The following is a 137,361-nucleotide window of genomic DNA, read 5'->3' as shown; positions in this document are numbered from 1 at the left end:
TTGGATATGTTTGATGCTATTTAATGTTCAATTCTCTAAGTCCAGATTTCAATCTGTTGTTAAGAGTGTAAAGTGATATTTTGTCTTTTAACTTGGTTTTGCCTTTGAAATTTGTCTCCTCTTTTAATTTTATTTTGAAAAAATATAATGCAAGGCAGCAAAATTCAACATTCCACATTGCAACCATCGAAGAACAGTAAGTCAAAATCTACTCAGAAACATGTTGCATCCTCCTGCACACTGCTGACCCAGGGCTTAGAGGTGCAGATCAGTCAAAAAAACCCAACCAAACAAAAAAAACTACTTTGTTGTTTGCAGGTTTGGGGCTCTTTTTGAAAGATATCTTTCATGGAAAAGTAATTACACCTTTTGAGATGATATAGGATGATTTGAGTTCCACAGAATGAATGAAGATCCATACTCTACAGGTTACCTAGACATTTAAATATGAATTGTTCTATTGGAAATCAGGCACATGCAGGTCATTATGGAAGTGGACTTACAGAATATGCTTCTTCTAGAGTATAAGCTATTGTGAGCACTAGACCCTTACTAATAGCAGTCTCCAAGGACACAGAAGCAGAATAAAAGCAAATCTGGCACTTATTTTAGTCCAAACCCTGACATTTGAATACCAGAAATCTTTATGTCTATTCAGATTTCATATTTTCTTGGCACTGCAAGATGCAGGAAATTGGAAAAATCCTATCTCAGAACACTGGCCTCTGTGAAAAACACAGGAAAAATAACTCAACTAAAACCCCACAACATTTTCTAAGTGACTTTGGCAAACAATTTATCAAGATATGAGCACTTTGGGGTAACTCTGAGCTAACTGAGAAGAGTCTCTTGGAACTCTCTACAAAGGAATACACTTGCTGATAAGATGCCTCAAGTTCTGCATCCCTTCAGAAAGTCTTAATTCACCATTTGTGCAGATATGTTTCAGACAAGAACCCAGAAGGCCTCACGCTACCTGCCACTTCACCTTACCCCTCACAGGGACTGAGGGGCATGTACTGTTAATACTTGATAGAAACAGAACAACCACAAAGGAAAGAAACTGCAGAAAGCACTACATACACACACACACACACACACACACACACACACACATATATATATATACATATGCTGTGGGCACAATTGCCTTTTGTCAGGAGACATTCCACAGACAAAAATAAACTAGTGTAGAAGCTATCTGTCTCTACCTTCCAACAAGAGCCTGGTGTTTACAGGAGCTGAGACTTTAGTTTATTCATCAACCTTGAGAAACATGATTAATTTGTGGAGTAAATGCGATTTTTAGTGAAAGGTAAAATATGTTTCATTTCCTTTAGCAAACTGTAATTTATTTTACACAGTGTTTAATTTAGATAAGCCTTATAGCCGAATGGTTCATTAGATAATCTTCTGTCACGTTTGAGGGCATCTTATTCTGAATATGCATAAAATATGGGGGTAGAGGGTCAGGCACACAAACACATGCACAGATTTACAAATAGACACCGCTAATTCCTCAGGCTGAGTTGGTTATGGTGGTATATAATTAGAAGCTTAATTTTTAGTTTACACTCAAGCAAGGGAAATGAAAATGGGCTAAAATTCAGCAACTTTAATAAGCTCAATAAAAATGAACAGAGTCTGAGGCATCACATAGAAAGAACTGGATGAACTTCAGAACCCAAATAGCAGAAATGTGAAGAAAGGTATCACACTGTGTGCTAATAATCAGTTGCATCAATTATGAGAAATTCTGTTATGAATTGGGAGCTAATCAGCTGGAAATATCTGAAGAGAAGAAAGCCTTAAGCATGTTCATCAGCTGTTCACTGACACTATGACAGCCAGTGGGGTCAGGTGGACTAATATGATCCCAACATGTATCTGGTGAAGCATTTTTCAGAAGAGCTAAGGCTGTGCTAGTGTCACTGTTCCTCTCTGTTGAGACCACTCTGTGTAAAACAAGAGAAAGAGGAAACATGGAAAAGAACAATCTGAGATTTCGGTTTGTTGGAGTTGGTAATATGGAAAGCTGAAAAGGGGTATTTCTGCTGCCTGTTAAGTCAATAATATCAGTGGGAAAAGGATGAAAAGGAAAAAATAGTTAAAATACATGATAAATCCACAAAAACCCCTGCCCCTGGAATAATCTCACCATGAATAAATTCGAATAAATTCAGCTGACACGATGATCAGCCTGCCCAAATCTTATTGCGTGGGTTGGGAACAAACTTTTTGGTTATAGGAGAACCCTTCCAGTTTGTGCTATGGCAAGGCAAGGCACGACTTTCTGTGCAAGCTTTTCAGGAGGACCAGGAGCTGATTCCTCTCATTTTGGATCCTGGTAATGGCCATGCCTTTGCAACGGTGCAACAAGGAGATCTAATATGAAGAGTATCAGAGGGGAATTTTATTTGGAGAGATAATATCTTCCTAAGTCATGAAGAGAGAGCTGGAAAAGCCAATGAACTGTCAGGCATGAACATGCTCTCCCCATTGCTGCCCTGCCAACTCACATTCAGGTTTCAAGGAAGTACAAGGTAGCAGCTGGCCTTTCTGATTGTGTACAGACTTTCAGGTTGAGATCAATACTGATGATGGCAGAGTTATACAAGCATTACTCTTTGAAGTACAGTACTCTCTCCTCTTTGCCCAAGACACTCACGTGACAACCTTGTGTCAGAGCACCAGCCTCCAGCTACACTGGTGGTTTGCAGACAACCTGGGTCCACTCACTGGTATCTGAGTTCCCACCCTACTGCCTTCACAAGTGCGCGTGGTTTTACAAAGAGGTGACTAAAAGCCTGTAATTTGGGATACATTTATGCATGGAGTGATTGCAAAACTGCACCTTCTGGGCAGAAAAGACTAATGCCTAAAGGGAGAAGTTCTTGTAGCTGTAAATTGATAAAGTGTCCTAGACTTAAAGGATTTGGGTCCCTTAAATGCATTACGCAGGAAATTAAAGAGAAGTCAGACTCCCTTGATCATGCTAAAAGGTACTTTATGTAGCTACCAGGGAGTGAAAAGAGACTTTGAAGTGATCAAGTAGCAAAATATCACCAAGTCCCATTTGGACCCTATGGCTTAATCTTCTCATTTGGGAGGGAAGGATTACTCAAGAGAGTTTTTTAAAGTATAGACATGGGAATTACTGATTTGTATATATGTAATGTGGGTGGAAGAAGCATGCTCTGTTTTAATATGGCACCAAAATAACAATTTAAAGGTAACTCGGCATTGTGTTTATAAAATGGATGTAGGATAACTCATAGAGGAAAGTCAAATGTCATTAAACACATGGCAGTTCCCTGAACATCCCCCAAAGAATGAACTGTTAATGTGGGACAGGGTATAGGGTCATCTGGAAATTGTTATTGTCAATCAAACTCCTGCAGTAAATCATTATAATTTTTGAGAAAACTTTGATTTTGAAGTTTTTTGCATGCAGAGAAAATCTCCTGGATCAAACAGAAGAGAGAGGCACCTCAGCATCGCCATGGCCATGGCTGTGGCCACAGGGTTAAGGAATGTGCTTAAGCAAGTCTTGATTTAGCTTCCCACACCAAAACCCCCCAGATCTAGAAGTAAGGACACACTCCCTGGCTACTACTCCCACATGGTGTCCACTATCCACCCAGTGGTGTTGAACCCCTCAGGCCCATGTCATGACTCCCCATTCAAAACAATGTAACATCATAATAATAATAATACATGGGGGTGGGGGAAGAGAAAGAAAACCAAGAAAAACAAGTGATGCACAATACAGTTGCTCATCACCTGCTGACCAGTGTCAAACCCCATCCCCGAACCACACAGCCAGTAATCCCTTCCAGGTAAGTCCCCCAGTTTGTATACTGGACATGGTGTTCTGTGGTACGGAATATCCCTTTGGCAAGTTCAGGTGAGCTGCCCTGGCCATGTTCCCTCCCGGTTTCTCATGCACCTCCTCACTGGCAGAGCATGAGACACTGAAAAGTCCTTGACTTAGGGTTAGCACTGCTCAGCAACAACTAAACCATCAGTGTGTTATCAACATTATTCTCATTCTGAATGCAAAATAGAGCACTCTATCAGCTACTAAGAAGTAATGAACTTTATCCCAGCCAAAACCAGGACAAGCTGCCTTTGCTTTCGCACCCCTCTGCAGCTCCTCCCCTCCTTCTCAGTCTATCTTCCTTCCCACACCAAGATTTTCATGCAGTTTGGGCGTTCTTATTGAGTCTGGAAAAATGTCTGCATTTTTAGGAAAAGAATAAAAAAGAAAGGAATTTTGTGTAAATGAGTCTAGCCTAATTCAAGAGGGGGAACAAGGCTCTGCCTCAGTTTTCTTAAAGAGCTTTACTTGGCAAGGAAGAATCATTGCAACATACCAAGCTACTTGACTACAATAAACACTCATTTCAAATCCTAAAGACGTGGGTGAGATACCTAATTAACAACATATGGAGGCACACTGTTGGTATGGCTCATACAGGGACTCAGTAAGATATCAGAAAAGGCCTGTTGGGAACCCAGGATTACATTTTTGAACCTGTTTCATATTTGGAGCCAGATTCTCTGTTTGTGTATCTCAGCAGGTCTTTATCATCTTTCATTGAAGATATGGTGGGTTTTATTAGATCAGGCCTACATCTGTGTATCAAGGAATTTAAGTGTGAGCCATTCTAAACCGTGATCAATCATCAGAAAACAGGCATAATTGTAATTTTATAATTATGAGAATAATTGCAAAAGATTAGTAGTCTACCCAGTGGGAGACTTTGCAAAAGCCTGAAGGTAATTAAGCTGCTATATTTTGAAAGTATCTATATCAATTTAATTTCTTTTCTTAGATAAAGCAGCATGATCGTCAGTTTGCATTGTTGGAGGAGGCCTGTTGGGTGATGAATAAATATTTCTGGTAGATTAACACAGCCCTACCACAAGTCAGGAAGATTCTTTTTGTTGGTTTCAGTAGGAGTTGATCAGGCTCTGTTCAGGGAGAACACAAGACCTGTTTAATGTGTTTACATTTACTATTTTGGGCACGACTGAACTGATTTAACTGCAACCTCAAAACAAACTGACATTTAAAAAACAGGTTGCAGAGACTTTTTTCCAGGTCGGCCAAGCAAAATGCTAAGAGAAAAATAGTGCACACTGACACAGAATTATCTAACAAAACACCCAAGAAATGGGGTGAGACAAATCACTGAAATGGTAGCGGAGTTTGTTTCCTGTTTCTTAAAAGACTGTCCTGATATCCTGCTGAAATTCAGTGGATTCAAATTACACTACAGACAGGAGAGACAGGAATATCATGGAATACCAACAATCTTGAAACAGCATGTATTTGATGACACTATGAAACAGAAATCTCTCCAAGATCACTGCATGAACCTCAGATATGTTCTTGACATTTGTATGGGTTTGGCACTGGTATAACATAATTCCTGGGTCCACAAGTATGCTCAGAGTCCCATCTGTAGGAACTAAAGGAATAATGGAAACCTCTTCCTACTCAAGATCTGAACACCAGTTTCACTCCTTCCCACTGCAAACTGGGATTAAGCAGCATAAAACTCATGGAACCTGTTCAAAGGTCCCAGTAGACAAAAAGTCTTAAACTCAAGAAAATTTGCTACCCTGCCCTCAGAGTGTGATGAAAAGTCATAGATAGACTTTCAAAAACAGGCCTGGAGTATTTCACAGGTTTGATTCTCTTCATGGAAAATTTGAGGATTCATTGTCATCTTCTCTTTGCACCTTGGGGAAATCCTGGTTTATGTGAGGTAAATTATAACGTGCTCTGGTGTCTGCAGGCTGAACCTCAGTCTGCAGAAAGGATCAAACTGGAAAAAGCCCAGGGAATATTTACTCATGGTCCAATAAGCCATGTCCAAGCCCATTATTTGAGTAGCCCTCTGTATGGCACTCCTGTGCACGTGTGAGGTTACAGGAAAAGAGTCAGAGGCCACAGTACCCTGTCTGACTATTCTACTTCATATTCAGAGCCAGTCTGGATACCTCTGCATGCTGCTGTACCCAGCTGCATCCTTAGACACTGCCTCTGCACATATACCACCCTTATGTCTAGGAGACAATCACACCGAGTCTGACATCTGCCTTTTCAGTAAATTAAAGGCTTTTGGATAAAAGACTCAGCATGACTGATTGCTTTGCTGTTTGTTCAAGAGACACAAGGAAAAGGTGAACTTTGGAATAAAAGTGTTTCCCTGCCAAGACATTCTCTTTTAAGATTAGTAATATAGCAATTTGATTTTAATATGTCTATGGTGTCATAAAAGCCACCCACCACTTCATTTCTGCTTCACAAACCTAATATGGCTCAGATAATTAACTCAAAGACAAATGATTATCAAGATACAGGACATTCACCAGTGGAGTCATTAAACCCTTTAAACACAGAACCATTACTCTATTGACTGACAATCTTTATATGATTAGCTGAATTCATTTCATGATCTTTTCAGCCACCAGCACAAAACACAACTGCAGTTTCCCAGTTTTTGTCTTCTGAATTGCTACATTAGCTGCCTCTGAAGTTTGAATCACAAGGATTTGTGAAGCTTCTGCTGTTATCTATTAAAGTGATTTACAGTTCATACTATTTCAGGTGGCATATCTGCAAGCAGAGACAGAAGTGGCACTTCTGCTCTAAAGCTGCTTTTCAGTTCTTTAAAGCATTGCTGAAAAGGAGAGGAGTGGGGGGTGGAAGACTTTTCTAGTAGAGAGTGACTCTCAGGAAAGTTTGTTTACTTCAACCCCCAGCTACCATCAGAACAGCAGCGTGGTGTTTTGGTATACTGAACCCCCACATTTAGGGCTTTCTCCTGCCACCCCATTGCAGGACCGTAAATCCCTGACGGAGCATCAGAAATTCTACCACCACCATGTTGCGGTGTGTTGGATTCCAATATGTTATAATAGCCTACTGATGTCAGGGATCCTCTTTCTGTCTAATCCTCCAGATCCACTTGCTATGCAGACAAGGAATGGGAGGAAATGTGGAGATTAGTGAGAGACAGGCAGGGCTGACAGCAGGTGCCTCTGCCAGGGCAGTGCAGGCAGAGAGGGCATTGAGAAATCACCTTCCACTTAAGGTCCTGTCCCCAGGACTCTTGCAATTGCTTTGCTACCAAGTGTTATGCAATCTGAACCCTGTAGGTAGACCAAAAAAATGTGGAGAAATATTGTGTTGATCTGATTCAGTACGCTTATCACTGATTTGGAAATATAAAGGAAATCACTTCTGCTAAGGTATGCAGATGTCAAACCGATAAACATGGATGAGGGCTGAGAGTTCATGTGCTGGTTTAAAAGTTAACCAGCAGGGGGAATGAACCCAACTCAAAGGAGAGATTATAAGTCAGAATAACAATTTATTAAAATAATACAGTAAGTACAATAATACAAACAAACAATTGGTCTCAACCCACAAAAACCCAAATGTGTAACCCAGTACCCTGGGGCCTGAACAAAGTGGTGTTCCTTGGGCCCTGTTTGAGTCCAAAGTAAAGGGAGAGGGGAAGAACCTGCTGGTGGGAGAGCTGCTGCAGTCTGGCCAGAACTGGTGATCGCAGTCCAGTGGTGGTCTAAGTCTGGTTGAGAGCGATGAGATGCAGCCGTCCTCTGGATCCCACGAGTGGGTTGAAAAAATGTTCCAAAACTCCAAGATTATATATCCTCCAGTTCAGGCAGGAATGCTTGGTACTCCCCTCAGGGCGGGGAGTTCACAAAGGGTGTGAGGACAGAAACATCCTTCTATCTCACAGGCCTCTTAACACCTAGTTTATAGCCTGAGGAGTCAGGCTCTATGGGTAGAGGGTGCGAATAGTCTATTGACAACAATAGTCTAGTTTCTGGGAAATGACATGGAATGCTATAGAATACAGTTTTGGGTTACACCCACCATGCTCTATGGGCAGAGGGTGCGAATAGTCTATTGACAACAATAGTCTAGTTTCTGGGAAATGACATGGAAGGCTATAGAATACAGTTTTGGGTTACACCCACCATGATGAACTGATCTCAGCTGTCCTAACTAGGACATTATCCACCCCTTATTCTATGCCATCCATGTCATGCCCAAATTAACCCTCTTTAAAAACTATATCCCTTTAAAACTATATACATCTATCTATCTATCTATCTATCTATATATATACAATGAAACATTACAGACCATTCTCACTCAAAATTAGGTCCCCTTGTGGTACACAACGTGTCTCCCCATCTTTTTGCATTACCCACCACGTGGAACCAGGTCCCTGAGCAAAAACAATCCCTCGGATGGGTTTGCCTTTGCTTGAGGTGGGACTAATCCAAACAGTCTTCCCTAACATTCCTCTCATATGTACCACGGGGACTTTATCTCCATCTACAGTATGCAAAAGTTCTGATTGGGCAGGGCCAGCTCGATTGATGGAACCTCGGGTGTTGACCAACCAGGTGGCCTTTGCTAAATGCAGCTCCCAGTGTTTGAGAGTCTCCCCACACAGTGCCTTCAGAGTGGTTTTCAGCAGTCCGTTGCACCGCTCAACTTTTCCAGCAGCTGGTGCATGGTAGGGGATATGATACACCCACTCAATGCCGTGCTCTTTGGCCCAGGTGTCTACAAGGCCATTCTTGAAATGGGTCCCATTATCAGACTCAATTCTCTCCGGGGTGCCGTGTCGCCACAGGACTTGTTTTTCAAGGCCCAGGATGGTATTCCGGGCAGTGGCATGAGGCACGGGGTATGTCTCCAACCATCCAGTGCTTCCTTCTACCATGGTCAGTACGTAGTGCTTGCCTTGGCGGGTTTTGGGGAGTGTGATGTAGTCAACTTGCCAGGCTTCCCCATACCTGTACTTTGACCACCGTCCACCATACCATAGAGGCTTCACCCGCTTGGCCTGCTTGATGGCAGCACATGTCTCACAGTCATGGATGACCTGTGAGACAATGTCCTTGGTTAAGTCCACCCCTCGGTCACGAGCCCATCTGTATGTTGCATCTCTCCCCTGGTGACCGGAGGCGTCATGGGCCCATCGAGCCAGAAATAATTCTCCTTTGTGCTGCCAATCCAGATCTACCTGAGAGACTTTAATCCTGGCAGCTCGGTCCGCCTGCTCGTTGTTATGATGCTCCTCATTAGCCCGTTTCTTGCCTACATGAGCGTCTACGTGACGGACCTTCACACTCAGCTTCTCTACCCGGCCAGCGATGTCCTGCCACATCTCCGCCGCCCAGATGGGTTTCCCTTGGCGCTGCCAGTTGGCCTTTTTCCATCGCTCCAGCCATCCCCACAGAGCATTGGCCACCATCCATGAGTCAGTGTAGAGATAGAGTCTTGGCCACTTCTCTCGTTCAGCTATATCCAAAGCCAACTGAACGGCTTTAAGCTCTGCAAACTGACTTGACCCACCTTGTCCTTCGGTCGCTTCTGCAACTCGCCGTGTGGGACTCCATACAGCTGCCTTCCATTTTCGGTTTGTCCCTACAATGCGGCAGGAGCCATCCGTGAAGAGCACATATCGCCTTTCATCTGCTGGTAGCTTGTCATATGGTGGGGCCTCCTCAGCCCGTGTCACCTTCTCCTCCTCTTCTTCAGAGGATAGTCCGAAACTCTCACCTTCGGGCCAATTGGTGATAATTTCCAGAATCCCAGGGCGATTAGGATTCCCTATCCGGGTTCGCTGCGTGATCAGAGCGATCCACTTACTCCACGTGGCATCGGTGGCATGATGTGTGGAAGGAACTCTTCCCTTGAACATCCAGCCCAGCACTGGTAGTCGGGGTGCCAGGAGGAGCTGCGCTTCGGTGCCGATTACTTCTGAGGCAGCTCGAACTCCTTCATAGGCAGCCAGGATCTCTTTCTCAGTTGGTGTATAGCTGGCTTCAGATCCTTTGTATCCCCGACTCCAGAATCCCAGCGGTCGTCCTCGGGTCTCCCCAGGCACTTTCTGCCAGAGGCTCCAAGAAGGGCCATTCTCCCCGGCTGCGGTGTAGAGCACGTTCTTCACGTCCTGTCCTGTCCTTACTGGCCCAAGGGCTACCGCATGGGCAATCTCCTGTTTAATTTGTTCAAAGGCTTGTTGTTGTTCGGGGCCCCACTGGAAATCATTTTTCTTCCGTGTCACAAGGTAGAGAGGGCTTACAATCTGACTATACTCGGGGATATGCATCCTCCAAAAGCCCACAGCGCCTAGGAAAGCCTGTGTTTCCTTCTTGCTGGTTGGTGGGGACATGGCTGCTATTTTGTTAATCACCTCCATTGGAATTAGGCGGCGTCCATCTTGCCACTTCACTCCTAGGAACTGAATTTCCTGAGCAGGTCCCTTGACCTTACTCCGTTTAATGGCAAAACCGGCTCTTAGGAGAATCTGGATTATCTTCTCTCCTTTCTCGAAGACTTCGCCCGCTGTGTTCCCCCATACAATGATGTCATCAATGTACTGTAGGTGCTCTGGAGCCTCACCCTTTTCCAGTGCAGTCTGGATCAGTCCATGGCAAATGCTGGGACTGTGTTTCCACCCCTGAGGCAGTCGATTCCAGGTGTACTGCACACCTCTCCAAGTGAAAGCAAATTGTGGTCTGCACTCCGCTGCCAAAGGAATGGAGAAAAAGGCATTGGCTATGTCAATGGTGGCATACCACTTGGCTTCCTTGGACTCCAGCTCATACTGGAGCTCCAGCATGTCCGGCACAGCAGCACTCAGGGGTGGTGTGACTTCATTGAGTCCACGGTAATCCACCGTCAGCCTCCACTCTCCGCTGGACTTACGCACTGGCCATATAGGGCTATTAAAGGGTGAGCGAGTCTTGCTGACCACCCCCTGGGTCTCCAGTTCACGGATCATCTTTTGTATAGGGGTCACAGAGTCCCGGTCGGTGCGGTATTGCCGACGGTGCACTGTTGCTGTGGCTATCAGTACCAATTGTTCTTCAACCTTCAGCAGTCCCACAGCAGAGGGGTCCTCTGAGAGACCAGGCAAGGTGTTCAATTGTCTAATTTCCTCCGTCTCCACAGCAGCTATGCCAAAAGCCCAACGAAGTCCTTTTGGGTCTTTGAAATACCCACTCCTCAGGTAATCTATGCCAAGGATACACGGGGCCTCTGGACCAGTCACGATGGGGTGTCTGTGCCATTCCTTCCCAGTCAGGCTCACTTCAGCTTCCAGTACAGTCAGCTGTTGGGATCCCCCTGTCACCCCAGAAATGGAGATGGATTCTGCCCCTACGTATCTTGATGGCATTAATGTACATTGTGCGCCAGTGTCCACTAAAGCCTTATATCTTTGTGGCTCTGATGTGCCAGGCCACCGAATCCACACAGTCCAATAGACTCGATTGTCCCTCTCCTCTACCTGGCTAGAGGCAGGGCACCCCTAGTCCTGGTCATGGTACTCATTGTGCTCTTCTTGTGGGTATGACCTGGAGGTCCCTTCAAGAGGATCAGACGTATCATCATTCCTGTACCGTCTGGAGTCTTGCCCACGAGAGACTGGAGCAACGTTTACCCTTGAAGAGTTCTTTATGGTATTTGTTCCTCTTTTCAGTTCACGTACCCGGGCTGCTAAGGAAGAGGTGGGTTTCCCATCCCACTTCCTCATATCTTCTCCATGCTCACGGAGGTAAAACCATAGATCGCCACGTGGAGTGTACCTTCTCTCCTTAGCTGGGGGACGCTGGCTCCTGATAGCAGAGACTCTTGTTCGTCCTGGCGAGATATGGAAAATCCCTTCCTTAATCTCTTCTCTTAGCTTCTGGTGTCCCTCTTCAATTTTCTCTTCCAGGTTTCGGACGTGTTCAGCCAGTTTGGTTTCCACAGATGAGACGTGGGCTCGTAATGGGGCGGTGACAGTGTCTTCATAAATCCTGAGTTTGCTAACCAATGCTCCCACCTTGTCCTCTCCCTCCCTCCATTGCAGCGTTGCTAAGTAGCGGGAATACATTTCTGGCCCGAGTCGTGCAAACTTTAACCACATTTGGGAGGTGCACTGTACGCCATCTGGACTCTTAGGGAATCTTTCATCCTCTGAAAAGATTATCTCCAGTACAGCTAACTCCCTTAAGCACCGGATACCTTGTTCCATCGTGTTCCACTGTCCTTGCTGTACGTGGAGGTCCTCCTTGCAAAGGTATCTCTCCCTCACACTGGACAACAGTCGCCGCCAGAGGCTGAGAGTTTCCTGCCTCCTTCCAATCCCCTGATCAATGACTACATCTCGAGACAGGGATCCCAGCTGTCTGGCTTCACTCCCATCTAGGATCGTATCGTTAGCTGCGGCATCCCAGATTCGGAGCAGCCAGGTCAGAATGGACTCGTTCGCCTGTCGTGTGAACTCTCTCCGGAGCTCACGTAGCTCACCCAGGGATAGGGACCGAGTGATTATTTCTGGCTCTGTCTCCTCCGGTGGATGTGAAGGTCCCGCCTCTTCGTCATCATTTGCTATGCGAACTGATTTAGTCTTTGATTTCCTTTTCTGGACAGGGGCGACTGCTATTGGTTTTGCTTGTTCTTCTGGCTCCTCGATGGTTTGTGTGGACACGGTGCTGGTTGGTTCATTTCTTTCTCCCTCTGACTCAGCTGTGGTTTGGGTGGACGTGGTGTCTGCGGATTTGGTCCTTCTCTCCTCGCCCTGACAGTGCTGTATCATGTCAAGCAGTGCCCGGTAGGCAGTGGCCAGGGCCCAGCAGGTTGCTGTGAGCTGGCCATCTCTGGAGCTGCCAGAGCATTTTTCCTTCACCAGTCTTATCATGCTAACAGGATCCTGCAGTTGTTCAGGGGTGAATTTCCAGGTCATTGGAGGAGAAAACTTTTCCAAATACTGGCTGATGGCCTCCCACTTCCCGTGCCATTCAGCATTATCTGCTCCCAGGGCAGGTGTCCAACCAACCTCCCTAAAAGGCACTTTTCTGACCCTAAACATGGTGTACACAGTACAGAGCAGACAGAGCAACACTAACAATAACATTATGCTGTCCTTAACATCAAAAGGGAACTCAATATTTTCAAAAACTGTTTTAGCAGGTCTGAAGGGGAAGAAGGAGGTGGGAGGCTGGAAACCATCCACCCCTGTTCCCCCAAAAAGCTGGGTACGATTTTTAATGAGGCCCCAGAGGTAGCAACCCAAACCAGGACAGGCAAACAGGACTGAATACACATTTACAATGAAACTCATTGCTTCTGATGTTAGAATGACATAAACATAATATATTAATAAAACAATTTGGATCCCTCTCCCTGGTCTTAAAGAGAGCATCAAAACAGGCAAATAATACGCCATCTGTGGAAATATGAACAGGCTCAAATACAACATCCATGTGAGTGCATCAAACAACATGGTGATCAGGGAGTTTCTATATTCAAATAGACAAATGCTTCAAATGAAATTGTGATTCTGACTTCTCTCTCTCTGCCCGACGTTTGGGCGCCAAAATGTGCTGGTTTAAAAGTTAACCAGCAGGGGGAATGAACCCAACTCAAAGGAGAGATTATAAGTCAGAATAACAATTTATTAAAATAATACAGTAAGTACAATAATACAAACAAACAATTGGTCTCAACCCACAAAAACCCAAATGTATAACCCAGTACCCTGGGGCCTGAACAAAGTGGTGTTCCTTGGGCCCTGTTTGAGTCCAAAGTAAAGGGAGAGGGGAAGAACCTGCTGGTGGGAGAGCTGCTGCAGTCTGGCCAGAACTGGTGATCGCAGTCCAGTGGTGGTCTAAGTCTGGTTGAGAGCGATGAGATGCAGCCGTCCTCTGGATCCCACGAGTGGGTTGAAAAAATGTTCCAAAACTCCAAGATTATATATCCTCCAGTTCAGGCAGGAATGCTTGGTACTCCCCTCAGGGCGGGGAGTTCACAAAGGGTGTGAGGACAGAAACATCCTTCTATCTCACAGGCCTCTTAACACCTAGTTTATAGCCTGAGGAGTCAGGCTCTATGGGTAGAGGGTGCGAATAGTCTATTGACAACAATAGTCTAGTTTCTGGGAAATGACATGGAATGCTATAGAATACAGTTTTGGGTTACACCCACCATGCTCTATGGGCAGAGGGTGCGAATAGTCTATTGACAACAATAGTCTAGTTTCTGGGAAATGACATGGAAGGCTATAGAATACAGTTTTGGGTTACACCCACCATGATGAACTGATCTCAGCTGTCCTAACTAGGACAGTTCACAAAAGCAGGATAAGGTTTTTCAGTAAATTAGTCCTATACAAAATGTGTAGGAGTACAGTCAAGCACCAAACAATGCATCAAGGGGAAAAAAAAGTCCCCTCTATCTAGAGAAAATGGTGCTGAGGCTGGAAAGCCCAAGACTAGGAAGGAACTAGAGATGATAATAATAACGATTGTTATCATTACAAAGCATGAGCTCCCAGTGTTATCAGGGCATCAAAGGAGATCAGGGAAAAGAAATAAGGCATCATTCAATACCCTTCCATACACAATGGGAAGGACAGATGTAGAAATCACATAATTTTCAAAAAGCTTTTACAAAACGCAGGTGTTTTTAAGTAGTGGAGGAAATTGCCACAAGAAAGAAGTATGGGATTCTTTACCTTTGATGTCTTCTTACCCAAGTTGAGGAGTTTCTCTTTTTTATAAGCACAGTTCAGCAGTCCTTCCTCAGTTTAAAATATTTGAAAAGCAAAGTTATATTCTGCATGGCTTTGCATCATTTTAGCAGTAGTTAGCCATAATGGGTAATGTAAGAACCAAAGGTAAAATGGTTGTCCTGTCTCCAACCTGGTTTTTGCATCCTTAGTTTTGGATAGAAACAAACTCTAAACATTGATTGTTTATAACGAACCAGAAGGAGTCAAGTGCCCAGGTATCTTCTAGGACCTGTTGAAGTGGGACAGTGAAACCTAATCTCAGCAGAGCATGTTAACAGAAGGGGTGAATAAGACTACATCTGGGTAGCAGGAAGAAACTTGCAGGACTGTGAAGGAGATCTCCTGGTCCTATTGTCATCAATAGAAATTCTGCCTTTGAATTCAAAAGAAACACACAAATATTGTTTAGCTCACCTGGGAGAAAGTCATAAAAGCAGAATCTGGACAACATTGTGATACTACTTATGAACAGTTGGGACATTTGCCTTATAAGAACAGAAAAAAAGATATAAAAACCAGAGATAAAGAAAAGACTGGATGCTCCTATCTATTTTGTCCCATGACCAAGGGAGAGCACTGGATTCAATTAGAAAGGCAATTACACTTGTAAATAATCACTGCAAATACCTTATTATAATTAGCATATCAGTATTTGGAATTCATCATTCCTTGCTAATACTTAATCAGTTTAATTCTTTGTAATTCTTCAATGCTTGACTGAAATGAGCAGCACCTGCAGTTACTGTAGCTCTGGGTGGGTTTCAGATTAAAAATATCATGATTGTTACCTTTGGAGGTAAAAAAATATCACAGGTGGTATCAGAAAGAAATTCCATTCCATGAAACATATGTCTATGAATGAATGCCCTGTCATATATTGCTTTTGGGTCTGTCTCCTTTTACATTTGCAGATAAACCCAGCCAAGATCACAGTACTGGTAAAACAGGGCCTTGGGGGAGATGGTTTCTAACCCCTTTGAGGATGTTGGTTTACTCTTTTTCTCTTCTAGCAACTGTTCTGGTTTGATGTAAATCTTTGCATGTAGTACTTTGCATATAGCATGTAGGAAAAGAGTGATTTTTCATTTTGGTGATGAAACAGTGATATTACCAATTGCAAATTTAATCTGCAGTGTGGACTGCTTATAGCTCTACAGCTGAGTCGCTGTGACTGTTTGGATCTGCTTGTGTAATTTTGAGAAGGATTTATTTAAAAAAAAAGAAATGCAAGGAGGGAAGGAAGGACTAAACTAGCTCCTCGTTGGTGCTTGGCAAACACCTGAGCTTTTTTCTCCTGAATGGAGGATTAGTGGGCATTAATCCTTCCTGAAGCAGTTTCCCATAGGGAGCATGGTACACAGTGACTATTGAGAAGTTCTGACTCAGAAAAATTTGACAACTGCCCTTGTCTAAGTGCCAAGATGCCCATAGCCAAGCAGGAATGTGTCAGGCTTCCCCCTGAGAGAACCCTGGCCCCTAGAGCAGCAAGAAAAAAATCTATTCCTTCCATGGTTCCACCAACAACACTGGGCTTCAGCATGCTTGAGCCATTCTCAAAAGAAGTTCTCTTTGAAAGGACATATATATATATCAGCATCTCATGTGTGGGAGCACAAGCACAGGACCCACAAGCACAAGGCAGGCTGGTAAGGGTCTCCACAAGAGTTAACCTATACTAATATTCCATTCAATTTTTATTTCAGCTTTTTAAGGTCTGAAATTGTAATTACACAAACTAATGGTGAAGTTGTACTATCAAAAAAACACAGAATCAAGCCTGTTTTCATTTTTTCTACTTGGAACAGGGAGGCAATATTGTGAACATTCAGAGGGTTTTTTTAATAACCTGTCTGTGTTCAACTGCCAGCAGGTTTACTTTAAATATATTGCTCCCTCTTCACCTTCAAGCTCAGATGATGGTACGTTTTGTTCAATAAGACAGATGTGAAAATAATTCATTACCTGATGAAATACTGGTAGCTGAGGAAATGCATTCATGAATGCTTGAGGGAATTTGTTTACATGCACTCATTCATTGTCACTGTTAACCAGACTGAGCGTCTTTGACTTTCCTCCTCTTTTTTTTTTTTTTTTCCTAAACAAGACATTTGGAGACATTTTGAAGGTTCATTTAGCATTTCTCAAATGTCACCCAAACTCTGAATGATAAAGTTGATCTAATTTCTTTTTCATCCTCCATCACAACAAAGCCTTGGCAACTTACTCACTTAACAATTCTTTGGGTCATAGTCTGCAAACTGAAAATATGAGCTGAACTCTTAGTTGTGCTAGAATAAATCCCATTTCCTTGTGTTTCTTTGGTTTCTTCAGCTTCATTATTTCCACAGAAGATACCAACAGGGCAGCCAATTCCGCCTACACCTCCATGCACTTAGAGACAAGGGTGCTGAGAAAGAAGGGGTCGGCATCCTGTAACAGCTTTTAGGCTGACAGCTTGTTAGGCCTTTGGGTAACAACTCTCCATGGAGTTTGAAACCAATGGATTTTATCACAGCTATTGAAGTCAGTCTGAATCTGAGGTACCACATCCACCAGGCTGTCAGAAAGAAAACTATTTATTCTTGTTAGGGTTGTTTCTAGACAGATCATTTCTGGGAACCACTAGCATGCAGGGAGGTGCTTGGGACATGCTGTGGAGGACTGGGAGGTCAAACTGCAGCAGCCCTGACAGATCAAATCTGCACCAGGATCACTTCAAAGCTGCACACATCCATGTGCAAAATTGCCTACACACTGTCAAGCCTGATGAGATGCCTCTAACTGACACAAAACTGGAACCACAGGTAGCAAACTCTTCACACTATACCCTCCTGCCTCCCTCCTACACTGGGTGTGTCCTGCCAAGGTCTTAACCCTGTAGACACACAAAATGAACCGAGTCATGAGTACTCCAGGTAAGACCTGTCTCTGGCTAACCTGCATGTTGACAATTTTATATTCTTTGAAAGTAGGCATAAGTAGCTAGAACTGATAGGCTGCGAGTTGAACTTTATCTGAACTCTGTGGCTATGTTGTGTAAGTCAAAGATGGATTATAGTGAAATCTAGAGCTAACAGTCTGAACATTAATAATGGGCAGAATAGACAAAGCCAGCAGCTTACATATTACTTAAAAATTAATAGCTAGAGTTGATAGACCCCAGATCATGGTATATATACTGTAACAGCCAAATTACAACATTGACTGCAGAATCAACTGAAACCCTCACCAAATCCTACCTAAGGAAGTATGAAGACAACAACATCACAATCATTTGGTAAGAAAACAGTGAACCAACAAAGAGTGAGAAGACCCCAGACCCTAATTCAGTTGTTTCTCCATACTGGCATGTGAGAGATAGGGACTTTAGATTGTAAGAGTTTAATTGCCCAGGAATTTCTTTGTTCATGGTCCCTCTTTTGAGGCACCTGGCTCAAGCTACCAGATACTATGATTGATCTGTGTCAATAAATCTATCTAACAGAGATGAGAGCCTAGTGACAAAATTTCTTTAACACTGTAAGACAGAGATAGAGTCAGGCCCCAGTGCCATTTCACACTTCCCCAAAGGGAGCCATCTCACTTTGCACGGTGTGCATCTGTGATCAGACCAGTGCACAGGACATCAGCTGATGGATGTATGGCATTGACCTAACCAGAACTTCCCACCACAAATCCTGAAGAATGAAATCACTGCTGACAAACCCCCACTGAGGACAGAGAGGTTTGGTCCAAAGATTTGTGAAACCTCTGTGCCCCCTAATTCAGCTCTTTTGATGCTTGCCATTATACAACTTTCAGTAGTCCCACAAGAGCAGGACATTGCCATTACAAGAAAAGAGTCAGTCTTACCAGGTTGTACAGTGACCTTGAGCTGACTTCTTCCTCAGTCAGTATGGAGTAGGGAAAAAAATGAAATGGAGTTGCCTTTCCAACATATCAGCATCTATTCAAAGGTGCACCCAAGTCAGCTTACCTGAAACAGATGAAGACAGCTGGTGAAACTCCAAGTTTCAGTTATTTACACATTTGCCAGAAAAACTCAATTCCCACAACTTTACCCATAGCAAATTTCCAAACAATGTTTCTTTTGCTGCTGAACGTGACTTTGTTTTTTTGGAAATACCAGCCACAATGAGCAAGCTCTGAAATACCAGAGTGAAACAATAGCAGGGGGCAGGAGAAAGGAAGGGAAGGCATTCAAAGTTACCAGAAGGAAAACTGCAATTTTCCAATCAGCTCACGAATGAGGGTTCATTGACACTGTGACAACTAGCACTTCAATCAGCCTGCAAAGACTATTTAATCTAATTTGCAGATGAGATCAGGCCAAGCATTCCTGTTCGTTCAGTTCCTTGATCTAGTGCTAACCACACATCTCACCGTAGCTTGTGCCATCCACTCCTGCACCCAAGGGACTATCCACCCAAAAACAAATGTGTGATGCTTGCTACACTTAAGCGATAGCACAGAAAAATCCTTTTTCTTTTAAGTCAGTGCTAGTCTAAGAAGACCAAATGTACTACCAAAAATGCAATAGTGATAAAACAGCCTTACCAGGGTACAGCTTTAGAGGAAAGGAGGTTGATATTGTCTCTGTAACTATAATTACTTAAAGGGCATTTAAAGCAACAAAATTCAGCCCTCACTGTAACTGTGCCTTGGAATTGCACAAAATTGATAGAAAGAAACCACCAAGTAAAGGGTCATTGTAACACATGCAGTTTCCATGTGACATACAGTCCATTACCATGTAAAAGACTAATAGGTCAGAGAATAAGACAAAAAAGACAGAGAAGTTGCTATGGGGAGGTTGAACCCCAGAAGATGTGGGTCTGTGCCTCAACACTCAGTCATTTCCCCCGGGTGGGAAACTCCGAGTTTTAGTTTGGCAACTCAAAACTCACATGAGCCTTGTTTAACCCAGTACAAATGATGGCAATGTGGTTTATCCCCTGCTCACCTTCTCTCTTCACCTGCCAGGCAACGAGGGAGAGGAGGAAGGGTCATAAGCACATTTTCAAGAGTATAACATTGCTTCTTGCTGGATGCATTTTTCAAGGCAAGCCAGACACTGCCCCTTCACACATTGGATCAATCTGCAGCACAGTAGAGTTCTAATTCAGAGGAGTACCTAAAAATACAACTTTATCCTACCGATTACCCTTTCTACAAAAGTTCATGCTACCATCCCTCAAGCCCCATCCTCTTGCTTTTCCTGGGACATTTGCTTCAGGAAGATAAGGTCTAAGAGTAGGGATGCAAGGAAACTACATTGACATGGTGGCATGCTATTAACTGATGTGTCAATAACATAATTGACACCAAAACCACATTAAAGCGTGCAAGTATTTGAATGGAGACAGGCTGAGCACTGAGATGTGAGTTCAGTGCATCAGTTCCAAGTACAGGACACTGAGTTGTCTGCTTTGGGGGAGTCCCTGCTTCTTCTGTGCTCTGCCAGTCCCTGAGCCACAGCATACTCTATCCCCTGGCAAAACATCTCCCAGAAAGTGAGGAAAGCCCTAATCTGAGGCCAGAAGCATAAAAGCAAGAACAGGGACACTTCAGGCACGTCACTAAGGTGCTCCATGCAGGGCTGAAGGAAAAGTGTGCCAACCACACATCTACAGAAAATCCTATCAGCCACCACTGCCAGCTGCAGCAAGTATTTTTGCTTTGCCACATAGACTGTGATTTATACAAGATGCTTGGAAGTTCCCCCTCATCTTTCCTTGGGAACAGGGATGGACTTTCCTAGATGTTTGTCAGGCTCATCAAGTAGCTCACACAGTCACTTGTGTTAATGAAAATCGTACAGAAAGGACCACCATCCGGATTGATGCTCCTTAACCCACAGAGCAAGAGAGTCAGTTCCACTACAGCTCAGCTTCCTCAGCTGGAAGTGAGTCGCACGCAATATGAGCAGAAGCATGGCTGTAAGAAACAGATTCCCTAACTGAACTTTAAAAATTAGATACCTTTCTGCAGCTATTTCTGACCTTCTAAAAATGTCATTTTTATTCATTCAAGCAATTTGCAACATGAAATTTTAAATATTATTCAGGAGAATCCTTTGTCCTTTTCAAAATGCCGTTATCTCATCCAGACACAAGCATTTGTTATTTATATGCCTCTTTTTAATTCTATTTTACTGTAGTACTGATAGTGAAGTGCATGACCTTTAACTACACTTTGAATTCCTCTTTACTTGCATTGCTTCAAGGATTTACACCACACTGAGCTTGCTCCGAGGCTGTTTCTTTAACTTCTTTGAAATATACTTGCCTGGAGGTAGGAGCCAGGGCTGTTCTTCCCAGCCCCTTCACAATTCAAACAAGAGCTCCATGATCCTGTAATGTCCCCAGCTGTTCTCTGGGCTGCAGGAGGTGATGGCACAGCTTAGCAGTGCCTGGGTGTCTCTCTGCTCTCCCTCACACTGACAGAGCAATATTACGGATGCAAATACGTCTGTACAGAGGCACATGAGGTGGCTTTTCATCTGACTGCGCAGGATATCAAGACCACCACAATTCAGAGGTGTATCTGCCTAAACATTCAAGGCCAGCAGTGCTGCAGCTACTTTGCTTTTGTCATTTGAGCTGTTCAGATAAAAGCTTTGTGTCTCTGCTTTTATGCCAGCTACAATCTTTAAATCCCTGACTGCAGAGTCAGTATGCTCCCAGCCCTTCAATCGCCCCATCCTTATTTGTACACAGGCAGCAACATCACGTCAGACCGTCACAGTGCTGCAGGTTTCAGGCTCACCCCTTGTCCCTAGCTGTAAGCCAGCACTTGAGAAAAGAGAGGGTTTAAATCAGCCTAAATCCAAAGAAAACAAAGACAACTATTTCCAGAATGGCAAAATTCCATTATTTTTGCATTTCCATCTAAAGCAAGAATTCTTCTCTGGGTCATATATTAGCATCTCATCTAGTTATACAGCTTACAAAGGACAATATATTGACATAGGAACTTTTACACTGAAATGAGCGATGTTTTTGCAGTTACCTGAGCAAAAAACATATAGAGAATATGAAAAGGCAAGAGTAATTTTCTAGAGCTCCAACATACAGAATTTATAGAGATAATATCATATGAAACATTGAACTGAAAACAAACCCCAGCTATTTTGGACCGTGACCAAGTACCCTTAGATTGAAGCTGACAATGTGCATTCAGTCAGTTCAGTATTTCCAAGTTCCTTCTTGCTTTGAGCTTCATTCCCAATCTATTACCGGATACTATGCTGTGCTGCCAGACAGCAAACTGATCTTATTTACCATATAAATGCTCTTTCAACTAGACCACTGTTATTCAGGTCTTCTAGGTGCCAAGTGTCCTGGATGTGCAAGATTCCAGAAACTCCTTCAGGCCTCTGCATGTTCCTCCAGCGTAGCAGGGCACTGGATCTGTCCCACTCCATAGGGGCTGCTACTGAGTCATGCTCAACACATCAGTCATTATTTTTTCAGCACTTCAATGCCTAGGACAACAACTGCTAAAAGCCTACAGTTCTGTACCAGGGGAGGTTTAGACTGGATGCAAGGAAAATTCCTTCACCGACAGGGTTGTCAAGCATTGGAACAGGCTGCCCAAGGAAGTGATGGATTCAACATCTCTGGAGGTATTTAAAAGACACGTAGATGTGGTGCTTAGGAATGTGGTTTAGTGATGGACTTGGAAGTGCTGGATTAGTGACTGGACTCAAGGATCTTAAGGGTCTTTTTCAACCTAAAAATGATTCTATGATTCTAAAACACTTTTGCCCCCAGATAGACACAGCTGACAAGTGCCAGGGTGGGCAGCCTGTATCTAGTACCTGCCCTTCTGGGCGATACCTACCTACAGCATTACAAAGCTTGCTTATTCAACACAACCATATACCAGAAGCAAAAGACTTATTCTCATACTTCCTGACTCTTACCAAATCTCTGGCTATTTGAGCTGAGGATGAGAACTTTGCTTCTCTCATATCTGGCACAGTTCAATCACTTTACATTTCTTCTTGGATTTTCAGACCTACGTCAGTGTAAACTGTTGACAACACATGGGATGGGAAAACTTTGTTCTCCAACTTTTTAGCCATTTCTCCAGGCTGAGGCTTTTCTTCACATCTCACACAATTGTTTTCTTCTCTTTATATTTGAGGAAGAACAGGGGGGATGCTAAATAAAAGTAACAAACCTTTACCTTAGACAGGGTATCTCAGACACAGATGTAGCTTCACCCTACAACACAAGCTCATGCCCTCCACCTGTGCATGCACACTCAAAGCTGGTGACTGCCCAAGTCATGACCTATATTTCTCATGTACCTTATTTATCATGCACCTGCCCTCCCCTCTTAATTAAAAAAAAACCCTGAATATAAGCTTGAACAATTTTCATGAAACAGTCAACATTTTATAAATAATGGGGAAAAAAGATCTGCAGCTTTAATGTGGAATTTCTCTCCTTGAACAGGAGACCCCACAAGTGCTGGTGAGGGTGAGATGTGGTCAGTTCTCTACCCAGGACACATTCACAGCCTCTCACTGCTTAGCCTCAGAGGTCCTCAACTACAACATCAAAACCAGACCTCACTTTTCACAACTTCAGGCTTTAAGGTGTGACTTTGTAACATAGTTTCTTAGAGGGCTTAGAGGGTTTCCAGCATGCATGTTTCCCTCACATTCAGCTCTCAGCTGCACATGTCCACACCTAATTTGCACAAGCACTTTAAATTAGCTTTAATTTCAGCAATACAGTATTCTCTTGACCTGTTCCTATATCCAATTCCCTGTGATGCTGCACAAATGCCTCAGCTAACCAAAGGAGAGGGTGGTGGAGGCGGAGAGCCAGCAGGCCATGCTTTCTGGCAGTAACAGCAGCTTGTGGAGCTGCTGACATTGGCTTTGTACTCACAAAGCAGGCAGCATTTCAAACTGTCAAAGCTTTCCAAAATAATCGTCTGGTAAAACGTACTCCAAGGACAAAGCATTGTGAGGGTACCGTGGATGAAAATTCTGAGCCAGCATTGATCCACTATTTGGATATGCACATGCTCTCTGACCACACAGCACATGTATGCACGTCCAGACACTGGAAAACCCACAAATGTGTCAAAGTTAATCCCTCCAAAACTAGCACAAGCCAAAACTAAGGTTGTTTGTAATAGCTAATTTATTCATTCTTTCTACATGTGGACATAACGCAATATAGAACAGAATTACTACCGCAAAGTATATTTGATTTATATAGCAGATGGAATAGACCACCTTGATTAATTCTTTTTCATTAGTTTACCTTATTCCAAGTCTTCAGTGCATGGCCACACACCTTTACTCCACACTTTTCAGATTTGCTGCCTTAGATTGTTATTTCATAATCATCACACTATGAGTTTACATTAGACACATCAATGAAATTATCTCCTCAACACCTCTGTGAGGAAGTCCATCCTTCCAAGCCATACAGACACAGAAGAGGAGTCTTGCACCACCTGGTCTAAATTTATGTTTTTAAGTCAAACCTCCTAATGGCTTTATGGACAACTGCAAATGCTCAGCACTCTTTACAGCAGTTTCCACTTGCATTGGTGAAGGGGACACCACTGGAAAACTTTGTTCACCCTTTAGTTTGGCTGACTTAGTAAACTACCAGCAGACAATAAAGGGGTTAAGATACGACTCAACCACATCTTAGGAAATAACCCACTATGTTAGAGAAGCACACATCACTGTCTCCTCCAGAGCTGTGGGGTTCTCCAGGTCAAATGGAGACAAAAATGCACACTTCCCACCCTCGTTGTCCCCAGTCCAGTCCCCCTTAAACCTGTGCACTGCACCAGACCCACAGAAATCCCTCAGCTCCATGGCTTGCCTTTCAAGCCTGCACTGATGCCTATGACTTGACAGATGGCTGCACCTTCGGGGTAGAACCCCTGACTACAGGACCGGGGGCTAAGCCTACCTGCAGCCCCATCTGGCTTTTTGTTGTGCTTTTGGAAGCAGAACTGCAGTCCCCACAGGCCAGAGGATGATTTGCCAGAGTATCCACAACTCTTCAAGTAACATTCAAACATTCCTCCCTGCAGCAGGTGCTAGTCCCACCTGTGCTGACTCAGCGCTGCTCAGCAAGGGCTGCTCTGCAAGAGCTGCAGCTGCAGCAGTCACCTCTGAGTCCTTGAGATACGGGGGGTGCCAAGAAAGTGGTGGGGAGATGCATACACTCCTTGAGCACAGCCCATGGATTTAAGGCAGGAGAAGGGTTTTTTTGTCTGGAGTAGGAGAATGGAAATAATATCTAAAAATTAAGCTGATGCAACCAATATGCCTTATAGATACCTTGTGGACATCTTGATCTTTCCAGTGAAAGGTCTCTCTCTGCCTCCTTTGTGCAGAGGTTTGGGAAAAAGCTCTGAAATATAAGGACTTTCCAAAGGGAAAAAGCTGATATCCCTATGAATAGTGAAGCCTGTTCTCCTTCGCTTTCCCTCCTTTGCCATAATAACCCCATTTTCCTATATCCTCACTACATCTGCAGAGACGAGAAACAGCAGTGTTGTGATTGGGGCAGAAGTACTCATTCTGTTGGTTTTGTAGTGCGGGAGGTAATGCTGATCTCTCCTGCCTACCTCCTGTGTACCAAAGAAATTATCTATCAGATTTCATTGAAATTAGGTAGGATCTCAAAAGCTTTTTACTGGGGACTGACAGAGTGGGGCCCTCCTGAAGGCCCAGCATCACAGGCACTTTCAATCAGTCTAGTGTGACCCAACCACCGAAAAAAGCTGGTGTTGACTGTCTGTATATTCTTTCATGATGCCTTTTCTCCTTGGTTGTTCCAAGGTTTCCTGTAGTTGCATGATGATTGAGACTATGTACTCAGCTGATATAAAAAAAAACAAACAATTTACTTTGCCAGGTGAGTTTCATCAGGGTTGATTCCCGATCTGGTTTATGGCACTGACAGTGTGAAATTTCATGCTGGCATGTGAGCTGGCTGGGGCAGAATGACTTCATCAGTTGTACTCCAGTTTACGCTGGTCACGTATGCGGAAATACAGCTTTAGCCAGACTAAATCCTTCCACCACTTCAATATCATTAAAAAGCCTTTAGAAGAAGGTTGTATTAAACATTCTCATACCTGCATTTTGCGTCAGCCATTCCCTCAGAGTTAAATAACTTTTCTTCAAATGTTCATCCTTCATTTTATTTTTAATTCAATTTTTTACACAATGAAAAAGAATAATTTATTAATGTTTTTCTCTAAGTGAATGTGATTGCTACGTTTCCTCTCAGTCTTTCAATCTTTCTCGGTCAGCAAATAGTACTGGGAGGTGGTGTTACAGCTTGTACAAATTGTAGGTTTTAGACTTCAGTAATCCTGAGGAAGTAGAAAATCTCTGCCTCAGGGAAAGTTTAGTTTAAACTCCTCTAAATCCTTCCAAAATCAACCACACATGCTAGTAAATGGGCAATGAGGTTTCATCCAGTGATGAGACTGAATCCAACCACTAATGAAACAAAGCCTAAAGAAAAAGGGTTCCTGGATGCTAGGAAAAGTAGACTAATAGCAAGGGTAATCTCCCTAAAGTCACTGGAGTAGCACTTGAATGGCATCTTCCCTGGCAGTGATACCTGTCACAGATGAAATCTGATTGAACACTGGCATGGCAGCTGTGCAGGTCAGGATGCAGCCCACGTCACAGCATGTCACCTTCTCAACTTTGAGTGTGTCTTTTGGATGGACCTTACTGGTCACGTGATGCCATTCATCTTTTTCTCACAGTTGTGAATCAGGTAGTCACGCAGGACTCAGTGAAGTTCATTTACTGGTCTACTTCCAAGGACACAGGTGATGTTCAGGAAGATTGCAGTTGCTGCAATGGATGTCTGACACTGACTGCACAGAAATAACAGATACAGAGAATTCAATGAGCTGAGCCAGTAAGAGACTCTGGCTCCTTTACCTTTTACCTTAAAATGGTCTCTCTGCTCACTCACTCTCTGCTATCAGCTCAGATGACAACAGCAACGGGCAGCCTGCAGTCATACAGTCACCTTACATAAGAAAGTATTGAAAGGCTACTGGGAGACCAGAAACTGATGAAGTATGTCTGTACTGTTCACCCTCAGTTGCATTTCCAAATTGCATACTTCCCTCACCCTTGGTTCTTACTGAGTATAATCTGACCCATCCAAACACAGTGTGATCTGTAACGTTGTCAGAGAATATCTACTGACATTTTGGTCACTTTATCAGAGGAAATTGCCCTGATTTGTGAAGCTTTCAGTAAAATTTTCATGTGTATTTTCTGTATTTTCTTGTCACAAATTTGCAGAAGAAAGTTCCAGAAGGAAGTGTAGGCATTTACAGAGTGGTAGCAGCATCAAGAAGTACATCACTGTTACTTATCTGTGGAATGTAAATAGGGGAGCACAGAACAGGTAACTTTCCACTGTAGTTGCTTGTTCTGCACAGATGTGACCACTTTGGCCACAGAGTGAACTACTACCTATAATACAAAGGCATTGGATGAAGCACAGTGGTAATAAGGAAATGAAAAAGGGGGAAGAAAGGGGGAAACTGTAATAGGAAAAACAGAGATCCTGTGCCTCACCTCACTGACAGCAAAGGCAACAGCAACCATGTGCTGTCTAGGAGGGTCTAAATGATTGGAAGCAATCCAGAAAGCACACCCGTACAAAGATAAACTAAACAGTTGAGCTAGCAAACAACGCTGCTTTGAAGTGACATCACCAACCACAAACCACTCCCAATTTTGTGGTTTTAAACACACCAGACATGTCATCTTCTGCTTCAAAATCTCTGAGAGCAGGAGGGGGGATTGCATAGGTTAAGCGCAGCTCTTCATCAAAGCTTTCCAAATGAAATGCTTAGCACAGCAGAACAATATCCTCCTGTTACTTCTTCAATGACTTGTCTCAAGGTGCTTTAACATCGGTCTCAGAAAGAAAAAAAAAAGGAGCTTTTGAGTGGAAGGACTGTGTAATTCTTCATGTGGCAGCAAAATCAATTAGCAAGCTCTAGTCCTACATTTAAAGCAGAAAAGCAGTTTGAAGACTGCTCATAGACAATCTTTTTAAAATTAATTGTTTCTTTCTTGAAACACTTTTAAGATTTACTGTAGCTACCATTATATAGGTGTCCTGGAGTAAGCTACTTGTAGGATATCAGTTTCTCTGCCTTTCCTTTAAACAACATCTTGGGGTTAAAGTTTCAGTTCAAGTAGCCAATTTTGAGTGACTGACTTGACCAATACTTTTTTTCTGGATGTTGGGTCAGGACTGCACACCCTAGAATGCAGGCACACAAAATCACTTATGACCTTAGAAAAGCCATTCTTTCAACTCTTTTGTGCTAAAATTTTTTCACTGTGTTCCCAGCGATTAAGAATCCCAGTAACCCCTCATTTTGTCCAGAGTACCTCTTCTGTGCACTTCTCCTTGGTTACATTTTTAGCCAGACCTTCTTTTGAAGGATTACAGCATGACACAGTATACAACATTTGTCCAAACTGCTCTAATGTTGCAGTCAAAGTCCAGGAAACTTGGTCAAACCACCAATCATTCTGACCTAACACTGATGTCATTCTGATTCATAGCAGCTTGAAGTAATTCTTCAGTAAATCCACATCTGGATTTGCTGCTTAGGGAAGTATCAACATGCTTAGTCCTCACTAAGAACAAATCCAGCTCCTACTAGATCACTAGTTCAAGACCACACAGAAGACAACGTGGTCCAGTCATAGTTGTTATACATCCCCTTCAGTTCCCACAGCATGTGCTCAGTAGTTTACAGTGGTGAGCACCCATGTCACAGAAATTAATTGAGATCTGCTGCATCTAGAATTGGAAGCCAAGAAAGTAATTTTTAATACATATAAACAAACAAAAATGAAGTGTGTGTTCTTCTTTTTTTCTCCAGCTGTGCTTGTTACCCTTTCTGTGAGGTCCTAATGACAATGTGTACTCCAGGTTTAACCTTGCTATAAGCCAGGCTCTTTTTAGCTCATTAATAAATGAATTGCAGAGCAACAGAGAATGACAGAACTCTACCTTTTACAGGAACACCAGATAACATGGACATCTTCCATCACCTAGTTTACTGGCATGAGCCAAACACCTTAACAAGATTTATTAAAATCAGGTCATGTTTGGAAGATATAAACACCACCTCAGTTTCAGCTACGCAATTTTTCTCAAGTCTATTCTGTTAAGTTTTATCTCATTTCCCATCATCAAAGTGAAATGGAATAAAATGAAATAGAACACAGCGGGGAGGGAGGGGAAGAAAAGAAAAAAAAAAAGTCATTCCACATACAGTCTGACTTTATTGAAAACATGTTTCCTTTCGGCAATCCTGCTGCAGCTCAACATCGCAAATATTTATGCTTTTCAGTTTATTTCAGTTGGAACTTTATTGCTTCGCTACTTCATTATGTGTAAGGACAACCTTACCAAACAAACCATCAGTGCTGACACATTTCTTTCTAAATTCAGATATGAATTCAGTCGCACACCGAGGGTTCAAAGGAAGGCAATACATGTCACAAGCTCCTAATTCAAAGGCATCTTTACAATCCCATTTTATTTCAGGCGAAAACCTAATGGATGAAACAAACCTGCAATTATTCAGGTAAGTAGCCAAGACTTTGCTACTTTAAAAATCAGAGTCTGACAGCACCACTTGCTAAGTAACATTTCATTCGTTTTAAGCACTGAGGGTAAACTCTGAAATTAAAGTTCTGAATAAAGAACTTGTGGAATACAACTTACTTTTGGTCATCTTGTTTCCATTTATCCCTTCTCAAAATAATTATTCTTTTTATTTTTCGAGGCCAGATTGGATGGGGCTTTAAGCAACCTGGAATAGAGCGAGGTGTCCCTGCCCATGGCAGGGCATTGGAACCAGATATCTTTAAGGCCCTTCCAACCCAAACCGTTCTATGATTAAATTATGTAATAACACAAAAATAGCTAAAAACTATCAAATCAAAGATTCTGTATGCAGCAGCCTGTAGCATGATAACTGCAGTTAAATCCAGCAAGGATCTAGAACAAAGAAAACTAAGGTTACGAAAAACATCTATACCTATTGCTTTTCTACAACTTGTGTTTTGAGTTGAATGGTCTTTGAAATACTCCAGGAATGCAAAAATTTTTACTCTATGCATTTACTAAGCTTGATTCTAACTTCAGCTCTTTTTTTTTAATAATAGAAGACAAACTCCTCCAAATACAGATGCGTTATATTTTAACTTTCAAAATCAAAGAAAATCAAGGCAGCAACTCAAACACCATCATGAAGCTAATTCAGGAAAAAAAATAGGAGACATCCTACTCTGGGGTATTTTCAGGATTTGCTAACTTGCTTTAGCCGAGAAAAAAAAAGTTGGATTTTCAGAAATAGTGAAATTATAAAAGCCACTACTTCAGAAGAGGTTAGGATTTTTTGCAGAGCTCAAGCAGAGATATCTACAGCAAAACATTAACTGCCTGCAAATAGTGTTTGCTAACTGCATCCTGAGACACTCCAGGGACCTGTAGTCAGAGAAGCCAAGCAACTGGTTGCTCAGTAACATGAAGATGATACTGTTCAGGGTGCTTGAACACAGCAATAATTAGTAATGGGAGTAAGAATTTGGTGCTCTGGCTTCTAAAATAAGCTTGGTCAAGCCTAAAGAATGAACTAGAGTTATTCATTTCCTTTCAGGTGAACATCAAAAGGAGGGAGGTTTCCCCTTCAGAGGTTGTCCTGTTGCAGGCTCAGAATCACCTTTAAATGCAATCCAGTAAGTTGTCATTCTTCAGGCAAAAAAACAGACTTCATCCTTCCTACCAAACAGGCAAAACTAGTGTTGCTTGCAATCATGACTCAATTTAAACACTGGTAACCTTGACAGGATGGAAGACTGGCCACAGGGATCCGGCCTGAGTCCTCAGGCAGAAGAATATTGATATGAAATCAATATTATTCATTCAGTCTGTGTGTTCTATCCACATCTCATGATGTATTGGCAGTAAGTGTTCTACACATGCTGTAACAGGAAGTAATGAAGTTGTTGAACTACTACATGATGAACCCACTCAAGCAACTGACAACTTCAGAGACTGTATTAATTACATCAGTAATGGCGAATTACAGCATGAGATCAGAAAGAAGCCAATTTGCTGAGGAGGAGATTCTGCCTAACCCTGTAAATCCTTCTACTACTCTGCTCCAAACTAACAGGTCAGCTTAAAGCTCTGCTACAGTTTGTCACAACACTTGACTTTGATTTTGTACTTAAGTTGTACAGCTACAGCTGAGAATTTATTGTAGCAGTAAGGTTTCACTGCCCTGCTGACCAGCTCTCATTTAGAAGTTCTGCATGCCATGTAGAACAATGCTGATTTCTGACAACCCTGGGTTTATACTCCTCCTTACATATCTGCTGTTGCTAAAGGAGTTTTCACTTGGAGCAAGTCCTGTGTTGTGGAACTCAATGCCTTAGTCATAAAAATCCAAGAGATACTGACTGACTCAGTTTCACAGTTTCAGCTGAACTGCCAAAAAAGACAAAAGGGCATTTTTTATATGGTGTGCATGAGTATGATGAAGTGCAGGGCACTACTAAATAGATGCCTCATTTGGTCTCCATATGAAATATTAGCTTGCAAAATTATCAGAAGTTTTATACCAAATTGTAATTGTGTCCATTGTACTGAAGAAATTTAATGTAAAACAATAAATATTTCAGATTCCAACAGACAAATCTGGACGTTTCACCCCAGTTCACAACCAAGCCCCACAAAGCAGCCACTTACTCACTCCCTCATCAGCAGGATTAGGGAGAGAATCAGAAGGATAGAAGCTAAAAAGCTCAGGTGTTGAGATAAAGACAGTTTAATAGGGAAAGTAAAAGCTGTGCACACAAGGAAAAAAACCTGAAAGAATTAATTCACTGCTGCACAGGGGCAGGCAGGTGTTCAGCCATCTCCAGGAGAGCAGGGCCCCATCACACCTAACAGTTACTCAGGAAGACAGACAGCATCGCTCCAAACATCCTCCCCTTTCTCCTTCTTCCCTCCACTTTACACACTGAGCATAATGTCATATCGTCTGGGATATCCCTCTGGTCATTTTGGACAGGATACACCTGTCACGGCTGTGTCTTCTCCTAATGCACCCCCAACTTCTTTGCCAGTGTGGCAGCCAAAATGTAAGATCCAAGCCAAAACCAGCACAATGATCCAATATTACTAAAATTGAATAGAAACTGTTTTCAGGTATGGAAGTATTCCAGTCTTGTGTCTAAATTACTTCAAAGCCAGCACATATTTAGTGATGAACTTACTTGTGTTACATGTTTATTGATTAGGATCTTGCAAAGGGAAAGCCAACTTCAGTGAGAGCTCAGAAGTCTCAAAGTTGTGTTTTCTGGTTCAAGCTGCAGTGATAAGGTTAATGTTTAACATGGTGGTCCTATGTGTACGATGTTTTGTTATTTAAACTCAATTTCCTTCCTTTGAAACTGAGAGCAAATTACTGAGACAATAAGAAATTCATAACATGAGACACCTAATTCAAGAATTCCCATATTTCTTCCCCAAAATTATATATTGCATTTTTTACTTCATATTTTTTCATGACTAAATTTTATCGGATTAACATCAGATGACAATAATTGAGTTTATCCAGTTTAAAGAGAGGGACAGCATAATATATCTCAAGACATGCTGAAAATTTACAGTGTCTGGCTGTGTACTCAGTAACAGTCACCTCCTCATCAAATGATGAACATTTTTACTAAAGCACATATTTGAACTTTAACTTTCAAATGTTTCTTCATTCTACCAGTATCAGAGCTTCACTCTTGATTACTAGAGCTTAGAAACTTAGAACAAAACTGGAATAATTTTGAACTGCCTTCCAAGTTCACTTTGCTTTCTAAATAAGTATTTGACATTTTCTCAGTGCTTTTCACATATTCCTGCACTGATATTTTGAATAAAAAGGAGGTTAGAAAGAGATGTGTGGGTTTGGGTTTAGTTGAAGGTTCAGCTTCAATCGTATCTGCTGCGGTACCTGTATTAAACTTCAGTTTACGGACATAAGAGACAAGTGTAACATCCAGCAGAAACATGAGAACAATTTCCATCTTTCTCTTTTTTATTTAACCACATAAGTACATGTCAACAGTTGGCATAAACTTCATAAAAATACAGTACCTTTTTGTGCCGAAACACTAGTCACAATGTTTATATAAAGATTTTTTTTCCTGCTTCCTTGAATTCAATTAACATTTTAAAAAGTGACTTTCCAAAAGCCCTTTCTTTATGAGTTTCCTTATAGAAATTTTTCCAAAAGCTATTCTGTAAAAGTTAAAAAGCTAATGCATTTTCAGCCATTCTCCCTCACCCTCTCAATAAAACAGATTTTAAAAAAATAAGAAGTTTTACAATACTGATCAGTTGTTATACTACTACTTTATCACAGGTTCCCATTTAATTGATACTGTTATAGGCGTGATGGATGGTATCCCTATAGCACCTAGAATTGCTAGATGCTATTAGGGCTAAAAAGATCAGTCATATCAATAGACTGATGTCTGAACAAAAAAAAAAAACTAAGTCAAACCAAATCCAAAACATGAATGATATACAGCGAAACATCAGACTTGAGAAGTCTTATACTGTAGAATCACAATTACTGTGATACTTCCCAATGGCAATAAACATATAAAAATTCTACCAGGTCAGGTAAACGACTAAAGGGTGTCCTTGCACTGGGTATCTTGGAAAGTGAATTCTCTATCTAATTATAATATTGGTGTGACACCAAGATGACAGAAAAACTGCAGAACCAGTCTAATAATGTTGAAGCAATTACACCCACACGACTGACTACACCCATATCACAACTGGGGCTTAATTTTTCTTTAATGCTGATGATAAAGTCCAGGGAGGATCTAATATATGGGGAAATAAAACAGGGAATACATTTTGAAAGTAATTTCTTATCAAGTTAGGCGCTGAAGGTCTAGTTAAGGCAGTGAAGGATTTATTTCAGTATCTTTCTAAGGCTATGACAGATTTTTCCTGAATAAAGCATTTTCCCTTAAAAATTTCATGTATATTATGCCAGCTTATTGTGAATGCATAACAATGCTAAAAACCCTTGGACACTGAGAAGCTAAACTATTGCTTACTGCAAATATTACCCTTATTAGTCTTCTTTTTTAATATCAATAGGATTCCAGGAACATGCACCAAAAAAAATGAAGTTTCAAGTCCGCCTACAAACTTTTCCATAGCTACTTTTAACTCTTTTTGGATCAGTGTTAAATAAAATGTGCAAACATATAATCATTTGCATAGCAAATCTCAAGGGACTGACCCTGAAATAGAAATTCAAACTGTTAGGTTTAAGATATTTCTATAATCAGAATTCACTTAAAATGGTAAAAAATAAAATACACATTTTTCCATTTTAAGTCTAGTAGAAAAGGTATTTCTGATTTAGAATTCTTATAGTTAATAGTTTAAAGATTTGAAAGACCGATGCTTCATTGCATTGAAATGTTATTCCTTTGGAATCTTCAAGACTCTGTAATTGCTATTTTCAAATACTGTGATGAAATACGGCCTGGAATTCTTGCTCATAAGGGTACATAAAGGAATTTTTCCCCTATTGGCAGGATCTTCAACATCCCAAATTTCAGGCATACTGCAACCAGGCCTAGAAAACACACGAATATGAAAAGAGAAATGAAGAAACGCCATAAAAAACCCCGAACATTTAGCTTGCTGAACTCAGTTTTATAGTGCCCCATGAATACTTGATTGTGACATATATATTTTTTAAAGTTTGTCTTTATACTAGACATTATCAGATTACAAAACCAGTAAATATAGTAGTAATTTAAAAATAATATTGAGAATGTGTAAAATGGATCTGCTTTTGCCGTTATGTAATCATTAAATAATTAATTTGGAGCAGAAAGCATATAAAACAACACAAATTATACTATATACATTACCAGAGACCCTTAAGTCTTATAAAATGGGGGGTGATATTCACATTCCTAACATTTCTAAAGAAAATTCAAGAAATAAAACACCTTAAAAAAGTAACTTCTTGCTTTTTATTAAGGACCATAGCCAACATATATTTCCTGGACACCTGTCTTTCAAAGTTAGAATTACTGAAAATTTTCTAATTTTAACAAAGATAAGAGCAAAGAAATAGAACATATACATTTAATTTTATTCTAAATGAAAATAAAATAAAATCAAAAATCCAAACTAATTGTGTTCTGGAGGGCAAAAAGAGAAATCAAGGGGGGGGAAAAAGGAAAAAGCATAGCTCTTTCTGAAGGACAGCTTAAATGTGACAAAATTTTTAGTGACTAGTGGTCATAATATTTTGGTACTCCAACTATGTTTTACTCTGCACCTTTTATTCATACTAGGCTTTCATTATACACACACATCTGTTCTTACCACTACAGAACAATGACTTGTTTCCTTAGTGAATCTCTTCACACATACAACACAGCTTTTCAGGTGCACACCAAGAACACAAGGTTGTTAATATGAGTAAAGCCAATTATCACAGAATCATAGAATCAGCCGGGTTGGAAAGGACCTGTGAGATCATCAAGTCCAACCCTTGATCCACTACCACCGTGGTTTCTAGACCATGGCACTAAGTGCCAGACCCAGGGATGGAGAATCCAGCACTTCACTGGGCAGCCCATTCCAATGTCTGATTACCCTTTCTGTAAAGAATTTCTCCCTAATATCCAACCTAAACCTCCCCTGGCACAGCTTAAGACCACGCCCTCTTGTCTTACTGACAGCTGCCTGGGAGAAGAGACCAACCCCCACCTGGCTACAACCTCCTTTCAGGGAGTTGTAGAGAGTGATGAGGTCTCCCCTGAGCCTTTTCTCCAGGCTGAACAGCACCAGCTCCCTCAGCCTCTCCTCATAGGACTTGTGCTTGAGTCCCTTCACCAGCATCGTTGCTCTTCTCTGGACCTGCTCCAGCACCTCAATATCCTTCCTGAACTGAGGGGCCCAGAACTGGACACAGCACTCCAGGTGTGGCCTCATCAGTGCTGAGTACAGGGGAAGAATCACTTCCCTGGTCCTGCTGGCCACACTGTTCCTGATACAGGCCAGGTATCTAGATGCTGGACAAAAATGTATTTTTGATACTTTTAATAAACAAAGCACAGACCAACATTTCAAAACTACCACTTGGTATGAATCTTAAACTACATTTTTGAGCGGTGTGTCATTCTTGTGAGAAAGAGGAACACTACTCACTTTTTTCTGCTTACACATAATGACTCTTCAAGAATGTAGTAATTCACTCCTAGTTCCATCAATTCTCTTTTTACTTCATTTGCAGGTTTTCGACTGTACATGGAATACACTACTTTAGTTCTGGCCCTTCAAAAAGAATAATACAAAAGTTAGCTAGCAATCTAGCATGAGAATGTAAACTTTAACTTTAGACTGGAGAGACTTTTATTTCACAAGATAACTGTGCTAAAAAAAAGTTTACATTAATAGTACTATTTGCTTAAATGTGATTATTTCTTCACAAATCTAACGATTCCAAGCACAATGTTTATAGCCCTTTGATTTTTCTGTAGCAGGAGACAACTTAGTAACAAGAGACATGGTTACTGTGAACAGAAAGTGTGAAGATGTCAAAGCAATGCATTCATTATATAATACTGAAGGCCAGAAACAACCTTGCTTGGACTGTAGGTGATCAGAAGGAATCATTCGCCGAGCCTCTCCGCAAAAGGTCACACTCACTGCCCTTTTTCAGACTTTGCTAAATGCAGAGTGCAAGACCTGATGTTCACCTATGCTGATCAAGCAAAATCAGCACTTGAACACCATGATCCTGTTTTGGAACTAGATGATCTTTAAGGTCCCTTCCAGCCCAGGCCATTCTTTATCACCCAGTAATATCCTCCTTTGAATGTGCAAAGCATGACATTGTTAACTCACATTCATTTTCTGATACCGTACTGCCGGTACTTTATTTTCTCCAGACATTCCCTGTCCCGTATTTTTGTAGCTAGAATAAAATAGGATATTTCCATTGGAAGGGACATACATCAATCATCTAGTCCAACTGCCTGACCAATTCAGGGCAGACCAAAAGTTAAAGCAAGTTAATGCCAACAGAGGACTAAGGACATAAGGTACATAAAATTAATCCCTGCCCTTTCTCTTTTATCCCTCTCTATCTTGCTGTTTTCTTGTTGTGTGTTGGGGTTTTTTAACCAGTTTTACCAAATTAACAAAAAATGATGCTACATTGTATTTATTAGAAAAAGTTCTTGACCTTTCCCGATAAATCAATTCCGTTTAGCAAAATATCCTGATTTTGAAAATAACAGAATAGAAAACTTAGTAATTCCATTATAAAATTTCAGTTTCAACTACTCTTGGTATTTCAATAATTAACAAATGATCACAAAACAAATGACAGCCAGTCACAGGGAGTTAACAGAAATAACTAAACTAGCTATCTTGAGAAAAAAAAAAATCAAACCTGTCTACAATGTCAGGAGTAACTAGAATGAAGAAAGGACATAAGAGTACACATTAAATTCAATTCCACAATTTAATTGCAATTTTTTTTCTATATAAGTTTGAAGCCATATCTATCCCTACAGTATATCCCTTCAGATGAACATAAATCCTGAAGAAATAATGCGTGAGTTTTCAATCTGACTAAAATAGCAAACCAAGTTCTATGGGGTTTTAACAAATTTTACAATATAACATGATGCCATTCCTAGAGTACACTGCAAACATTAAGAGAATTAACAGCAAACACAAATAAACCCTCAACTGCAAAATTTACCTTAAACCTGCATCTTCATAGTGAGGATGATTTACAATAGGACGCAGTGTAGACAATTTAACACTTGCCATTGTAGGCATTGCTCCAGCAAACACTGCATCTGAAATGCACAATTAAAGGCATGTTTGACATGAAGAATCGAACAGCAAAAGTAGAGAAACAGTGCAAATATCTAAACAGTAATCCTCTAGAAAAAACATAGAGTTTTTAGAAGGTCTGACACGGCAGGAACAGGAGATGCACAAAATCTGTTTTCTTTTTAACCTTGAATTCAACATGAGCCATTAGATAACTCAGCATCTAAGAATGAAGATTTAATGCATCTTATTTTTCTTGAACGGGTAGAATAACATAGTTATTACGACAACTCACTTTGTCACTTCTTATGCTAGTGTTAAATGGGCAATAAAATGTCAGTCCACTTTGGCTTGAATGTATTTTACTTTGTTTCCAGCCAGTTTTCTGACACTTCTACTTATTTTAGGAAAAGAAGTGGTGCAACCACAACACATACACGTTTTTAATTCTCTTCTAGCAAAATGGTGATCATGGACCCACATAGAGGACCAGTGTCATTTAAGCAAAAACTTATTTTAATTGGACTTGGCAAAGAGGTTTTTGTTGAAATACTACATCACTGGCTAGAACCTCCAGACCAGTAGCCTGCAGTCTAACAAAGCAAGCTTTCAATGCTTTTCTCATTTGAAGTAGCTTCTATACAGACAAGTATATATGACTTGGCTTTAGGCTTGTCCCAAGGCAAAGTCACAAACTGTAGCAATACCTATGCAATCATTCGTGACAAGTTCTATGGTTCGATCTCACAGTAAATGGGGAACATCCTACACTATTAAACAGTTTACCTTGTCTGGTATTGACTTTTATCCACTCCAAAAGTTCTTCTTGTGGCAAATTGCTAAATTCTCCCATGATGTTCCACTGAGTTTGAAGGTTTGCAGATCCCTCTATTGCCATCAATGCTAAAATAGCAAAGACCAACGTTTTGGGCTGGATTTTATAGAAGAGCCATCCAAATAACTGAAATGCAAGAATCGATTAATTCCTAGACAACAATTCTGTAATGTTGTATGCAGAACAATTCATTTTTATTTCTCTATGAGGAACCTAATATATATTACAGTATGAAACATCTCTGCTTAATTATTCATCTCTGTTCAACTTAGAGAAGAAAAGGTTTTAATCACAGGTTTCTAATACCTAAAATGTAGTTGTGGAGAAGAGGGTAGCTAAATAAAGTTACTTTTTGAAGAAGTTTTGACAAATTTTTAGCATTTTATATTTTAACTGTACAGACTGATTTGATGTTGGCCAACACTAAGCACTTCTACCTAGGCCAAATAACAAATCAGGCATGAAGAAAGTGATGAGCACAACACTTAAACAGATTGATACTGTGTAACCCATCCAGTATTATAAAGAACTGTCCTTCCCTTAAAGAACCTGCAGGGAAACAATTCAGTTTTCTAGGAAACAATCATTTGTTCAGTTGGCATAATATGGGATAGCTTTCTCCTCTTTGCATAATTCTGTCTCATTAACGCATCTTCCCGTTGTTTGACACAGGCATCAGCTGTTTCACAGACAGTAACTGCCTTCATCATACAACCCTAATTCACCTTTAAGACACTTTCTAAAAAATCACTGCAGAGTGGAGGGTGACAGAGACCTCTGAAGATCCAGCCCTGCTGCTCAGGCAGGGTCACCCAGAGCCAGGTGCCCAGGTCCATGTCCAGACAGCTTTTGAGTATCTCCACTGTTTTGGGATTCATTCATTCATACAAAATTCTCCTTGAAGTCAGGGTCCGATTGAAAAATATGAAGCCCAGTTTGCATGTGCATTAAAAATCCAAACAGGTAATTATTTACACTACTTTTTCATTTTCCCAGTAATCAAGCACTGGCTGGTAATAATCCCCAAAGGGTTGATTATACCAGCAAGATACAGCAGCTCTCTGACCACACCTCTTCCCCTGGAAAATTTCTACACTGGCGCAAAAGGCAGTATGTTTGTAGCAGAGCAAATTGGAACTTCATGGTTGCCTGGAATTAACGGTTCTCACGTTCTTAGCAGAGCTGAGCTGAGTTGAAAGTGCGTACCACGGAGTGAGGACTTGTCAGGCAGTCCGTAACACACTTCCTTTCCAAAACTAAAAACTTGTCCCGATTGCAAGCAGACTTTTCCAGAGTACATGCCTTCTCCTTCACTACTGAGAACAAGCCAGCAGGTGCTTCAGTGTTTCTAAAGCATGATGCTGCTGCTCATCTGCATGTCTAATGTACCAGAAGAAGAGTCCTTCCTCCAGAAATAATATGTGTTTAATGTATTACATTACAGCTGATTAAAGTAGCCTCTGCTTCTACTGTTAAACTTGACTGGTAGATGAACCAAATATTTGCAGGTATCATCTTATGAACACAGAATATTGAAACTGTGCTCTTATCACTCTGCAAAATGACTGCTAAAAACATGCTGCCTTGGTGAAATCAGGCACCCACACTAATACAGTCATACCTGGAAAGGTGAATGGTATTGTGGAGAGAAGTCTAACACAGGTAAATAACATGCACATGTTAACTTAGCAAGTGCCTAATCATCCTCACAGTGAAAAAGTTCCCAGATGTTTAGAGGCAACCACCTGTGTTTCACTGTGTGCCCACTGCCTCTCGTCCCGTCACTGGCCACCACTTGAAAGAGCCAGCCATTCCCCCCAGTTTTGTATCATCAGCAAACTTGCTGAGGGTACTCTCTGTCCCATCATCCAGACCATTAACAAAGACACTGAACAGTCTGGACGCAGCACTGACCCCTCGGGTAAATTGCTAGTTATTGGCCTTCAAGCAGACCATGCACCACTGATCACCCCTCTCTGGGCTCAGCCATTCAGACAGTTTTCTATTTGCCTCCCTCTCTACTTCCCAGACAAAAGACTACTTACCCTACTTTTGCTGCAAGTGCAAGCCTTCTAAAACAGCTATTTAAATATAGATTGAAAATCTAGTAACATTTTATGTTATAGATGATTTCAAACTAGAAAGATTAAATCCGAGTTAGATATATGACTTTGATTTTTAAGACTGAAATGTTTTCAACGTGCAAGACTTCAAACAAGACTTCCAGAAAGAAATAACAGACAAAAATATGCAAGGCAATAAGCTCTGAAGAGCTGTGAAAACACAGTGTAAACAAAGTCAAACACTAGATAAAATTAATGGTCAATAAAAACTTGCAATGGCACAGAGGTGTGTAAATGCAGTAAAATCTAGTATATGTCTCCCTATGTTCAAGCTGAATACACAGCACGTTAATTCATATACTAATGCAATTGGACAAGTTGCATAAAACATGGCATTTACTTTATTTGGGAAGAAGTGAGAATGGAACTCTTTTTCGACAGGCAATATAATCTGCTTTATTTTTAACTGCTACCCTCAGGTTCAGCAATTACATGCAGAGAAATCTGCTTTAGGACAAACATCTTTGTAATACTGTAAGTACTGAGATAGCTACAGGATAAAAGAGATCTTACCTGCTTTGAACACACCAAGGAAGCCATAACACATAGATGTGGTGTCAAAAACAGTTTTAGTCTCATGATTAAAATTGCTAGGACACTGTATGCCAACAGCTGTAATGCATGGAATACCAGCTGAAAGGAAAAAAAAAAAACACAAGAAAGGAGCATAATATTTCATACTTTTCATTTCTGTCTTAAACACGCAACTTCATTTTCAATACAAATTATGAGCTTGTCTGAAAGTACAAATCAAAGTAAAGATCTTCATATTTCAGATAGTAATAATGACTTTCTCTTATCTTTTTTCTAAAGTGTATCTAGTATGCTAAGGAATGAAACAACAGGAAGGTAAACATTAACAATAAAATCAAAAGGAGCTAGAGAAATGGCTAGCTATTAAAAAAAATCCTTAAACAACAGGCATATGTAAAATTTCTTGTATAACCTCTTTAGAGAAGTCAAGAGACCTTGCTGTTTAATGTCCAGAATACCCAAGTATGGAATGAAAGTAGAGAATAAAATCATCCTTGATAATCACACAGTCACAGGCAGCTTTCTCCAATATTCTCAGAAAATGTTAAAAAGCATCAGATATCACTCACCACTACTGACATTGAATCTATGTTTCCTGTCGAAGTGCTGTGGTAAATCATAGAGGCATTTTTTCAATCAGTGCTTTTATCTAAGTGATTGCTTATCACAGAATCATTTAGGTTGGAAAAGATCTCTAGGAAAAAGTCCACCCATTAATCTAACACTACCAAGTCCATCACTAAGCTATGTCTCTCAGTGTCACATCGACATGTCTTTAAATACCTCCAGGGATGGTGACTCAACTCCTTCCCTGGGCAGCCTGCTCCAGTGCTTGACAACCCTTATGGTGAAGAAATTTTTCCTAATATCCAATCTAAAATTCCCCTAAGGCAACTTGACAGACATTTATCAGCTCTCTGGGCCACCTGTTCCAATGTTTCACCACTCTCTTTGTAAGAAACTTCTTCCTTATACCTAGTTGAAATCTACTTGATTTCAGTGTTAAGTCATTATCCCTTGTCCTATCACAGTAGGTCCTGCTAAAAAGTTTGTTCCCATCTTTCTTATAGGTCCCCTTTAAGCACTGAAAGGCCCCAATAAGGTCTCCCTGGAGTCGAGTCTTCTCCACACTGAACAACTCCAACTCTCTCAGCCTGTCTTCATAGAAGAGCTGTTCCATCCCTGATTGTTTTTGTGGACCTCCTCTGACAGGTCCATTTTTTCCTGTGCTGAGGGCTCCAGAGCAGGACACAGGACATTATTTTGCATAACTTTACTAAAAAGAACCATGTGTAGTATTATATTCATTATGGCATGTTTCAAAACAGAATTTTAACATTATCTATCATGTCAAAGCCCAGCAAAGGAAGCAATCTCCTTCTCAGTCTATATGGAGAAAACTGAAGATGCAGACTAATTTCAGTGTCTTTTTGTACTGCTACAGCAAAAGGTCAAGACTCCTCTCTTGCAGTCACCCCCATGAGCCAGTATATTTTTTTGTTCAACATTCCAGAATTATTCTGGTGACATAACAGATGTAATTTAAGATGAGTGAATAAAAGGTGTGAATTACTTAGCTTCAAATAAAGCATGTCTATCAGCATCACAGCATTACAACCTGCATTTCAATACTGAGTATTTGCATTAACGTACAAGTAAAAAAATTATGTAGAAAAAGAATCTTACCTCACCATGGTTAAAACGTTCTTCTCTGAAAAAAAAGAAAATCCAAACCCCACATTATTTATGTATTACAGAAGCATTGGTTTTATTTCAAATCATCATAGTGGCATTAGACAACACAACTAATCCAGTAAGCATGAGTCAGTGTCTGCACAGAATTTTTTTTCACTCTGTGAAAGTTTTAAATATACTGCAAATCAGTAACTATCTTCCTCAATCCCTGTATCTATTTGGAAATATGAATATTAATTTTAGTATGTTTTTTTAATTCCATTAATTATAGAACAGCTTATTTAGAAAATAAAATTTCAGTAATATAAAAAAAAAAAAAATCACAGAATTGTTAGGGTTTGAAGGGACCTCTGGAGATCACCCAATCCAACGCCCCTGCCAAGGCACAGTCACCTCAAGCAGGCGACACAGGATTGTGTCCAGGTGGGTTTTGAATGTCTCCAGAGATGGAGACTTCATGCCCTCCCTGGGCAGCCTGTTCCAGTACTCTGCCACCCTCAAAAGAAAGAAGTTCTTCCTCAACTGAGGTGAAACTTGTGTTTTCATTTACAGCCATTACTCCTTGTCCTGTCACTGGGCACCACTGAGAAGAAGCAGAACACTGGTACCAAAAGAAGAGTCAGTCAGGCACTACATATATTGATCTTGGATTGTCAACAGAAAAAGAGTCAAAATCTTGTACACTTCTTGTTCTCCAAAAACATCTGTGAAGATAGGATGCTGAATCCTGCTCACATCTGTTGACATTTTGGTAATGTCCAGTAGACTACAGATAGCAGAGATCACTGAAATGATTAATGGTATTTTACAAAAAAACGGGGAGCAGAAAGACATGCCAGGGAAATGATGACACTCAATTGGACAAACTGATTTCTCTTTAGCACGGCATCAACAAGTGATGTCAAACAGCTCTGATAGGTAGAGTATGTATTAGATATTCAGATAATAAAATTAATACAGTTGGGATCCCTTCCTAAGGATTAAACTCATGTATCTTTATAACCTGGGAAAAAATAATGGAGAGAAAAGAATTTGCATTCACTATTTATAGTAAAAAAGCAAAAATATATATAAATATTGGTTTAGGAACAGAGCAGAAAAGTAAATTATTAAATAAAAAATCTAGGCTTAAATAGGTTAACATGTCTAAAACGAGTTCAGCAGCTAACCTTAGGTTTAGATACCATATAAAAATACCACATATAGTACATCCAAGCCACTCAGTTACTGGACTATATATAACTCATCCTTCGAAAAGGACCAACATAATGTAGAATTCTGAATTATGTAGCATATAGCAAATCAAATGAACTTTCCACAGAAAATTCAGTTTTACATTAAAAAAGGCGGCAATACTTACCTTTCATATTGGCCTGTCTGAGATAAGGACCACATAATAGATTTAATTGCCTGAAGAAAACATGAGCGAACAAAAAATATGAATAAACTTTCAAAAGCATTCCAAAGCATTTTCAACATTTGCTAAATTAAACCACACCTTGGTAATCTCATTTTGAGAAAATGCTAAGATAAAAGACATGCAATGTTTTAGCTAAAACTTCTTTTTGAGGATGTTTAATTAGCCAGGCAGTTAGCAGTTATCCCATCTGTTCCTGTGTAAACTGTAAGTTGTTTTTATGCAAATTATACATAATCAAACTTACAAAACCAGTTATAAACTCCAGTTATAGTATTCATCAGCTAGGTGACAGAAATATTTTTGGCACTCAACATCAGAGCAAATCTTACCATTGACTCAGGACTGAACCTTTGCAAAAATCTTCATATAGAGAACAAAGAATTTGAAGTAAATGTTTTTGAAAACCTGTATTTTATCTAACTGTACTGGGTTTACGTGGCAAGGTTTGGTAGCAGGGGGCCTGCAGGGGCAGCTTCTGTGAAAAGAGACCGGGGGCTGCCCCCATGTTAGACAGAGCCACTTCCAGAGAGCTTCAAACCAGATCTTATCACTGGTCAAAGCTGAACCCATCAGTGACACTGGTGGGGCCTCTACTGATGACATGTTTAAGAAAAGGTAACTGTGCAGCAGGTTTAAGAGAGGGCAGTGAGAAAAATGGGAGAGAAACAACCCTGAAGCCACTGAGGTCAGTGAAGGAGGGAGAAGAGATGCTGTAGGTGCCACAAGATTCCCTTGCAGCTCTGGAGAAGACCATGGTGATGCAGGTTTCTTCCCCCTACAGCCCATGAAGGACTACAGTGGAGCAATATTCACCTGCAGCCTGTGGAGAACTCCATGCCAGAGCAGTTGGACATGCCCTGAAGGATGCTGAAATTCATGGAGAACCCACAAGGGAGCAAATTCCTAGCAGGAGTTGCAGCTCATGGAGAAGAGCTGACAAAAGAGCAGGTTTTCTGGCAGGAGCTGCAACCTGTGGGGGATCCACGCTAGAGCAGTCTGTTCCTGAAGACTGTGCCCCATGGAAAGGACCTATGATAGGCCAGTTCTTAAAAGACCTGCAGCCTATGGAAGGGACCCATTAAGCCAGGCAATGAGGGGAAGGTGTCTTTAGTTTTGCTTTTGTTTCTCATAATCCTACTCTATTTTTCATCTCCAATAAATTGATCTTCCTCAATTCAAGTCTGTTTTGCTCATGACGGGAAATCAGAGAGCGATCCCCCTACATTTATCTTGACCCATGAGATTTTTCAACTCTTCTTTCCCCTTGTCATAATGAGTACAGGGAAGGGGAGAATGGCTTAGCGGGCACCTAGCAGCCAGCCAAGGTTAACCCACCACACTAACTTCTTCCCACCTCAAAATAAATAGTCATCTCTTTACAAAAGCTGAAAACTAAATTCCAGGTAGAGGTGATTCACTACATTAATCACTTACCCTTTTGATGATTACCCCAAAAACCACCAGGACAACTGGCAATAGGAGAGTCTTTGTGTATCTTACTGGAGTCTAAAATGGAAATTAACTGCATTAATTGCTTTCCATTAATCTATAATTATTTCAGTGGTCATTTAAAAGGAAATAATATAAAGAGTTTTTCCTTGAGTAAAACGTAAATGTAAACTCTACCCAGCAATCGTAACACTGGGGTCATCACTACATTATTTCTAATTCTTTGGCAAGCCACTCAAAGCCTAGAAGTAGATTGTATCTCATCTGAATTTGAGTACTACGGGTTGAGTAATCTAAAAACATTCTAAATGCATACCTAGATACTGATGAACTAAAAAACATCTGCTAATGCCATATTATGAAGTTTCAGTGCTGTTCTGTAGTCTAAATCTACGACATAAGGCCTTTGCAGCTCTCTGTATATTTTCCATATACTCAAAACCAGTTACTGAGAGCCACAGAAACTCTTAAGTTTGCAGATCTGTAACCTTTCATTTATCCCTGAGCAAGGACTTCTTTCATTCAAGCAAGCATATTTCTTAGATCCAAAATCAAAACAGTGTTTTTAGTTCAATTAAATGCAATAAAAGCAGTTAAATTTAGCTTTAGCTCATTAATTTCTCTTTTCACAAGTACGCCCTTGAACTTATGATGGCAGTAGGAGGTGATAGTTCTTAGATGTTTTAAGTTACAAACAAAGATAAAACAAGAAGCTCCCCTTTCCATAATCATATATTTTGACCAAATTACCTCTTTTTCCATGAAGTCAAACTCGGCAGCACAGGTATACATTAATGTATCAAAATCCTTGTAGCCAATAAATTTAGATTTCAATATATTTCCTATATGAGCCTGATACAGGAAAAAAATGCAAACTGTAGTAAGCAAAAACTGTCCTGTTTTCCACAGCAAAGTAGTTTAAATGTAAATTAGAACAGAAGTTTATGCATTTACAATATTGTTATAAGAGTTGTAAAAATCTACTTCCAGTGTATTAAATGACATCTTTGACTGTAATACAGATTAAATGGTGTCAAATAAAAAGCAGAAAAAGAGGTATTATCATTGTGATTGGATTCAGGAAGCGTATAGTTTTATACAGTCATATTTTAAAATATGAGCTTCCCATCTTTTACCTCTTGATAGACATCTGCAGACAAGTTTTTAACAACAGAACAAATCGGCTGAAGTAAAGCAAGACAACCTTGTTACAACAATCATTTCAAAACTGTCCTAAAAATTAGCTTCAGAGAAGAGTGAGCTAAGAAACTGAGTAAACAAAAGGTGTAGGTAGAAGATATACAAAATAAACAAAGGTCTATAAATCCACATTTAAAAACAAATGCGGAATATTTACTAACTCAAAAGTAAAGACATTTGTCTTTTCACAAACTTTGGTAATAACATCTCAAAGTGATAACACATAATGAAAGGGAAAGCAAATATACAATCTCTCTCCCATTTCTGCAAAACAAATATTGGAATTTCATGGAAGTTTATCAATAATATGTCAAACTCAAAATACTAAGAATTATAAAAGTTTTGGAAGACACCAACCAGATACTCCAATAAGAGAACTTACATCATCGGCTACTCCAAGCACAAAAGAAGTCAGGTATTTCAAGGTGACTGTCCCAAATAACCAGGCACATCCTTCAATAACCTTAAAAATGCATTTGGAATGAAATAAACATTTCTTGAACTTTTAAAGAAATCTTTTATTTTTTAAAAGGCTTATTAAATTTAGCTACTACTTACAAATTCTCCTATGTTATCACCCATAAGTACAGTAATTTCTAACCAATGACACCTGCCAGATTTCAGTACACTGAGGTGTTTAAAGTTTCTGTATTTTCTGTTACAGTTGAAATAATTTTGTGCAGCTGATTTACACTACAGCTGCATACAACATTATCACAGAGGAGGCACCAAAGTTAACTTTAAACAGGGGCTGCCAGTTCCATCTGTTTTGCATACACCAGTGTGTAAGGATTATTATTCAACAAGAGCCATTTCATATTCTCAGGTTGTGCTACTCTGGTTCAAATCTTTGGAGGAATTAGCTGATTTATAGCACCATGTAAAGATAATCTCAAGTTAGAACTTGAAGGAAATATGAACAAAATATGTACAGTTATTACTTTTAGTTACGTATCAAGTTTATCCCTGTGGCAGAAAGATTAAATTCTTGGCAGTGACGCTTAATCTATTTAATTCTTTATAAAACTGGATCAACTGAATAGGAAAACCTGTCTCAGTATCTTGTATTTGGGACTCACAGCAGATGCTTTCAGAGAGAATTCAACAAAATACAAACTGATCTTTGCCCTTATGTAACCAGACCAGGGTTTTTATGTGATGATGGGTTGCATTCAATCATCTCATTTAATGGCTGCTAAGAAACCTAGGAGGTATCCTAATCCTTTTCTGAATGCCTCTATTTTTTTTTTTTTTTGCTTCCATAGTAACTTTTCTCTTCCTTATAAGCTTATTGCTACTAGCATCAGGGGCACTAAAAAAAAAACTATAATTATATCGTACTTCTATTCACTGGCTTTGTAATATTTACCTTTATTTTACAAGATGTAGAATTCTAACCTATTTTAAAATCTCAGCTATTTAGTGAATCTACGTTAATAATTATCTTCATACTCTACTTAAATCTGATGGTAGTAGATCTTGGGGGAAGGCATTCTAGTTTGTTAATTTTTTTTTTTAAACTAAGACACATTGCCTGAGACTGCATGCAATATGTATGATGTTACATGTGAATTTCCAAAATAAAAGAAATAATTATGCTTTCACTATAGTTCCTTCTCCGTGACTTCCATCACGTATTTTCCTTTTTGATGCCTGTTCAGTAATGAATTGATGTATTCAGAGAACTTTCCATAAAAATACCAAGATTTCTCTGCTGAGTGGCAAGACCTTATTTGCATCAATTATTTTATATACACATTTACAGTGGTGGTCCTCCTTTGAAAACTTAACCATTTAATCCCACCCTTTGTTTCTTACCTTCTAACATTCACACTTTATCCCATGAGTTTAATTTCTTTTATAGTTCCAGTTAGATAACTTCTCCAAAAGGTTTCTGAAATCCAAATGCATTGCATTCACCCACACACCCTTAACTACATCCTTCAGAGAAGTCAAACACATTTGCGAGGCATGACTTCCTTCCACAGAGGCTGTATTGGATCTCTTTCATTATGCTGCACGTACATACAGCTTAACAACTTCATCACTGCACATGTTTTTATTCTTTTAGACAAAACAGATTTATTAGTCTACCATTGCACAAATGCCTTGGATCTCCTTTTTAAAAAGCTGACATGGGATATGTCTCTACTGATTTTTCTTGGTACCACAGTCAACTACATTGGCAGGCATGTATACATGAATTGCAGTTTGCTATAAATATTTTAATTCCTTTCTATTCTAATTCTAATTGTACAAATTCCATCCAGGTTTCCTAACAAGTTATCCTTCATTTAATAAGAATGCCTGTCTTAAGTCAATCATAGTCTAGGTAGGCTCCCATTTCAGATGTTTTTACACATTGATGTTATGTCTTAAGCAGCAAGTCACTTCTCATGTTTTCTACAGGGTTGTATTTTATTCATAACAGTTTTAGGAGTGTCCCCTGTTTGGAAATGACTTCTACTGCCCTCAAACGCCACCCACACACCCTACAGTCTTTTATTCCAACGTGCTTTCTTATGTAATTTTAAGATGTTTGCTGTCATTATAAAAACATGTTTTAAAAATTATATAGGACACATTTTAGTGAACATCTAAAGCTGTATCTTAATCTCCATTTCTGCAAGGACTGTTAGGCTTTCATTTGCCTTTTCTAAATTGACCTTTATTTTAAAGGGGTTTCCATACAGATCTTAGGTTTTGTAAACATGTTAAGTTTTTAATTTAAAATTAAATGTGTTGTCATTCAAAGGCTATTTCAGTTTTCTGACAGAAATGTATGCTTCTGCCCTTTTAGGATTAATTGCTGAGAACATGACCAATCTATTAAAGACAGTAGTTACGATATATTCCTTGATTTTCCATGATTAAAAACTAAGTTATTTCTGTATTTCACTAAACCAAAGAAAAGTCTTAGTTTTTCTCTAAAATTCAAAATATATGAAATTCCTTACCCAGACATAGACTTCCCTTCTGCGGCTTTTCAAGATTTTTGGACTCCAAACAAGAATTCTCTAATAAAAAATGAATGCACATTTTCAGGTAATATAGTAACAATAAGACATTTTAGTACCCTGAATGAGGCTTTTTTTGTTTTGTTTGGTAAGCCTATTGCAACAAACAGGTACTTATTAAAAGACCTTCCATTATTAATACAACCTCAAAGACAAATGAATATGTAGCAGTATGAATTCACCCTGCACTAGCAAAACACACCAGCATAAAAACTCTTACTGCAGTTTATATACAATTAATGGAAGATTACTTTTTTCCTTAACAAGTAAGGAGATTCTGTATTATACAGTTCTAAGCATCTTTAAGTCAAAGCCAATGGGAAACTGAATTATGTCTGCTTTGTGAATGACAAGAGACATCTGAAGCAATAAATAAATTACTGGGAGCCTAATACAAACAATTTTCAAGTAAGGCATCAGAATATGGAGAGTGGTAGGAGTTACTCATATTTTTCTGTTTCACATTATGTTCCTCTATTTATGACACAAGGAAGATTCATTTTAAGCTAATTTGATGAACAATGCAATTAAAAGCTTCCACAAATCCAGTCCATATGTGAGACTGAGGCCACTATAAGCACCCAAACACCATGGAAACAATAAATACTTTTCTCAAAGCAGAAAACAGGCAAGGAACTCAACCTGTACTTACTATATAATTACAAAAGCTGCTACAAGAAACTAGAATGGATTTATAACAAGCAAACTATATGACAGCAAATATGTAAGCCAAGGCAGTTTATTGTTAGCATAAGTGAGAAATTATCACTCTTTTGGTGACGGACAAAATATAAACAAACAAACAAAAAAGAGACAAAAATAATCAGAAATTTAGATGATTTGTAGTAAGCCAAACTAGATCTGTTCACACAGTCCTATTTCCTAAGTACATAAATACCTTCAGAGAAACTATATGAAACTGAAAGAGATCGTGGGTTTTTTTCCTATTTAAGGAAAAATTAAGACAATGAACAACAAGATGACAGGTCTTCAGTGAAAAATATCACTAACGTGGCAGTATGATTCAGTAGTTTCAAATAGTCTTAAACCACTGTTATATATGTTTTAGTCAGTTGTTCTGCATTAGCGGGTTCACTATTAATAAAGAAGCATTTAAGTGAAACTCTTCCTTTACAATTCCTCTTATTTTACAATTACTCTGGTTAAAAATACAAACCTGGTAAAATTTTATATTTTTATAAAAAGAAGAGCACTATAAAAATAGGTGAACTGAGCCTTAACTGAATTTCTCTTATGAAGAGGGGTTTGGTGCAAATCCATCCTTTTTAAAATTAGTATTTACCCATTCATTAGATATCTTCATGGTCTAATTCTGTCTCTCATGTGAAAGATTTCTCATGTCTGGTAATGCAGCAGTTTCACATTTTACATCAATACATATATAGCAGTACAGCGTTACAGTCTTAGCATGTCATGTTTTTTTTCCTAAACAACTTACCGAGATAACTACTAAAGATGCAGCATAATATGATGTCAGTAACATTGAATTACCGAACATCAGAATAAAACACACTAAAAGAGATACCTGAAAGAAGAAAACAAAAATAATTAAATTTAAAATAGAAAAGGTAAGAATTACCTGTTCTGTCAACAGTTTTAAATTGAAAACCACCTGCTTCACAGCAAATAAGAGCTTGATACTCAAGTTTGCAGATTCATTCTGAAAGCAGTGACTATAAGACTTAATGGCAACAGTAAGTCAAGTATATTATTGTGTTAATTTACATTTTTAAAGTGCTTAAGGACAAAAAGATCTGATCATAGGAGTAATTCGTTTTATGTGATACAACAGTTACATTTCTGAAGTTATTTCTAAAAACATTTTTCTTTTTTTTTCAAATTGTTGTCTTAGTTCTCCATCCTGTCTGTTACCTTTCAGAATTCCGGACAAACACAAAAAAGCTGAATAAAATGTCGCATTCTTTCTTCCTAATTGACAAGCATATATTTAAAATACAATCATCCCCAAAGTCAAGGAAGTAGAACTCTGACTGTTTGACATATGCACCTAACTATATGAGTTTGAAATCAAGGTTGAAATAAAACTTTTATCCACCATCCTGATCTCCTACTGTGCTTTCATTTTGATAGAAAGCAATCTGAATTACATTTTCGAACCTGGAGAGCAAAATCAATGAGCAAGCTCTGTCTTTTACGCACAGGAATAAAGAAAAATAACGCAGTTATTTGCACACTTTTCTACTCTCTTCCTCACACTTTCATTTTCCACAGATGAGAGGGGGCAGCAAAAATTGAAAACGCCACAAAACAGAGACTGGTAGTTTACCCAGACTCATTCAGCTTTCTCTGTAATATAACATGATTGTTTATCTATCTGAAAATAGGCTATTTATGCCACTTTAGCACCCATAAAGCTATTGACATAAGCCAAAAAGCTAAAGTATTTCATGTTGCTACTGTCAAAGAACTTCTTAAGAAATATGCTTTTTTGCAAATTTTCCCTTGTAAATCTGACTGGAAAGAAGTATTTAGTGTCCCAGGTTTATATGAGAAGTGACTTGCACAGAACTTATTACTGCCTTTAGTTTACCATTTAGAGTATTTCAAAAAATGTTTGAAAACATATGAAATACAATTTAGTTTCTTTCCTGAGGTAAATATTCTCTTTTTGTCCATTGAGTTAGCATAGCCCAATTTTAGCAAAAAAATATTTTTAAAGACAATCATATTTCTTTAAAAAGTTGTTCACATCTTCCTTTATATTTAAAACTTCAATCTCACTTCAAAGAGCAAAATTCCTAGTAGCAAAACTTGACAATTATCTTAACTTTAAAAGTTAAAAATCAGATATTACGCAGAAACTTACACATCTTTTAATTACCCCTTTCTTTCTTGACTTTCTCACAAGTTTGGAAAAAAAAAAATTGCTCTTCAGGTTAATAGTTTATTTTCTTGTTCTCCTTTCTAGATAACTCTCCAAACAGTTAAACCACAAGATCTTTACATGGTCAAGACTGCACTAGTTTTCAAAACCCAATCTTAGTTCAAATCCAGGCCCACTCTGCCTCATTAATGCAGCTAAGGAAAACCATTGTGCAGCTAAGGAAAACATGTCAGACAAATGGTCTCTTTTGATGCTTTGACATGTTTAAGGAGATTAAAGATTTTTTAAAAAAGTATTACCATATGAGCATTTAGTATCTTCTGTAATTTGTTGGAGTCAATATAACCCATAATACACACCGCAAATAACGAAGCTATCTAGAATGAAAAGTGAAAGAGAAGTTAAAACAATTTGTACTGGTGTACTCTTTCCAGTAGAATATACATTCATGCAAAAAAAGAGATTATTCAAACAATCATTAACTTTTCTTCCTATTTTTCTGCTAAGTCAGTACTTAGGCATTTCATAATCATTTCTATCAAAAAACCTATTGTGGTGCTCTGAATAACAAATATCAAATATAGTTAGATATTTAAGAAATAAGTATTCAGCTTTATAAAAAATGCAAGTCACCAAAATACAGTAGTAAAGAATTACCTTTCACCCTTAGATACAAAACAAAATAAAAAAATTAAACCCCCCTCCAAATCAGTCTAAAAACCTTAAAGAATAATTCATTAGGATTATTTAACTTTTCAGCAAAATATGGAAACATCCCCAATTTGTTGCTGAGGAAAATAAGACTGGTTGATTCATTGATAAGGTCGCTTGTTAAAAGTCACATGGGAAATTAATGAAATTATGAAGTGAACCTGTAATTTCAAATTTCAGGCCCAGCATCTTAAACAAGTTATAGTGACGAGTTTCTCACAGTATTTTACAGAATTTACTGGCTTCCTCTTCTGCAGTTAGAACACTTGCATACCACAGCATATATTGATAGTTCAAAGTTATCAATTCAGACTAACCAACATCTGCTTCAAGTAGGACAGACAAGTGAAAAGGTATGGAGACATGGATGGATTTCAGTCAACAGGCTACATTTCAATTGACTCAAACACTAAGAAGGTGTGCTGTATGACAGTATCTTACTGCTCACATTAGCATTTGCTGTATTTCAACACTAACTAAAGTTGCCTCAACTGTCTAAAATCTCAGACAGTAAGATTACAGCACCACTCACAGACTCATCAAAATTAAATAGGAAATCATGCGAAATCATGCCAGATATTACATGCCATGCAAACACTGCTTCATTTAAAAATTAAGACCAGCCTTAAGAGATGCAAGATCAATGCCTTTTTTTTTTATTTTTGTACTTCAAAATACATTTTTTTTTCTTGTTCTTATGTACTGATCTCAGTCTGGAGGCTCTTTTTAAGGGAAAAGTAAATTTTTTAGTCCTGGAAAGAGAACACTGAGTGGTGTAAGTGGTCAACTATCAAACTTAAGACTAGAAAAATACTGATGTGATAAACGGTGAGAATCTTTCCTGAGAACAAGAGTGAAATCTGGCTAAAAGGAAAGCACTGGTATAGTTGTGAATTCAGTAGTTGCCTATACAAAGCAGTTAATTTGCCCAGATTAGACAAAGAGGCTCCTTAGAGGTAAATATGGGCTTACCTGAGTTAGAAGAACAAACTGAGCAAACTGCCAGGGAAGCATGAAAAAGATATTAGAAACACACAGTGCAATCAAGCTTCCTGTATTAATATTCGGAATCCTTGGGAAAAACAGACAGAATAGGCATCAGTAAGTACAATTACACAGGTGTTTGCAAATAATTGAAAAGCACAATAGGAAATGCAATAAAAACACAGTTACCTTGGGAGTTAGCTAACAATATTGATCAACTACAAATAACATTGCTCAAGTAAATTTATTATCCTTTTTTTCTTGAGTTTCCATGACAACAGTTCTGATGCTTAACGTTTCTTAACTATTTGATGAGTCACTGATTACCAAACAAGTCTCCTCCTGCTATGCAGCAAGCCAAAGTGTTGTTTGCAAGCAGTTCACCTTCTTGTTACAACTCTACAGTCAGGTCACAACCACTTCCACTTCAGCTGGAATCACGACTATTCTCAGAACAGTCTGCATTTGAAAGTGATTTAACTTATACACTTCTTCCATATTTACTTTCTGCTAGAAATCCTGAGTGATGTTTCAGGGAAGGAGATAATGACAAATACGTGAAACTCATCTATAACTGAAACAAGCCCATTCTCAATGTCCTGAAATAAGTGTTATTTAAAATATTTAATCCTGTGTTAGCTTCAAGTTCAATTCAGAAACATGTTATGTTTCAAATTTCCCTAAATTCTAGACAGTACGTATCTTTTCCTGGCATAAAAACACAAATAAGTGACAAGCATGTAATATTTTTGCTTTAGACATCAGTAACTACAAAGCAGTATGACCTAATAAAGGAAAATCTCTTGTTATAAATACTAAGTTCAGCTAAATAATAAATACATTGCAAATCTGATGCAATGGAGTTGGTGGAAAAGCCCTTACATACGAACAATCATGCTTATTTTCCAAAACAGAGGCAAGACAGTAACGCAATCATGTAGCAAGCCAGAAACAATCACAGAAAAGCAGGGCTAATGAACTCAAGAGCATCCCTGCATTAATGTAATTAGACTGCTCTAAATCACTGAACTAGTTAATTAGACTAGTTAATTAGTCATAGAAAATTGCAAGAACATACTAGCTTACGGGTGCCTATAGCATCCTCTGTTGCAAAGCATAGGCTTATTCTAAGTGCAACCAACATACCACTCTCCAAGAGGGACAAAACCAAATGATGAAGTATCAGCTTGTTTCTCATGGGAAGGAAGGGACATCAACCAAAAATTCTGATTTTTACTTTAGATACGTATTTGCCAACACAGTAATTCTGATTTTTATGTTAATCATGTCTTCAAGTTGCAAAGTTTTTCCTTTTAATAAGTGAGTAATATGACTGCAGTTCTACTGGTGCAGCGTCTGCAATGTAACAGCCACAGGAAAGTTTCTATGTTAATGATAACATTGCTACAGCACACAGAGGCACTTAAATATTTAGATAAATGCATTTAAATAAATGTCCTGTGACATTCAATTTTTTTAAAGCATTGTAAAGAGCCAAGTACAAATTGAAAGGTACCTGAGAATATAGGTCAAAAGCAACATCTGCAGCACAAGGAACGGGTATGAGAAACTTTCACGAAGAGGTGGAGTCCACATGACGCGAGTGCACTAAAAATAAGAACTGGGTTGGATGATAACATTCACTGATACATTTCCATAATTCCATGCACTTGTATTTCAGCATTAATAACTATAGATACTTTAATAAAGCAAAAATCAATTTACAAGCGATTTAGACACAAAGTTATAAAAAACAAGCCAGGAAGCAGAAAAGAGGAGGGAAAGGAAGCAGCTTCCCAACTTGAGGCCTATGATGCACTCTTTAACTAAAATAGATCATTCCTTTTCCAAAATTAAATGTGGCAGCTACAGAACAGACAAGAAAAAAGCCAGGACAGCAGCTGCTTGTCCCTGCTTCTGCCGAAAGTATCAACTCCTTCAGGTAACTAAAACCATTCTCAAACTTAGACAGTGACTTGCCACACTTAGAAGGAGAAAGTGTGTGGGGGAGAGGATCTGAAGGATAAACCAACATAGTCTTCATAAGCTAGAGTTCTCTAGGTTATAAACATTTCACATTTCTACTAGCAACAGTACATAAAGTATAAAATCTGAAACTGCCCTCCAAACCAGGTCAGCAAAACTGAACACAAGAAATTAAGCTCATACAGAGTTTATACTAACTCATATATTTCACTCTTTAAAACTAATAAAGCAAAGCATAATACAATGAAGTCAACTGAATAGCTTTTTCAATAATTTCCTAATGGGATGAATGGCAAATAAATAATGGGTCTCATGGCAAATGGCTCAGCTACAACTGTCATTGTTTATATTCAGCTCTTTATAAAGTGCTTGCAGATGGCACTGACCATCAAGAAAAAAAAATTACAACTTTAAAGGACAACTTTGACATACAAAAAATAGGTTCAAAATGGCTATGAATAGATTTGCACTACAAATTAGAAGTAGGTTCTTTACAACTACAGAAAAAAATGGAATTCATCTTAACATGGACCACAATAAATCTGTGAAAACCCTGGAGGATGTTGATGCAAGAATGTTCCTTCTCCTTTGCTTCCTATCATCTTAAAACTGCTTCTCAAATACTGTTTTACTAAAGTCACTAGAATCAACATTGTATGATTCCTCGCTTATTGTTTTGCTATTTCACAAACACATTAAATTATTAGTGTAAAAAAAATGCATAGAAGTAGTGTTAAATAAATGCAAAGTACAGAAACCATCACATTAATAACAGTTCTTGCCATCTAGAAGAACTCTTTGCAAAAGCTACACCAATTACCATTAAAATAAAGCTTTCATAAATATATATACTAATGTGTTGTCCTCAGCTGACTGCACAGATGTGATTGGTTAATTTTATTTTATAAGCAATAAATATAATCATGATTATTCTAAAGCAGTGAAGTCATTTTGAATATTTTTCAAGATGACAGCAATATTTGATTTACCAAATCTTTCAATACTGGAAGAGATAAAAGAGGAAAGAAATGATGAGCCAACTATAATATAGAACCATAAAAAGGAAGCATTATCTTAAAAGTAGATTGACTAACACGGGCCATGCTGTTTTTCTATATTTGAAATGTGATGCTAAACTCAATCATCTCTGGATGATTTATCAAGGCTGTAAACCAACTCTGCCGCAGGTATAAATGTATCAGATTTGACTAAGCTTGAAATCATTAAAACAGAGTAGCACAAGCACAGCACAAATAAAAACATACAGCCTGAGGATCATTACCTCAAAGCCAGAAGGCATTTTTAAATACCTACTTTTACATAGCATTAGAGCTGAGATACCAAGACTTACAGATCAGGTTTACTCATGCAGCTCAGTCCTATCCTTCCCAAAGAGGAAAGCAAATTTTTAGCAACTGGTCTAGCTCGACTGTACGTACTGTTGAACCACATACAAGGTGATTTGCTCATAATCAGAGGCATATAGAAGAGCTACACGTGTGCACAGATGCACATCCACAGTCTGTGATTCACATGTATTCGCACAGTGAAGCAAGACCACCTACGTACATGTAACTACATATACTACCATAATTATATACACAACAATATCCAACAACTCCTGAATTATTTTATCAGCTACAGTACAAACACAAAGAGCCAGCTGAGATCGAACATTGCACCCTCTGCAAGTCATTCTTATTGTTTTCCAGAAATCCATACAACTGAGCCTGAATCAGGGTCATCCTACTTAAGCTCTGCCTAAGCCCAGACTACATCTGTGTAGAGATATGCAGATCTGATTTCATGCCCTTCTCCAAAATACATGCATTATCTGTTCTTTTCCCCCCAAGTCAAGTCATCCATTAAGAGTAACAAGCTCTCCTACAGTCTCTGATGCATAGGAGAACTGTTTGTGCCATAATGAAATAAGCGTTTCTTTTCATTATTGTTACCATTTTTCAGGTCATTTCTTTCTGAAGTAACACTTATCACCTTCACAGATTTGGCAAAACAGTGTTTATTCTATGAGTATTCCCTGGTCATTTTACTCCAGAAGGCCATTAAGAAGAACAAAAATCCACACAAATGTATTTATGCTTTTATAGCACCAAAAAAAGTTCAGCAACTCTGTAATGTTTATCTGGTCTCAACCAGGCATGGGTGAAAGTTCTTAATGCGGGATATTTAGACAAAAACATTTCAAATGAAACTTAAAAATAAAATAGCTATTTCATCCCACAGATTTTTGTTTTATAATAAACTGTCAAAGCTCACTATGAATAGAAGCATCTTTAATTCTGTTATGTGCAACTACATATTCTTACTACTCAGTGTTCTCTATCATGGTCAGTTCAGATAAATAAGAAAACAAGTCATAAATTCAACACTTAACTAAATTATAAGGTAGTTATTTTCCATCTGCATTTTAAGTAAAGTAAATATGTATATATATATATATATTACATATATTATATTATTTGTATTTATATACATTTTCACGCATAAAATGAGCACTACAAAATAACCCAACCCAAAACGAAACATCAGTACTACAGAGGTTTCTCTGTGCTTTTTTTTTTTTGTATTCATGAATTTCCAGTAAGATATATACCAATTTAAAGTAAACTTTCACCATTCCTGAAGGTTACTCATACGGTACATGAAGCCTGGTGATGTCTGGAATGGGCAGAAAAATAGAGTGTTTCGATGTTTTGAAACTTGTGCTACTAAGATTTAAATCTCAGGACCACTTTACAATATATATCCTTTCTGATTTTTTATTTTAAGCACCAAGGTGACACATTGAACTGTGCTACACATTTTCCAGTCAGAGCCTATTTTGCTTTCAATGTCTTACTTGTGTATCTAAATTGAATTAAAAGTTATTTAAATTCATTCCCTAATAGTACTGCAACATCACTACATTTAATGAAATTAGAATTAGCTTAAACTTCAATAATAATTAAAAAAAAAAGGGGTGGGGGAGAGAGACCTACCTCTCCATGATTGAAAAAGAAACATGTCACGGTAACAAGGCCTCCTAGACGGCTCCCACTGTGAAAAGAATAAGAAAAACAGGTACAACATATAATGGTCAACGTTGAAACATGAAGCAGGACTTGTGTACAGGTAAGTTTATTGGGGGGGGAGAGAGGAATGCTTTGAAGCATCAAGGGAAGGCAATCAACAAATTACATACAGTATTAAAATACTAGTTAGATAATTATTTCAGAGCAAACCAATTTTCTGCAGAACACCAATTTTAATGTTAATAACTTGTAAAACAGTTATTCCACTCCTCACAAACTCTGGTTTAGATCATTACATCTGAGTGCTTTTTAAACACCAGGCAATACAAATGCAGTACACTTCTTCCCTAAGATGCTGAGCAGTAAATTTCAGAGTTTGTGTGCTCAATCACCCAACAGAGAATTTTGGTCTGAATCTAAGATTAATTTAGGGTAATCAAATCAAGCATGTTCAAAAAACACATTTAAAAATTAACTCGCTATATGGTCAATACAAGATACAACTGAATTCTTATGTGAAATACTGTGATGTTAACACAAGGAACCTTTAATACCCTTGACTTAAGGATTTTTTACATTTCCATAGCAATCAAATTCACCCACTGAATAAATAGCACCATGAAGTCAACACTAAACCCAAAGATATTGCTTAGATTTAACCCATCTCAAAACAGCAATAGATAAGGTTGCAATTTGTTTGGACAGATTTGTAACTACTCATGTTCTATGACATAAAGCAACATTTTTGTGCACATAAGTGCGCTACTACTGTGAACGAATGTACCATTATATACAGAATATACCATTTTTGCTACTAAACAAAAGCATCAGCCAGCTGTTATGATTATTAAAAAACCCAAAAATAACAAAAACCCCAAACAAACAAGCAAAAAACCCCCTTCATATCCTCTCAGATCCTTCACCCATCACTAGTATACAGGTTAAACAGAATCAGTAGGTTCTAGGTACAAAATCAGACGATTTAAGATATCACCTGAGCGGTAAAACAACCTTCAGGAATTGTGCATTCTTGCACATAAAACTCAACCTTACATTCCATAAATTCTAAAAGTGTCAACATTATAATGCAAAATGACAAAATAATGTGCTCAACATTAAAAATGTTAATCTCGGAAACAAAGTGAAATTTGCAAAAAAAAAACCCACCCTAAACCAGAAATAAAATTCAAGGTCTATGCTATCTAAAGAAAGTAGTGAGAAATGAAGAGTTTACTGATTTTTCAATGACATTCACATATAAAATGTGGATTTCCATATACCTCCCTTAAGAGAAACATTACAAGTGAATTGCACAAATATTCAAATCTATCTACTTCTGCAAAACATGAGATATTCATTTCCTATGTTAAGGAATACAAATATAGACGCTTTACTCCCAAACACCTTTTTCTATTGTCAGTGTCTGCCCTGTGCTTTTTCTTATTTGAATGATCAGTACAAGCTTCAGAGAGAGAAGGAAGAAATCACAAGAGAGTGAAGCCAGAGCATGAATGAGGAGGACAACCAGTTACATCTCTGAGAGGAAAATATAGCTGCCATTTAATTTTTTGGAAAACCAATACATGAGGTAAACAGAAAAGCACTTCCACTTCTGTTTTTCTGCTGAATGTGGTGTCTATTTTGGTATGAAAGTGTATTACAGTTCCTGAAATTTAAGGACAGATACTGAAAACACAAATTTATAGAAAAGGGGAAGTGTATAAAATCTATCTCAAAGAATGCATTATCTTAAAAAATATTTTGCCTTCTCAGTTAAGTTAAAATTGAAAGACATGCAATATGACTTGAGGCAAAGCATTGGGAAAACTCCAATCTTGGTTAAAAGTACACCATCATTTAAACTTTGTTTAAAAATGAGCTATGGTGACAATTTTTAGAGCAGAAACCTGTCAAAAGCTGTTTAAAACATGTACAGCATCTACTTTTACCCACAACCTGGTGGTACCAATGAGATACCTCTTCACTGAATTTTATGCAATTTTTTTCCAGCATCATCATTTATTTTAAGCAAAAAGGTTCTCTATTTCAGTAATCTTTTAGTGACAATATATATGGAATAAAAGCATTCCTGCTGTAAAAACAAAAAATCAATATCCAATAAAAATATTTTAACATTCACGTTTTCAAATTCAGTTTTTCAAAACTGAGAGCGAGTACCAACTAAACAGCTCAGTCTCAACTGCCTTACCTGAGGTATGTACCGTATATGAAGAACAGTGACATCATTAATCCATTCAAAAGAAAAATCACAGCAACATAAAAGGAAGCAGGGTCTCCCAACCCTAAGAGCAAACAGTTAACACATGCTGTCAAATACAGAAGAAAGGCCATATTGCTTACAACCCACCACACAATCAGTGTACAATCCTAATATATTTACAGAAAGACAACAAAAAAAAGTTAATGTCATCAACATTAATGTAAAGATTCAATCAGAAGACCATAGCTCTGAAAACACAGAAAGAGGAAGGGTAGAGGTGGCACTGGGGCAGTCAGCAACAGAACAAGCCAAGAGGGACACATTAACTGCAGAGAAAATCCTGCAATGTTTAGAAGGTATAAGCACCACTAAGAACATTTTCTACAGACTATATTTTGATTTCATAGAGCTTTTTAGAACAGGTTTGTTCTCCCTAGACTCTCACTTCCCATCCCTTGCAGGAGTAAATCCATCTTTAAACATATCACACACAATGCTCTTGGCTTTCTTTCACTATAAGCCAAGAGATTTTCCAGTAACACAAGTCTTTCAATTTATTCATTAACAGACATTTCTGTGTTCATGCTTCTGCTGTTATTCTCTTTCCCACTATTTGTTTAAACCCTCCTGACTCTCATCATTTCAGCAAAACAGCATGAAAAGCCTTATTCATTAAAGAAAATGGTAGCAAAACTCCATAGTTTCGTACGCAAAACTGATTATTCACCATTACTGAAAATACAGCAAGACAGTTCTCTAAAGTAGGATGATGATATGCTCACCAAACATGGTAGCCTCAGTCACTGGTGTTTTCATTGGTTTGGTTTTGTTCTTACAAAAAACAGGAATGAAAAGTTGTACATGTATTCACTGCTTATTGCTTCTAACAGATTTAGAGAAAGTGAACCATTCAAGCTCTGAAGAAAGTTGTTATAGCCTTTGTGCAAAGGAAAAATACTAACCTGTCATCACACAAAGGTATTTTAAATGATAAAATGAAACAACTTCACAAGCTACCATCTACCATTCAGCTTTAATCGACTGTAGAACATCTTGAAAGTGCTTCTTGGTAAGGTACTTTTATCATATAATACTGACTTGACAAGCCAGTATTTCAGATGTGGAAAAAACCCCAAACTAACAAAAAAGTGGTAGTGTCCAAGCTTTGGCATCAAAATCAAGGTATAAGGTAGAAATTCTTATGTTGAATAGTCATGAGAGGGAGAGGATTGTTCCCAGCAGAATCACTACATATGATTTCTCAAAAAAATCTCTAAAATTAGGTGAGGAAATACAGAGGATAAATTCTGAAATGTAGCAACTTGGAATGTATTTGGGATTGTTCAGAAGTTACAGAAATTTAATACATGTACAGTGGCTTCCAATTACATTTAGGACATCTTATTCTTTGTAATAGTCCAACATTACGAAGGCTTAGACTACAACTATGAAGTTTCTAAGCGCAGTATAGGAATTCAACCCAGGTAGGAGGAGCTATCTAATAAGCAAAGCCCACATTCTCACTCCTAGTGTTCTTAAAAGTCTCTCTTTTTCATGCTTCTCACTAATGCTGTGAACCTGACAAAACCCTGGGTTTAGCCAAAAAAACCCACAGGAATATTTATTACTTCTGAAATATATAAAGCCACAATTATATGCTTCCAGGAAACAAACAGAATAAAACACAACTTACCCTCACAGCTTTCAACAGGACTAAGCCCTTTTCCTCTGTTTACAGTCCAACACGTTTTTGTTGGGACACCAAGGAAATCCATAACACCAGTATACATGCGATACCAGCTGGCAAGGACCACCTAGGAGGAAAACAGGATTTGAAGTTTCTGAACAGGAACTTTGAGATTAGCTCAATGCCCAAGGTAACTTGTCATGACAACTGGCCTCATCTGGGATTATCTTTAAACTCGGAATTTATCTCAAAAACTTGGGATTTTTGACCATGGTTTCCTAAAGTCATCCAACACAGACCAAGTGTTCATTAATAGACTAACATTATGCCTGCTTTACAACAGAAATAATTTCATGCATCAAACTGCAATATTAAAAAAAAAAACCCAAACCAACAACCTATAAATTTCAGTATTGTCTGGAAGGTTACTCATTTGAGTATTTTTGTTTATCAGATATTAAAATCTCAGATCTTGTTGACATAGGACAGTTAGACAAATAAAATCCGTTAAAAACAACTAATTTTTATTTCACCTGGCAAGAATATTAGCGGACCAAATCTTCAGAGTTTTACTCTGATAAATTTTTATATAGGTTAAATTTAAGCATGCATTAGAAAGGGTTTCCAGACGCAATGTAAGACAGCAGTTCCATTTTCCATGCAAAGGCTGTAATGTCCTTATAACAACAACCCAATTAAATCTCAACACCTGACACAGAAAACATCAGTACTTTATACACAGAAAAATGACAACTCATCTCACAGCAAAATCATTAGTTAATAACATTACCAAGCTATTCTGTCAGGATATAAGTGACTTTATAGAGTTCATAAATGAGTAATGTGGCCATTCCAGTTGAGCTGCTTTGAAAGTTATAACCCAGGGGTTCTCAGATTGAAAATATGTTTCACCACTGCAGTATTAGCTGTCTCAGCCCTGTGTCACAGAAAACATGTATAAGAAAGATGATTCTCTCTTTTCTTTCCCCATACAATTAATAAAACTCTTAATATCACTTCTATCTTCAACAAGGGCAAGAGGGAAACAGAGAACATGTCTGAGAATGTGATGGAGTAAATCCTCTTGGAAAACACTTCCAAACTTAAAAAGCACAAAAAATTGATTTGAAGCTATCAGCATGGATTTACAAAGGTAAATTTGTAACTACACCTGCCCAGCTTTATAGCCTCCTGAGATGACTGAATTGATAGATAAGGGGACAGTTGTGAATATTTCTTTTTATCTGGTGCCAATTCTGTTCTGCATCTTCAGACTAGATGACGGTACAAAAGAACATCCTCAGCAAGTTTGCATGATGATGATACACATTGGAAGGAGTTGCTGATGCTTGTGCTGCCATTCAGAGGCATCTCAACAGGTTGGAGAACTGGGCCAACAGGAATCTAATGAAAGGGAAATCTCCTACGCTGGGGAGGAATAGTGCAGTGCACCAGTACAGTTGGGAGCTGACCAGCTAGAAAGCAGTTTCGCAGAAAAAGATCTGTGAGTCCTGGTGGACAATTTGTACTTGAGTCAGCAATAAGCCCTTGTTGCAAAAAAAGCCACATACATCCTTGGCTGTATGTCACCAGAAGAGGAGCAACCCTTCCCCTCTATTCAGCACTGCTAAGACTGTATCTTCAGTGCTGAGTCCAGTTCTGGGCAGTCCACAACAAGAAGGACACAGAATAAAGATGACTGAGACAGACTCTTTTTGGTTGACAAGAGAAGAGACAATGAAAACAAATTGAAACACAGGAAATTCCACCCATACATAGGAGAAAACTTTCTTACTTTGAGGGTGGTCAAACACTGGAACAAGCTGCCCAGAGGTGGAGATATTCAAAATTAAAAGGAGATGACCCTGAGCAACCTGTTCTACTTCACCCTAGTTTGAGCAGAGCATTGAGACTAGATGACCTTCAGACATCCCTTCTAACCACAACTGTTCTGTGATTCTAAAACTCATTTTTAATACCAGGGCTCCAATCATCATGGCTCACTTCATCTGTGGCCTTTACACACTCCCAATGTAAATCTTCTATATTTAAAATACATCTTTCTAGATCAAGACTCTGTGCCTCAACATTGTGCCTTGTAAAGCGTGCTATCCTGAATTCCTGGAAGTTTTCTGAACATCTGTGCCCTGGTACTTCTCACAATGCATGGGTGCATACATGGATGTGTGCACACCTGCCCCATCTCCAGACAGGCATCAACATGACTGGGGAACCAAATCCATATCTTTCTTCTTGTCACCTGAGTGTGCTCTGTACATAATCAACAAAATGCATATGGCAGCTTAGAGACATCTGTCTAGCATATTTGCATCACCAGCCCTGAAGCTGACATTACCCAAGCACATGAAACGTTCTTGCTGAACTGTCACACAAAAAAACCCAACAGAAATCCAAAACTAATTCATCTTAACCACTTAAGGTTTTTATGCCACAAGTGTTTGTATCTGCTGCAGGTGTTCCAAGTGAATACTTCCTAAAAAGGTACCAGCAAAGGTATCAAACAAAACAAAGATTTCTTGCCAAAAGCTACTTTACATGAAACAGTTAACACGGGCATAAAAATGGAAGCAAATCAGTAAGCAGTACAAAACTGCTAGGTCAATTAAAACACAGTGGTGTTTCTGGAATTTTTATTGTTCTGTATTAGATGAGGCAGAAAACACAGAACTTGGGAAAACAAAAGACTAGCTCTCAGGCCCAGGAGATCTCTGCAGATGAGGTCAGTCCTTTGCTGTAAAAGAATATGTAGAACAGTCAATCTTTTTTACTAGGTGCCTTAGAGTGAGCACTTTAAAGCCATCTACATGCATCTTTGCAACACTCCTCATTTCAACTCAAATTTTCATTATCACTGCCACACACTGAAATATCAACTGTTCCATAACAACAAACAGCCAGAGAACCAACTTAATACATTATCTCCCCATCACACATTATCCCTCTGCCATTTTGCATCTGAAATGAAACCATCACAATTACTAGAACAACCTGACTATGCAGCAAGTACTTAGAAAATCAACTTCATTGGGACTATAACATTGCACAAATACAAAGACTGCCTTGCTGCTTTCCATAGGGTTTTTTTTTACCATTTATAATTATAATTTACATGAACAATGCAGTTATTGCTATAGACTCATTTTACCTTTTTTTTTTTCTCCTTTACCCTTTTTTTTCCCCCCTTGAAGTTTTCATCGCTAGTACTGGCTGTACATACAAGTGAATTGTTTTACTTTTCTTAATGGGTTTGACATCCTATTTAGCAATGGGATTTCCAGGTTGGTTTTGATTAACTGAATTTTGAAATCCACTAAACAAACAAACATTTTATTAAAATTCAGCCTAAATGCTACTAATGGGCTGAAAGAGCTGGAAAGATCCCAAAAGATCATACAGGAAATGAAACACTTTCAGAAAACATGACTGGATACTGAATATCAGAAAGAAACATTTCACTGCCAACAAATAAATCCACAAGCGTCTTCCCACCGCCCATTATAATCATAATCATAAAATTAGATAAACTTGGACAACACATTTCAAATGTCAAGTTGCACCTACTGACAGTTTTATAAATGTAGTTATGTGCAAACGAGAGTACTCAAGAAATGCACTTAAAACAACCCCCAAATCACTATTTACAGAAAGGTTAGACGTTAAACAATAAATGACTGAAAGTAGCAAAGGAGACTATTTGTCTGCTTTGCACGCCCACACAGGCACAGAAAAGATGAATGAATTCATACCTTATCACCAAATTCTACGAGCCTGTATAATCCTAGAAAAATCTGAATGAACAGACAAGCCTACACATTTTGCACAGTAATCAACCTAATGTTCTTACAGAATGTCAGCCACTACATCTGATTGCTCTTGTTTTGATTTAATCATCTAATTTACTTAGTCATGTTTCATGGTGATACTGATGACTCCCTAAGAACAAGTTCATTTGACCAGTATCTGTGATTTTGGAAAGTCAGACTATAGTTGAAGTCAACTTTAGGTGAGAATCTTTCTCACCTAAAGAAAATAATTTTTTAGTACCAAATAAGGCATATGTTCCTAATGTGACATTGCTACAACTGATTTGCAATCCCTTTGGAGTTAAAACAAACAAACAAGCAAACCCAAAACAAGTGATATGGCAACAAAAGCAGTCATCTATTTAGCATTTAGTTCTTCCAGAGTAAGGAATTAAGAAATCAAACTAAACCACTACATGCAACTTCTACAAATACACACATGCCAAGAACTCTTACACATATAGTTCCTGAAAGCAGCTCTGCTCCAACAGATCAGGAGAATGAGTAAAAATGCTAGTACTCAACAATTACAGCCATTATTAGTTGGTTCTCCAAAAAATAGGCTGTTGCTCATACATGGAGTTACAGAAATGTACATTTAACTGAGGGAGTTTTCCCCTTTGCAAAATGTTTGAGACACGCTGGCAAAACTGTAAGACTCCAACATTTCTGTACTTAAACACATGTTCTTTCTAAAAGAGCAGGAAAGCAATCTAACCAGGTAACAAGTCTAACATCAAGTATGTACAAAACAACAGCAATCAGTTTTCCACAGAGGAATTTCCTTTGCAACATCTAAGTAAACTATTACCACTCACAGATTTTATGGTCATAGTGAACTGTTAGTTTTATGTGTCCTATACAAAATGCAAGACAAAATAACCTCTTGCTACTTGTATCACTGCAGTCATTATTATCACATACTACTGATATTTCATATGTCATATTTCCTGAAGTACATAATGTCAGCAACCTACTTGCTCTCAGTGAAGAGAACAAAAGAAGACAAGAAGTATAGAACTGGACTGCAACTTGAAGACTGCACAAAATAAATACTAAGATCTAGAAAGCATTCACATTTGACTGAACATACTCAAGGTCTGAAAACTGATCGCAATGTATGAAGTAGCTTTATAATTTGAAATCTGGAACTAAAATTCTGTATTTAAGCAACACTTCACTAGTCACCTTATCTTGACAATTTTCCAGAGTAACATTTCTTACAAATTTGTAGTCAAAGTTAAAGAAACAAAAGATTCACAGAAGGTATTATTTTTAAAATATAGCTCACCTCTGGGTAAAGATTGAACCTTTGTAAGGTGTTAATCACTAAAGGATATTCAGTTAGTCTGTCATTCATAATTGCCCCTACTCCATTCCAAAACGATGGTGCCTCGATAATGATCTTGAAGTAGGAATAATAAAGACCCTACAGGAGAGCAGAATTATTATTTACAATTAAAGAGGTCACTACTTCTTCATGAACTGCCATATACAAGCTTCATTTTTAAACAAACTTTCTAATGTAACACACAAGACAAACTTATTCAAGAGGACTATCCAGTTTCTCAAATCTCTTCTGTTACTGTCACTGAAACAAGCAATGTGGGTTTCCTTTCACCTTGTTTCACAGCATATCTGGAAATCTTTCATTTCATCTGGTATCTATGCACTAGCATAGCATTTCACAATTCTCAAAAGCAGACAAAAGGTGTATACATATGCAACATTTATTAAATAAATAAATTATTTAGAAAAATGGCTGCATAACAAGACTAAAACTGAAAGCAAGGTATAAGGTACTTGCACAGTTTTGTATTTTAGATTCTTTAGAATAATCATACTTTTAAATTATATTTAAAGTGAACCATGAAGCGACATACAGTGATGAACTACAAGACACACGAATCCTCTGCATGTGTAATGCATGTTAGCTATAAGAGATCAATATATTTACTTATCCAGAACGCATTAAAAAAACATGGGAAGCCCATGATCAGATTACAGACAGAAGTTTTCCAACCACTGAAACATAATCTAACCATTTCCGTGCGAAAAGCCATTTCTCTTTCTAGTGTTGACAGGTGAGAAAAATGACGGTCGTTTTCAAATAGAGCTGTTATGTGACACCTGTTAAAAAATAATAATAATTGAAACCCAATAAAGAGGCTTAAAATGTATTAAGTCATAGATACCAAGGGACATTCAATGAAGAAACGAAGTTTACTTACAAACTGCTATTTTATTTACTCACATATTATAGCAATATTCTCCTCTATTTAGATAATTTTAAATTGAAAAAATATGAACCCATAGAGTATTTAGTAAATTCTATTACAGCATTAATTATAATACTATAATGCTATATAATACTGTATTTTAATTTAAGGGCAGACATTTAATGATTAAGCAACAATTTTCTACCTGAAAAGCAGGCTTTACTCTTCTCTGAATAGGCTTAAGAAACCTGTCACATCAGCTTCACAAGAACAGAACTACTCGGCTCACAGACAATTTAGTTTTGAGAGGAAAGATCTAAATATAAATTATCCCAATATCTTGTCTAAAAATAAGTAAAAGTTCTATTTTTATTATTTTAAAATACCATATTACTCTCAAACAATAAATTTAACCTTACCAATGTAGGACTCCTGCAAAAACAGCTGTAAAGGAAACAAAAGGTGTGAAGTTACTCAAATAAATAACTGAACATGAAATCACGTTCATCGTAGTAATTACAGTACTATTTCACAGATGCACAGAAAATACTCAAGACTCCAGAGGAAAAGAAGAATAGGAACATCTGAATTAACTTTCATGGCCAGGTCTCTCAAAATCTGAAATTATGCAGTGCTAATCAGGCAATAGGCAATGTTTCCACCTATATCCTGCATCACTCAAGTTGGACCACCAGCATCTAATGCAAATACTACATCTACCAACAACAAAACTGAATTACAAGCATTTTTTTTTAATAAGTACAAATATTTTTAGCATTTATGACACCTCCTGTGACTGTTCACTCAACTCCTGCTCAGATTTTTGCCAACACACAACTCGAGCTAAGGCCTGATGCATGCTACAGGCAGCGCTGCTAGGTCAAAGCAAGGGCAAAAAACAGGCAGGACCTGGTGACCAGAGAGGGTTTAAGGTCACTATGCAGCCATTATCACCTGCAGCTTGCTGTCTCCTGCAGCCATAATCCTTGCATATTGATTTTCTGGCAGTGCCCTCAGAAACTGCTAACTCATGGAAATGCTATAGACCAAACTTCCAAGCTGGAAGGTATAAATATGTCAGCTTAGCCAATAAGTTTTTGAAGCTGCTGGACTGGTGAGGCTTTCATACTTCCCAGTGTGATACAGGGGACGCCTGCATCATGATGAAAAACGACGGATGAACACTCCCACCATCATCTAGGTAATTATCTTGCTCACAGGTGCACAGGTTAGAAGCTTCAAGCTGAGTTGTGAATTAGAGAACCTGTGAGTTCAACCCCTCATGCCTTAAGTGATGAGTAAGTAAATTCCCATGTTAGACTAGTCTCTACAAAGTGGACCGAGCCCTTGTTTGTCATGTTTGTTTTCTTTCCCCATGAGTTCATTAAATAAATTTTAATTTACAAATTACATTTTGGTGTAAATATCAGAAATCCAAATAGACCATGACAACCAACACAAATCTCATTGCAACTATAATTGCTAGAAAAAATAGACTGCATGCAGTAACGTTCCATTTGTCCATTCGAAGACTGTCTTCACTGCTGTCACAAAAGTACAGAACAAGGGAGGTAATCTGAGGGACAAAGGAAAAAGACAAATGATGATAAAGCAGTAGGTTAACAATCTAGGTCTCTGACCTCTTGAGCATGACAAGATCCACAGAGAGCAGAAACCACTCCATTTTCCTTGGGCAGCACCGACAACATATACAGCGCTCAGCATGGAAGCAAAGCCAGCATAAGTGAGGGATAATGGGCAGGCATTTAGGGGGATCACAGTGCTCCTCCTAGACTGAAGGTGTCTTGGTTGCCCTCTAGGCACACAGTGGCTTTCTGCCACAGAAGGGTCTGGCAGACTAATTGTCTTCAATCCATGAAAATCTTTATGATTAATGAAAAGCCCTCTTATTCACATAGGCTATACAGAATAGAGAGAAAGTGGAGAAGACAATCACCTGCCCTACTTACACCCAGCTGGGGCCAGAAAGGTGCTGAGCACTGTGTCTCTCTCCAGGGTGCTGATCAGCACACAACTCTTGCCTCTATGGCGATGTGGAATGGATCAAATTGCTTACACATCGGTAAAACATACAGCAATGCCTGCACATTGATGCAGAAGACAGTCAGAGAGTTAGTGAATGCACATGTGTTCAGATTGAATTTTACAAGAGTGTGGTTGGCTGCTTCTGGAAAGCAGTAGGAATAAGAGAAAGAAAAACACCTTTGCAAAAGCACTAAATTTATGTGGAATGGGAGTGGACTTAATGTACGTTTCATGTCCTAGTATATACATATCCAAACCAGATATTCCTCCAGTAAAGGGCCTGGAAGTGCTGGTGATGGCAGTACTTGTTATCATTGTCACCACAAGGTTCACAAAATTAGTTTGTTGCATTATGATCTAATTTTAAAATTAAAGTTTTGTATATGAAGATCTGCAAGGTGAAACTGGGCAAGACAGAAATTAAAAATAATAAAAAAAAAAGAAACAAAAATTACCTAACAGGGAAAAAAAATTCTACACTACCTGCCTGTACCATTTAACATTTAACTCAAGTTGAACACTTCACATAGTAGTTGAGGTTAGGCAAGGCTGGATTCCAGTTAGAAAATGAAGACCTCAAACTTTTACTTAAAACTTCACAGTATTACATATACTTTCTGGAAAAAAAAATCCCCAAAAAATTGCTCAGTGTAAGCAGAACTTAACGTCTTCTGAAAGGTTCAGGAGCTGCAGGTTTTTTTTTATACTAAGGACATTTACATTAGTTCTCATGGAAAGCTGCAAATTTCTTTTTCAGAAAAGCAGATGTTGATCTGACATGGAATTCCGGGTAAGCACATTAGCTATATCAGCAATGCAGCAAACCATATTCCGTAAGAAAAACACATTTTGCAGTAATTCTATGGAATGAAATAGAGCAGGCCACATCTTTCTTAGTTATTACTTATTGAGTAATAATTGTACATTGGCATAGGGCATTATTTCATTTCATAGCAACATTCCTAAGACTCCCAGTAAGATCAGATGCTGAAATACATTCACATATACACATACCACATCTATAAAAAAAATATAAAAAAAAATCAATTTTAAGACAGATTATATGTTAGGTAAGAATATACAATAAAGTCAAATGCATAGTAGCTACCAATACTGTTCATTATCTCAAATTCACATGGTTCCAAATAAGCCAAATATGCAGTATTTTATTGATGCAAATAAATTATCTATTAATATGGAAATTACATTTCACTTTCAAACATACTACTTATTTCATTGAGAAAACAATATCTCTCAATCTTATTCTTCAGTAAATGTTTCATTTAAAGTCAATGCAGGAACAGTAAATACATTCACAGTTATTTTGGAGAATTTCATACACATTTTTACAAAAATTCACAACATCACTCTATTATAAATACAAAATTAAGACCTTTCATAATCGCACAGCAATGTAATTACTCACATTTCAAGAGACAATGGTCTTAATTCATGGACTTCCACTGTGAGTACAAATCGGCATTTTTCAACACACTGCATTAACCTAGTTTCTGATTCAAAACATTCAGATCAGCTCTCTTAAATTACCATCCTTTGATCCTATTAATGTCCTTACTGAGGAAAGAATGAAGTAGAGGACCGGAAGGGAATACTATAGTCTAATGCTACAAACACTTACACAGCTACTATGTACTTGAACTTGCAGGTGCCATTTTCTCTCCCAACCTAAGAATCTCTAAAAGCAAAGCATATGATAAGATTTTTGCAGACTAGGGCTATTATGTAAAATCTGATAGATTTCCTATTTTTGCCTGTGTGCTGTTCTAAGAAAAGCAATATGAATGGCACCTAAAAAGGATTTTAATTCTGGAAATTAAATACTGAAGAATAAAGCCATTCTTTGGCTTTATTTACCAAGAGAACAACAGATGCTGAGATACCGTAATCTAGCAGGATGTGAAGCATACAAGAAACTAATACTTGGCAAATACCCACAAAGTGTTGAGGTAGGAATACAGCAAAACCGGAAACAATGAGGAACCTGCAAGCACAGACTACTTCTGCAACTTAGTTAAGTTGTTCCATTTTGAGATTCTGTTCAATATAAAAAGGACATTTTCAAGAAAAAGGCCTCAAGTCAATGGTCATTTAAAAAAAAAAAACCAACATAAGGGGGTAAAGTGTAGTATAAGACTATCCTTGAAATTTTTGACAATTTTATTGCTGCATTGGAGGTAATTTGCATGAGAAAAAATTTCACACTCTATAACAAAACCAGCTCCAGCTCTGGGAGCCTGTTTTTAAAGCATGGGCCCTAAAGCTTAAGCAAAATGACAACAAAAATTCAAATACCAGTAAAACTAATCAAACCCCACTATTTCATATTTAGTGTATTCTTTGCTACTGCAAATATTGTATGTTATCACATAATTTGCTGTCAAGGTCTTACTGCTATTAAAAATGTAAATACCTCCCTGATGTATTTAACTGATTATCTGAGTTTCACAGACAAATTCAAATTCCAGAAATTATAAAGCTCTTTCCCTAATCTGCTCTCAAATTTCAATCAAAGAAAATAATTTTTCAATTTTGACCATCAGTTTAATGTTTCTAAGTCATTTAAGTAACTGTGAGTCTAGGAAATGCTGACTAAACAGATGTAAGCAAAGTAATTCAGGAACACTATTCGTCAATTAGTTTGTAATCTAAGGGTTATTTCCCTGCTATTCCTTTGCAATGTAATTCATCAAACTGAAGAAACTCCCTTTGGCAACCAGGACTACTGGTGGTGTGATTAATAGTACCAGCATCTTTGGAGTGCCATGACAGTCTTTTACTATAATACCTTTAAGGGTATATATAACTGTGCATCTTACAAATATGCTACTACTTAACATTTGTTGACTTTAGGAATGCATTTCTTATTTAATTTCACAAACACTTTAGGTGCTCTTTTCAAGACTTTGGCCATTAGCCATTTCACTATTTACTCAAAAATATTCCCAAATAACATCTGAACTTACATCCCCCTACAACTCTATGTTCTTCCATCCATAATTCTTCTCAAGTAAGCTGTTTTGAATAAATTACTCAATAAGAATTGCTGCTTTTTCCCCCCCCCAGGAAATTAATGACTGAATAGGAAAGATCCATAAATATCTGGAATTCTTTTTCCTACAAATGTTGTGATACCACATCAACTGCTACAGTAACAGCTTTACAAAAGTTACCAGGCAGGAAGTTATTTCCTGTCCATTTTCAACACAAGCTATGTTTTTTGTGTTTTTCCAAGCTGTATTTACAAATACATTTTGACAGGTTACAATTCCAGAGAAAGAAAGGTAAAAAGAAGAGCATTTACTCCCAAATATATTTCTTCTACTTACCCAGAAGAAATGTGAGCCATATCTTGCTATCAGCTTTTATGATGAAGGCCTTTTTGTCGACAACAAATACTGCCAAAAGAACACAAGTACCTTAAGAACAGCCCCTGTAAAAGGAACTCTGAACTTTGCAACATCAGTTTTAAGTAAAAATCTTGACTAGACTTCAAAAATGCTGAAATTTCATACAGAGAGTTCGTAATTACACATAAAAGCTTTAAACAGCACAGATAGACTATTCAGGTGACTATACAAATCATTAAGTTATTTATTTCTGAAAGAATATCTACAAAATAGCTTGTCAAAGGAGGATTTCTATACAGGTATGTTACCGACAAATTTGTTCAAACAGGAAGTCAAGACTTTTAAAGTACACACAACCCTCCACGCTTTCAGCAGAGCGTTATCAAGAAACAAGCTGGTCATGCCAGCACTATGAACTGCGCTAGTCAACACCACCAGAGGGACTGTTTTAACAAGAGTTAGTTACACAAACAGCACGTTTCCCCACCTCTCCCCCAAAGGATGCTGAAGTGGTAAAAAAACTCTCTTCCTTCCCCTTGCCCCTGGTTCTCGCCGATCCCCGTGTGGCTCTTGTCAGCTTTTCTCTCTTTTTACCCGCCACCGCGTTGTGAGGGGCTGGAGGACGGGCCCGGGCAGGGCGGGAGCGCGACCGGCCCCTGTCCCGGGCAGTGCCAGACACCGCCCTCCAGCCGGGAGACCAGCGGGGTGCCCGCTTCCTGCCCGCCACCCCTGGACCGCTGCTTCCCGAGGAAGGACGTCCCGGCGCTCCCTTCCCCGAGAACAGCCACCGCGTACCACGGGGGCTCGCCTGCCGTGCCGGGACACTCGGAGAGAGGGGCTGGAGGCGACACCCAGCCCCGCCGCGCTCCCCCCGGGCGGAAGGGCTGCCCCCCATCCCGCCGGGGGCACAGGGAGCGGGGAGGGGGCAGGTTTCGGGGTAGTAGCCTCACCTCGGAGCTGCTCTGCGAAGACGCGCAGGAGCCTCAGGGGCCCGCGGCGGAGGGGGAGCGGGACCTGCTGGGCCGCGGGCCCCTCCCGGCAGGATCCCCGAGGGTCGCCCCGGGCTCCACGCCGGCCGCCGCCTCCCTTCCGCATGGTGCGGGCCCCGCCGGAGAGCTGCTGCCTGCCCGGCGAGTGCGGCCGGCGGCCGCGGCTGGGGCTGGCGCCTGGCGACTGCTGCTGCTGCCCGGGCTTGAGCGGCGGCGACTCTTTGTTCCTGCCTCGGCTCGGGACGACCATCTCCGCATAGTCCCCGCCGGGGCCGGGGCGCCGCGCCGGAGGGGAGGGGAGCCGAGCCGAGCCGATGAGGGCGGCGCTCGGCGAGGAGCTTCCCCCACCCCCTGGCAGGGCCCGGAGGCCACGGGGCGGAGCCGCAGTCGGCGGGCTCGTAGTACCGGGGCGAGGGGACGGCCGATCCGCGCTCCGCCGCCGCCCGCTCCGCCCGGCTGGGCACGTGGGGGAGGGGGCGGCGCTGCCGGCGGGGCGGGGAGCGGCCCCCGCGCCCCCCGCGCCCCCGCTCCGCCCCGCCGCTCACGGACGCACCGCCCCCGCAGCCCGGCGGGGAGGAGGAGCAGGAGGACGAGGAGGCGGGAGTGAAGCTCTTCTCGCTCACCCCCGCCCTCTGTTGCCAGAGGGCCGGGGGAGGTTTTCCCGCCGGTCGCCGAGGGGGCGGGGCTGCCGCCACCCTCACGCAGCTGTGGTCTCTGGTGTTTCTCTTGGTTGCCCTTCCCGTCCCCGGGCCGTTCAGCTTTGTAAGCGTTGTCTCGGTTTGTTAAACCGAGCCCACCCCAGAAGTGCCCTTCCCCCCGCCCAAATTGCCAAAATTTTAACTGCCAGGAGGTAACCCTGTGTTTTTTATTGTCCTAGGGGCTTCCCCGCCACAGAAGACATCCTTCTTTCCTCCTCTTGCACCTCCTCGTTATGGAATTTAAACGTGGGTTTGCCTTACCATGTGCTAGCAATGTGGCCTCTCAGCCCAGGAGCACCAGGCAGCTCCAGCCCAAACCTTGCTTTGGGTTCAGAGGTTAAAAGGCCTTATTATGCACAAGTTCTGCATAACGCGGACCCTTGAGGTATTGTTTTATGACTTTTCCAGAGCAGTTCTCCTCAGGAACTTCTCAGCAGCAACCACTGTAGTTCCTACTGTAACAGCTGGAATTACTGTTCTTTGAAGAGTGTTGAATGTACAGCACAACTGTCAAACAAGACTCAGCTGCAGAAAACTGTCGTTCCTCCTCCTACCAGTGCTTTAGCACAGAGCAGTGCTTAGGCAGCGGCTCATCCGATAGGGATACATTAATTTAATTACCACTTTTTGATAGTCTTGATTAAGTATAGCAGAATATCACATCATCAGTAACTGCAACCTCTCCAAGCAGATCCATTTCATTCTTTCCTCCCTAACATCTTGTTTTTGTCCCCTGGAAGTCTTTTCTTGATCGTACCTATTCCCTGCCTCCTAGATGCTCATCATTGCTGTCTTCAGGCTTTTCTTTATCCCTCTGCTCTCTTTATTTCTCTCTTTGGTTCTACTCTCAAGTTTTCTACGTTTGAAACTCTCTGCTTCTTTTTCCTGGCTTTTCCATATTTTTCCTCTGTCATAACAGATGTAGGTCTCTTTCTAAAATGTTTACCACCTCTTTCTTTTCATCTCTTTTTCCAAATTACTTTTATGAATGCTAGCCTGTGAAACACATGGTTTGAGCCCTATGTGGCAAATACCGTACTGATAGTATATAAAAAATTGTTCAATAATATACATAGTTTTATAGCTACCGAGGTAACGAATGTGTAAGGACAGGATGGCTTTTGTGTCTTTGTGGTAGTAGGAAGGCTGTTTACACCACAGTAAGGGTGTAAAGATACAAACCTGTAAAGGTACTAAACAAATGCCTGCGGGGCTGACAGAGGGTCTGTGTGTCTCTTGGCTCCACATTTCTTTCCTTGCTGAGGGAAAATAGCCCTTCACTAGCTCTTTTGGGGAGATAATTGCGAAGGGCATGTCTTACATTGATCTCAAAAGGGGAGCAAGGAAGAAATAGTATTTTTCATATAAAACAACCAGTCTCCTGAGTATGTAGGCCCTTCTTCCAGTGTGAATTACATGTACCAGTTTCATATTGCAAGAAACATTTATCTGTGCTTATTAAAGGGAAGACACTTCAAGTGTTTGAAGAATACATGCTATTTTTCCCACCTGCTTTTCAAGAGAAAAAGTTCCACAGTCTGCTCTTTTTTGTATTTGATTTTAATCAAGTAGCCTTGTCGTAAATTTAGTAACCAAAGGAGTCTATTGTTGCTGTCTGAGTGATTGAAAGGTACAGGCTCCAGATAGAGTTTTTAATGTAACCGACATAGAAAAAGAGCAGTATGATATGTTCTGCTGATTTTTAGCTCCTGAGACCTATTTTCAATTTTTGCCAAAACCAGTAGAGTCATGGAACACTTAGAAACTTGAAGGGTTGATATTATTAAGGTTCAAATAATCGCTGTGGGATGGCTCAACCATTGAGGTTAACTGGGCCTGCTCCAGCCTTCAGCAAACCAATTACCTTCAGGCTGTTTTCTTTTATTAAAGCTCTTCAGGCAATTTATTTCAAAGGGTACCACCCACAGAATCTGATTACAAAGGCACGCACTACTAAACAACTCTAAAGGTTTTAAAAGTTACTATAAGTATGGAAAAATAGAACATGACATTCTTAAATGTAAAGGTGCCCATATTCAGCAACTATAAAATCCTATAGAACACCATCAAGACTACTTCAAAAGAGCTGCAGTAGAGCGGTACACCTCTAAAAATAAAATGACACGTTTCAGTCTGTAAGACACAAGTAGTAAGAAATAAACCTCGGGTTTATATCATCACAGGAATTGCATATTTTTTCCAGAAGTGCTATGTTTAATATCTAACATCACGTTTCAGACAGAGTAGCTCATTACTAATCCTGCACATCACAGCGAAAGGAGTAATTCCAATAAATCAGCACAGACCTTACTGTTTATAACAAAAAGGAAGGGGAAGAAGGAAATATATCTCTGAAGATACATTTAATTTCTCTTAACTCTCAAGGATGTTGAAGGATATATGTTAAGTTCATAGGAGAGACATCTTCTTAATCAGTTTATCTTAACTCCTTTTGTCCAGGGAGTGCAAAATCCATAAGCTGTTGCTTCACAGTTTTCTACCGTCCCAGGACAAGGCACATCATGGAACACAACATTCTTCTCTATCTCTTCTAGGTCTTCTCTATCTCTTTGCTCGCACATTTTCCATGATCACTGGACTGTCTCTTCGTATTTCCAAATCACTCTGATAGATATCAGCAACCTTAGTTGGATAGTGATTGTGGCACACTGTCAGTGAAGATAACTCACAGTCCTCAGGAATGAGACCCTGCAAGTGAAACGCACTGGCCTTGGCAGTTCCTATATATTCTCTAACATTATTCATTCCTCAGGACACTGGACAGGCACACCTCATTATCAAACAGTCCAGAGCTTGCTTTCTTTTCTTCCACTCATTCTCATCTTCTGTACTGTTTCTTGACACCAGTTCTCTCTCTTCCTCTTGCCTCAAGTGAGACCTTTACTTTACAGTTTATTACCACTACTAACCCCTTCTCTCTCCCAAGGAGATCTGAATAAGAGTGCCTGTAGAGATTCCTTTTTTCAGTCTATAATGATGTTTCTTGTACTTCTCTGCTTTGTTCCAGCGGCACAGCCTCAGAGCATATTCTGCAGATTTTCTGACAAAGCTGCCATTGCCACCTACCATGGGGCTTTGCTTCTGTGAAGTTTGTGTTGATCCCACACACTTTCACACATTCAGCAGCAGACTTAATAATAGCAGGACTGCATTGTAGCAAGTTAGGGAACTTCAGGCTCTTTTTCCTTGGTTTATTTAATCCAAGGTTAACATGTTTCGTAAAGTATGTCGCTTCACCAAACAGTTCTGTGGCTGCTGCATGGTTAGATGTGCTCAACCTAGCATTAAACTAGTCATTTTGAGTGCTGACAGCAACAGAGCTGCAGCAATGTGGAGCTCAGAGCCCCAGGTAACTAGCTGGGAAGTTAGAGGGTTTTGAGCTCCACACCATATGGCCATATCTGACTTAACTCATTATTAATACTGATTGAGCTTCAGTCAAAGCCAAGCAGACAAATTCTTACTTACAGAAAGAACTTTATGAGAACAGAAATAGTTGGGACCTCTTCTTGTGAAGACCAAGCCGAATAGAAGTGCAGAAGGCAAAGAAATCTCTTAAGGCAGAAGTAAAAATGCAGGATTGCCCTTGGAGGAATCTGGCAGAAAAAAACCCAGTGGAATGCGGTGGCAAACTATTATAGTGTGTACCTTGTCCTATTTAACAGCATTGTTGGACCAGTTCACTTTCTGCAGGATATCACTATTCCCCTTGGAGTCAACCCCTTTAAACATACATTGCCTACATCCTGAAGAGGGAAAAATATGCTTCTGGTGAGTTATTTATACAGCAATCTGATCTCTACTTGCACATCCGTGTTCATATGTGTCTTCTCTCACTTTTATAGTTGCAGTTGCATTTCAGCTATATATATGAAAAACTATATAGAACTGGAACATCTGTGTCTGTATGGCTAACTGCTCAAACAAGCAAAAATTTGTTTCTACTAGAAACAAATAAGAACAATTTACCCAGCTTGCCTACCCTGGCAAAAAGAACAACAAAAAAAATCACATATTTACAAGGAGAGGTCCTGAAGGCCCTTCTTTCTTTGACAAAGAAATTACTTCCTTCATTTCCATGACAGTGATTGTAAATCTCAAAGTTCCTGCTGCCAGAATAACAGTGAAGAACATTGGTGAGTCACAAAACCTAATTAGTCTCCACCAGACTTTTTCAGATTTCTTGGCTTTTGGTTTCCAGTACCATATATTCATGCTACCTTAAATGCTTCCCTGCAGCTCTGAAAAAATAATAGCTAAAGAAAAAAGGACAATAGATGCTATGACTAGCAGGAAAAAAATTTAGGCTACACTGGGAACCTTTAGGATTAACATATCTCCAGTTGCCCTTCTTTCCTTGCTGTAGACAGAATGATGAAAGCAGCACAGCCATTCACTTGTCCTATTGAGCAGCTGATTTGTGAGATTTGCCAATGCCCCCTCCTAAAGCATGGAGTGTGATCATTTCCTCCCAACTGAGGCCTGGAATGTTTCTGTAATTCTTCACTGTCCTGAGGACTTTTAACTCCTCTGCATAACATAATCTCCTTACAGCTTTCAAAATGAAGATCTCTTGCTGTACACTCTACATTCTCATCGTGTGGCATTTGGCCACTGTGAGTAGTCATGCTAATTTGGCATAGATGCCATGATTCACAGCCACAGCAACTGCATCTCATTATGCTTTTCTTTGCAGGAGAAAATTGTAGAGTAAGTTATCTGAGGACCCCAGAACTCACTGTTACAAGCAGAAGTGATGGATCCAGTTCCCCCTAACTTGATTTACTAGCCACTGTGATTTTAATTAATGTTTTGTGGAGTCAGTGTTTATCTGCTGTGTCTCTAAGTAGCAGTCCTGCAGTGACAAGCAGGAGCTAAGTGATAACAACAGAACAGGACCATATGAACATGGACTGAGTTACTTTTCATGGCAGACAAAATCTCTGTGAGATTGAGAATATGGACACCATTTATAGTGGAAATATGGGAGGGACAGAAATGGACTTAGAATAGAAAGAGGAGAAAAGCAATAATCTGGAAGTGCTCACAGATTAGCTTTTCAGTGACCAACTGGCAGAGCAACCAGATGTGAGAAACAGTAGGGCTCTTGAAATATGTTGCCATATCAAAGTCAATAAATCTACACTGATGGAGATTTACTGGCAAATCTGTTTTGGCAAGAGTGAGAGAAGCTTGCGGACCACTGTGTAATACAAACAACTACATCAGAAACAGCAGCAGTCTAAGCTTGCCTGTTCAGATGTTAACAAGTTTATTTCTGTTTCACACTTTGCTTAACCTGACACGCATTTCGGTGGGGATTTCAGTATGTGCTATGCTGCCCTGGTTAGTGAAGGTAGAGAACAGGCAAATTAAAACAGCAGTAGAAAGTACCTCTGGCAAACTAAGCAAAATGGAAGACCAGACTGAAGGCAAGATAATCCTACACAGTGAACACCCCTTAAATGACAAACAAAGCTGTGGCTTGAGAATGCTGTTTGCTTCTTTTATATGACTGAGAAAAGGTGAATTCTTTCTGACAAACTGAAGTGACTAACATGGTCACTTCAAGGGCCGCAGGGCGTCCTTTCTTGATAAATCTTGTCTTTTTGCTAGGTACCTTATCAAGAGAAGAAAATGTTGCTGATGCTACAAACCCTTTAATTTATACCCATGCAAAACTAAAAATAGGACATTGTCCTTGTTGGTGACTTGCAACAGCAGTTACATCTTCTCATCTTCTACCTCATATTTTGAATTTTTGATAATCTGTCTCAAAGCATGATCCTGAATACTTGTGTGCTTTCATGATACATTCTTAAACCTTGTTAACAATAGCACTCAAATCAAGCTTTAAAGATTGTCTTCCCTAAACATAAAGATGTACCACAGTGTCAAGCAACTTGATAGAATTCATCCCTTTCTTTCAATTTTCCAAGTGAGTATTTGTAGGCATTGTGGCTTTACATTGCCTATCATGTTCCCCTCCCCTTGCTTTTTCACATTGCCTCTCTAGTCTCCTGAACTACTGTGAAACAAATAGAGCACATTTTCACTTGGAATACGGCATTTGTCTGTGTCCCATCAACTGTGCTCACAAACAGGTACGACCAAAGCCCAGTTTGAAGTTATTTTTGAGGTCACAGTGCCCTCTACTGTCCAAGGCATCCTCTTCTGCATCATAGTTAAAATTATGCCAAGTGTTTATATACTTTTTCCTCCCCCGGAATTAACACATTCATTTCTTTTTCAATATGCATTCATTTCTTTTTCAATTTCATCTAGACTAGCAGGCCAAGTCTGGGTTGTTTGATTGATTAAACAGGCCATTGTCATTTCTTGCTGACTCTAATGCTGCTTTGTCAGAGTTGCTGATAATTTAAATTAAGCCACTGATCTATGCAGAGCTTGAATCACACCTGACTTGTAAATGTTGAGTAATTCTACATGAGGAAGTGCTTTGACATGCATGCAAAGTAAGAAGAATCAGGCCTGTGTTTCAAGTACAAATTGTAAATCCATCTGCCACAGATTTGTATTGCTCCAGGTGATCATTCTGACTGCAGATACAAATCACCTATAAGATACAGAGATGTCCTTTACAAACTCCTCTTCCGTTTGTGTTTGCCTTCACCATCTCTCTTCATGAATGGCATGTGGTACTTTAGGTAATTTCACTTCCCCATGAGTGTTGCCTGGAGCACCACAGACTGTCCTGCCAGTGAGCCTGGGACCATCCCTGCCCTCACACCATTGCTCACAAGTAACCACAGATCCTTTGTGACACTCCCTCTCTCACCCTAAAAGCCCCATTAACCTTTACACAAGATGTGGGCTGCTCTGTCCACCCCATCCCTACCACTAGGAAATCCTCCTTTCTTTTGAAAGGAAATCCTCCTTTCTCTTAGCAAAGAGAATTCAAATCAAAAGAAGTATCTATAGCCAACAAAAATCCCTAGCCTAGCCCACTTCTCAAGAAGTGTGCAGCAGGTAGCACTGAAGGGGTTATAGGACGGGGGAGGGGAAACACTTCCTTCTTAAATATAGTTTGATGCCTTTTTTTTTTTAAGCTTGTCAGAACAACTCATTACACTCAGAGAGCAGCAGTTGACTTACTGTTTCACAAGGCAGGTGCAGCCACTCCAGCTCCTCGAGGTGCTACAACTTGTTTCCCAGTAGGGTGTTTTGTAGCATGATTCCTCATAGCATGACACGTAGGAGTTCAGAGGATTTACCTTCTGGAGAGATTACATTGGTGATATGTATCAATGTACATACTGATTGTGGACTGAAGCCTGAATATAGGACAGTATTCATTTTCTCATGTTAGCCTGATAGCAAAATGAGAATTCACTAAACAATGCGCTTTCAAGTGTGCATATACAAGTGTATGTGTTTCCATGCATGTATATATAAAAAGCATCTATAAAACACTAAAAATCAAACTGCACTGCTGGGCATGGAAGACATATTTCAAAAGACATACTTATCTTTAGCCATTTCTCCCATGCAACTGTTACATCACAGAGTTACAGAGAATTTCACTGATACTGAGCAGAGCTGACATTCCAGAATGACCCCAAGGGCTGCACTGCAAGGAAACTCTGGCCCACTAGTAAACCTGGGTTTTGCTGAAGAAATACTTCATGGGAAGGATGCTTTTAAAATTGCCACTTAATGGAAGCATAAGAGAGTGTCAAAGAGCAGAATGCAGAATCAGAAAAAGGTGATAAAGTTTTAAAAAGTGTTTTTTCTTTAGAGAAATCTTTCCCATCTGTTGATGTGTTACTTGGAAAAATTCTGTCTGCCTTTCAAACAGAAGGGGATTCATTACCTACTAACAACTCACAAGCTACCTGTACCATGTTTAAAGTAATTTCCTGCTAGCATACCACATGCATATGCAGAATTGTGTTTTGCAAGCAGCACAGAACCTCCACGTTTCAGCTGTCATTATAAGCCTTATTGCCAGCATTATTAGAAAAACCACAGAGGAAAGAATGCAAAATAAATTATGATAGTCTTACTTTACAGTAAACTGATAAAAAATCTCTTACATTAGAATGAAATCAGTCAACAATGTTGTAGTTCTGGGAAAACAAAATGTTACATTGGAGTATGTGAAAAAGAGTTTCATATCTCACTCATGAAGTCATCTATTAACTCCAGTTAGCACTGGTGAGATCTCAGTTAAAAGAATGTGTCTAGTAATGAACACTGCACTTTGGGAAAGATATGGACCCACTGAAGGATGAGGAGTTTTCCTAATCTCCTTTACCCCTTACTGTCATTCTTATTTTACATCAGCAATGGTAGTTGCAAAGCAGATTTCCACCTCCATGAAGCACATAAATACAGCAGAAAACCCCCTTGAAGTCTACAGAGGGAGATTGTGAAAAATTTCCTGGAGAAGAGTAATCAGAGGGAATGCAATATCAGTTTTCAAATAGGCAAAAGGTTGCTACAAGAAGAGACAGAAGCACTGGATAAGTAGTGAAGGGCTAAAATTTCAGTCTGGGTCAGGTTGGACATTAGGACCAATTTCTAAGGAAAGAATAGTTAAGCATCAGAAACTTTAAAGGACCTGTGGAATCTCCATTGTTGGGGCTTCTTAAAAGGAAATAAGATAAACATCTCTCAGAGGTGGTTTAATTATAAACTGATCTTGGCTTGAGCCAAGGAGATGATCTTTGATGATCCCTTCCTGCCCTACTTTTTATTATTATATACCAGCTAATCCCTCAATGAGTATTTATGAAAAAATTTCATCCCAAGTATGCCCTGACCCAGCTTTGAGCTGGAGACCACCCAGCTCCTCAATACCAAGGAAAATGCAATTATTACCCTGATATGCCATTCTCTGGTTGTTTATCATGAAGGTTGTATGTAACTTGGAGATGAAATACATCGGCAACACCTTCAGATTTTGACAACACCTGAAAAATCAAAGAGAAACCAAACAAGAAAAGAGAAAGAACTCTGAAAACAAAAGAGCAAGGGCATACCTGTATTATTTACTTTGGGTTTTCTTTTGATGTGGGAGAGCAAAATAAGAAGGAGGAAACACTGAGTGTGTAGTTAAAAACTAGCTTGGGTCTTAAAGAGGCACAGAGGTTTCTCTAATGGGTTTACCACAGATCTACTTTGTAAGTACAATGGATGATCTAAAATGAGCAATAAACAAGGAAGGAAGGGAGTTGTTGACAATAACTGATTAATAGCATTAAGAACAGGGTCTGTGTATGTGGAATGAGAATGAAGAGGGACAGACAATAAATGGAGAAGAAAATGAAAAGTCAGAGGACAAAGAAAAGAGGGAGGAAAAGTCATATTGTAGAATAGTCTTAAATGTGCAAGTGCAACAGAGGCCTAACTCCAACAGAGATTCTGCTATTTTCAGTGTTCCTTACGTTTTTGAAGTAGTGCTATGGGTGGAAAGGAAATACCTAAGTGCTGGAGTGAATTTTGGCCCCAGAACCTGGATCTCCTGACCTGCTGCTTATAGTAGTTCAGAGGCCCCAAGACCTCAGACTCCCAGGGATGTGTAAAAGCTCAGTCAGTCATAGTTAAATTTTGCATGTAATCCAAGAGATTGAGAAGACATCCTTCTATGTACCTTCTCTACCCCAGGATACAATAAATATTGCTTTCTCAAAGAGTCATATTTACTCTATTGCCCATGTTCAAGAATGGGTCTCACTGTCTCTTGCTTGGTAGATTTTTGCTGCTGTCTTCTTTTAAACTGACTTGAGGTCTCTTCCTCCTCAGGATTTCCACAGGTAAGTCCCAAAGGTCTTATGGGGAACATGTTCATGGTCCTCCCTCCTCATTGTCACTACTACCTGAAATAGAATCATATTCAACTTGCCATCAGCCAGGACTCCTAGGTTCCTTTCTGCAGCACTGCTCTCCAGCCTCTTGTTCCTTAATCTATACACACAACCAGGTTTGCCCTATCCCAGGTGCAGAATCTGGCACTTGCCTGTGTTAAACTTCATAGAAGAACGTAGAAGAACTGCACCCCTTGAGCATGAAGGAAAGTTAAAGCAGGCAAAGAAGTTCACACCTACAGACGCCTTACAAGAAGAAAGATTGCAACTACACCTTCAAGTTTTTATCACATTTCTCTTGTTGTAAGCTTTACCTCAATAAATACTGTCAGGTTTCTGTCCTATCTCTGCTTTACTCTCCAGAGTTGCCCTATCCTTGTGGTACAGTCTCTGTAATTTTAACACTAATGGAATCTTCTTTTCTGTGGTTTAGCCCTCCTATTTCTAAAAAGCTCCCCAAATATGGCTTGGAAGAAGAAGGAATTCAAACTCAAGACCGGTCATATATCTTTACTCCCCGGAGTTGGTAGGGCTATGGCAGACACGTGCTCTGGACTTCAGCATTTCCATTAAAAACATATTTATTCCCATTTCACTAGGGAGTTCAGCTGAGACAACCTGATCCTTTCTCAGAGACTGATTCATCCATTTCAGGGAGTGAATCCCTTTCTTTCATTGTGTCCACTTGAATATAAAATCAAAAATCATGAAGATTAAAGAGGAAAATAAGTCCTTAAACTCATGATTTTTACTCAGTTACCTAAAGAAATGTCTCTGTATATATTATATATCTTTGTCTAATTATACCAAATGATTCTTTACAGTTTAGCCAATTTTAACTTCATTCAACATCATACTTTAAAATAGTAGTGTGGTTTTTTGTATTTGGATGGCTTCTGTATCAATAACAGTTTAGATCAATGCAATTTGTGGAAGGAAAAGAGGACAAAATGCTGAGACCACCACAAGAGAATAAATCACAAGGTCTCTTTATAGCTCACTGTCAGCATGCTTTCTGAGACTCAAAGTGAAGGGCTGCAAAGATGAAAATGGTTGCCACCAAAGCAAATACATGCATCTTTATGCAAACATTTGATCTGCATAGTTTTGCCCTGAGTAAGGTGTTAGGTGTGGCACACTTACCCAGTTCAGCAGCAGCAAGTCCTGAACAACTATTCAGTTACACAACACTGGTGCGGAAAGAAAGCTCTAAGTGGGTGCAGACATCTGCTTTAATCCTTGCAAGGCTTCCTGAGCTTTATAAATTGCCTTTTGTGTCAATGAAAATCAGGCTGTGTATTTTCTGCCTGGTATGGTGTTGAGTACATGTTCCAAAAGTATTTGAAGATTACTTCTTTGTTAAGGCACAGACTGATAGGCTTGTTTTGTCTACCTGGAAGAAATTAGAAGTAGTGGATACAAGCTAACTCTTTTCTCTTGTTCAGGTTCATTTATTGCAGACAACGCTAATATTTGCTGAAAATAATAGAGTAAAAAAAATATATGTCTTACCATCCATAATCCAAAAAGACATTACAGTTTATGACTTTCTGGATGCCATCCAATCAGTAAGTAGACAACAACCAAACAAAACTACTGAGATAAAAACAAACCAGAGAAAATCCTAATCAACTTAAGGAACATAAATAGATAGCTGATGCAGGCCAGCACCCTTTCAATCACCATGTGGATTTTGCACCTGAGGACCTGGTAGAAAATCAGGGAAAATATACTGGAGGCAGACTGTAGGTTAGGTACTGGGGGGGGGGAAGGATATTACTGCCTGAAAAACATCTGAAGCAGTACAGTGAAACTGTGCAGCAGTGGCAGAGTAGGTCCCTGTAGCAAGAACTGAGTTAGCACTGTGTTACAGGGACTTGAGGTCAGAGGAGGGAGGCCAGCGGGAACAGGGAAGTTTAAGGAATACCAGAGATGGCATCTGGGGCGCATGGAAAATACTGGATACAGAACTCCTCCTGTTTCCTCCTTCGGACTTCTTCCCTTTCTCGGCTCACCCTGCCGGCTCCGTTCGCCTCCCCGAAGAGGCGGGTGCCGAGCCCCCTGTCCGCGCTGTGCCGGGGCGGGGCGGGCAGGGCCGGGAGGGCCCGTGCGGCCCGTCCGCCGCCGCCAGCAGGGGGCACAGGGCGCCCGGGAAAGGCTCGGCCGCGGCCCCCGCCTGGGACAGCGGCATTTCTCCCTGCCGGGTGGGTTTGTCTCATGGCTGCATTCACTTACGGCAGGGACGGGACAGAAGGTATCCCAAAGGCCATTAGTTTTTAGTTAGGCAAAGACGGGAACTGGTCCTGTGTCTGCGTAGCTTTAGGGTGAGGCTGAGCGCTGGGCCACAGGTGAGGAACTCACTGATGCCTAATAAGAAATTGCGAAGGTGACTGCCCTCCATTTAGGGCAGCACACTCCATCCTGCCCTGCCGTGGCCTTTGCGGTGAGTTACTCCATGAGAAGAAGTTCCCCGATGGTGGTGGCACCTGAGCTGGAAGCATTTCCCTGAGCTTTGAAGTTTCATGGCAAGGTTATGCTGTAAGGGGACATCTGGGCCCGGAGTTGTATACGTGTACATAAGGACGTCAGTGTGGGCAGCAGCTGTAAAGCTTCCAGCCACTGGGGCACAGCAAAGAAGCAGGATTGTGGCACAGAGCACACAAAAAGGAGCCCCATCTCTACCTGTAGAAGGAGGCTGGTTGGAAAAGGCAGGGTCGCGGCACCTCCATCCTTCAGCAGAGTCGGCACTCCACAGTTCAAGATCGTGTGGTACCTGGGGTAGCGGGGAAGAAGCTGTGGCCCTCAAAGTACTGCTCTCGCACATGCAAGGTGGTCTAAATCTGTCACAGTACCCCAAGCCACAGAAGAAGGTATGAAGCTACATATTGTCTCAGCCTCTACAGTAGTCAGGACCATAATTTTATGTAAGGTGGAGTTTTTCATTGGATTTTTTTTTTTTTTTTGCATCTAACAATTAAATGTGTGATGGAGTGCTAATGTATAATAAAGTAAAGATTAGATATTCAAATGAGATAGTGTCTTAAGACCCCACATGGCCAAGAAGTTCAGTGATAAGTGAATTTGTCAAACAAAAAATCTGGTTCCTGGAAACGGAAATGAGTTTCTAATTCAGACCAAATGATTTTCAGCTGGAAATGGAAGGAGGGAAGTATATCAGAAGTTAAAAAAAGTTATTTGATAGGTGATAAAGTATTTTAATATTTCATTTGAAACTGATGTAAATAAGTAAGTTAACAAAGAGTGATAACTAACCTGAGGACACAGTCAATATTGTCAGTGAATACAATGTATGCATTTACCCAAAATACGTGGATCTTCTTGTTCTTTTAAATCAGCCCTTTATACTCCTCCAAATTTGAGTTTTGCATTTTCATTTAATTCTGAATTCATTTTCCCCTATTTTTCCAGTTCATCAGCCAACCAAAAAACATGCACAAGCCCAATTTTTTAGAGTCCTAATTAGGGCTGTGTAAAGAAAGACAGAGAAAAGTCACTTTGTGGTCATAGTTTATTTTGGTTATGTTACTGGAATAAATTATATTAGAAAAAAAATTATTTGCTGACATAGCAACAACAGCAAAAGTTATTCTGTTTCCAGTCCCAAATATAAAAAAAAAAAGAAAAAAACAGTGTCCGAACAAGAATTATAAGGTGTTTTAAATATTATTATCCTGAATTTTGAAGCAGATTTACTCCACCTATTTCCCTGCCACCTTTTTTCTTTTTAATGGAAGATGGGGTTCTCATGAAATTTTGTTTCTCATGGCCATCTTTTAATAAGAACAGCAAAACAACACAAAATTTACAATAAAATTACAAAAGAAAAATCAGAGGGTTGCTTGGAGGGAAAAAGGTTTCCCTAATGCTGAACTGAAATGATTTAGTCTTAAAATTAGATTATGAGGAAGGCAGCCGTCCCATATTCAAATTTAAAATTAGTCTTGTACTTTATAGCTCTACACCTGGATATCTGATCTGTGTGGGTCTGGGTGGAACAACTAGTTTATAATGTCTCGTATATGTAAATAAGGAAATCTAGTAAAAACAGCTGAAACCACACTTATATTCATGAACAAGTTCCCTGCTACGGTCCTTTCCATTACAGAGATACACAGTACCTGTAGAATCAGGTTTATGCCCAAACCTTGTCATGTTTAAGAATCAGTGCTTTCTTTACTAGCAAAAGTGCAGACCATCACATAACATTTTTGTAAAGGCTTGCTTTTTTCTTTTTAAACTTGTGATTTCCTCACTAGCTTAAAATGCTTCATTCAAACACTAATTTTAAAAGTGACTTCACATGGAGAAAACTATTTTAAGGCATTGGTTAATTCAACATCAGTGAAGTGTGGAGCAAAACAAAAATGAAGTCATTGTTCATTTTAAAATTAGTTATGTCATATTCAATGGTGGGGGAAATTTTGCAGACCTCTGTTTCTTTTCTCAATTTTATTCCAACAGATTGGTGCACTTATTAATTCTTATGGCTTTCATTAGTTAAATGAAGATGATACACAGTTCCATGTTTCCTTTTCTGGGGTCTTTTTTGTCTTCTCTAAATAATTTCCCCATCTGGATGCATGTTCAGCACTTGTCATGAATCCCAGATAAAGCAGAAATCCATTATTGTCATCCCATTTGTTGTCTTTATGTGTTTGGATAACTGGTTTAGCCACAGCCATGCAACTTATTTTGTATGGACATACTCCAGAACCAAAGCAGGACACAGGGAAATAGCAGTGTATTCTAACACAAGAATTAGAATAAGCATTCATATTTCCTGTATTTAGGCATGCTTACACAGGTGATTTTTAAAATTTTCTTCAGTCAGGACGTAGTGTAGCTGAAATTTGGATGTATGATCTGGTTTGCCTTCAGGTTATATGTCAGTGGAAACTTTCTTTCTAAGCTAGAGTTGTCTTTAACCATGCTGCAGTTCTGTTTATGATCATATTGCACGTGTGACTTTTAGTATTCTTTTTTGTGGTTTGCAATTTCTCATGTGATTTTAGGTTTTAAAATGTCTGCCCTATTCTCGTGTTATCATGCAGGGCATAGTCAGTACAAAGTTTTATGCTTGGCACATAGAGCAATTCATCTCAAAATTACATGTTATTTGCTTAATTTGGTATTTCTATTTACACTAACTCTAAATACCCACTTAGATCTTATGATCAGCTTCCAATTTATTTCTACTGTAACATCCGGACAGTTGCTATTTAAGTCTTTCTAGATTTTCCAGTGTGCTCATTCTGGTGAAAGTGTCCATCTCATCACAGCTGCACTGCGGATTCACATTTCCAGAATAATACAGGCATTAAAAATATTTTAAGCCGTAAGTTTTTGTGTGTGAGAGAGAGACCTGTACATTGCAGATCTTAGGTTCTAGGCTCTTAGATCACTCCAGGAATCTACAGCCTTGAGTGGCTCTAGGCACAAGCTGACAAGGCATTTTCTCAACATCAAGTAGTCTGTGTGTCTCTGTGTTCCTGGACAAGGTGGGGACAAACCAATCCCAAACCTGCTGCCTGCTTTGCTGCCTATACCAAAACCCTGAAGAGGAAAATATTTTGCTTTTGCTGTTGGGGAAACTTTACATGCAGAGTGGCAGCAGCTGCTCAGGAGCAGGGTGGGAGGCACCACTTCCTGGCTGTGGTAAGAGCATGCCAATGCAATGCTTCTCCATATCTTTTTACACTCTGACTTCTCCCAACTTCTCTTTTGTCAAGACAGCTCGAGCCCATCCCTCGAATTCTGGACAGCAAAATTCAGTTTTGCCTATATTGTCATGATGGCAGTTTTGGTTTTGAGACAAGTATACAGGCTATTCTTCTGCAAAACACAAAACAACTAAGCTCCTAAGAAGAGGATCCACAAAAACCAACATGTCCAAAACCCCACAAACAAACAAAAAACAAACAAACAAAATAAATTAATCTCTGCAACTTACATGAGTGCTCTTATTATTTAGGTAGCAAATAAAAAGGAAGTATCCATGTGTTCTCTAACAGTTTGGCCAAAGTTGAAAGAACAGGAGAATAAAGGCATAATATTATGGCATGGAGCAAAAGAAGCTGTAAAATAATTCAGGAAGGAATGTTAAAACGTTTAGGCTGGCCTCTGAAAAAACCATAAACCTTTTAAAATAGCAAACACTATAGCGCAGCCTTTCCAAACAGGACTTAGAAGCATGGTTCTTGATAAAATTTGTGGGAGCTGTGCATCTGCTTCCATAAGAGCTTTGGAATCTCAGCCTATAATATTCCTTGTTAGTCTTTTCCCTCATCAGGTATGTAGGAAGGAAAACATTTTCTGTGACTGAAAACACAAGTAGTTGTCCATCCGGAACTACTGGAAACCATGCCAAGTTGTCTTAAGTGCTGGATAGGCTATACAATACATACTAATTCATTTAAGAACAACTGGAAAGTGTTTAAAGTCCTGTAAAGGAAATTACGGGGGCAGAAGTGTTAGACTTTTTTATGTTCCTACAAAAATGCACAAGGTTCCTTGTGCATTGTAAAACGAGGGAGGGAGCAAAGAAGGCCAAAGTCTTTAACTGTCTGAAACAATCTAATCATCCTCTGGAAATGCACTGTTTGGGGTGACTGTGTTAACTGAAAATGGAGTGATTAAATAAAGTCAGGCTGATAAATCCCCTGAGTACTACTAACTTATTTGTAATATCATTGAAGATGAGTAGTATGACTGGTGTCTCAAGTCTAAAAGCTATGACATTCAGCGGGAAGGTAATTGAAGCCTGCCATTCCAAAGCCCTCAGTACATGTTCAGATATTATCAATGCAAATTTTATGACCAACAATTTGCATCAAGATAAAAATTAATTCCTCTTGGGATTGATCCATGAGAGAGCACAGGAAGAAATAATAATTGATTTGTGACTATGTATCAACCATGGCTTTAAGACAAGGAGTAAGATAAAGAGAAAAAAGCTGCTCTCCCCCACACTTCCCCCATACTTTTACGCCAGAGAACACCAGTGAAGACCATAGACTTGTTGTCTCCTAAAATCATATGGGATTTTCATCAGAAAGACCCCTAATTTAAAGCAGTCCAATTTCAGCAGCCCCTATTAAGCATAGACTACAGTTTAGGAATCACAGCTACCTCTACCTCTGTGAGAACTCAGGGAGAGTGGTTTCTGATGGCATCAGACACCTGAATTGCTTATTATTTTATAGCTAAAATTATGCTGTGCATTGTCCCTGGAAGCTGATTGGAAGACAGTGCAGACTAAAAACAAAGATATCATGAACTTTTAACTTCTCCAAATCCATATTATTGCTTTTACTTCATTTTAAGATGGCTTAGGACAGAGACCCAGGTAAAAAGCTCAAAAATATTCCTAGTTTGAAGTGACAAAGACATATGAATGCATTGCCTCTGAAAGAGCAGATAACAGACTTCTGACACAGGTGAAAGACACAGATTTTTTGCCACATACTTTGTTCCTTCTATTAATCTCTCAGAACAACTGACCAAAGTTAAGCATCTAAGCACAGAAAAGCTGCAGCTGTTTAAGGAACTGTATCACCTCTACCTTTTGGGGGGTTGTTTGCTCTAAATGTCATCCATTACAGATTCATTTTCAAGCCTTTTCCCTTTTTTAATTCATCTTGCTATTTGAGCTATTCCCCTACAGTCGTTAGCAATTTAAGCAAACAAAGAGCTAGCTGAGTGCCGCTTGCGCTTGCGTATCTGGAGGACAATCATTCAGCTCATCACCGTCTTTGCTAACCAGCCTTCTTCTAACAGAGGCGAGCAGAGACCTTTGAAGCAGGTACTCATGAAGTTTGTGTAAACACGGCTCAAACCCAGGAGATTCTCTAGAACACAGAAACCTGAAGCCACTCAGAATTACTGCATATATTCTTGGCAGGCTTCACAATGAGAATAAAGCAAATCAAAGTCAACAAATAGACCAAAATTCTAGAGCATGGTTGCTTGATTTTAATTCAAGAAATTAGTTAGTCAATACAGTCCCTGTATGAAACCTATTTTCCATCCTAAAAAGTGTTTAAAATACCAGATTTTCTGTGTCTGCCTTTCAAACTATATTTTATATTAACAGAGCTTTATCTTATATTAACAGAGATTTATCAAATACTATTTGCATTTGGAGAAATTATTATCCTTCTCTTCAAAGAAACGTCTGTGTCCAACTTTCCTAGTAGACATCCCCATAGGTTTCTCCTGGGCCCTCTGATTATTACTGTGGAGAAAAAGTAGTTCCCACAAAGGTCCCTAAAGCCTTACTGACCAATCCTGATATCAATGATTAACTTTATTAAAGATCTTGGACATTAGACCACTGACAGTTTAATTTTTAGAACTATCACTACTGATTATTGTTTGTTTATATGTTGAACTGTTGGCGTATAATCTAAATATTTTATGTGTATTTGAAATTATCTTGATTCAAAATATTGTCTATTGCTCTGTATTTCTATCATACCATTAAATCAGTGCATTCATCATGCTCTTGCACAGGAAGTTTAGAAAATAGCATTTTCCAAATAATTTGTTTTCTGTGCTGCTTATCTCCAAGATAGATAATTTGGATATAAATCTGTTTTCTAAATGTGAAACACAAGGCAGCCTACAGTCATCGTTACTACTCATCAGTCTCTTCAGAGTAACCCTGCTGGGAGGCAGTTCAGAATCTTCATTTTTATTTAATCCCTGTTTTCTCTTTGGACAATAGCAAATAAAGGATCCAATTATACAGGTGTTTGTTGCTCAGAGAACCTGTTTCCTAAGGTCTTAATTCTGCAAAGCACAAGGAGTTTTACAGTTGCAGAGCCACTGCAACACTTAAGCCCTGATTTAAGCAAGCAAGCCTACTGATTTCATAAGTATATCTTGCACCAGTGCGCAGCCAATAGTTCTGATTCAGGAAAGTGCCAGTGCACACGCTTAGTCTTACATGTAATCAAGAAATTAACCTTAGCCTAAGGTTAACCAAAAGACTTTCACAGCACTGAATATCCATGAGAGGATACATGTGTTTTGCTACCAAGATGCCATGAAAATATAATACAGAGACAAAAGGCACCATATAGAGTTACCAGCTCAGCAACCTATCCTAATTTTCATTTATTCCAAATGGTAACAAGTACATTAATGCACGGTTTCAACTCAGCATAGTTAAAAGCAGATTTGAATTACCTGAGGCTGTTCTCTACTTGCTTACGTTCACAGACAGAACTAAACCAAGACAACGCTACTGCTACTGCTGTTCCTTAGGACCTTGCAGCTCTTCTATCACATTAAGATTTTTGCAAACCAGAGACTCTTGTGATGTCCTTGCAAAAGGCTCAGCAGCTGATCTCAATTTGAGGACATGCTGAACTACAGGTGTGTAACAAAAGCTTTTGGAAAAACATGAGAATTTTGTCAGAAGCTTCTTTAAGGCGTAGCTCTCATAGATAGCTTGGAAGCATCAAGAGATCATCTGGTTGTCCCAAGGCAAGATTACCTTTCATCACATCATTTTTGACTAATGCACGTTCAACCTGTTCTAGAAGACTTTCAGTGATAGGTATTGCTCCTTATCTTTTCTAGGTTATCTAGTGCTGTGCTTCACTATCCTTTCTCTTTAAATACCTTAGATGTCTCACGTAACTCTCCCTTGCTTTAATATGTGTTAGTATAATTGAAATAAAATCCTGGTAAATGAAAGCCTGCAGCAGGAGGAATTTATTCCCCCCTTCTTTACATTCTTCGTACATTTGAAAAGTTTATTGTAGCCTCCCACAATCTTCAATTCTCCTAACTTAACAGACCTAATTCCACTTTCTTCTTAGACTTAGTTTATCATGGGAACCTTGAAAACCCCCTGTTTCAGCCACTTATTTGGGTTCTGCTGGTAATTCCAGTTATTTTTATGAATATATTTGCAAAGCATTTTGAAAAATTAATTTGTGTAACTATATGCAAACTACAGTTGTATTTAACTACAGTAAAACTGTTGCTCCATGTGGACCCAAAGAACACCTTTTGCAGATGAGCAGCCCTAACAAATTTTGTGCACTCTCAGAAAAATCTGTTGCTGGTTCCACTGCACTGAGTGACTTGGTTAGAGGAAAAACAACAGAAGCAAAAAGATTTGTCTAAATAAGAATGATATATCAAAACACCCAATATTTTAATGAAAGAAATTGAATATCCACACATTTGCACTTCTGTACAGTTTTTGTGATATATATAATTTTAAGCTGTTTACAAATAACATTTAATGCTTCAAATATTACATAATGTTGATATTATATTTCTAGCAGAAATAAATATATTGCACTTAAAAAGAAAGTTTTCATTAGATGTTGCTTCATATTTCATGTTCACAACTTCTTTTTCCATAAAAAGATTTCCCCCTACCCCCACCCCATACACACAAACACACACTTCAGTACATGGTGAATGTGCTCACGCAATGCATTATAAACAACAAAGTCAACACAGCAAACAGAAGAACTGTGGTACATTCTGTTAAAGAGGTTACATCCAGTTTTTTACCTTTCTTATTTTTAAACCAAATCTTTCCTCATGTTTCTGAAGGTACAATTAAGAAAAAAAAAAAAAAGAAAAGATTGTTAAATGTGCTAAAGGTAAAATACAGCAAACTGTATTTTTTGTCCTTAAACTATCATAAAAAGTTACTTCAGAATTTACTTAAATCACCACTTAGTTTTCTTTTAAAAAGATAAAATAAAGAAAAAGAAGTTGTCATTTGATAATCTAGAGACTATATGCAAGGACAGTTGATTACAGACTAATACATAAATCCTCTGGCCAGCAAATATGTGGTTAGTAAAGAAACCACATCTCCGGAAGCAGAAAATGCTCTGTAAGGAATAGCGAGAATAAAATATCACTAAAATAAAAATTAATCTTGCAGTGAGTGAATGTCATCCCCCTGCAAATGATGGGTATAAGCACTGCGGCCACAGCTCCCTCAAGATAAGAGACTGTAGGTGTTACACTGATCCCACAGTTGCTTTCACCCCTTATCGAGGAGTAAATTACCATAATTTAAATTTACTTTAACCTACAGTTTTGGAAATCTCCCCAAGTTTTTGCAATAATTTTCGTTGATATTTCTGTTTCTGTATAGTACACACACATAAAAAGGACATATTGCATAATCAAGTTGCCAGTCCAAATGCTTTTTATAAAAAAAGGTTCATTTTCAAGTGCTGGTTAGTGTTTGCTGGATGTTGGAAATGACAACATTTCCCTATGAGTACACGTTCATGCAGTGTCACAGCCTTCATTAATAAAGCCTTCTAGGAGAAAATTTGCAATTGCGTTTTGAAGATTGTATTACCAAGCATGTTAGCTATCATACAACTTACCATCTTCGAACTCATGAAGAAGTATTCCCATTAGAAACCCTACCTTTATCTACTTGGTATATGTTTGTTTTTCAGTTTATACCTAGAAGAGCATGACTGAAACCCAGTGGCACTGATTTTCTGTCTTTGACAATGCCTCAGGCCATATAAAGCAATGCTGCAAACCAAAGAGCCAGATTAAAAATATTTTTTTTATGTTTAAATCCTTGAGGCTCCAAAAGTAGAAGAGAAAAAATTCAGATAAATACATCCAAGTCAGTTTTGTTAGTGCATAGGATGCTTTTGTTGGATTAAAGACTGGAGGGTGTTGACTATCTATAGGTAATATGGTAATTCAAAAAAACCCAGAAAAATACTTGCAAAACTTCTGAGGATAATCTTATCATTCTCTTTTAAAACCGTATTCAGGTATGTTCTCTCCACCCTTCTTAAAAAATAGACAAACAAACCTAAAAAAACTCCCAACAATATAAACCAGCTCCATTTTGCTGAGCCAAGAAAGCTCATAAAGGTGAAGAGCACTTCTCATGGGATATAAAATGTGAGTTGTATTTGGAAAATAAACTCTAGGTTATATTTGGCGTTCCTAGCCCATCCACCAAGAACAGATGTTCTGACCTGAAAGTGATATAATTTTGACAGCTGTACAGCAACTCCTCAAATAAATTGCTGTGTTATTGTCAAAGCGGTAGAGATAATTAATTTTTTTTTTATTTTAAAGAGTGATTTCACTCTTTAACCAATTAACTGTGACTTTACATTCATTTTCTTTCAATTGTGAGTTCAGTGTTAAAGTTGATTTGCTCTTGGGGTTTAGTCTTTTCAGAAAAGTTCCTATATTGTTGCTGTCACTAAAGTCATTGTTCTTACTGTTAGACTTTATTTTTATATGACAATATGGAATGAAAGCCTGCCCCCCTTACAGTCAATAAATTTCCATTTGACTTCAGTTGGGCAGGAATCTTATTCCTGGAATCACTCCCATGCTGTCCCTTGCCTACAGAAGGGTGAGAGGGATGGGGAGCAGAAACATTGCAAGGCGGCAAAACCTCTTCATTGGATGTCCTGTGGTCTCTGTGAACTTAATCCCTTAAACCTCAAATCTATGCAACAGGTTTTGTAGGTAGGATTGTGAAGTCAAAGAAGAGGAAGTGAGGACTGGACATACCTATTGATCTCATTCCTGGGGAAGGCTGTCACAAGCTACTTTAGTTTACTTGCTTGGGATCTCCTTGTGATTCTGCTTTAGTGGGGAACCCAGTAGGTTTCTGATGCAAAGGAATTAAACCATTGGAGAGCAGCATATGCCAGAGAGCAGCATGAGGAGGAAGGAGCACACTGAGAGAGACTTGATCTGACTGGAAAAATCAAGTTGTGGATTTTGACAGATGGTTCTGCGTCATCTATAATATGAAATTCATCACTGAGATTTGGATGAGGAATTGGCTTTATCACGTTTTATATAGAGACAGCCTACTGCCATATTTTTTTCAGATATGAGTCACACTTTATTGCTAGTGAAAAGCACTTGTCTTTCATTTAATATTTTTGTGAATGAAGTTGTCAAAATCTAGTTTCATTCTCCAGAAATAGCCTGGAGAATTTTCTCTGAAACAGTATCAGGGACATTTGTGCATGCCAAATATTGGTGTTTTCAGAGCAGGGACTGGGACGGGGCTGAAGAGACTGTACAGTTTATGTCTCCAAATTTGCTTCATGAAAGAAGCATAGGTCAGTATACAAGCAGCCTTTATGTCACATCTTAACCATGCCTAAATCAGTCAACCTGTTTAAACTTGTTTCTGGAGTCATATAAAGGCTGCCTACTCACTTGACCCTTTCTTGATGGAAGTATCAGTAGTAAAACTACTGGCTTGAGTTCTGAACCTAACCATATCCTCTGCAACTCTAGATAAGTTAATGAAACTGCAGAAGGAACCAGATAAAAGAAACCTAATTTCCCCACAGGCCTTAGTGCATGGCATCCTGGGGTCTTCATACAACTCTAACAGAAGTCAAGCAACTGAAGTGAGGGAACAAAACTTTCTTCCAAATTTCCCCTGTAATTCTCATGTCTGTAGAATCATATGTACTCGAAGAGTTACATTGTTGTGGGACCAGTATCATCTAATTTCCTGAAAAATAGGGGGTTTTTATCAAAATTGGTCATAAGTAGATACAACCTTGCAACATGCACTTTTTCAAAATCTAATATTTGGATACCTCAAGACAAATTCAGTGTCTGATTTTAAGCCATTTAAATATTGCAGAGCTTGGCCTATTATATTCATTTATCAAACTCCTTGTAGCAGCTCTGAACCCAGAAATTGTAAATAAATTTTCATTTTCACTCACATACAAAGCACAGGAGTTGCAAATTGCCCCAGGTCATTTTTTATCAGCAGGTCCAACAGTGATTAAAGGGGAATTAGGATAATACAGCAGATAACTTGAAAAGGTGATTGAAGTGGCCAATTTGAGAAGATTTTAAATTCAACTACTAGAAGATATATAAAGATGGCCCTTATCTGTGGGATGCAAGTACTGTCCTACAGTAGAAGCTGGGAAAAGCCTGTAAGGTTGTTATTGCTCTGTGTGATGGGGCACGTAAAACAAGGCAATGGGACAAATAAAGGCACGTAACATGCCTTGCACTTCACAGAGATGGGAGGTAGGTGGCTCAGTGTACTGTACTCTGCTTTTTTCTATATGATACCAACACAGATTGGTCCAAAGTGGACAAGTCTGTTTTCTATTTTGTGTTCCAGCTTTACACAGATTTGTAATATATGAGATTGGATTGCTAGTTCTTTTTTGTCAGTAATGTGTTATCATCTCTAACTTGGATGCAACTCTTCACAGAAACTCTGTGTTGACTTATTATTTACAGTGAAATCCCAGCTCCTGCCACACAGAAAACCAACATCACACTGGTACTCTTTTCAGCCATGCAAAGGATTCATGTTAGCTCTCTGCAGACAGGTCACTATTTTCTTATACCTCTACAGTTCCTCTGTTGCATCAGACAAAACAAACTAGAAAACATGGACAGTACTTTGAGTGAGAACGTGAATTACTAACTGAAAAATGTCAGATATGAATTTTAGAAGAATTTCATGTGAAGTTCTGCACTGATATTTTCCTAACGAAACTCCACCATTATAGTGGGACATGTTAAAACTGGCAGTACAACCCTCATGTTCCTGACCAAAGAGCTTGTATAGTAACAGCCATGACCAAACCCAAGAAAATTAGTACAAGTAAAAAGATACTCCACTCATACTAGTCCACTAGATATAGTTTGATCCGGAGAGTCTACAGATTGATCTAGCCTGGAATTTGGTTAACTAGTACACATGTGCAGCTAGAAACAGGTCTTCAGTGGCAACACAGCAGCAAACAAGCACTGTTTTAAAATTTGATATCTTGGGGTTTTAAGTTTAAGAAACACATTTTTCTAAATCAAAATTTTCCTTCATTATACCTTAACAGACAGTTAAATTGCTCTCCTAGGATATAGGACAAACTTATTTTTAGACTGAAGGAGAAAATACATTTTTACTACTACAGTCCAGTAACACAGTTCTTTTTTTTTTTTTTTTTCTTGAACTGGTAAGTGTTTTGTGAAAGAAACAAAGAAAGAAATATTTGTCAATAATTTTCTCTTTGTGATTATAATAGCAACTAAGAAATACTGGTTTTCATGAATATAAGCCAGTCTTAAAAAGAACAGTGGTCTTCTCCACTTTGTTGTGTTTTCACAAATGTATGCTGAGATAACCTAAAACATGCTCAAAGTTATAGCAATACATTTTTCTGTTTATATGCTCATCAGCCACAAGAAGAGATGAAGATGAGTGAGAGTATTGCCTTTTTCACAATCCATCTAGCATATGAAAAAAGACCTATAGACAATTAATTTGTACACTGCTGCATAAACATAATCTTTTTCTGCTAGGTATAATGCACCTTTGGAACAAGCTGCACGTGACCAAAAATCCTGGGGACTTTGGGATCCATTCTGGCTGTGTTACACATAGATCTGTGAGCAGCTCCAAGCTGCACGCTCGCTTCTTGTGATCCCTCGAAAGAGGAATCTATATCCATAATGCATTTTCTTAGCTGGTTTGTTACAAGTTCATCACGCCTGCCACAGGCCTTTCAGAAAGGTCCCTTGTATTTTCCATACCAAACTTGCACATTTAAAATGTTGTGTTTCTCTTGTCACTCATACAAACGGTGTCATCACTGCGGAAGAGTGACGCAGTCCTTGGATAGCTGCATAAGGACCCTGCTGAAAATAATGGTGGTACCTAGGCATGTGAAAGGATGGGAAAGTGGGACCACTACCTTGCATGGAGCTGGCTATAGCAGAGGGTGTAAGAGGCATTCCCAGGCGGCTGTACGGAGGCAGAGATCCTTGGATCGGATGAGGAATGGGTGTAGCTATGGATGCAGTGCTGGTACCCAGGGCACTCAAAGACTGTGGATGCTGAAATCCTGGAAAACTGGTTGAAGAGGAAACCCAGGAGCTGAGGGACAGGTTATCAGATGTTGTAAAGGCTGACCCTGCAAGTAGAGAGAAAGAATGCCTGACACTGGCACTGCAACACACAGAACTGGTAAAACAGCAAAAAGGGAGAAAATCAGTCTTTCACAGCAAGGCTGATTTCAATGACCAGTTGTCACTGGAAATACTTCCCAAATACTTCTCTCTTTATATTATTATTTGCTGGTTGCTGTCCTTTATCACTACATCTTAGATGAATTTCCATTTTAAGAAGCTGTTTGCAGTGGCTTGAACAGTAAAATCAGCTTTGGACATCAGACATTTTTGGTATTAAACACTGAAGCACCTTGTAATGCTGCCACTAAACACTGAAGTATCTACTCTGTCACAGAATCTCACTGCCTTACGTCCTTGTTTTGAAGACATGCTTGTAGCTTTTTGCGTCAGATCCTCATAAGAATTATTTTTTTTTTTCCTAAAATTTCAGTGTGGCAAAAATGCAGAAAAATGTAATTTACACTACAAGTTTTTCCTTTTTTTTTTTTACTCCAATAAAATTTGTCAGCCTACATCTTTCCGGTCAACCTGACTATTTCTACAATATAGAACAAAAAATTCTAGAAATGTAAATGTCAAAACTTTTGTTGTACAACTGTGTACAGTGCTTCAAGAAACAACACTAATGCTAAATGATTAAGATGCCAAACTTGTTTGGAAGGTAATTATCTGCTTTTGATCAAATGGAAGTGTTTTGTTTGCCATTTTGTTTTTGGTTTGTTTAATCTGAAAAGTTCCAAAAATTATTTTCACAAATCTTCCTACTCTTTAAAATAATTTTTTTCTGAAGATTGAAGAATCATAAAGAAAAATAAAAATGGTTTCTTAAAATTAGAACTAATTACTTGTTTCATGTTGACAGTAAAATGTTGGGGGAAACAATAATTTGTTTGGATAATTACACATGGTCATTTTCAAATAATCTGGTTACTGTATTGCCCTTGACTTCTGTAGTTCCTCTATGCATCTAGTCATCATCATATGTCTGATTTCTAGAAATGGGGAATACAATAAAATACCATAAATAAACTCTCTTTATTCCTCTTCAAACAATAATTCAACTCATGTCCCTTCTGTGTTTTCTCTCTTGACCAATTTTCTTAATTTAGAAAATAAATTTATTGGCAAGAGTGTCTGACAAAATACAATTTCAAGCCAGTATTGCAAAACATTCAGAGACAAAAAACCAGTTTCACGAATCTGATTCTAAAAGACAGGTTCATCCAAATTGTGAAATGAAAAAAACATGAAGACATTTATCTGTCAAGGTAAACTTACTTGAATTAAGTATAGTAACCAATTACAGACACATATTCAAACCAAAACTATAAGCTAAAAAAACAATAGAAAGAAAAAATACAAATTGTTATTGTTAAAAAATCATCAATCTCTTAAGGGATATATTCTCAAATCAGAAAGACAGATAGTTACAATTAACTATCCAGTAACAGTAAAAATAAATCATGTGAATTCAGCAGTGGAAACAAACTTGAACCAAATCCTGACCCTACAACTGAACCAAATCCTAGTCACTGGGAAGTTAGGATCTAGAGACGAACTCTAAGGATAATACTTTACTCACAGACCACAGCAAAACCCTTGATAAGTCAGGGAGTATCTGAGCATTATTGTGCCACAGGAAAAGCAGAACGCTAATCTGGATTTGCCTAGAAGGTTTACATTTGGCTCTGTTCCAGGTGGCTACTCTGAATCCTCTGTGTGAACGCAGATCTGCATTAAAGACTTTTAATTGGATTTGTACCTTTCCTATCTGTTAATTCCTTTGGAAATACATGCCTTGTGATGAATATGCTACTGTAGGCTAGCAGCTTCCATCTTTAGATGGCTGAAATCATCTGAGCAGAGAATGCTCTGGGAGGATGCTGAAGTAATTAGAAAGTCTATCACTGTTATTTATTTCTTTGTTCTATGCAGAATAAAGTATGTGATTCTTTCTCATTAACAATTGTGAGATGATCAGAAGGCTGGAGCACCTCTCCTGTAAGGAAAGGCTTAGAGATTTGGGGTTGTTCAGCCTTGAGAAGAGAAGGCTTTTGGGAGACCTAACTGCAGCCTTTCAGTACACAGAGGACCTATAAGAAAGTTGGGAACAAATTTTTTAGCATGACCTTTGTGATGAGGAGTAATGACTTTAAACTAAAAGTGATTAGATTTAGACTAGATATAAGGACAAAATTTTTTACTATGAGGGTGGTGAAACACTGGCAAAGGTGGCCAAGAGAGGGGCTGGATGCCCCATCCCAGGAAATACGCAAGGTCGAGATGGGTGGGGCTCTGAGCAACATGAACTGGTTGAAGATGTCCCCGCTCATTGCAGGGGGGTTGTACTAGATGACCTTTAAAGGTCCCTTCCAACCCAACCTATTCTGTGAATCTCACAAGGAACCTCCTCAAGCATCCTTTACTCCTCCAACTCCAATCGTCTCTAATTGCAGCTTAGTACTCCAAAAAATGTCACATACTGTATTTGCCAGCACCAAGGAAATGTGCTCTAGCAATTCTGAGGCAATTGAGGCCTCAGAGAGCTTATAACACATGCCACCCAGCAACATGCATGTATTTGGCTGTCAACTCTCATATGTATGGAAGAACATCCATCAGCTTTGCATGCAAGATTGTTTTAAAATGCATTGGAAGAAATGAAAATAGCCATGGATTTTCAGTAAGAACATTATTTCTCTCCTTGTATCTTGGAGGACCTTTCCTTATTTGAGGATACCAGACTTAAAGAGAGACCGAAGGCAGTACCAGTTGCTCATCTGCAAGAGCAGTATGTTTTACCCTCTGTGCATGCCTCTGGTTGCCCAGAACAATCACGTCCCACGCTAGCATATGGCTCACAGATTAGAAAAAAGTTCATTGCCATAATTCATAATCTTCCTCACTTACTCACTTGCCATATTGTGAGCAAATGCAGAACTGTACCCTTTTATTATACATAAAATTAATTGTAATAAAGTATTATTTCCTTCTATGACACCTTCCTAGGGATTCTTTTCGGAAGAGAAAGGATTTAATGGCCAGCTCTCATATTGAGGTTTACTTTGTTCATTTTGTTACTCCCAAAGGAGGACAGCATACCAGGGAGAAATTTAGTTTTTGAAAAGAAAATGCCTTGCTCTGAGCCCTTCTGACAAGGGAAAATTTAACAGTCTTCAACAATAGCTGGCCTAAGATCTAAGATGACATGAAGCAAGGTAATCCCCCAGAAGTGTGTGAAAGGATGGTATCATACCAGGTGAGGAGTTGCTCCAGAAACTCCATAATCTAAGGACCTGCTCTTAGAACAGATGTGTAAGAACAAGCCCACCTAATCACATTTTATTGAAAAGCCAGTCATAGTTAAAAATAAGTGTTTTTCCTGCACAAGTCCAAAGAGCTTATGACCAGAAATAAAGCTCTTATCTTAGCAACACTGTATGAAGTTAGAGGACAAGACAAGGGCACTGCCAGTCGGAAGACAGATAGAACTGCTTTACCTCAAGTGGCTGTGGCATATCAGGCAGGTCACAAAGTCAACATGCAAAGTATAATGCAACACAAGTTTATGCTAGTCAGCAATCCCACAGGATGGATTTGAGATCTATTTCCAGTGGCAAATTGTGACAGATGCAATTTGTCCAGTAAGTATTCCTACAAAGAACAAATCTGTCTTGCTACTACTTTGTTACTGCTAAAGCAGACAAACTGATAAAGCATTTGAGAGCTAATTGCCCCAACAGGAAAAGCACCTTTTAGAGACTAAGAGACAACAATTAAACATCAATTTTCCAGGGAGCTACAGACTTTTCTTCCTGTGGAGGCAAAGCAAGTAACTACAGGCTGGTTGAAGATAGTCAGAACTAAGTCCTCTGTTCACAGAACGCTGGAGGGACAGCAAGTGGCACATCTATAGGGTACTTTACAAATGGTGCAGGGCCCAGCTAGTAAGTCCTGCTAAGAGATGGGCAGTGTTATCTTGTTCTCAGCATCATGGTAATGAAGTTGCCTGGTTTTCAGACATCTTGAAGAGGAAGCAGAGCTGATTCTCTTCTGATGGCAAAGACTATATTAGCAACCCTAGAGCTGCCTCCTGAACTGAACCACTTACACCAGTGCCGTGGGCACATCAGATGTCCCAAAGAACCAGAAAGTAATAAATACTCTTCTTCATTATAGGAATTCATGGCAGAGAGACACATCAGAGAAATGCTTTAGAGTACCACAGTACTGATTGTGGCCCTGCTTTTCTCAGGCATAACTCAGTCACCACAGTTTACCTATTGAGCACATTTTCCTACCTCTGCTTTGTGTTGCCTGGCTCTCATCTCCAAGATCGTCTTCTCCTCCATAGGTTCGAATGGGGGATCGGGCATAGGAATGCTTTTGGATAAGGCTCTCCACACTTTCTCTGTAAAAGGAAACAACTTCCTGTATGAGCATCATCTTAAACAGCATCCTAATTCATTTGGTTAAATACAGTACCTTTTTCCTGTCCAGATCACAGTTCTCTCACACAGACTCTCCAAATTACTTAACAAAAGACTTACCTCATAGCATGACATTGAAAATACTGAATTTGGCCTGTGATTTTTTAATATGGCTGATCACCTCTTACCTGCTTATTCAGCAAAATAGAGTGAACTTGCTACTGTGTTCCCTGGATGTGGTCTCAGACAGCAAATGTAAGACCAACACTCTTCATAAATTTTAAAATGCAAACTCTGGAGTTATTTGTGCTGAGTGATTGGTCTGGGTTCAAAGAGAAACCAGTGCTCCTTTCAAACAAGCTTTTGAATTGCACATGACCACTTCATCTGCTGCTCTCCCGTTTTTCTGAAATCAGGGGCAAGAGACAGCTCAGTTCTAACCACACTTTCTCATCATCAGACTCGAGGGCAGTTCGTAGCAGGAAGTCTGCAGATACTACTGATCTCGTGCCACATCTATTCTGGGAGGTTAGATGTGTCTGCCAGGCCCCTGCCTCACTGTGGCACAAAGCACTGAAGTTACCCAAACCATTTTTAAATAGAAGGTAAGCATATCTACACGATAAGCCTTAGTAGTTTGTAAGGAAGATCCAACCTTACACATTCCCAGCGTGTTTCCATGTAAGTAGGTGGCATTATACCAAAGATGAATATGACCCGGGCACATTTCCAAAATGGCTTTGACCTTTTGTTCCTATTTAAGAAATCTAAGCAGCAATAGCTGCTTAAAATCTGCTGTTTAATGAAGGTTTTTGTCTGACTTTACCATTTGTCCATTCATACTTGCTAATGCCCTTCGCTTGGAGAGTGTGCCTGTTGCAGAAATTCCAAGGAAAAATATTTATCAAGTAACATGATAAATCACAATGGCACATGTTTTCCTTTCCTACAGAAAGTCCATTATGGTCATTTTGTCCTTGGTCTATCACTGGCATCATTACTTATGCTAGTCTCCTCAGAAAAAAAATAAATAAAAAGAGGATCTTATCAAAGTGATTTACTTGTGTCAGGATTGGAAGTGGACTGAAAGCAATGGCAGTTCCTACATAGAGGATGATATAATTGGATTACTGCCTTTTAAGTGATTGAAAACAGTAGGCATATCGGGGCTATCTTGAAGAAGATTTTACAAAGAAAAAGACAGATGGCATTGTTTACATTATGTGCTGAATGCCTCTTGAAACATAAGGCTTTTTTTCTGAAGCAGAATGTGAAATGCAAAGAATTTTACTTAACCAAAAAGACGATCTCCTATGAGTACAGCATAACAGAATAATGAATTAGACCAGTGTTGTCTGAGTGATTTAGATAACAGTATATAAACCTATTCATAACCGAAGAATGACTAGTTTTTAAAGGTCTGAAAAATAAATGCAATTCAGGTGATTGTCTGTGTTGTCTCTATTGACTTTATTACTAGTAAATGTCTGCTTATACCGACAGACATTACAGCATGTAATAATATCCTGATGCAACAGAAACAATGCAGGCTCTGACTTTAGTGTAGTGGGCCAATTTCATCTCCAAACATTGGATCCTATGGTGGCTTGGGGATAAACTCACCCTAATAAATTTACATTTGAATTACCTACAGGGATTTAATGCTGAATCAAATGCCCACAATTATTGCAGACTAAATTCTTTCCAGATGGATTTGTATGCTAGACAGAGAACTCTATTATTCTACATGGTTGTCTTCTTTCTAAGGAAAAAGGGAGATGACTTCTTAGTGAACTCTGAATCTGCAAAGTTTGAAATCAGGAAACTATGTGGTAGGTTTATTTATTTATTTTTTTATGTAGTGATGCAGGTAGTATGCTAAAGGTTTTAGAAGATTAATCTCATTCATTGGCACAAGAGGCAAAGGTTTTTATGGCAGAGGGAACAGTCTAATGTGGAAGCTTGGGCGAGGGAAGGCAACTAATTTCACAAAAGCAGTTCCTTTTGTGCAGCTGAGATTTAATATTTAAAACTGTATATGCTTATCTTGCCTAACCATCTAGGTTATTTATGCTATAATCACAAACACCTACTGATTTTTCAATTTAGAGGTTGAGGCTGTGATTGACATCATGAGTGCAAAGCATTGGGATTCACACCAGAATTTAGGCACCTGACCCCCATAGCCTTTAGGTGGACCCTGTTCTTTCCATATACAACCTATGTTGCATATAAACCCCCAAACAGACCTACAAAATGCAAAAGGCTGAGCACAACTAAGTGTGCAAAAGGAAACAGAAAAAACCAAGAAGTGGTGTGTTTTCTCCACTCATGCAGTATATCTCTAAGTTATTCCTCCAAGCACTATTTCTTCCACTTGGAAAAACAAGAGTAGAAGTCTACACTTAGGTTTCTTTCCTTCCCTTTGTGTTTCAAAGGAAAGGGGTGGTGGCCTCTGAACCATGCTGAAATATTCCATGCTCAGAAAACACCACCCAGAGAGTAGTTAGAGGAGACAGAGATTTCAACTCATCTAATCTATGGAAACATTTGGAGTTTACTCCATAGGTTGGAAAGAGGAAGCTAACTTCTTTACCCTTTAAAGACAAAGGTGTCTTAGGGCTTACTCCAATGCAGATAGGTAGGAGGAAGAAAAACTTTAACAAAATTTAAGTGTCTGTGAAATCTAGTTCAAAATGCAGAAACAAAGCTGGCAGTTTGGAACACAGATTTCTTCTTATACTCGTTTCCATGGGGGCCAAAAGGACTTAAATCTCAAAATCTTCCTGAAAATTCTTTTTATGGAAGAGTGAACTCTTTAGGTTAACCCAAATATGGTGCTCTGTAGAGTGGATTAGTACAACACATTTTTCAAGTCCCAAAATATTACGATAACAGTACTACTAAGAGGGAAAGACATTATTTACTCTGGCTTTATAGTTCTGTGTACAACTTCAGATATCTCAATATGGTTCAAAGGATTTATGGAAATAATTTTTAGAATTACTGAATGATAAATCAATATTTACCATGTTATGATTCTATGCTCAATTTCAAAAAATAGCAAGTGAAGAGTATGGTGGAGGTTTTTTAAAGCTTTCTTTGAGTGTTTTTAAGTGCTGTTTCACACTAAACTGTTTGAAGAACAAAGTGACTTCCAGTCACTCAATACCCAGCTTCTGTCCTTCTGTTTCTTTGTTCATGATCAGACAATTGTTATCTAATGTGTCTTAGAACTCCAGTTTCTTCTATTATCAATAAGTTAGCAATAAACTTTGTTCTGAGAGATCACAAGCTGCCAACTGAATAAAGGAAAGATGTTTTCTTTTTGTCAAATTCTTTTGTGTTGTCTACCAATAATTTTCAGTCTCCCAGTCTTCACTTAAACTCATATATTGGAAATACCCAGAGGAGGAGAAAAAGCACGCACATAGGCACAAATTTTTTTTACTATGATTAAGTTTTGCAATGTTTACAACTGGATAATAGTAGCAGGTAACAGGCTGGAGAAGAGTAAGTTAGGGACTGAAGCTGTTTGAGAAAAAGGAAAAGGAACCTCGTGCCAAATGGAAAGGAAAAAAACTAAGCTCATATTGGCAAGCACACCCACAGAGAAGATGCCGAGGCAGGACAAATGTAAGGAGGGGTAACAGGGAAAAAGAGCTCAGGCTAATCCCAATAATCTACATTCCAACAGGAGCACACCTTGAGCCCAATCCTGTCAATAAACCTTATTATGAATGAAGCACTTCTCTCCTTTGTGCAAGAAATAAACCAGCAAAATTTGAACTTGAAACCAAAGGACATGAAGGGCTGAGAGAATTCATCAATTAGCAAGGGTTTAGGGTGCACAGGGAGCATCTTGCTATTCTGCAGGTTGACCTCTTGATTAAACATTTCACTCTTGTCCCTGCTGGCAAATGATTCCAAAACTAAACTTCCAGTTTGGGATGCTTTATATTGTGCAGCTACAAGCTGAGTCTTTGGCCTTGTTTAGTTAATAGTGCCCTGTACATACAGAGTAGCTTCAGGGGACCAAAAATAGATAGGAATATCCTTATGTAGCTGACAAATGACTCACTAACACTTTACAGACCAAACCCAAGATCTTGCCATGGATTTGAACTGGGAGCCAGGTTCAAGCTCCTTTGAATACAATGTGCTAAAGCCAAATTACAGTGAGAAAGAGTAGGTGGCAGAGCTAGACACTCTGAACTTATGTCCTCTGCATAAGTTACTGCTTCAGGAATGGCTATCAGAGGTACAAATTTCAGAGCAAAGCTGAGCAGCTTCTTAGCATTATCTCTTTCCCCCCCCCTCTTTCTATCCAGGTGCTAGGTATGTAGAAAGGTAAGGATATCCTCAGAATCTGCTCCCTGTTCCTGGTGTCATGGGGTTGCTTTTTTCTTTTGTTTTGTTTTTTTTTAGTTTTTTCTTTATAAGGAAAGGCAATGCCAATAAAAAATAATAGCAGGAAAATAGTAAAATAATAAAACTGACAACCATGTTTTGCTTGGCCTTTCAGTCCAACACAAAGAAAAATACAGAACAGGATATAAAGTGTATGAATTATCAGTTTGCAGCCTGAATGACTTCTTTAGTTCTGCATTTCAAAGGTTTCCTTTTTTCGTAGCTGCCAGTTAGTATGTTTGGAAGAATGCCCAGATAACAGAAGACGTCAGAAGTGAGGTGAGGTGAAGACAGATGGAATAAATGGACTGAGAAGGCACAAAAATAAACTTGTCGGAAGTCAAACTGTAGTAGAACTTCTTTTTTAAGGGAAAAGATGACTAATTTGTCCAAGGCACAAGTGCTAAAAACAAGTTTGTAAAAAAAAAAACCAAAACACACAAAACCAAACCCCCCCCAAAAACCCAAGAAAACCAACAACTACAAAAAACTAACTAAACAAAAAGACCACACATCACTCCAAAAAAACCAAAACAACACAACAGGAGGAACAAATACATTTCCGTAACAGCAGCTATGAGTGAACAACATATGCTGTCAGAACCCCTGCTCAGCCTTTGTGTTCCTGTGGCTTTTATTTGCTATTTTACACATGCACAAACATACAGACATATTACTTGGCTACATATACTTGCTCTTACACTGGTAGATGAATATTAGAGGCTGACCATAGGAACCTAATTCAGCTCTGACATGGTATGGACCAAATCCTTGACCAAAACATTATAGCTCCGTTCTACTGCTTAGCCTAAAACAATTCCAACCAACCAGGGATGAAACAAGGCCTACAGGCTACATTGGCCCACATGAGCTGAAGTCTGATTTGGCCCAAAAGCTAATACACAGCCACAAAACACTTTCACATGAAGTTAAAACTATTGGGCAAGTGTTGGATGGATGCACTACTCCAAGAATATGTACAATTTTAAGAAAGAAGGGAAATGAGACTTGAATTACGAAAAATCTAAGTTTTGATGATTGTAGAAGAAAGAACAAGTGTACCTCCACAATGATTTTTACGGTCACCCTCTCAGTAAAAATTCAGCAATTCTGGGAGAGCTATAATACATATGGATGTGATGTAGCCTGGCTGAATCCATGACATGGGAAAAGTAATGACATTTACGAAGAAGGAACATGATGTTATCAATATACTCCATTTCTCTCAACTGCAAATAAAAATGAGAAAACTATCTTACATAGCCTGCCCCATGGAGCTCCACCTCACCCAGTGACTGCAACCATTTACTTCTGTAGGCAGAAGATGAGAGGTGAGGAGAGAGCAGTACTGAAACAGTGACTGGGAGAAGACCCTGGAAAACCCACTCTGGGGTGAAACCATAGGTCTAATTTGACATCATCCCCTACTGTCATGCACACACTACATCTGCATGAGATGAGTGGAAACTACTAGAAAATCAAAACATTTTTATACCATTTTGCATAAGTAAAAAGTTAGATAACAGCACAACTAAGTAGAAAATGAGCCGGGGTATGCATGCTTAAAATGTTGGGAACTAAAGAGGTTTAAACTGGCGTAGAGGGCTTTCTGCTGGATAAAAAGGAACAGTTGCCTGGCTAACAACAAGCAAAGTCAGAGGAACCAGATCTGAAGTGGATAAATCAGGTGTCTAAACAAAGGCAGGTAGTGCTTTGAAGATGTGCTAAGACATCAAGCCATCTGCAGTGGTCTGGAAGGAATGATCTGGAAAACACAGATAATCCCCTCACCCATTTGGAGCAGCAGCTGAAGGCTGGAAAAGCATCAGCAATATCTGGAATGGCACTAGATATGAGGCATTTAGGTACCAGAGTTTCTGGTATTTCTCCCTAAATTCAGGACTTCACTTCTTCTCCAAACCTAAACATCAGAGATGATACCTCGTGGGTGGTTGCTGACATTCACAGACTGAGAACTAGCTGGGGGTAAAAGATAATCTGGGAGTTTGAGTCGTTGGAGAACTATGACAAAGCTATACTTAACCATCCACATGGGAGTAGATCACAGAGTGTATATATGTGTATTTCTGGCTGCTGGTAGGGGGCTTTCAAGAGTCAGGAAAGTTCTTCTAGATGAGCAGTAAGCAGTGGAAATGGGGAGGAAGGCATCTCTGTGAGGTGAGCAGGGAAGGGATGGAAGAGAGTTTGTTGTGCACAGCACATCATCAAGCATATGGCTTTGACTCATACTTTAGCAGGGCAGTGCCTATATCCAGGCATTAGCATCCATTTTGCTTACAGCCTTGTAAGCCAGTACGATGTATTTCCATATCTCATACATGAAGCTCCTCAGGGGAAAATTCTGAACTTATTACCATGCAAATCCAGCTAGGATGCAGCTCTCTTACTTCACTCCCTGCCTACCCCATCCTTCCCTCCTTTGCCTAAAAATTGCTTGGGTGTGCAACCAATACTTTTCCATATTGCCTCTTGAAGTATGTATTTACCTCCCAGAAGCATTACTGGACTTGTGCAGATGGGTATACTCACTTAACTGTCTTTAATAGTTACAAGTCCACACCCTGAACTTGCCTATCACATACAAGCAAATAAACAAGCAACGTCAAATAAACAAGCATGATTATGATCTGTCAGTTCTTGTTGGATCATTATTTTATGATTCAGTAGTCTTCTGTTGACTCATACTCTTGAAATTATCACCTTTTTCACTGAATTGTTTGAATGGTATGTAACAATGATGGTTTTATTTACCTATTTAATTTTAACAGGCTGATTCTTCAGAACAATTTAAAAGACAAATTCATACTCAAGATAAAAAAATTCATCTGTTGGGCTCTGCCTCTGCATTCTTTGTGTCTTTGGCAGTTTTTTCTTCAGCAAAATCACAAAGGTACTCCCTGAAATCTTATCTCCAGAGTGAATTTCTCATTAGAAAACCTGTATTAGTCTTTTTTCACAAAGGTTACCATTAAAAAATATCACATTCATCCCCATTACTGCATTTGGCATCCCATAGTTAACACCACAGCATGTTAAGCTTCACATTCTGGCAATTGCTGCTAAATGTTTGGTTTTTTCAATCATGACCACTGTGGGAGCTTTTTTATAGTAGAGGAAATGTAAATACCACATAAAAAGATCAAAAGGTGAATCAGAAACTTATCTAAATCACAGTAGCCCCAGATAAAGTCTGCCCATTGCCGTAAATAGACTATCACAAGTAATTTGGGAAAGAGTTGATTGTGGAAGGAATCTTGCATCTTGCTAAAAACTCGTATATACCAAACTCAGCAAAGATTTTTTCAATGGTTAAAAGCTTTGCAGATATATAGCCATGAGTACAAGAAAACCATTCCATTGTATTTACACAGGAACAAAAGAAAATGCAAGCATTTCAACAGCTTTGCTGTTACCTACTTCCTCTACTGTTTTGCTAATTTCACTACCTTTACACATATTATTTAACTCCAACACATACAATGCCAATAGATTTAATCCTAAAGGCATTTGCAGCTTGAATTTCCTACAGAGGGATCATAAATCTAGAATGGAAAGCCTGAAATCGTTAAAGTCACATATTTATAAAATCATATTCAATTAGGTTAAAAAAGTGCAATTTCTGTCATCATGTCATAAAAAGATGTGTTTTTCTCTCAGATCTACTGCAAAGAAAAGCTCCCTATATTGTTACAGATAGAGGCTGTTTTCAATCAGTTACAAGGAGCAATCCAATTACTGGATGGTTTAGTGCAGTAACTGACTCCAGACTAATTTAATTTCTTTAGGTCTCTAAAGATCAATTGATCTGATTTGTTTCCCTCCCCAAAGGCTGTTTAGGAAAAAGCAGGCTTAAATACCTGGAAATGAAATACAAAGCTCTGTACGCTTTCACACTACTTAGGTCATTTGGAAAAGCTGGAACTCACGATAAATGAGTGCTCTCTTGGCCCTAACATCGCAGGATGCTTTACGGGAGGCCATTAGGATCGCTGCACCACACTGTAGATTACTCATGCATGTGCTGTATGCAGGCCTGCTTAGGGAGGAGTGCATGGAAAGTATTTTCACAGCTTCTAGATAACTATTCCATTTTCAAGAGCTGCACAAGTGTGCATTTGGTCTTCATAGTCTTTTCCCTGGCAAATAAGTATTTTTCTCCGGCAGTTATCTTACAGAAATAACTACATTTCCAACTAGGCTGAGCAAGAGTTATGTTGTACTATTCAATATTCACCTACTTGTAATGCATGTTGCAATAGACATCACGTAAGAAATTTTTCCTCTTGTCATATCTCACTTTGCTATTCCTTTTGCTTTATTTCAGATTTCTTTAAGCAATTTTGCTGGTGCTAAGATGAAATCTATAGAGCTAGTGGGCACTTAGAGAATTACATTCCCAACTGCCTGAGTATTTTAATTCCAGTACGGAATAAAACCCTTGGTATTTCTGGACCATATTGTATAACTTAGGAAATTCTCAAACAACCTCTTACTAGCCCTCTTGCATGTTACACTTTTATTATCTCATGATAATATGTGTTGTGCAGCAGGTTTTGTATTTTAAAATACTATTGTTTGCTAATCAGGGCTCAGATTTACAATTTAAGTCAAAGTAAGACCTTAACCAAACTTGGACTCTCAAATCCAGAGTTTTAATGTAATTTCGATACTTTTCACATTCTGTTTCTTGTATTTATTGTAGGCTTCACATTTATCTGCCTTATCTTTCATGGTAACATTCGTGCCTGGGCTCGGCTGCCTGTTTCAGGCTCTATTCTTACACTTATCAATAAACAAAAGGGCACTGCAGCTTATGCTCAGCATTTCTGACTCCATGCCATGTGCTGTTATAATAAGATGTCCTCTGGAAAAATTCCCTTCATATCCAGCACCACGATAGTCCCTTCATCTGTGCAGAGGTAACTAAGTTTTTCTCCCAGCTTATCTGTTCAGACTCTTTCCGCCCTTGCAATGCTGTATCGTTAGATGTCTCCTGTCTGTAAAACAAGGAAATCTCTTCCAACAGGTCCTTTATTGACTATTTGTTGGATACAAACCTGAGCTTCGGATGTTGTTTACCTCAGTATTCTGTCAATACAGCAGGCTATGCTATTTTTATTAAATCTGCCTATTCTTTTTTTTTTCAGCGAAGGCTTTCACTTAGGAAACAAGTTTCAACAACTTTGCAAGTGTGCACTGCAGCTGCAAGCTTTCTTTCCCCAAATTACTGTTCTTTTACCCATTTACTCAATGGATCACTAACGATCCAGTCACCAGTAAGGTATAAAGTATATCACTACTTCCCATCCACGGACCTGCTTAGATAGATGTACTTTTGAAATACTGTAAAGACTTTGCCTAGCTCTATGAATATGACTCCAGTGAGCACTTTGTCTCCTATATGCACCTGTGAAAGATGATTCACATATACATCTGGATATCCCCACATAGGAGCCTGGAGAGTTTTGGCCTCTCCAAACTTTCTTTCATGATTGTGTGCTCATAGGAAAATTTGGATGTGCTATATCCATCTCCATCGAGTTCTCTTCCAGCCTAAAGGACACAGGCAGCTTAATTTGCTTCATTCGCCAAACTATTTGACACGATATCATAAAAATGTGATGTACTGAAAAGCTGCCAAGAGATTGAAGTTTATTTACTACTCAGCTGTGGGTTAATGCTTCTGTCCCTATGGCAGCAGTTGCTTGTAATGAGCTGTACAGACACAAAACTCAACAGTTTCCAGATAAAGCTTTCCCCCGGTGCAGCCTGCAGTACAATTTTTGTGAAACAAAAATGGCATCTTTGTTGTCAGAGTGGGAGTTATTGGATTCATCCTGATGGCAATAAATGCTAATTCAGCGTCTGGGACTGCTGAAGAGTATTTTGGGAGCTCTCCTCTCTTCTTTTCACTGTGTTGAGCACTAGGGATGTAAAGATGTTTTTCACAGGACCACTGCCCTTGTTTCCCATTGACCCAATTCACAGCCCTCAATAGGATTAAATGGCATGATAAGAAAAAAGCTTTTCATTTTGAAGTTGTAAAACTGACCCTCTCCCCCCTTCAAGAAGCCCCCTTAGGAAGACAAATATATTGGCCCCAACTGGAACAGATGTCAAAACTCAAAACAGCTCTTTCTTTATAAAGTTTATAAGTATTTTTAAAGGAGGTGGTGGAGTCTTACTATATGCAATAAGATAACATTAAAATGCATAGCTTCTGAGGAGTTGAAAGGATGCTTTTCCTACAAACTGTCTCTTCTCTTTATCTTATCTGCATGCAAAGTAAACAGAAAGTCCCCATTACCTCTCAATATCAGTGAGTCTGGAAGAGTCACGGAATCCTTTAGCGAAAGGGTTGCTGTCAATTTTCAACTTAGTTATCTGGAAACACAGAAAGGAGCAACATTACATGAATATAGTGTTTGCAGCACACAAAGTGTCAACCAATCCATCCTTCCGAATTCACTGCTAATTTTATCCGTGTTCCTTGTGTGTATCTGTGTGAGTGTGTGCCGCTCTCAAGACACTGCAAAGCTGAGGAGGCAAACCAGGGTGTATTACACATATGGCAATGGAAAGATCCAAAGACACACCAGGCTCAGCCTTCATGTTGCCCACAGCAGGAGGAACTCGCCCACGTGCAGCATTGCAGCTTCCAAATACTTTACCAGCATCAATCAGGTTGTCTTTTCCACAAGCAATGCAAATAACACTGCTAACAGCTAAGCCTTACTGATGGAGCTGCACATGAACTACTAAGAGCCCGAACTAGGAGCTGCCATCTGCAGACCTGAAGACATGGCTTCAGTTCAGCACCCCTTTTTTCTTTTTTTTCTTTTTTTTTTTTTTCTAGGATGGGAATGTTATCAGCCAGGCCTACCAGCCATCACATTTGGGCAGTTTAATTGGTTTTGTATGAAAAGAGGTCGAGGAAGGGAATGAAAAATTTGGGGAGAACTCATATTTAAAGTGACTGAACCTGGATTAAAGGAGTAACCCCACTGAAACTATCAGAGTACTGAAAAACAAGAGATCTTGCAATCAAAACTCTTTTTCGAAAGCAGCTGCAAACCTCTACAAACCTGTCAGTCATTCAGTCAGCCTTCCTATTCCAACAGAGCAACACATTGGCCAGGAATCCCTCTGCCACAAAGTATCCCCCTAACTTTGCAGTGAAACTTCTCAGGCATATGGTAGTGGCTTTCAATGTGTTTTTTTGGGAAGCAGGAAAAAAATACACTATTGTCCTTGCCAAATTTTCTGTATGTCCAACCAATTTAGATTTGGTGAATGAAACCCGAGATGTCATTACAATATTTGGATTTTCCAGCCACTCTCCTTCCAAGAGTTAAAAATAAAATTGCAAGTGGGAGTCATAGCTTGATGAGGTACAACACAGGACCATCCTGCAAGGCAGTGAATGCCATCAACTCCAGTGTAAGCCCATGAAAACAAACAGCTTTCAACATTTTGTATTAAGAGGCTTTGTCAGCCTAAATTTCCTCCAAAAAAACTATGTTGAGGAGGCCACAACGTCATTTTTAATACCTGGGCCTCAAGACGCAGGGGAAAAAAAAAAAAAAAAGGATCTTTTCCAAATCCTCAAACAATAAAGTGCTCTCATCAAACAAAGGTATTTCAAAACAGGGTGGCTTCTCCTCCAAAATAAAAAAAAAAAGTAAGATAAAGAGGACAACTGAACCCAACTTTTAATTCTGAGAAAGAGGTCTTCTGGGAGGGAAACACAGAGAGGAAGGGATGTGCTGACAAAGAAAAAACCTGAGTTTTTAATTAATGGTCTTCAGTGGGCTGATCAAACACCATGGGACCTCAGTACTGGTCAGGGGTCTGAGGCTGTCTCATCATACAGGTACAACTGGTGGAAACAACCCTACAGCCTTGTCACAAGGACCTTGAAACAGCTCAGAAAGTTAGTTATAGTCTCATTCTAATTCCAGGATATCCATAAGCCCTTGACTCACGGTGATGTTGCATAGAGTGGCAAGTTAGTCCCTCACGTACAGTGAAGGTTTTTATGGCAGCATTATGAAAACTACATTGAAAAAAGACAAGCTCTAACTAGTTCCATTGACTTAGATCACCAACACACCAAGCCAACTGCACTACAGAACAATAAGGATGTCTATTCATCTCTTGAGCATATTTTCACCAATCAAACTTCCATTTTCCTAATATTAAAGTTTTAGTATGACATCACAAGAGAAACTTTTTGTATCCACCAAAGCCAGATGAGACTCACAATCATTTATGGCCATATTCTTCCTGAGAGACTGTCTCACAAACAATCAGAGAACATCTGCTAGAAAGCATTTTAAAATGAAATCTGACCTACAATTCAACTCTGTGGCAGTGGTTTGACTGTTTAAATAAATGCATGCCCTTTAAATCTTAAATTATGAGATAGTTTGTTGAAAGTGTAATGTATTTAGCTTTTATCTAATAACCTCCAGAAATGTAATCAATCCCTCCTTAAAACAGTTCTGAAAGAAATGGCAAAAATGAAAAAAGGCTCCATTTTCATTAGTCATAAATAAAATGACAACATCAGCCTCTAGGGGTTCCGGAGATGTTCCATTGAGAAATTTTCCAGGACTCAATGTATGTGCTTTGGGAAGGTTAGTTTAGAAACATCTCTAGTGTAAATATCATCTGTAGACAAAAATCCATCCTACAGAAATAAATTCCAGGTTTAGCTGTTTTTGTGCCTGTTACTATTTTACTGGTTTCTATAGAAAGTTACATGAAAAAATCTAACAGCCTGTCCAAACGTCATATTCTTGAGATTGCCAGGTGCTGAATGTGTTTTCTACACCATTCAGATACAAACCCAAGTTTAAAATCAATACATCAAAGCCTTAAAGCAGGATATGGTATCTGTAATAGGACTGACTTAATATTACTACTATTATATTCAGAGCTTCATTGGCCCTCTATGCAGTAGTTTCCTTTTATTCATAGCATTTCAAAACCAGTTACTTTTGCTTCATATTAACAAATGCCGACTTCTTTAAGTAATTCATCAGGTACATTGACTCTGTGACGCTGCCTGCCCACATGCTTGGAGAGTACTTATATTTTTCTTAACTTGGGGGAACTAAAGAGGGAAATAGGTTTATTTTCAAAGTGCCATAGTCATTAAGCCCTTAATGCATGCTCTGAGTTACACTGAAGGCAACAACATATTTCTACTGACTTAAATATTAAAGCCCAGTCCACTGTCAAGCAGAGCCTCTGGTCTCTTATTGTTTATAGACTTCCTAAAATTACTCATTAGCAATCCATTGTTATGATCGCCTCCATTTTGTATATATTATTCACTAGCATGCAAATTGAAATTCAAACATCTGGATGTAATCTGGGCAGCCTCTGAAAAGCATATCTCTGAGTGATTTTCCTTACGTTTGAGCCTTACTGCTTAATTAGTCAACTTTTTAAGCCCATGAAATCATCACGTGCAAACCAGAATCTCTCTCAGCTCATATCTTGTGGCATGAAAGATCACTGCAAATAAGAATAGTTCTTTAATGAGCTATAATTAGAAAATGACTAAATGTTAATATGCAAACAGCTTTGTATAGACAGAAGGGAAGACGAAAGAAAGCCTCTTACTCGTAATATTTACTCTCATAAATAATCCTTATGGCTCTTTGAAGTCAGTAGTACTACTCATATATTTAAGAATTACTCCTGAATGTGAATAAGATTGTCATGGAAAGGTAGGTTATGTCAGAAACTTTCCTAGTTTCGATGGGGCAAAAAGGAGTTTTTGGCAGGGTGGGATTTAGTTATAACTGTAAAAATTAGCAACTGTACTCACCAACTGATTCTGGTAGGCAGTAACAGCAGTAAAAACTGTCTCTGGAAAGATAAACGTTCTGAACTCTTCTGACTTCAGATTTAGCAAAGAAGCTGTGTGATCCTTTTTCTTAATGATGTGTACCCTTGGCTGGTACTTGTGCATGGAGTTCAAAATAATCTGCAAGAAAGAGTGACACAGCACTGTCCTGAGAGGAAGGTTGACGGGACACTTGAAGGCTATAAAACCATAGGGGACAAAAACCCATCTAATTAACACTGCAGGGAAGACATCTGAAATCTAACTAGCCAGGGGCTGGTTTTCAGAACAAAACTCTCCTGCTCCTTTGGGTAGTTCCAGGAAATGAAGGTGGAAAAGCAGGCATTCTGGGAGCTAGTCTCCTCTAACTCCTACGCCACTGGTGAGCATGCATTTTTTGAAGCATAAATACCTGTTCCTACAAATGAGGTGTTTTTTACGCACAGAATTAGTTACTCCCAGAGTGTGCCCCATTTGGAGGTGTAAATATGTAACTCCTGAAAGCTAATGACCAAGAGTCCCCACTTGCAAAAATGTGCAGGTGCAGAATGAAAACAGTCACAAACCCCTCTGAAAAAAACGACAGAAAAAATAAGGCCCATCCAAAAACCCACCACCAGCAGCAGCCCAAACCGGCTGACCAAAAATAAAACTCCATGGATCCTTTCACTGTGGCAAACCTTTAAAACAAATTACTTCATAGATGCTCTTTACCGCAGACTACCAAAAATGAGAGCAAGGAGGGAAACTAGTACAGAACCCCAAAATGACAAGGTTTTGCTATTCTGTCCTCATTAATAATTGTTTACGAGCTCGCAAAACAATTCTAAACCTACCAAAGGTACCAACTAACCAATTTCAACATTCACTGGAGTCAAACCGAGAGTCCCACTTGCTTCAGTTACCACTGGCTGGAGGCCTGTTCGGCTGCCTCTAACCACAGTATTACAATATAAGAATTAAATACAGAGCTCGACTCACACCAGCCCTTGTTTTGGATATAATCACAGTCACAAGACGAAATTGGCATTGGTGTGGGTGGTTCTATTTTGCAGGGGCCATAACGACATTACAGTCAGCTCCGTACATCTGGAATAGCTAATGTGCATTCCTCAGGAAGCGTTAACTTCAACTGAAACACAACAGAAGTGGTGCAGTATTTCATGCTAACTCAGTCAATGAGAAAGGTTGCACATTGCATTGGAGTGGAGAGCTTAGAGACAGCTCTATCATGGCTACAATTTCCACCAGCATCTTCTTTACTGCTCCTTTGGGGCCAAATACTACCAAGACTCATACTGGGACTTTGGGGGAAGGCACACAGCATCAAGGAAGTCATTACAGTGACAGGGAACCATTTCCCTTAAAATGTTGCATGTCTGCTTTTACCAACTCAGTCCTTTCTCAAAGCACTTCACCATTTTATACAGGCACACACACAACAACCATGAACCTTGCCTTTAATACCCTTAGCACTTTTCCGTCTCTACGTAAAATTTTGTTTTACCATCTTAATCACTTGGAGTGCTCCAGGCAGATGGAAAAGACATTTTAAAGGAGGGTTTATGCATGGTGATGAGCTTACTGAGGGGCTGGCCCACAGACCTTGGTACTTTCCATTGCCTTTAATGGCCATGATATCAACACCAAGGCATTACATCTGAGCAGCAGCCGAGTGGAAGGAGGAAAAAGCTGTGACAGAGCAGCTCTCACATACGCCCTTGCCTTTACTCCTCTGTGAATGCAAATTGTGATAAAGAAACTACATTTCTAAAACAAGATCACGTAATCCTTTATGAAAGTTTTCCAAAAATTAAAATGCACAAACACAACATCCCCTGCCACGACGCTCTACCTTGCTCATTCCCACCAGAGGTAAGCCTGCTCATTCAGGTACAAAACAAGTACCAAATACAGCCAGAAGGTCACAAAAGATCCATGGCCAAGATTAAGGTCACTATTTACTTTATGTGAGGGTCTGTATATGTAGTGCTCCACCTACCCCCGAACACAAGCTGCTAATGTTGAAATACTCACTGATAATAAAGTGAGCACAAAGATACCCCTTCATATCCATGCAACTTCTTATGTCAGGACCATCAAAACAGCCCAAACGATTTAGATACACAGGGTGGACCTCACAGAGTAGCCTCCAAGAGTGTTCGCAAAGTCCAACCAGTGCCCTGCCCACATAGTGTAGCTAGCAGAAAATCCCTGATGCCAGCTCTGTGATACTTACACTGGCATGCCCCAAAAGAAACATCAGGTGCACATATACTCACAGCAGCCCCCCAGCCACAGGCCCCCAGCCACCCCATCTACCTTTGTGCTGACAGCCTGCAGCTGGGCAGATGACCAGGATCCCTCCTTACAGGATCCTGATTGCTGTAAGGTCAGGCAGGTTTGTAGGCATCTGGCTCCCACTGGCTACAAACTAGTCACCAGAGGCAATCTGGATGCCAGCTGCAAACTTTGAAGGTGGTTTTGAATCCAGGAACTGTGCTGTGAATGCCGCTTCCATATTTACCAAAGAATAGCATTACCAGGCAAAGTTTTCTTTCTAAAAACATGGAACTTCCTAACTTCTGCGTGGTTGACTCTAAAAAATCCTGGGCATAACTCCTTGTGGCTATTTCAAAATCCCTGCTTTCACAATTATTTGTTGGCCATGTTCACACCTTTCTGTTTGCTTTTGCAAACATTCATGTGTTTAAGTTTTGTTATTGTAAATGCCAGAAAAGCAATTACAATAATGTATACACTCATGGTTCACCTCACCAGAAACCAGAAACTATGCCACCCCAACAAAGTGCAACCAGAAGTCCTAAAGAAAGTACTCTGTGTGAAAAACATCACCAGAAATCTGGAGAAAAAAGTCACATTCATAAATGTTTCACAGCCAGAAAAATGGGAATTACTCACTCGGCTATAAAAATCCAGAGATAGGAGCCATTTCCTTCCTCTGGTAAGGATATCTGAAAGCATTTCCACAGAGCAAGCTGTATGTCATGCACACAGAGATAAGACTTCTGCCTGATGCTTGGGGAGAATATGTGCATAGCTACGGGGTTACGCATGTTGCTGAAGGTACACATGCAGAAATGCTTGCCAACACCAAAAGTCTCGGAATAGGAGAAAACAAACAAATGCTAGAACAAACAAAGGCCTCTCTTCTCTCCAGAATCCTTTTTAGGAAATGACCACCTTACAAATAAAACACCACAATTACCTGAACTCCCAAAACTGTCTTCTAGAGGTTGAAGAAAGAAAGCAACTAGAACAAGATGGAATCAGGTTGGATCTAGCTTCTCTACCTATAACTTGTATCCAAAGGCATCTTTTAGGTCATCCAAACTTCCTCAGAAACCAACACACTTTATCAAACATAATTAAAAACTTCTCACCAGTAAAGACTGGCTCTTTCAAACTGAAGGGAGAGATTTTGGATGGTGCTTCAATTCTCCTCTTCTCTTAGTACACAGGAGTTCAGAAATGCCATGGGCCGTAGCACAGTGAGCCCTCCTTACAGGCTCCAGAGAATTAATTTCTTTCTTTATTCTACTGATCATCCAATGGTGGTATTTACATAGCTTCAATAGGGCTTCATATAAAACCTGATACCCTAATTTGGAACATAAAAACTCACAAAATATTAAAAAGGGAGTGCTCCATGAAGGCATAATACCTGTCAGGCAAATCTCAACACAGGATCAAGCCTTCAGGGCTTATTCTTAACTGAACACGCAAAACTTTCCATCCACGTTGCCTTTGTGTAAAGAATGGGATCAACCTCTACTGCTTCTTTGGAAATTAATGGGAAGGTTGTATCTCAAACACTATGGATCATTTTCTCCCACTGCCTGTATTTGAGACGATTACATCTTCTTGCTCTGTCATGTCTCTGTTCCCGACAGCTTCTCCAACCTACTTCTTCTTTATACTTGTCTGGGCTTCTGGGAACTGCACTGCTCCTAACTAGCTTGCAATATACTGCTGCAAGCCCTTTATTAAAGGCACACATGGCCCCTGTTATGATGAAAAATGCTTCTTTTTAAGTGCGCACGTATACTGCTCTATCATCACTCGGTGATAGAGCCCACAAATCTTCAGCTTTGCCCTTATTATGAAATAAAAGAGAGGGAAAAAAAATACATTCTCCACCAGTCATGAAAGGAACAACGGTGGGAACTGAATTCAAGAACAATGTACCCACAAATGGATCTTTACAAAAGAACAACACAAGGCTTTCTGGGCTTTCTTTTGTTTGCTTGGGGTTTTTAAAATACTTTTGTTCTTGTTATTTCTGGGATGTATTTTAAATGATCATGGCTGTGATTCAATTCTCAGGTCCTGAAATTAGTAAAAATTCTCTTTTGGATGAGAAACATTTTCACAGAACACAGGTCAGACAAATGGCCACTGTTTCACACAGTCAATAAATGCCACACTAGGAAAGGGGTTTCTGATACATTGTACACCCTAATTATTCAGCTGTACAAATTAGTTACTGCTACAAATGCTTTAGAATTCAAAATCACTCCTCTCTTCCCAACACTTCATTTACTAACACTGCCTTTAATCTCTCTCCTCTGAACTGCCCTGTTCTCAGCCAACAACTCTTTCAAATCCATCCCCATGCTCCTTCTAACTTCCCTGAGAGAACCACCAAGCCCAGAGGCAACACTTTTAGTTTTTTCTTTGCAATTTGGACACCCTACTAAGTCAATTCTGCACTTCACAGTCACTTTAAGGGAGAGGACAGGACAGACAATACCTTTTCTTACCACCTACCAGTAGATAGTCAGGTAACTAAAGGAGTTGTCCCCTCTAACAGAGGATAGCAGGAAACCGTGGCCAGCAGTTCTGCATCCTATTTACCAGCTTCCAGCCTCTGGGCTTGTGACAACAAACTGGCACCTCTTGCTCCTCTAGAGGCCCAAGTCCAGACTTTGGCACTTTGACTTGCAGTTAACCTACAGTTATCTCAAGGGCAACTGAGGCACATTTATTCTTATAATTCTATAGGCCTTGTTTTGGTGTCACATCAGTATTTTCTTCTGACTCTATGCGCAGGCTGCAATGAGTCTGGAAGTAAAGGAGTTCTAGCCTGAAGTGAGAGGGAGCTTCAAATCACACATATAAAAGCACATGGGTTTGCTGGCCATTGCATGTGGCAGAGCATACTGCCAAGTCACAAAATGCAAGCAGAAGCACAAAAAATGGCTCATCTGCCTTACTTCTATCCCTTACTTTGATACTTATATCTGCCCCGAACTTGTCTCTGATGAATGTTCTGCCTCTGATGGCAGCAGGACCATGATTTGAACCATTGACTTGGGCTCTACCTTATAAAATATTAAAAAAAAACCTGATTTTTAAGCTGCCTATTCCTCAACAACAGAAGAACCCAAAGGAGCCCTAAAATGTGTTAAACCAAGCACATTCAAGCTTCACACAACATCTTCTTTCACTGTAGTACTAGGGGTTGGCCAAGAGAGGTGTAACGTGGGAGCCATAACAACCTTTCCCCATTCCAGTCTCTCTCCTGCAAGCTTAGCCCTGTGGCACAAGCGAGCAATTCCCCTACAGACGTTCCTTTACCCATTCACACCAGGAGGGCTACTCACGTGGCCGTGCTGATCCAGCTCGTTGTTGGTGAGTTTCACTTTTTCAAAGGACACCATCTGCTTCAGCAGTTGCTCTCCTGTGAATGGGGAGTCAGGGTGCACATACAACCTAAAAAACACAGGGAGAAGGTCTGCTTGTATGAAATCCCGCCTCTTGGTTTGTGCTTGGGCATCACCTCCATATGAAATTAAAAAGCACATATCATCTTGCTTTTGGGATGTGCAGTAGTTTCACGGACACAGATTTCCCGACAGCTTAGGGTAATACAAATTGCTGCTAGAACAAGACACCATCTCCCCCAAATTAATTAACGCCTGGAAAACAGCTAATAATGAAAGACAGTAAAGCAGATGACTTATTTAGTTCACTGGAACCTAATGAAGAATCCTGTGTCTGAGTGCTAGACTGCTCCCTAACCATACCTATTATTTTATCCAGTTATCTAAAATGGAGACATTAACTAACATTTGCTGTTGTGTCTTTTCCCAAAAGAAAAATTGATCATGTCTTTCCCCACAGCTGTACTAACAAGCACTTAAAATAACAATGACTACAGAACCAAGAGAAAAAACATAGTGTCATTACAGAGATAATGGGGGAATGTAGATAAAAACGCATTTTTCTTTATTTGTAACATTAAGCTGTGATAATGATTTTAACCTGCACTCGATCACACGTTCTCTGTGGTGACATCTGTTTATAAGAAGTTGAAGGCTGCAGTCCAGCACAGTGGTCTGACATGAAAAATTAATTGCAGTTCTGTAATTAACAATCCACCACTTGGGAAATTAAGCAGAAGAAAAGGAAACAAGAAGACATGTAGGTACAATGATATATACATTATGACTAGACTAATTACAAGTGCCAGGCTATTTAAAAACAATGATTTTATAGGAATAATATATTGCTGAAAATTATTAACTCAAATGTTCTTTTGTGATAGTGAATTAAGAGCTGGACTAGACCTTCAGCTAGTGCAAACCAGCTCTGTTCTGCTTGTCTGCATTAGTTATCACTCCCCAAGGCCTGACTCTCATTTTGGGTGATATCTTTGGCCACACGAATGGATTTCTTCCATTAGGTGGGTGGGACACACTGAGATGTGAGGTTAGAAAGATAAACATTTGTTCTCGTTGTTGGGCTACGATTTTAGAATGGAAAAACCACTAAATGATTGGGTGTAACTCCCCAATAGGCTACACTGATCCCTAGTCGAGGAATGACCATACTAAAGACACTAGGGAGCACAGCTCTTTTGCTCTAAGACGATGGAGATTTGATCCTGCACTCTCCATTTTTGCTGGCAGAATCCCCAAGTCACAATGAAACCAAAGGTTTACAGGCACAGCTCACTTCAGATGTGCAGAATGTTTTCCTTACATTGATCTGAAGCACAGCTTGGCTGCTCTAGTTGTGTTCATGAGTGGGATGGTAGGCCTGCTGCAATAAAATATTCCTAGCATGTAGGTGTCCTCACTGTTATTGACTCTGATGATTGCACTGCAAAGCTCATAAAAAATGATGATGTATCAGAAAACCTAAGACCTGGAACCCTGTTATGACAAAAGAATTTTAGCTTTCATGAAAATTAACTTTGCCTTCCTCTAAAAAGCTGTGAAAATCTCAATCTTTAGAGTCCTGAATTAGAGAAGCCAAAACAAAGAGTCACAAAAATGTCCTCCAATGTTTCAGCCAGCCTTGTGACATTTCTCTTTGGAGCCTGACTCCTAATTTTGAATGTCTGGATAACTAATAATGTTTATTGTGATCACAGAATGTCAGGCTCAGCAAGATTTGGCTAATTGGGACCAAAAAGGCAAAGTATTTCAAATATGTGCTGGGGAATGAGTGAAGACTTTCATGTGTCGCAAAGCTGAGTACAATTGTTTTACATCATCAATGGTTAATGCTTGGCACTGCTTTAAAACTACCAAGTGCCTGTATGCTAGCAGAGTGCCAACAGGGAAATCACTGAAGGATGGCACCATAATATCAGTTACATAAGTGTAATAACAGACCTAATTTTAATTTGCCCATTTGCTGCACACCATTGATTCCAGTGCAACACAGGGCTCTACTTGGTGAGCTACAACTATTTCACACAATTCTCCTACAGCCCAGGCTTGTACCTCAGAAGAGAGAGTTGACATATTGCTTTCTGAAGCCGAAGTTGTCGGCAAGACCATGAGCAAACAGGTTAAAGAGATAAATATGCACATTCCAATGCAGCACACAAGGCTCCCCCAGAAGCTTGTGTGGGCTCAGCTGCCTAAGGCCAGCCAGATGTGAGGGCCTACTTGCTTTGACTCACAAAGGATTTAGGAGCCATATTTGGGTATGAATTTGCTCCACAGTATATGATGTTTCATGATATGTGCAAGGTTTAGGTACTGCTTCTTTCTTGTATATTTTGTGATGTGATACCACACTCCCTCTATTTAGTTTACCAGTCGGTCTGGTCTCACAAGCTCCATGCATGCTACTTTTATTTACCATATGGTCTCAAATAATTTGAAAAATATAATACCTTTTAAAGGCTTCCTACCTAGAGTTCTCTGTGTGTAAACACTATAATTTCATTAAACAAATTATTGTAGACAAATATAGTTAAAAAAAAGTGACAAACTTTTGAGTAAAGAAAGGAGGTGATAAAGGAAGATCAAACAAAAGTACATGCTGAAACTTATTAAACTGACATTTCACACAGTCTTAGCAAAGTGGAAGACAAACATAAAATATCACATAGTAACTCTATCCCCAGATAGCACTTTAGAAGATTTCCAAAAGTGTCTCTGAAAAGTATTTTTATTTAAGTGTTCTTTGCAACATAAACTTGTCTTCAACATTGACAGCAGGAAGACAAGGATAAAACTGGTTTTAATAGAAAGTTCCCTGAAGGGCTAATCTTTCAAACAGAATCACAGGATACTTGTTAATTTGAAAAAAAAAAAAAAACAAAAACAAAAAACACAAACCCCCAAAAAACAACACAAAACTGTCTTAGTGTTGAAAGTTATTTTTATAATGGAAAGAGCAAACCACCTAAGGGGTTCAATCCTGCAAATTCTTACATCCATGCAAAATGTAACTGCTGGATAATTCCCCTGTTGCCATCGTGCCTGTGCAGATGCAGGCAGTGATGTGTGTGGGGAGTAAGCACCATGTTACCAGTGCCCAGACGCTAAGCACACATACGCCCCTTGCTGACACTCCTCAAGTACAGAGAGCTGAAACCGCGTGTTTGGAGGACAAGAAATCATAACTTCATTAAGGGTTCCTGTTACTGGAGCAGGACCAAACTTGTTTCAAGATGGGAGGAGTACTACTTTTAATCTGTTCAAGCAAGACTGAGGACTCCCACCTCAAAAGATGCATTAACACTGTAGAAGAAGCACTAGTAACGCAAACATTGGCACACTGAACCTCTTGACATCCTTTTTCTCACCAAAGAGAAACATAGAAAGGACGAAGTGCATAAATGTATATTTAAGTACTGTTCATACAAAGAAAAAGTGATTTAAGCCTGTGGTATAATCAGTAGTCTTTTTGGCTAAGCATCATGAAAATGAAAGAGGAAAGGTGGACATTTATACACAGAGGCAAAGTATCCTTGGAACAGCACAGATACACATTTGCCCATCGGGGTACTGATCCACTAAGGACCCCAAAGAGCTACCACAGTACAATGATAATAACTATGAAACTTCAAGAAGGTTTGACCCCAACTATGAAACTTCAAGAAGTTTTGACCCCAACTTTAAAACACTCAATAGGGCAGTTGCTAATTATTACAAGGATCAGTTTCTTGTCTTATGTTCTTGTATTTCCTTGTTGAACTAGACTGCGCCAGATAAAGTGCAAATTAGTATCTATTTAAAGGTATCCCAAAAGGGGCATGAACACAGAAAAAAGAAGGGGAGAACCCTGCCTTAAAACTATTTCTGTCCTTCTGTTATTTCTTCTTTTGATGCTCACTCCTTTGGAGAAGGATCTATGTTTTTTCTTTGGGTTTCGATCAGTGCCCATTACAATACGTCAAATGAAGCCCTCAGACGTTAACCACATTGCAAAAAGGAGTTTTTGGCCATGAAAACAAAGCCGACATAACTCCTAGGTTGCTGTCTTTAATCACAGCTTCTCTGGTTGTGCTTTTTGTTTGTTTACTTCCCCGAGCAGCCTTCCAGAGATCACCAGTCACCAAGATTTCAGTTCAACTATTTATATAAGGAAATTGTGCAGTATTTCGTGCCTATACTCACACACTAAAAAAAATTTGTTTCCATTTCTTGTGTTTCACTTCTAATTTCTACCTCTGTAATAGGTGAGTTCTTAACCCCAGGTTAAGCCACCTGGAGCAGATCTGTATCCGTGTGCAGAGCCCTTCACGAAAAGTTTCTTTGAAGCCAGAGAGGCATCCCCATTATTTTCATATCTCCGGCTCTGACTCAGCAAAGCCGTTCGACATGTGCTGCAGTCTTACTGGACTTGGGGACTTAAGTACGTACTGAAGTGCTGGGCTGAATACGATGAAGTGTGGGTCTCCGCTGAAGTGCCCTCCCATCGTACAGCCTGGTGCTGCAGCCTCAGTTGCCCAGTGATGAAAGGAATCAGCCATTAATTACATTAATTGAATGATTTTAGAAATTGAATTTCTACAGCATTTCTTTTTCTGTAGAAAAAGGAATTTATTTTAGAGGATTTATTTGATTTTTTTTCCTGATGTCTCAGAATATGTCATGATTTCTTAAGAAAAAAAAAAAAAGGTATCTGTGCTGTAGAACCGATCTGTATTTTGCCTGCTGTTTATGAGATGACTAAAAGCAAGAATAGAATTCTTGGTTAGTAAATGCTGGATATGTTAGAGAAATAATATAATTTCAAGCATAAACAGCACTGAACTGAAATGTAGTATTTCCACTTTGGCTTGGCTAGTGGTGCCTGGATCGCTTCAAATTATGGGGTCAAATACTGAGGGGGAGGGGGGAGGGCAAGCCAAGAGACAAATAATTTTTTTTTTCAAGCTTTCTTATCTCAATAAAGATAAACTCCATTAAAAAAAATTAGAAAACAAACAGCATTTGTATAAAAGAACACTTAAACAAATTCTGTTCTCAAACAAACTCAGTATAAATCAAACCTCAAGCAGAGGTTTGATGCCAGATTCTGCATCACAGAAAATTAATCAGTTTTGCAACCAACTGTTGAGCATGGACTCAAGATCTCAGAGCACTGTTTGCAAACAGCATGGAAAAATCAATAGGAAGTATTTCTTGAAGGAAGAAAAAAAGAAAAGTAAAGAAAAATAAACGATCAGCAGTAAAATCTACAAACCTTGCAGGGAGAGGAGGGTCAGCTTTTCCAGCCACTAACCAGGAAGACCTGTGGTAGGCATATCTATATCTTTTATTGTCCACAGGAACTATATCCATTAACACAATATACTTGGCCTCAGGATCCACTCCCGAGAAGGAAACCCTGATCGTTGGAAACATTCTCCTGAAATAAAGGCAAATCAGAAAATAAATATGCGGATAGAGAACAGAAATAAGAGAGCTTCTGAAAAGCTGCTACAAGTAAGAATTATATTTAAACCACCTGTAAAAACTAAAAGCATCTGTTGATTCTGTTTAAGCATGATGGAAGTTAAATCTTGTGTCTCTCCAATAGGCAGAGAAAAAGCAGCTTGAAATCCAAATGATATTTGGAAAACAAAAAGGAAAAAAAAGGTAAGAAATAAAAAGTAAAGGAGAAATATACTGTTTGCCTGCTAGTTAAAAGTACACAGTGATTTCAGAAAATAGTTGAACCTAATGTACATATATCTTTAGAAAGTTTGGGGTTTTTTTTAATTTTTATGGCATCCATACTACTGTTAGGGAAATATTGCAGAAATTATTTCTGTTATTATTCTCACATATTTTGGATGAGTGTTCTTCTAAGCCTGCTCAGGATATTTTTGAGCGGAATTCTCAAAACTAAACTTTCTTTTCGGTACTTAAGTTTTGACAAAACACAATTTAAAAGTGTAAGGTCATGTTGTAGACAGAAATAAAGTTAAATACCTTTGAACAATTTGAAATGCTGAACTTCAAATTGCAGGTGTTTTACCTACTTTTTTAATATTATTAAAACAAACAAACAAACAAACATATGACAATAGATCTCACCACTTAGGAAAAAAAAATGCCGTCAGGGAACTACATTAATAAAAAGTAACTTGGGCGATTACAAGACCCGAAAAAACATCTGGCTTCTCCGGACTCCGTTTAACTGACTCAAATCCAGAAGCTTTACTGACGAAACGGCATAGTTTGAGATTACGAGAAGGCGTGGGATTCTTTTGCGCGTTTTTGCAACCGAGTGAAAAGAACAAACCAAGCCAAGCTCTGACCGAATTACTTCCCCACGTCCTCGCGTTTCCCTTGGTCTGAAACAACCCAGCCCCGCAAAAATCACTGCGGTGTTTTTGTTACAGACCGAATTATAAGGGAAGCAACATTTCTACCCATCCAGTGGGACCCCTCGGATGGATTCCATCCGCCCCGCTGCCGCCCCGGGCCGCCTCTCCCTCTGCCCCAGCGGGGTTCCGTGCACCGCACCGCGCAGCGCCGGGCCGGGCCCGCCGAGGAGCTGCGGCAAATAAGGGGCTTCACCCTCCTCTTCTTCTCCCCTTAGCCCAGCCTTGCTGCTCTCCCGATACAAAACCCGCGGGGTTTCTGTTATTTTGTCTTATTTCCCCCTGACCAAAGCCAGGGGGAAAGCTGCCCGGAGAAAAAACCCGGAGCTGCCCAGCCTTACCTCCCGGATTTGGTGATGATCATCTCGGTACCCAGTTCGTGAAACTTGTCCCAGAGCTCTTTGGTCTCCAGGCTGCAGGAGATTTTGGCCATCTCCTCGCTGGGGATGATGGGGGTGGTGGGTATAAGGGGCTCGGTGCACAGGGACGAAGGGCTGCTGCTAAAATCCCCGTGAGGGTCCAGGCTGGATAAATCGCTCAAAGGCTGGGCGCAAGAGGATTTCTCAACGAATTGTTCTGCAGAGTTCGGGGAGGAGGGAAAAAAAAAAAAAAAGACAAAAAGGGAAAAAAAAAGAGAGAGTCTAGGGGGCATTCAGCCAGGACGGGGCGACCGCCGAGACAAGCTATTTAAATATACATGTATATATGTATATATATATATATATATATATATACATATAAAAAGGCATTTGTCGTTCCTCTGCCCTCGTTCTGCCCCAGCACACCCGCAAACCCGCGCTTGTTCTTTAGGCGTCAGCTCATCATTTTGAGAGCAGCGGTGGTGATTTTTTGAGATGAGCTCCGGGAAGAGCATGGAACGGCGCCACTCTCCAGAGGCTCACCAGAAGAGATGCCGGGGGGCGGCGGGGGGCAGCGCGACCCCGGCCGAGTCGCCGCCCGGCTGTGACCCGCTCTGCGGGGCGCGGAGGGGGCAGAGCAGGCCCTGAGCGCTGCCCCCCTGCTAACCCAGGCGTTCCATGGAAAGGTCACTAATTCTCATTAAAACGGGAGCTTTGGGCGCCGAGGGGCTGCTGAGGACCGGGGCCACGCTGGGGCAGCGCTGAGGCTGCTCCTAGATTGCGCCGCTGGCAGAGCGCGCAACTCAGAAGCGCAGGCTCCGCACTTCCTCCGCGGGGGAAGCGAACCCTTAATACTAATTCAACGGCGAGCGCGGGCTCACCCTCCCGGAAAACCAGGTCTGCCTTGCCTCCCAGCCGGTTTGCTGACGCTGAACAAGCTCCTTTGGAGAAATAGGCTCCAGGGGAGCTGCGTGCGGCCGCGCAACCTACGTGGGTGCAGTAGCTGCTGCTGACGCTGCCCTCCCGCCGCGGCTGGTCCCGCCGGCGCTGCCGCCCACCCCCGCAAGTCCCGGGAAGTTTCTGGGGGCTTCAGCAGCTCCGCTGGGAGTTTCTCCTGTAGACGAGGCCGGGAGGGACCAGGGCTGCGCGGGCTCTGTCTCGGCCCCATGCTGCCGCACGGGATGCGGCGACGGATCCGCCGCCCGGCGCCAAGGAACGGGTGGTGCACGAACGCGCCCTACCCCTCCAGGGAAAGGTTTTACCCGAATCTCCACTTAATAAAAGTCGAGTTACAGGCAGCCGTTTCCCTTCGATTAAAAGCTGAATGGCATGTGGGATGGAGTTAAAAATTTTTGAAAAGTTAAATTAAACAAGCGGTTTCAGGAAAAAGGAAAAAAACAAACAAATCCCCACTAGCACTAACACTGCGTTTAACACAAGCTGTTGTAAACATGTCGAATGGGAATATCACAACATTCCCGGCCTACATTAGCGCCTAGACTAAAAAAATAAAGTTCACAATGAATCCCTGGACTATGTGAAATCTTCTGAGACAGTTGATTAGATGGAGCAGACGCTGAGGGAGCTGCCTTTTCTAAATTCTTTTAAGGTTGAATGTAATCCTGTTCATTGGCGCCCTGAGAGCTTAACACATTTTTTGTAGTTTTCTGCGAACTCCTGGATACATGCAAGGACGACAAACGTCAGAAACTCGGTGGGGAGGAGGGTGGGAGATGAGGGGAAGACGTTAATGTTTTTTAAAAACTTTCAGGATTCTGAATGGAGGCAACCGAATAGAAGCGAAATCGCTTACCCAAAAATCGCAAGCAATACTACAAAAATCCTTCCGGTCTATGAACAGTAAAACAGCCTATATGAGCCTACATCGCGGAGCTGTGGAGCAAACGGATTTCCAGGTCTACGCACAAGTTTTATACCCCTTGTAAGCCTAGGTACGATAACGGAGAGTCTTCTCATTTGACTTCAAAAACAGAGAGGATTTGCAATAAATATTTAAGAGATTCATTTCATATCAGCAAAGAGAAATAAAACTACCTTAGGGTGTGAGATTATTCTACAAATGGTGAAGCTGGATAAATAAGTGGAATAGCTGAAGCTGGGGGAATTTGGGGAACTGTTTATGCCATAAACAACCTCGCCTGAAAACGACCGTGAGTGATGAAGACACTCAACTGATTTAGGTGGTGTGACTTTCCCCTCTGCAGGGGAAGCCTTCGGGCTGGGGGGACACGCCGCTGCCCGGCCCCGGCTACCGGAGCGCGGAGAAGGGTGAGTCAGGGAGGCCAGCGGGCTCCGCCAGGGACAGACGGACGGAGGGGAGTTTCGCACCTCACGGACACCCGGCGGTCACCCTCGTCCCCACTCACCCAGAGGCTTGATAGTGCTCTCGGGGGACTCCTTGTCCTTGGAGCTGCCGCTCGACATGAGGGCGGCGATGGAGAAGGCGTTGGCCCGGGAGGAGAGCTGCGGCTTGGGGGGCGGCGTGTACTCCATGGCCACTCTGCGGAGAAGCGGCGCGGCTCGGTGCGGCGCTGCCCGGACGGGGCGGGCGTGAATACCGACCGAGGGTGGTGGAGCCGGGATACCGGGAAGCGCTCTGCTCCCGGCGCCGAGCGCTCCCCCGCCTTAACGCGGGGCCGCGGAGATCCTATCGGCCAGCGGCCAATCGGCGCCGGGACACGTCAAGGGCCCCGGCCCGGCCCGGCCCGGCCGCGGGGGAGGGGGCGGAGGCGGGCAGCGGGAGGAGGAGGGACGGGCGGGATGGGAGGGGACGGCTCTGCCAGCCTGTGGGGTGGGCAGGGGGCGGCCGGCCCTCGGGACGGTTCCCCGCTGCCTCTCCCCCTTCGCGCAGCCCAGCCCCGCTCCCCTCCGGGGCCCCGACTGCGGTTCGGGGTGCTCTCTCTGTTCCTCGGAGCCCTGGGGGCGGGAACGGGGGGGGCAGGCCACACGACCGGGGATGCTCCCGAGAAGGTCCCCAGGCTATTCGCTTTGCTGAAGCAAGAATCAGCGGAGAAGCCGTTGAAAGGATGGAAAGAAATTGTGGATTTTTCTGGTGCGTGCGTGTGAGTGTCAATTTTCTATTTTGAATTCAAATATTAAAAGACCACAACTTTCAAAGCAGCCGTTTTCGTCGTTGTGTGCCTTCTGCTGGGACAGAATGTTCCTTAAGGCTGATCGTGCACTTGGTTTTCCTGCAAAAGATCCCAAATATTATCATTCCGGTCAGACGTACTCTCCCTCACCGACTTCAGGTGAGACCCTTGCTGCGTTCTCTTCCCAGCCAAACCAGTGCGTGGGCCGCTGATCGCACAGTTTACTTCAAGTCCGTTTCATCGGCTTCACCAGACTAGATGGTATTGATCAAGAACATAAAACAGAGAGAAAGTCGGGTCGAGCTGATAGTACCAATGAGCAGATTATTTCAAGGCAATGATTTAAGCAAATTGCTCACCAGTACTCTTATACACATATACTGTAAGCATATTCCCATAAATAAATTAAAAAAAACCCCAAACAAATAAAACAAAACCCGGGGCATTTAATTAAATTCCTTTAAATGAAAATATGACTGAAAATGTTTGCTCGCTAAAACGACTCACAAGAGGACATGCAACTTTGTCACTGAAGTTCCACCTTTTAAGCCTAGAACAGAATCCAAGCGTTTTTAGCATGCAGGCTTGTGCCAAGAGCCACGACATACCTGGTCAGGTATAGTCTGCGCCACTCCTATTCCTGCTTATTTAATTAATCAATGTTGAGAAATAATTACTCGGGTCACCCTTCAGAGCCAGTGAAGTGGGGAAGACGAAATAGTGCTATATTGCTTTGAGGTCAGAGAGGACCAACTGCAGTTTGCCCTTTCATTACCTG

The 137,361-nt window shown here is 39.7% G+C and overlaps 2 protein-coding genes and 1 long non-coding RNA gene across 3 annotated transcripts; all 3 read right to left on the bottom strand.

Annotated features, from left to right (window-relative positions):
- Nucleotides 1-32,768: 32,768 nt before the first annotated feature.
- Nucleotides 32,769-76,260, bottom strand: DPY19L1 (dpy-19 like C-mannosyltransferase 1). Its single transcript, XM_051768433.1, has 23 exons — nucleotides 75,756-76,260; nucleotides 74,785-74,853; nucleotides 69,811-69,835; nucleotides 69,215-69,302; nucleotides 68,464-68,601; nucleotides 63,355-63,475; nucleotides 61,650-61,743; nucleotides 59,408-59,465; nucleotides 55,939-56,030; nucleotides 54,411-54,510; nucleotides 53,027-53,104; nucleotides 51,321-51,407; nucleotides 49,802-49,861; nucleotides 47,227-47,307; nucleotides 46,395-46,496; nucleotides 45,630-45,701; nucleotides 44,136-44,185; nucleotides 42,767-42,791; nucleotides 41,060-41,179; nucleotides 38,375-38,549; nucleotides 37,512-37,611; nucleotides 35,948-36,073; nucleotides 32,769-34,355 (listed from the first exon to the last, which is right to left on the bottom strand). The coding sequence occupies exons 1-23, from the start codon at nucleotides 76,042-76,044 to the stop codon at nucleotides 34,199-34,201; spliced, it is 2,307 nt and encodes a 768-aa protein (XP_051624393.1). The 5' UTR covers nucleotides 76,045-76,260; the 3' UTR covers nucleotides 32,769-34,198.
- Nucleotides 76,261-86,214: 9,954 nt separating this feature from the next.
- Nucleotides 86,215-88,375, bottom strand: LOC127461115 (uncharacterized). Its single transcript, XR_007899974.1, has 3 exons — nucleotides 88,271-88,375; nucleotides 87,487-87,736; nucleotides 86,215-86,355 (listed from the first exon to the last, which is right to left on the bottom strand). It is a non-coding gene; the product is annotated as an uncharacterized LOC127461115 (long non-coding RNA).
- Nucleotides 88,376-101,967: 13,592 nt separating this feature from the next.
- Nucleotides 101,968-135,984, bottom strand: TBX20 (T-box transcription factor 20). The gene is made up of 8 exons (XM_051768434.1): nucleotides 135,858-135,984; nucleotides 133,453-133,687; nucleotides 131,986-132,150; nucleotides 126,654-126,762; nucleotides 121,009-121,167; nucleotides 117,475-117,551; nucleotides 106,608-106,717; nucleotides 101,968-102,308 (listed from the first exon to the last, which is right to left on the bottom strand). Exons 1-8 carry the CDS (start codon nucleotides 135,982-135,984, stop codon nucleotides 101,968-101,970), a joined length of 1,323 nt encoding a protein of 440 aa, XP_051624394.1.
- Nucleotides 135,985-137,361: the final 1,377 nt, after the last annotated feature.

The sequence above is a fragment of the Manacus candei genome, unplaced genomic scaffold (assembly GCF_025592945.1).
Source record: "Manacus candei isolate 608988 ecotype Guabito, Panama unplaced genomic scaffold, ASM2559294v1 h1tg000095l, whole genome shotgun sequence".
Taxonomy (NCBI): Eukaryota; Metazoa; Chordata; class Aves; order Passeriformes; family Pipridae; genus Manacus; species Manacus candei.
Note: the sequence above shows the minus strand (reverse complement) of the source record. Positions and strands in the feature narration are given on the sequence as shown.

Excerpts from the sequence above, each read along its gene's own strand:
- DPY19L1 (XM_051768433.1), bottom strand. The coding sequence starts at position 76,044 with ATGGTCGTCCCGAGCCGAGGCAGGAACAAAGAGTCGCCGCCGCTCAAG. Across the intron at positions 68,602-69,214 it reads TGGCTTTTCGCACGGAAATG|GGTCTTTATTATTCCTACTT; the intron begins GTTAGATTATGT and ends GCTCTCCTGTAG. Across the intron at positions 63,476-68,463 it reads GGTTCAATCTTTACCCAGAG|GTGGTCCTTGCCAGCTGGTA; the intron begins GTGAGCTATATT and ends TTTTCCTCCTAG.
- TBX20 (XM_051768434.1), bottom strand. The coding sequence starts at position 135,984 with ATGGAGTACACGCCGCCCCCCAAGCCGCAGCTCTCCTCCCGGGCCAAC. Across the intron at positions 132,151-133,452 it reads ATCATCACCAAATCCGGGAG|GAGAATGTTTCCAACGATCA; the intron begins GTAAGGCTGGGC and ends CCTTTATTTCAG. Across the intron at positions 102,309-106,607 it reads CCAGGCAACACAAAGCAGAG|GGTCAGCCTTTACAACATCT; the intron begins GTAGGAAAATGT and ends CTCTACTTGCAG.